This window comes from Haematobia irritans, chromosome 4, assembly GCF_050003625.1.
Source record: "Haematobia irritans isolate KBUSLIRL chromosome 4, ASM5000362v1, whole genome shotgun sequence".
NCBI classification, from domain to species: Eukaryota; Metazoa; Arthropoda; class Insecta; order Diptera; family Muscidae; genus Haematobia; species Haematobia irritans.
This window is the reverse complement of record NC_134400.1, coordinates 63,010,978-63,155,156: the sequence shown is the minus strand read 5'-3', so window position 1 is coordinate 63,155,156 and position 144,179 is coordinate 63,010,978. Positions and strand designations below refer to the sequence as shown.

The window sequence follows — 144,179 nt, the reverse complement described above, 5'->3', positions numbered from 1 at the left end:
TTACTTGTTTAACCTTGCGTTAATTCCGAGGACATTTCGTAACTATGAGGACAGTCCCCAAAACTCTACCGATCTTGCGTTCATTTCGGGGACATTGTAAGATCAGGGACACTTTTTATACAATCCATGTTTATGGGTTAGAATCAAAGTTTTCGATGATTATATTCATAAAAATTCTATATTTCCTTCATATACTCCCTTTTTCTGTGTTTTTTTTTCTATGTTTTAAAAGTCATTCCTAATCACAGGGTTGCCATGTTTACATAGTGTTTTTGCATTCACGACGCCGTCAAAACAAAATATTGCCCTTGGCTTTGACTTTTTTTGAACAACTGTCCTCGATATTAACGCAAAGTCGCAATATAAAGGGTGATTCTTTTGAGGTTAGGATTTTCATGCATTAGTATTTGACAGATCACGTGGGATTTCAGACATGGAGTCAAAGAGAAAGATGCTCAGTATGCTTTGACATTTCATCATGAATAGCCGAACGATCTGCCACAACGTCGAATTTTCAGTGAATGGGCCCTAGAAAAGTTGGCAGAAAATCCGCTTTTTTATCGACAAATTTTGTTCAGCGATGAGGCTCATTTCTGGTTGAATGGCTACGTAAATAAGCAAAATTGCCGCATTTGGAGTGAAGAGCAACCAGAAGCCGTTCAAGAACTGCCCATGCATCCCGAAAAATGCACTGTTTGGTGTGGTTTGTACGCTGGTGGAATCATTGGACCGTATTTTTTCAAAGATGCTGTTGGACGCAACGTTACGGTGAATGGCGATCGCTATCGTTCGATGCTAACAAACTTTTTGTTGCCAAAAATGGAAGAACTGAACTTGGTTGACATGTGGTTTCAACAAGATGGCGCTACATGCCACACAGCTCGCGATTCTATGGCCATTTTGAGGGAAAACTTCGGAGAACAATTCATCTCAAGAAATGGACCGGTAAGTTGGCCACCAAGTTCATGCGATTTGACGCCTTTAGACTATTTTTTGTGGGGCTACGTCAAGTCTAAAGTCTACAGAAATAAGCCAGCAACTATTCCAGCTTTGGAAGACAACATTTCCGAAGAAATTCGGGCTATTCCGGCCGAAATGCTCGAAAAAGTTGCCCAAAATTGGACTTTCCGAATGGACCACCTAAGACGCAACCGCGGTCAACATTTAAATGAAATTATCTTCAAAAAGTAAATGTCATGGACCAATCTAACGTTTCAAATAAAGAACCGATGAGATTTTGCAAATTTTATGCGTTTTTTTTTTTTAAAGTTATCAAGCTCTTAACAAATCACCCTTTACTTGTTGGCTGTCCTCATATTTCCAAAATGTCCTCGGAATTAACGAAAGATTGACAAAGTGTCCTAGAAATTAACGTTGAACACATATACATATGGATATTTCGTGTCGGATCCTTTTTTTAAGAGGGTTGACTTTTGTCTGGAAGTGTATACCTACAATCGCCTTTGGACTTGAGTTCTCCACTATTTTTGAGAAGTGTTTAATTGTCAATTTCCAAGTTTGGGAGGTGTTATTTTTTTTCATACTTCGGGTTACACTTCATACTTTATTTTATGTGTGATGCGTATTCAAAATTTTGTACTTTTGTTCATATATGAATGTATATTTTTCAGAGCACATTCACACTAGCTTGGACTTTGTTTGAACAACTGTCCTCGATATTAACGCAAAGTCGCAATACACTTTTTGGTTGTCCTCATATTCCCAAAAAGTCCTTGGAATTAACGAAGGATTGACAAAGTGTCCTAGAAATTAACGTTGAACACATATACATGTGGATATCTGGTATCGGAACCATTTTGTAAGACGATTGACTGGTGTCTGGAAGTGTATACCTACCATCGCCTTTGAACTTGAGTTCTTCACTTATGAGAGTTATATATTTTTGAGAAGTGTTGAATTTTCAGTGTCCAGATTTGGGAGGTGTTGTTTTATTTTTTTTCATACTTCGGGTTAGACTTAATTTTATGTGTGATGTGTATTCAAAATTTTGTACGAAGTACGTAGGTACGTACTTTTGTTCATATATGAATATGTTTATTTATTATAACACATTCACACTAGCCACGAAATCTACTAAAAGTATGAGGTCTGTCATTTATAAATTGATCCAATATTGGAAATATCCGTCTTATTAATGGAGTGAAAACCATTTTCACTCAGAAGTTTTATATGGATTGGCAGAAGTTTCCGCATAACTTCAGTATTATGAAGAAATACTTCATAAAAAATGTCTGTGGCGTCTATTTTTGATGTTTAAATATTTTGAATATGCAGTTTGTATTTTAATGTCAGATGATGGATATCGGATAGTGAACCAAGTTTTAAATCGACAATTTTTATCCAATTTGACTGTAATACCTAAAATATGTGAATAAGATAATTTATACTGGGCAAACTTATTATTTTCATAAATTGCCGCCGAATTCTAGGGTATTTTGAAGACGGACATCGCTGACATCGCTATATCGACCCAAAATTAACGCAAGGCATACATATATATATATATATATATATATATATATATATATATATATATATATATATATATATATATATATATATATATATATATATATATATATATATATATATATATATATATATATATATATATATATATATATATATATATATATATATATATATATATATATATATATATATATATATATATATATATATATATATATATATATATATATATATATATATATATATATATATATATATATATATATATATATATATATATATATATATATATATATATATATATATATATATATATATATATATATATATATATATATATATATATATATATATATATATATATATATATATATATATATATATATATATATATATATATATATATATATATATATATATGTCAATCGCATTGTCTGAGGACATTTTTTTCATGTATCGCATCATATGGGGACATTTGCATTGTTCAGGGACAGTCCCCAAACTATCTACATACCCACCGCATTGTTTCGGGACAGTGATAGTTCAGGGTCATTTTTGAAAAATCTGTAATTCTATTACCCTTTTACAATTCCGATATGTATTTCTGGTTGTATGCACTCTTTTCCAAAATATCATTTGATTTCAATACAATAATTCAATTTTAATAATCCTTTCCGCATGCGAGCGTTGCCACTTTTCCTCAAATTGTAACGCCGTTGTTTATACAGTACATGTTTATTATACAGTACCAGCATATTATACAGTACCCAAACATTGTACTGTATCGAAACTACCATAAACATCGCAATATAATGTCATAAAAAAGGAGTTCCACAAGATTCCATTTTTGTAAAATATCAAACTAAAAATTTACTCAATTTCATTAATATTTACCATTTTATGAAACTAAATAGATACAAAGTCAAATGTGCAATTGCATCCTGTAATATATTATTATTCCATGCACTCTACAGCCGCATGAAAAATAGTCATTATTTTTTAATTTATTTAGGTCAATTTTTTATACACAATTGGTCAAAGGATTTCGATCGGATTAGTATTGTAATGCACAAACCACGTTGTACAAGCTTCTGATGTGAGTTTTGGGTCGTTATCCTCCCCAAAACTCCAACATGACGACATTTCCCAACCTACGAAGATGGTTTTGAATATCTATTCATTAATTCGATTTAGTGGACCCATTAGCCGAAAATAATCACCAGACCGGGATGTGGGCTGTTTTCCTCCATTTTGTCGTGCCAAAGTAAGGAAATTTTTCGAAAAATGGCCACATTTTTTAAAAAATTTAAAACAAAACACGCATATTGGGAATAAATGGTGTATTTTAAAGAGAAATTGTTAAATAAAAATTTTGTTCAAAAAGCTTAGTTTACGAGATATCGATCGTTGAGAATTCAAATATTTTACCTTTTTTTCGAAAAATGAATGCATTTTTCATAAAAGTTAAGATACAACGTGCATATCGTGTATATAAAGTGTATTCTAAAGAGAAAATGTTAAATAAAAAGTATGCCCAAAATGTTTTGTTTTCGAGATATCGATCGTTGAAAATTCAAATTTAAAACGAAACATGCATATTGGGAATAACTAGTGCATTCTAAAAAGAAAATATTAAGTAAAAATTTTGCTAAAAATGCTTAGTTTTCGAGATATCGATCTTCGAAAATTTAAATATTTTAGCACTTAAGAAAAATGGCAGCAATTTTTCCAAAACTTTATGGTGCATTCTAAAGGGAAAATATTAAGGAAAAAATTTGCTAAAAATGCTTAGTTTTCGACATATCGATCGCTGAAAATTCAAATATTTTACCACTTTTTCGAAAAATGGTTGCATTTTTTCCAAAACTTGAGACAAAAAATTCATATTGAGTATATATGGTGCATTCCAAAGAGAAAATATTAAGTAAAAATGTTGCTAAAAATGCTTAGTTTTCGAGATATTGATCGTTGAAAATCCACATAATTTACCACTTTTTCGAAAAATGGTTGCATTTTTTAAAAAATTTGAGACAAAACATGCATATTGGGTATAACTGGTGAATTCTAAAGAGAAAATATTAAGTAAAAATTTTGCTAAAAATGCTTAGTTTTTGAGATATCGATCGTTGAAATTTCAAATATTTTAGCACTTTCGAAGAATGGTTGCACTTTTTATAAAACTTGAGACAAAACATGTATATTGGGTATAACTGGTGCATTCTAAAGAGAAAATATTAAGTAAAAATTTTGCCAAAAATGTTTAGTTTTCGAGATATCGATCGTTGAAAATTCAACTATTTTTCCACTTTTTCGAAAAATGGTTGCATTTTTTACAAAATTTAAGACGAAACATGCATACATGGAATAACTAGTGCATTCTAAAGAGAAAATATTAAGTAAAAATTTTGATAAAAGTGTTTAGCTTTCGATATATCGATCGTTGAAAATTTAAATATTTTAGCTCTTACGAAACTTGAAACAAAACTTGGGTCAAAACATGCATATTGGGTATATATGGTGCATTCTAAAGAGAAAATATTAACTTAAAATGTTGCTAAAAATGCTTAGTTTTCGAGATATCGATCGTTGAAAATTCAAATATTTTACCACTTTTTCGAAAAATGGTTGCATTTTTTAAAAAATTTGAGACAAAACATACATATTGGGTATAAGTGGTGCATTCTAAAGAGAAAATATTAAGTAAACATTTTGCTAAAAATGCTTAGTTTTTGAGATATCGAAAGTTGAAATTTCAAATATTTTACCACTTTTTCGAAAAATGGTTGATTTTTTAAAAAATTTGAGACAAAACATGCATATTGGGTATAACTGGTGCATTCTAAAGAGAAAATATTAAGCAAAAATTTTGATAAAAGTGCTTAATTCTCGAGATATCGACTGTTGAAAATTCAAATATTTTACCACTTTTTCGAAAAATGGTTGCATTTTTTACAAAATTTAAGACGAAACATGCATATTGGGAATAACTGGTGCATTCTAAAGAGAAAATATTAAGTAAAAATTTTGTTAAAAATGCTTAGTTTTCGAGATAACAATCGCTGAAAATTTAAATATTTTAGCACTTTCGAAGAATGGTTGCACTTTTTTACAAAACTTGAGACAAAACATGCATATTGAATATAAATGAGGCATTCTAAAGAGAAAATATTAAGTAAAAATTTTGCTAAAAATGCTTAGTTTTCGAGATATTGATCGTTGAAAATTCAAATAATTTACCACTTTTTCGAAAAATGGTTGCATTTTTTAAAAAATTTGAGACAAAACATGCATATTGGGTATAACTGGTGCATTCTAAAGAGAAAATATTAAGTAAAAATTTTGCTAAAAATGCTTAGTTTTTGAGATATCGATCGTTGAATTTTCAAATATTTTAGCACTTTCGAAGAATGGTTGCACTTTTTATAAAACTTGAGACAAAACATGTATATTGGGTATAACTGGTGCATTCTAAAGAGAAAATATTAAGTAAAAATTTTGCCAAAAATGTTTAGTTTTCGAGATATCGATCGTTGAAAATTCAACTATTTTTCCACTTTTTCGAAAAATGGTTGCATTTTTTACAAAATTTAAGACGAAACATGCATACTTGGAATAACTAGTGCATTCTAAAGAGAAAATATTAAGTAAAAATTTTGCTAAAAGTGTTTAGCTTTCGATATATCGATCATTGAAAATTTAAATTTTTTTTAGCTCTTACGAAACTTGAAACAAAACTTGGGACAAAACATGCATATTGGGTATATATGGTGCATTCTAAAGAGAAAATATTAAGTTAAAATGTCGCTAAAAATGTTTAGTTTTCGAGATAGCGATCGTTGAAAATTCAAATATTTTACCACTTTTTCGAAAAATGGTTGCATTTTTTAAAACATTTGAGACAAAACATACATATTGGGTATAACTGGTGCATTCCAAAGAGAAAATATTAAGTAAACATTTTGCTAAAAATGCTTAGTTTTTGAGATATCGATCGTTGAAATTTCAAATATTTTACCACTTTTTCGAAAAATGGTTGCATTTTTGAAAAAATTTGAGACAAAACATGCATATTGGGTATAACTGGTGCATTCTAAAGAGAAAATATTAAGCAAAAATTTTGAAAAAAATGCTTAATTCTCGAGATATCGACTGTTGAAAATTCAAATATTTTACCACTTTTTCGAAAAATGGTTGCATTTTTTACAAAATTTAAGACGAAACATGCATATTGGGAATAACTGGTGCATTCTAAAGAGAAAATATTAAGTAAAAATTTTGCTCAAAATGCTTAGTTTTCGAGATATCAATCATTGAAAATTTAAATATTTTAGCACTTAAGAAAAATGGCTGCATTTTTTCAAAAACTGGAGACAAAAAATGCATATTGAGTATATATGGTGCATTCTAAAGAGAAAATATTAAGTAAAAATTTTGTTAAAAATGCTTAGTTTTCGAGATATCGATCGCTGAAAATTTAAATATTTTAGCACTTTCGAAGAATGGTTGCACTTTTTTACAAAACTTGAGACAAAATATGCATATTGGATATAAATGGTGCATTCTAAAGTAAAAATTTTGCCAAAAATGTTTAGTTTCCAGATATCGATCGTTGAAAATTCAACTATTTTTCCACTTTTTCGAAAAATGGTTGCATTTTTTACAAAATTTAAGACGAAACATGCATACTTGGAATAACTAGTGCATTCTAAAGAGAAAATATTAAGTAAAAATTTTGCTAAAAGTGTTTAGCTTTCGAGATATCGATCGTTGAAAATTTAAATATTTTAGCTCTTACGAAACTTGAAACAAAACTTGGGACAAAACATGCATATTGGTTATATATGGTGCATTCTAAAGAGAAAATATTAAGTAATAATAAGATCGTTGAGAATTCAAATATTTTACCACTTTCTCGAGAAATGGTTGCATTTTTACAAAATTTACTTGGAATAACTTTAAAATTTTACTTGGAATAACTGGTGCGTTCTAAATAGAAAATATTAAGTAAAAATTTTGCTAAAAATGCTTAGTTTTCGAAGTATCGATCGTTGAAAATTCAAATATTTTACCACTTTTTCGAAAAATGGTTGCATCTTTTAAAAAAAAATTGAGACAAAACGTGCATATTGGGTATAACTGGTGCATTCTAAAGAGAAAATATTAAGTGAAAATTTTGCCAAAAATGTTTAGTTTTCGAGATATCGATCGTTGAAAATTCAAATATTTTACCCCTTTTTCGAAAAATTGTGGCATTTTTACAGAATTTAAGAAGAAACATATATATGTGGAATAACGGGTGCATTCTAAAAAGAAAATATTAAGTAAAAATTTTGCTAAAAATGCTTAGTTTTTAAGATATCGATCGTTGAAAATTCAAATATTTCACCACTTTTTCGAAAAATGGTTGCATTTTTTAAAAAATTTGAGACAAAACATGCATATTGGGTATAACTGATGCATTCTAAAGAGATAATATTAAGTAAAAATTTTGCTAAAAATGCTTAGTTTTTGAGATATCGATCGTTGAAAATTCAAATATTTTACCGCATTTTCGAAAAATGGTTGCATTTTTTAGAAAACGTGAGACAAAACATACATACTGGTTATATATGGTGCATTCTAAATAGAAAATATTAAGTAGAAATTTTGCTAAAAATGCTTAGTTTTCGAGATATCGATCGCTGAAATTTTAAATATTTTAGCACTTGCGAAGAATGGTTGCACTTTTTTTACTTGAGACAAAAGATGCATATTGGGTATGAATGGTGCATTCTAAACAGAAAATATTAAGTAAAAATTTTGCTAAAAATGCTCAGTTTTCGAGATATTGATCGTTGAAAATTTAAATATTTTACCGCTTTTTCGAAAAATGGCTGCATTTTTTCAAAACTTGAAACAAAACTTGAGACAAAATATGTATATTGGGTATATATGGTGCATTATAAATAGAAAAAATGAAGTAAAAATTTTGCTAAAAATGCTTAGTTTTCGAGATATCGATCGCTGAAAATTGAAATATTTTAGCACTTGCGAAGAATGGTTGCACTTTTTTACAAAACTTTAAACAAAACATGCATATTGGGTATAACTGGTGCATTCTAAAGAGAAAATATTAAGTAAAAATTTTGCCAAAAATGTTTAGTTTTTGAGATATCGATCGTTGAAAATTCAAATATTTTACCGCTTTTTCGAAAAATGATTGCATTTTTTACAAAACTTGAGACAAAACATGCATATTGGGTATACATGGTGCATTCTAAAGAGAAAATATTAAGCAAAAATTTTGCTAAAAATGCTTAGTTTTTGAGATATCGATCATTGAAATTGCAAATATTTTACCACTTTTTAGAAAAATGGTTGCATTTTTTAAAAAATTTGAGACAAAACATGCATATTGGGTATAACTGGTGCATTCTAAAGAGAAAATATTAAGCAAAAATTTTGCTAAAAAATGCTTAATTCTCGAGATATCGACTGTTGAAAATTCAAATATTTTACCACTTTTTCGAAAAATGGTTGCATTTTTTACAAAATTTAATCCAAAAACATGCATATTGGGAATAACTGGTGCATTCTAAAGAGAAAATATTAAGTAAAAATTTTGGTAAAAGTGCTTTATTCTCGATATATCGATTGTTGAAAATTCACATATTTTACCACTTTTTCGAAAAATGGTTGCATTTTTTCCAAAATTTAAGACGACACATGCATATTGGGAATAACTGGTGTATTCTAAAGAGAAAATATTAAGTAAACATTTTGCTAAAAATTTTTAGTTTTCGAGATATCGATCGTTGAAAGTTTAAATATTTTAACATTTAAGAAAAATGGCAGCATTTTTTCCAAAACTTGAAACAAAACTTGAGACAAAACATGCATATTGGGTATATATGGTGCATTCTAAAGAGAAAAAATTAAGTAAAAATATTGCTAAAAATGCTTAGTTTTCGAGATATCTATCGTTGAAAATTCAAATATTTTAGCACTTTCGAAGAATGTTTGCACTTTGTTACAAAACTTGAGACAAAGCATACATATTGGGTATATATGGTGCATTATAAAGAGAAAATATTAAGAAAAAATTTTGCTGAAAATGCTTATTTTACGAGATATCGATCGCTGAAAATTTAAATATTTTAGCACTTGCGAAGAATGGTTGCATTTTTTTACAAAACTTGAGACAAAAGATGCATATTGGGTATAAATGGTGCATTCTAAAGAGAAAAAATTAAGTAAAAATATTGCTAAAAATGCTTAGTTTTCGAGATATCTATCGTTGAAAATTCAAATATTTTAGCACTTTCGAAGAATGTTTGCACTTTGTTACAAAACTTGAGACAAAGCATACATATTGGGTATATATGGTGCATTATAAAGAGAAAATATTAAGAAAAAATTTTGCTGAAAATGCTTATTTTACGAGATATCGATCGCTGAAAATTTAAATATTTTAGCACTTGCGAAGAATGGTTGCATTTTTTTACAAAACTTGAGACAAAAGATGCATATTGGGTATGAATGGTGCATTCTAAACAGAAAATATTAAGTAAAAATTTTGCTAAAAATGCTCAGTTTTCGAGATATTGATCGTTGAAAATTTAAATATTTTACCGCTTTTTCGAAAAATGGCTGCATTTTTTCAAAACTTGAAACAAAACTTGAGACAAAATATGTATATTGGGTATATATGGTGCATTATAAATAGAAAAAATTAAGTAAAAATTTTGCTAAAAATGCTTAGTTTTCGAGATATCGATCGCTGAAAATTGAAATATTTTAGCACTTGCGAAGAATGGTTGCACTTTTTTACAAAACTTTAAACAAAACATGCATATTGGGTATAACTGGTGCATTCTAAAGAGAAAATATTAAGTAAAAATTTTGCCAAAAATGTTCAGTTTTTGAGATATCGATCGTTGAAAATTCAAATATTTTACCGCTTTTTCGAAAAATGATTGCATTTTTTACAAAACTTGAGACAAAACATGCATATTGGGTATACATGGTGCATTCTAAAGAGAAAATATTAAGCAAAAATTTTGCTAAAAATGCTTAGTTTTTTTGCAAATATTTTACCACTTTTTAGAAAAATGGTTGCATTTTTTAAAAAATTTGAGACAAAACATGCATATTGGGTATAACTGGTGCATTCTAAAGAGAAAATATTAAGCAAAAATTTTGCTAAAAAATGCTTAATTCTCGAGATATCGACTGTTGAAAATTCAAATATTTTACCACTTTTTCGAAAAATGGTTGCATTTTTTACAAAATTTAATCCAAAAACATGCATATTGGGAATAACTGGTGCATTCTAAAGAGAAAATATTAAGTAAAAATTTTGGTAAAAGTGCTTTATTCTCGATATATCGATTGTTGAAAATTCACATATTTTACCACTTTTTCGAAAAATGGTTGCATTTTTTCCAAAATTTAAGACGACACATGCATATTGGGAATAACTGGTGTATTCTAAAGAGAAAATATTAAGTAAACATTTTGCTAAAAATTTTTAGTTTTCGAGATATCGATCGTTGAAAGTTTAAATATTTTAACACTTAAGAAAAATGGCAGCATTTTTTCCAAAACTTGAAACAAAACTTGAGACAAAACATGCATATTGGGTATATATGGTGCATTCTAAAGAGAAAAAATTAAGTAAAAATATTGCTAAAAATGCTTAGTTTTCGAGATATCTATCGTTGAAAATTCAAATATTTTAGCACTTTCGAAGAATGTTTGCACTTTGTTACAAAACTTGAGACAAAGCATACATATTGGGTATATATGGTGCATTATAAAGAGAAAATATTAAGAAAAAATTTTGCTGAAAATGCTTATTTTACGAGATATCGATCGCTGAAAATTTAAATATTTTAGCACTTGCGAAGAATGGTTGCATTTTTTTACAAAACTTGAGACAAAAGATGCATATTGGGTATAAATGGTGCATTCTAAAGAGAAAATATTAAGTAAAAATTTTGCTAAAAATGCTTAGTTTTTGAGATATCGATCATTGAAATTGCAAATATTTTACCACTTTTTAGAAAAATGGTTTCATTTTTTAAAAAATTTGAGACAAAACATGCATATTGGGTATAACTGGTGCATTCTAAAGAGAAAATATTAAGCAAAAATTTTGCTAAAAAATGCTTAATTCTCGAGATATCGACTGTTGAAAATTCAAATATTTTACCACTTTTTCGAAAAATGGTTGCATTTTTTACAAAATTTAATCCAAAAACATGCATATTGGGAATAACTGGTGCATTCTAAAGAGAAAATATTAAGTAAAAATTTTGGTAAAAGTGCTTTATTCTCGAGATATCGATTGTTGAAAATTCACATATTTTACCACTTTTTCGAAAAATGGTTGCATTTTTTCCAAAATTTAAGACGACACATGCATATTGGGAATAACTGGTGTATTCTAAAGAGAAAATATTAAGTAAACATTTTGCTAAAAATGTTTAGTTTTCGAGATATCGATCGTTGAAAGTTTAAATATTTTAACACTTAAGAAAAATGGCAGCATTTTTTCCAAAACTTGAAACAAAACTTGAGACAAAACATGCATATTGGGTATATATGGTGCATTGTAAAGAGAAAAAATTAAGTAATAATATTGCTAAAAATGCTTAGTTTTCGAGATATCTATCGTTGAAAATTCAAATATTTTAGCACTTTCGAAGAATGTTTGCACTTTGTTACAAAACTTGAGACAAAGCATACATATTGGGTATATATGGTGCATTATAAAGAGAAAATATTAAGAAAAAAATTTGCTAAAAATGCTTAGTTTACGAGATATCGATCGCTGAAAATTTAAATATTTTAGCATTTGCGAAGAATGGTTGCACTTTTTACAAAACTTGAGACAAAAGATGCATATTGGGTATAAATGGAGCATTCTAAACAGAAAATATTAAGTAAAAATTTTGCTAAAAATGCTTAGTTTTCGAGATATTGATCGATGAAAATTAAAATAGCTTAGCACTTAAGAATAATGGCTGCATTTTTTCAAAACTTGAAACAAAACTTGAGACAAAATATGTATATTGGGTATATATGGTGCATTATAAAGAGAAAAAATTAAGTAAAAATATTGCTAAAAATGCTTAGTTTTCGAGATATCTATCGTTGAAAATTCAAATATTTTACCACTTTCGAAGAATGGCTGCATTTTTTTTACAAAACTTGAGACAAAACATGCATATTGGGTATATATGGTGTTTTTTAAAGTGAAAATGTTAAGTAAAAATTTTGCTAAAAATGCTTAGTTTTCGAAATATCGGTCGTTGAAAATTCAAATATTTTACCACTTTTTCGAAAAATAGTTGCATTTTTTACAAAATTTAAGACAAAACATGCATATTGGGTATAACTGGTGCATTCTAAAGAGAAAATATTAAGTAAAAATTTTGCTAAAAATGCTTACTTTTCGAGATATCGATCGCTGAAAATTTAAATATTTTACCGTTGTTTCGAAAAATGGCTGCATTTTTTACAAAGTTTTAGACTAAATATGCAAATATTAAGTAAAAATTTTGTTAAAAATGCTTAGTTTTCGACATATCAATCGCTGAAAATTTAAATATTTTAGCACTTTCGAAGAATGGTTGCACTTTTTTACAAAATTTGAAGATTCAAATATTTTACCACTTTGGATGCTTTTGTTACAAAATTTAGGATAAAACATGCATATTAAGAATAAATGGTGTATATTTTTACAAAACTTGAGTCAGAACATGCATATTGGGTATATATGGTGTTTTCTAAAGTGAAAATGTTAAGTACAAAGTTGGCCCAAAATGCTTAGTTTTCGAGATTTCGATCGTTGAAAATTCAAACATTTTACCATTTTGTTGAAAATTGCTGCATTTTTTACAAATTTTAAGACTAAACATGCATATTGGGAATAAATGGTGTAGTTTAAAAAGAAAATATTTAGTAAAAATTTTGCTAAAAATGATTAGTTTTCGAGATATCGATTATTGAAAATTTAAATATTTGACCACTTTTTCGAAAAATGGCTGCATTTTTCCAAATTTAAGACAAATCCATATTGGGAATAAGTGGTGTTTTCTAACGAGAAAATATTAAGCAAAACTTTTGCCAAAAAGTGCTTAGTTTTCGAGATATCGATTGTTGAAAATTCAAATATTTTATCATTGTTTCGAAAAGTGGCTTCATTTTTTACAAAAGTTAAGACCAATTGTGCACATTTTTTAGTGCCCAGAATAACAAACAAAAACTGAACAGTAAAAAGCCGTGAGCTAAGCTAATTTGATGAATATTTTCGTTTTTAATTATTTTGCGCAGAGGTTTAATGGATGGTGACGAATGGTGGTATTGTATTGTTAAGTTGGCATTATCGCGCTAAAATAGCAATGTTTTCAGGGTTACTTTTCTTTAATAATTTATTTTAATGAAAGTAAACATCTTCAATTCTTACTTTGGGTCACTCCCCACCATGCTATAAGAAAATTAGCTAAAAACTTCTAATGTTATTCTGCTTTTACAGAATTATTTTTGCTTTTAGCGGCAAAACTCGAATCTTTAGGAATAAAGCATTACTTATTCCTTTTTACTGTTTTATTTCTTTTTTTAGTCTTGGTACTAGGTTTGGGTTGGCCACCTAAGTATGGTGCCGACGGAAAATTATTGTATTTTCGAAAAAACAATCTTATTTAATGATTGTTCAAATTTTGGCGCAATATATGCTTTTTCAATTAAAATTTCTTTATTTGTCCTGAATTATATGTCCTTTATATTGTGTAAGTTGCCTGTTCAAAGTTTTACTTTAATCTGTCAGACACATTTTTTCCGTTGTTAATATCCCAATGGACAAAATAAAAATGAACCACATTTTCATGTATCGTTGATGCACAATTTGTTATTAGAAATGTTTGAACACTGCCACATTTCAGCCAAATATTGGTTTTTATGACAAAGAAAACACACACGGAAGCCAAAGCCGAATGGACGACGCGTTCAAATTCCGTTAAGATCTGGCAACCTTTAATTTATGTATACAAACCGTTCTGTTTGAGGACATGTCCCAGAAGTAAACGGTACGTAGATGACGGACCCCAAATAAAACGATATATAGTTAAATGGATATACCTTAGTATTACGTGGTCATATGGGTAAAAAATCGGGATATATAGGGTAGGGGGAATGGTACGAAGCTATGTATGTAAAAAAAGTTTAAACTTTTTTGTGTCCCCAAACAATGCGATTGACATACATATATATATATATATATATATATATATATATATATATATATATATATATATATAAATATATTTATATATATATATATATATATATATATATATATATATATATATATATATATATATATATATATATATATATATATATATATATATATATATATATATATATATATATATATATATATATATATATATATATATATATATATATATATATATATATATATATATATATATATATATATATATATATATATATATATATATATATATATATATATATATATATATATATATATATATATATATATATATATATATATATATATATATATATATATATATATATATATATATATATATATATATATATATATATATATATATATATATATATACTATTTTGCGGAAATATTCCTTTATGACAAAGTTTTATTAAATGATGTTGGCATCCAAACATGTCTGATAAAAGTCGAATCCTCATTTAATAATGCCATAAAACCATATTTGTTTGGGTCTGTTTACATTCCATGTAATCATCCAGCTCAGCAACTTGGAAATGATCTGGATAAATTACTCCGTCTTTGTCAAAATTTTGATGCTTTCGTGCTGGGTGGAGATCTCAATTCCAAAAATTCCGCATGGGGAGATGCCATCGAAAATTCGAATGGTAAAATACTATTCAATTGGCTGGAAAATCATACTTTGGATATTACCAGATTATGTGATTCTTCTCCATCTTATCCGAATGGCCCCTCTCATCTCGATCATTTTCTGGTCAGTCCTCATCTAATCAGTAGAAATGTTACGAATTTCCAAATATCATCATTATCATCATTCTCAGATCATTTTCCACTTAAATTGAATTTGAAACTTCAACACACTGGCTTCCTTCTGAGAACTCCAAATACCATAATATCATATAAAAACACCAATTGGGATAATTTTCGCCGAGACTTGGATTCTGCCTCAAATCTATTGTTGCCTCCGCACAATAATAATTTGGAAAATATCGAAATTGATAATTTAATTAATGGATTTAATGAAACATATAAATCGATACATAATACTCACTCCCAACAAATCCAGATCATTGATAATAAATTTCCATTGTCAGAAAGAACTAAAAAACTTTTCAAACTTAAACACAACTGGCAGAAGCAACTGAAAAAAATCTTTCATCGGACAAGAAACAGAGTGAGTATTGAGTATACCATTCTTTCAAAGCAAATACAGCTGTTGAAGATAATCATAAAAGAATCCGTTAATATTGAGCAAGCAGACAAATTTAATAAGAAATTACAAAATATAAAACCTGGTACGTCCGCCTTTAAGGAAATATACCAAATAACTGGTAAAATAAAATCTCCATTTTGCAGCCAAATTGTCATCAACAGTGATGTCTCCAAAAATCCCAATGAAATAGCCAATCATTTTCAACAATATTAGAACACAGTGTTTCAGAGAACAATTCACCGTCATCCAGTTTCCGATTTAAATACAAAAGTATTTGCATACATTAGTGCCACAACTCCTCATATTTACTCATTCGATGATGAATTTAGCGCGTGTCAAAATCCTGATAATCTCCATTTTACTAATATAGAGCGGATCACAAACATTATCCAGAATATAAATAATAAAAAGTCAAGTGGGATTGATGAAATCTCAAACTTTATTATAAAAAAATTCCCCAGTGCAACATTAAAATTACTCACATGCATTTTTAATCACTGTATCAATAATGGATATTTTCCCTCTGTTTGAAAAGTAGCAAAAATATAGCCTATTAAGAAAAAACGGATAGTGCTGAACCGGCAGATTTTCGTCCTATTTCTCTCCTCTCTAACATCGGGAAACTCATGTCCTAAAGGAAAAAACTGAAAGTGGTTACATAATTGATCCAATTCCAAATTTTCAATTTGGTTTTAAAAAAGGTCATTCCACTCAACATGCTCTTTTGAAATTTCATAATGATATAGTTTCAAATCTCAACTATAAAAAATGTACTCTTGCCATTGCGCTAGACATTCAAAGGGCATTTGATTCTGTATGTCATATGGGAATCTTATACAAACTTGTTGAACTGGAAACTGACCCATTCATCGTGAAAATGCTTACCAGCTATTTTACAAACCGAAAATTCTCCGTAAATATTCAAGGAATGTCATCCAGCTTAGGTGAAGTAAATAGCGGGGTACCTCAGGGCAGTGTCCTGGCACCATTTCTGTTCAACATTTTCCTGAACGATTTTCCACACACTCACGCGGACTCACAGGCAATTCTTTACGCAGATGATTGTTTAATTTACGCCCACAGCACTTCCCCGGCAGAGGCGCTACACAAAGCAACACAACACCTCCAGCTCATCAGCGATTTCTACGTAAAGTGGGGAATAACAATTAGCGCAACAAAATCTGAAGCAATATGTATAAGAAATGCTTCCGGTAAATGTCCCAGGTTTGTAGTCCCTGAGAGCAAGTCACTGAAACTCACACTAAATGATATCGAAATTCCCTTCGAGAGAGAAATAAAATATCTGGGAGTCACTTTCGACAACTTGTTAAAGTTCAACACTCATGCCCGATTATCACTGAAAAAGACAAAACGTATACTTGGGTCATTCTCATACATTCTGGGGAACAAATACTTACCTCAAAAAACAAAGCTCCTACTCTACAAAGTAGCCATAAGACCAATGCTGATATATGGATTTCCGATCTGGTTCACTATCTCCCCGACAGTGGCTAATGAATTAGAAATCTTTGAACGGAAAATATTAAGAAAATGCGTCAACAAACAATACCAAAGCCGCGTAAAAAAGTACTCCAACTCCCACATTTATAAAACATCTGGAGTCCAACCATTATGCAGTTACGCCCTCAACCTCCAGCGATCATTTATAGAGAGGCTTGCCGCACATGAAATTGAACTGTTGAGCACAATTTACAACATTGAAGAAAATTCTAATTGGACTGATTCTAAATACCTCTCGTCTGTTGCCATCATTAATGAACTACTTGACAATGAATCAGCCAATCCTACCTTGCCGCAATTCTTCCAGAAAACAACACCTGGAACACATAGAGGATAAATGATAATTATATTTAACTCTCTCCTACAAAATAATCTACTAAAAGAAATATGTGCAATTATATATATTAGACCATAAGTCATATTATAATACTTACGTACCTACCCTATGCTCATGCATATTCGCTTCAACTGTGATACTAGTGTAAAGAAAAATACTTACCATTGTACCTTAAAAGCTATTATTATTAGCCCTCGACGCTATTATACAATTTGTTAATTCGTTTTAAGTGTTGTTTTTAGTAGTAGATTTAGTATTAATTATTTATTTATCTTAACAACAGACACCCGCGCTCTGTAAGACATTTTTTCATTCATCTCATGTGCCATGTACGCACAATCGATAATTGTTCACTATAAAGCTGAGTACTATGTTCGTGTTTCAAGCTGAAACTCCATATAAAAAAGATCGTGAAAAACAAGTGGTGAAAATATTTCATATCACCCAATAAACACAAGATGAGCGTTTTTCAAATGCAACAACTTTTCAGTTTGAGGGTAAATATAATTTTCAACATAAATTCAACTTGACTTGAAATAGCTCATCTTCAATACATCTTCAAATTGTTTGCGAATTACTTCCAATTTGCCAAAATGTTGACGAAATCTTTGAAAAGGTGTTGAAGATAATATGAGAAAACTTTGACAAAACACTACCCTAAAATGCAACGAAAAAACCATGTGGTTTTCAATACTTATTTGTGCAACGAAGTTCGTGGTCAACTGCAAGAAATAAAAAAATGGAAAATTTTAGACAAATAATCAAATAGTTTATAAAATAGGTAAGTGAAAATAAAAAATGAAATAAAACTTTAAGGAAGTCACTAAATGTATATCTCTTTGCAGAAAACTAAAATTATGGATTCTACGTTCTTGAAAACATTAACATCTGACCGATGAAAAAATGGTGGACAATTAACTGGAACTGCTTCAAATAGTTTATAATAATTGGTACGTCAATATGAAAAATTAAATCAACACTTTAGAGAAGTCAACACTTTATAAGAAGAAGGGAGCCACCGTGGTGCAATGGTTAGCATGCCCGCCTTGCATACACAAGGTCGTGGGTTCGATTCCTGCTTCGACCGAACACCAAAATGTTTTTCAGCGGTGGATTATCCCACCTCAGTAATGCTGCTGACATTTCTGAGGGTTTTAAAGCTTCTCTAAGTGGTTTCACTGCAATGTGGAACGCCGTTCGGACTCGGCTATAAAAAGGAGGTCCCTTGTCATTGAGCTTAACATGGAATCGGGCAGCACTCAGTGATAAGAGAGAAGTTCACCAATGTGGTATCACAATGGACTGAATAGTCTAAGTGAGCCTGATACATCAGGCTGCCACCTAACCTAACCTTAGAGAAGTCACTAAATTTAAATCTCTTTGCAGAAAACTAAAATCTTTGGATGCTACATTCTTGCAAACATTAAGAAGCTGACCAATGAAAATTGAGTGGCTTATCGACAAGAAAAAGTTTCCAGAAACATTACAAGTGCAACCAATTAAAATTGTTAAAAACAACAAATTGTTGAAATCAACAACTTCTGGATGAAAATGTGCATCACATCGGCAGTTTAATTCATATGCTATTATCAGTTAAAAATTGATATTTTGTGAATTCCTTCTGCTGGAAATCAATTCTAACACGCGGTCCAGTACGTTCCTAATTTCAACCCTGCCAACATTTTTTGAATTTGGGGGCGCTTCTGAGAATCCCCACTACGTCGAAAACAGTCGTATACGATATCCAAAACTCCTCGGAAAAGCGCCGTCACTATTGAGAAGTTGTACCACGCCAAGTTACTACAAAAAAGTATCGCATGAGTGCAATTATTAGGGGACTTTTTTAATAAATTTAGAACGATGCCAATAAGAGCCCCTTCAAACAATCAGAAAAAGTGAATTTTAAGATAGTTGTAAAAGAATCATTGTGGTCAAGTAAAACCCGATTTTTTAGATGATTATTAATTTTATTAAACATTTATAAATTCTCATAAATATAACATTTATACGACTATCACATCACATATAACATATTTTTATGCATTAATAAAAGATTGATGTTGAGTTACAAGTTGCAAGTTACATGTTGTAGCGTCTATCAGCCAGTGCTTTTATTCCCAATGGAGGCAGCGTGTCTGGAAAAATATTTGAAAAACTATCACTTTATTCCATTTGGAGGGTCAAAAATTATTCACCAATATACCTTTCACAATTTTAAGCGAAATAACTATGTTTTTAGCACTTCATTATCATTTTTATTTAAATAAAATATAAGAAGCTAGTTGTGCTTGGTGTTTCACAAAATATAAAATGGCTCTTGTAACAATAGTGATGGCAAAATACTTCCATGTACATTTTGTACTTTTTGATATATTTACCCCATCACAGTTGGCGATAGTTGCAGTGTCACTTACGAGTCTGTGATAGCGATGAGGATGAAATGGAACGTTGAAATGCTGGCAGGGAAATTACCCGCATGTTAATAAATTTTAATGCTGTTTTATGACACCAAAAGGAAGGAATACGATTTATCAATGCAAAAGTGTTTACTAATAATGTTTAAGATATTTAAAGTTTTGTTGTTTGTTTTTTGTTCTTATTTGTTGATATGTTTAATAAGATTATTATTTATCAATTGGTATTGTAGTGTATTATGTAGTTTAGTGTATTATTATATTTTATTTTGATGAAAATGAATAAATTATACAAAATTCATAGAATTTTGGCTTTGACTTTCAATTTGAAGTGGGGATATCATTCATACAAATTTAGGTTGAAAAGTATTTGCAACGATGTTAATTTTGAATTTGACTCGCATCGAAAATTGTTTGACAAATTATTGAGTAGCGATGCATTTCAATTTGAGGATAACACTTGAGATATTATTGCTAATGTGTTGAATTTCACTGTTGAGGGTAATGTCTGTTTTTTGTTGAGAACGCGATTTTCTCAACTTGAATATTACCCTAATCCTTTGAAAAAATGTTTGAAAAATTGTTGAAATTTAGCATTTTTCAAACGTTTGTGTTTATTGGGCAGGTACTATGTTCCTTAAAACGTGAACTATTGACAAACAAGCGACGCCTCAATGAACACAATCTGTACCGCTGGCGGCATCCATACAAATGATAAACGCTTTCGCCTTATTAGTGTGTAAATATAACCATAGCGATAGGCGGTAGGCGAAACATTTTTGCCGCAACGGCAAATACAATAAGCTCGACGGCGAATAATTCCCTTTTTCACGTTTCCTAGCGTTTTTGTTGTCAATACAGCACGCTTTGACAATATTAAACAATGAAGTTGAATAAAAACATACAATGGCTTGTTATTTGTTGAGTTATTTCAAGAAAAAATAATCTACACGTCTCCAGGCAACAGCAATTCCTAGTGGTGAGTTAAAAAATTGATAAGCGATGGCAACACTATACCAGTTTTCGCCAAGGAGTTAGAATAAGTTTTAATTTAGCGACACGCCGCTAGCCGTCACGGTATTCCGTCGCGGATTTTGGGCTTCCCATAAGAAATACACGTAAATAAGTGTTCGCCTACCGCCTACCGCTATGGTTATATTTACACACTTAGTTTGTTAACGAGCGTCTGAACGTCATTTCTTTTTGTTTATTTTCGTTTTGTAAGGGTATGTTTCAAAAAGTTAAAATGGTAAAACCAGAAAACAAGACTGTCTTTACAAAATAAACAAAATATTTGTAGAGCTGTGGAAAACAATCCTATAATTTGGAAAAAGACCGAAAAGGATCATAGCAATAGAAATGTAATAAAAAGAGCATGGGAAATGGTGGCAAATGAAGTTGGTTTAAGTGGTATGGTTTGCAAACATAATTATTTTTTATCCTGCTAATATTAATTTACACTAAGAAAAAGTTTGCCGGAAAGGTTGGAAAAGTGTTGTGGATGCCAAACGATATCGCTATAGAAAGTGTTTGAAGTCAGGAAGCCCCTTCGACATTAATTTAGAAATGGAGACTGAGTACTTAGAAAGTTCGTGCGAGCCGTGGGAGTTACAAGATGAAATTAACTTTTTGGAAGACACATCAACCAAAAGAAGGTAACATTATAATTTCATTTACAAGATCCATATTTAATTTATCGTTTGAATTCCGTTTTTCAGAACCGATTGTTCAGACGAGTTTGACAATGATACGAATTTGGAGCAATCTGAATATAATTCGAATTTGGAGCAGTCGCTAACTTCTTCGTATACATACGTACGTGCTAATTTTTTGTAAATAATGTCGTAAAATAGAACGCATTTGTAGAAATGTTTTTTAGATGGATACGTCATCGAGCTCAGTGTCAACTGCGAAAAAACAATATAACACCGAAGTTTTAGCTACAGCTCAACGAATGGAGAAAACCATGTCGAAAATGGTTGAGATGGCAGAAAAAGAAAATAGTCCCCATATCGGTTTTTTGTCCCATCTAATGGCAATAATGAACAGATTCACGGATGACGATTTGATAGACTTTCAGGGTGAAGTAATGGCATTGGCATATGAAAAGCTACGTAAACGTTGAAAATGTTATATTTTTTATTTTTCGGTTTGATTTCATTTAATTTTTCACCCTATTTTTATTTTATTTAAACAGCCTTATAACCAAAACTGAAGTACAAAACAAGTTCTGTTATTGGGTTTTAAAATGATTTATTACATTTTAAATATACTTTAACCCTGCCAACATTTTTTGAATTTGGGGGCGCTTCTGAGAATCCCCACTACGTCGAAAACAGTCGTATACGATATCCAAAACTCCTCGGAAAAGCGCCGTCACTATTGAGAAGTTGCACCACGCCAAGTTACTACAAAAAAGTATCGCATGAGTGCAATTATTAGGAGCCCTTCTGGATACATTTAGAAGGACGCCAATAAGAGCCCCTTCAAACAATCAGACAAAGTGCATTTTAAGATAGTTGTGAAAGAATCATTGTGGTCAAGTAAAACACAACCCAATAAACACAGGATGAGCGTTTTTCAAATGCAACAACTTTTCAGTTTGAGGGTAACTATAATTATCAACATAAATTCAACTTGACTTGAAACAGCTCATATTCAATACATCTTCAAATTGTTTGCGAATTACTTCCAATTTGCCAAAATGTTGACGAAATCTTTGAAAAGGGGTTGAAGATAATATGAGAAAACTTTGACAAAACACTACCCTAAAATGCAACGAAAAAACCATGTGGTTTTCAATACTTGTTTGTGCAACGAAGTTCGTGGTCAATTGAAAGAAATAAAAAACATTTTAGACAAAAAACTGAATTTACTCCAAATAGTTTCTAATAATACGTAAGTGAAAATAAAAAAATGATATGAAACTTTAAGGAAGACACTAAATTATATCTCTTTGCCGAAAACTAAAATTATGGATTCTACGTTCTTTAAAACATTAAAAAACTGACCGATGAAAAAATGTTGGACAAGTAACTGGAACTGCTTCAAATAGTTTATAATAATTGGTAAGTCAATATGAAAAATTAAATCAACACTTTAGAGAAGTCACTAAATTTAAATCTCATTGCAGAAAACTAAAATATTTGGATGCTGCATTCTTGGAAACATTAAGAGGTTGACCAATGAAAAATGATGGTGGCTTATCGAAAAGAGAAAGTTTCCATAAATCAAAGTACAATGAATTAAACTTGGTATTTATGCTTTTCCATATCAACTACTGGGTGATAATTCGCATCACGCCTATAGTTTAATTTACATCGCATCATCGGTTTCATTTGATATTTTGTGAATTGAAATTGCTGGAAATTTATTCTAACTCTCTAGTCATCAAGTTCCTTGCTAATTTCCCGAATTTTAATGAGTTTGACAAGAATTTTGTGACACCAACGTTCTTGAGGAATTTTGTGGGTTTCAATACATTTTGTGCCACGAAGTACGTGGTCAGTTATTTTTATTGACATAAAACTGAAATTAATCCAAAACGGTAATTATAATTGGTAAGTCAAAATAAAAAGTGAAATGAAAACGTAATGGAAATCACAAAACTCGATTGTTTTGCAGAAAACTAAAATCATTGGATATTATATTCTTGGAAGATGTTGACCGGTGAAAAAATGATGAAGGAAACAACAAAGAAAAGATTCCAGAAAACTTGCAAAGTGCAACAGTTCCTAAATCAAGAATTTCTGGATGAAAATGTGCATTACATCAATTTACATTCCGTCATCAGTTTGATATTTTGTGAATTCCTCTTGATGGAATCTATTCTAACACGCAGGCCAGCAAGTTCCTCGATAGTAATTATTTGAAATTGTCAGCATATTAATTAATAATTAATTAATTAATAGTTATGTGACACCAACATTATGGGGGAAATTATAAAGGGTGATTCTTTTGAGGTTAGGATTTTCATGCATTAGTATTTGACAGATCACGTGGGATTTCAGACATGGTGTCAAAGAGAAAGATGCTCAGTATGCTTTGACATTTCATCATGAATAGCCGAACGATCTGCCACAACGTCGAATTTTCAGTGAATGGGCCCTAGAAAAGTTGGCAGAAAATCCGATTTTTTATCGACAAATTTTGTTCAGCGATGAGGCTCATTTCTGGTTGAATGGCTACGTAAATAAGCAAAATTGCCGCATTTGGAGTGAAGAGCAACCAGAAGCCGTTCAAGAACTGCCCATGCATCCCGAAAAATGCACTGTTTGGTGTGGTTTGTACGCTGGTGGAATCATTGGACCGTATTTTTTCAAAGATGCTGTTGGACGCAACGTTACGGTGAATGGCGATCGCTATCGTTCGATGCTAACAAACTTTTTGTTGCCAAAAATGGAAGAACTGAACTTGGTTGACATGTGGTTTCAACAAGATGGCGCTACATGCCACACAGCTCGCGATTCTATGGCCATTTTGAGGGAAAACTTCGGAGAACAATTCATCTCAAGAAATGGACCGGTAAGTTGGCCACCAAGATCATGCGATTTGACGCCTTTAGACTATTTTTTGTGGGGCTACGTCAAGTCTAAAGTCTACAGAAATAAGCCAGCAACTATTCCAGCTTTGGAAGACAACATTTCCGAAGAAATTCGGGCTATTCCGGCCGAAATGCTCGAAAAATTTGCCCAAAATTGGACTTTCCGAATGGACCACCTAAGACGCAGCCGCGGTCAACATTTAAATGAAATTATCTTCAAAAAGTAAATGTCATGGACCAATCTAACGTTTCAAATAAAGAACCGATGAGATTTTGCAAATTTTATGCGTTTTTTTAAAAAAAAAAAGTTATCAAGCTCTTAACAAATCACCCTTTACATGAAAAATGTTTAAGTTATTTAAAGTTGTATTGATAGTTTTAGTTATTAATACCTTTAATAAGATAATTATGTTTTGATTGGTATTATAACATGTTATTATTTTTTTTATATTGTTAATGTTATTTTTAATATTATTATATTTTTAACGAAAAAAATTAATAAAATGTACAAAATCACTAGAAATTTAGTGTTGACTTTCAGTAAGAACTGGGATTGACTTTCATGCAAATTGTGGTTAGAAAATATTTGCAGCAATATTAGTTTTTAATTTGTCTCACATTGAAAACTGTTTGAGAAATTATTGAGTAGCAATGCATTTCAATTTGAGTATTACAATTGAGAGATTATTGCTATTGTGTTGAATTTTACTGTTGAGGGTAATGTCTGTTTTTTGTTGAGAACGCGATTTTCTCAACAATTTCTCAACTTGAATATTACCCTAACCCTTTGAAAAAATGTTTGAAAAATTATTGCATTTTAGTATTTTTCAAACGTTTGTGTTTATTGGGAATTGTTTAGGTGTTTATTAATTTTATGAAACATTTATAAATTCTCATAAATATAACATTTATACGACTATCACATCACATTTAACACATTTTTATGCATTAATAAGAGATTGATGTTGAGTTACAAGTTGTAACTTAAATGTTGTAGCGTCTATCAGCCAGTACTTTTATTCCCAATGGAGGCAGCGTGTCTGGAAAAATATTTGAAAAACTATCACTTTATTCCATTTGGAAAGTCAAAAATTGTTCACCAATTTACTTTTCACAATTTTAAGCGTAATAACTATGTTTTCAGCACTTTATTTTCGCTTTCATTGAAATAAATTATAATAAGCCAGTTGCGCTTGGTGTTTCACAAAATATAAAATGGCTCTTGTAACAATAGTGATGGCAAAATACTTTCATGCGAATAGTGATGGCAAAATACTATCACAGTTGGCGATTGTTGCAGTGTCACTTACGAGTCTGTGGTAGCGATGAGGATGAAATGGAACATTGAAATGCTGGCAGGGAAAGTATGGAGTAGTAAGGTATGTGGTACTAATACAATACTTTCATTTTTTACTTTTGCGTTGACTTTTTATTTTTCCTTTTATAAAAGTACTGATACACTAAGAGAAATTCTGTGTTATTAATTTAAAAATGATTTATAAAATCAAAATATATGAATTATGTGTTATTTTTTGTTGACTTTTAATTGTCCTTACTACAAAAATTCTATATTATTAATTAAAATGATTTATAAAATATAAGTAAACATAAATATATGAATGAATTGAAACTTAAACATTTTATTTATTACAATGGTTAATAAAATATCTATTAGTTCAAAAAAGCGTATTTTCGCTGCTAAGGGACCGAACCCTCTTCTGAGTTGAAGTAGTCTTTTATTTTTTCACGTACAAGAGATCCGCTTTCGTCGATTCGTCCGGTTGATGTCGGCTCTATGTTTGAATAAAAAAGAGAATCGCCCCTTAAAGCATTTCGAAATGTTTCACTAAATATTTCACCTGGTATGCTTTCTCTATCGACATAGTTCTGTGGGCAATATTTCTCCCTTCTTGTGCGTAACATGAAGTTGTGGAGATACATGCACGTTTTTATAACATTTTTTCCTCTGCCAGGCCCGCAAAGCATAGTTTTCGATAAACAATAAAATTTTGAACACATGATTCCGAAAGCGTTTTCAACACAGCATCTTGCCCTACTGAGTCTATAATTAAAAATTCGTTTTGAATCGTCTAAAGTGGTATTCTTCGTTGGTTTATACGGCTTCATTATTCGGCGACGCAATGGAAAAGCATCATCAGCTACAAAGACGTGCGGAATGGAACCATCAACACATTCTGGAAATGGAAGTCGATTTTCCATTATCGCTTTGCCAAGGGTACATTTACTAAAAATTGCAGAGTCTCCTTCCGATCCATAAGCACCAACGTCAAAGTATGTAAACTCATAGTCACCGTCGGCAACTGCCATTATTACTATACTAAAAAAACCCTGAAAAGGCATTTGAAAAAAAAAAAAACATTATTACAGAGCTTTGTAATTAAAATTATTAATTTTTTTAATATTTATGTTTATATTCCACATATTTTTTATTAATATTAATTGGCATTGGTCAGCTACACTGAAAAAATATTTACCTAATTGAAATGATTATGTAAACTAAAATTTTGGATTCAAAAAATCTTTGTTTAGAGGGATGTTTTGTGGTTGCATTATCTTCCCCTGCTAAACACTAGATTACATTGCAATGTATGTAGTTTAAAGAATCATTCGTCATCATTCGAATCGTAATCATTGTCTAAATAATATAGAGTAAAACATCTTTAGATCCATATCTGTGGAATTTATTTTAACTTTTTTTTTAAGAAATTACGAATATTTAAATGCATTTAAATTTGCTTTCCTGATGATAAGACATATGCAGGTTTGTCGGAAGTCCAACATATATTGTCATAAAGAATCTTCTTGGGCATATATGAAATACTTGCCGTATAATTGTAAAATATGCTTCCAGATTTTCGGGGGCATTTTATTGACACGTGTTTTCCATCAATGGCCCCAACGCATTTAGGAAAATTCCATTTGACAAAAGTATTTCCATTTTTTTCCATATTACTTGAGGACATCGTTGAAATTTTGCTTTTTAAAGCCGAGCTAATTGCGTTACAAACGTCACGCCAAAATGTTGCTTGCTAATTCGATATATGGAGGCTATATGCCTTTGCAATGTTCCGCAAGCAAAGTATCTATAGATTGGAATATATATAAAGTGAGTAATCTGTGTCTGCTGTTATATTTTTGTACAACTGGGCGTAGCGAACAACAATTCATAAAATTGATAGATGGCAGATTTTTCTACCATTTCCACTAATATTTTCTTTGAGTGTGAGTAAAACTGTAGAATTACGTTTGATCGCTCCTACAAGAAAATAGAAAACTCGTGCCACCGATTGCAAACATGTTGCATGTATGTTCTGTGTATTATTAAAATCGTGAACATAATAAAAATTGACATCGTGAGTTTGATCTAGAACCTAAGGCCGCCACTATATTTGGATTTCGAGTTGAAAATCACTTTATTTTCGCTATTACTATACATATGAAAGCAAATAAAGTGACCGCGAAAAGGCAACATAGTACCGGCCTTTAAGCATTACTAAAGTGAACATACGTATATTTGTGATGATGAAATAATAGCTTACTTACTCCAAGACTACCGCTAGTTTCTCTTTTGGTGTTATTCCATCATTTGGATGTGTGTTTCTCTTTGGTTGCAAGTAATGTTCAACCATTTGTAGTAGAGAGAAAAATGTCTCGATATCCAAAATTTTCTTTGAACCGCACTTCACATTTCAAAAGATCTTCAAACTATTCCAATGAAGCAGCACAATGTAAATATGAATTACATTCAAATTGGGATAAACTATATTTAAATATTAATATTAGCTTACACAGACTGCGAAACGACCCTTGTGATTCCGATTGTACCGAGTGCTGAGCTTTTGCAAGAATTGTCATGGTTAAAAATTGGTGAACTCCTAAACAGGCAGAAGCCATCATGGGGATTTGAATTTTTTTTGTTGACCAAAAAAAATTTGATTTCTGTTCTTATACTGCTGGGGGTTGAACATTGAATTTAATGGTTCATGGCTGTATTCAATGACTTCATAGTATACATTACTATCACTATTTCCCTGAGAAACAAGTTCCCTTGGATTATCCAATAAACCAAATTGAGCATCTCCTGCCATGAACTCCTCATTTTGGCTTGAGGAAGGAGAAAAAGAAAATTAGAATTTTTAAATTGTTATCATAATTTGTGTTTGCATCTCACATTGTGATAGAGACAATCCATATTTTTCGGAATATCCATTTTGTTCATGGCAATAATTGGGTCGATATTTGGATCGTCATTTTCATCCTTGTTCGTAAGTTTTTTTGTTGTAAGATGTTTCCTTTGAGCAATTGCAATTGAATTGCCCCATTTGATTTCATCTGCCTGAAAATGAAAGTAGACAATTAATTAAATTGTGAAATCATACAAACAAAGGGATTGTAAATGGGTATATTTGTCTTACGTTTGCAAGTTCTGAAGGCTCAATTATTTCTAATGGTTTCTTCGCGGTTATTGGCCAATTTTGGTCAATGGTTTTGATGCGTATATCAAGGCAATACAAAGTGAGTTCGCTAAATACTCCAATCCATGTTTGACGAAGATAATACATTAACTCCCTGATGTTTTCTCTAACCTGAAATGAGTGTCCATTAATTTATTATACATATTTAAGACTTCTCATATATACCTTTTCGAAAACTCCAACGAAGATTTCAACAAGATATGTTTCAAACATTTGCGCATAAAGCTTGCTCTTGTCAGAAGTATATCTTGAGATACTCTTAACAAATAAGTCTTAAATGTTTTTATAATAGTGGATGCGTATTTTATGTTGTTCAAAGCAACCGTCGTTATTTTATTAATTAAATAGTTGTTGTTTCTATCTATCTCCAATAAGCTAGAAAGAAACAATTGTTTCACTTTTATGTCCTCCATTTGTATGGACGGAAATTTTGCGGATTTTGTATTATTTTGTGCAAAAAAACGTTGAACTTAGAAAATTTGTTTCAACGAACTGACGAATATATGCAAAAATAAACAATATTGACAGATGCAAGTGCTGCCAATGGGAATTTCTTTAAAAAAACGCCCATTCGTTAAATTTGGGCTGAAATTTCTATACTTCAAGTTGACAACACTCTATCCGTTTTCAGCTTGAAAGAATGGTTTGTGAAAAATGTTCATGCTGAACGAACATAGTACCCACCTTAAAGCAAGAGCTATCCCAATAAACACAGGATGAGCGTTTTTCAAATGTAACAACTTTTCAGTTTGAGGGTAAATATAATTTTCAACATAAATTCAACTTGACTTGAAACAGCTCATCTTCAATACATCTTCAAATTGTTTGCGAATTACTTCCAATTTGCCAAAATGTTGACGAAATCATTGAAAAGGTGTTGAAGATAATATGAGAAAACTTTGACAAAACACTACCCTAAAATGCAACGAAAAAACCATGTGGTTTTCAATACTTATTTGTGCAACGAAGTTCGTGGTCAATTGCAAGAAATTAAAAAAATGGAAAAATTTAGGCAAATAACCAAATAGTTTATAAAAATAGGTAAGTGAAAATAAAAAATGAAATAAAACTTTAAGGAAGTCTCTAAATGTATATATCTTTGCAGAAAACTAAAATTATGGATTCTACGTTCTTGAAAACATTAAAAAGTTGACCGATGAAAAAATTGTGGACAATTAACTGGAGCTGATTCAAATAGTTGATAATAATTGGTACGTCAATATGAAAAATTAAATCAACACTTTAGAGAAGTCACTAAATTTAAATCTCTTTGCAGAAAACTAAAATCTTTGGATGCTACATTCTTGCAAACATTAAGAAGCTGGCCAATGAAAACATTAAGAAGCAGATCAAGAAAAAGTTTCCAGAAACATTACAAGTGCAACCAATTAAAATTGTTAAAAACAACAAATTGTTGAAATCAACAACTTCTGCATCACATCGTCAGTTTAATTCATATGCTATTATCAGTGTAAAATGGATATTTTGTGAATTCCTTCTGCTGGAAATCAATTCTAACACGCGGTCCAGTACGTTCCTAATTTCAAATTGCCGGCAGGTTAATAAATTTTAATGCTGTTTTATGACACCAAAAGGAAGGAAATCGAATTATCAATGCAAAAGTGTTTACTAATAATGTTTAAGATATTTAAAGTTTTGTTTTTTTTTTTTTTTGTTCTTATTTGTTGATATGTTTAATAAGATTATTATTTATCAATTGGTATTGTAGTGTAGTGTATTATATATTTTATTTCGATAAAATTGAATAAATTATACAAAATTCATAGAATTTTGGCTTTGACTTTCAATTTGAAGTGGGGATATCATTCATACAAATTTAGGTTGAAAAGTATTTGCAACGATGTTAATTTTGAATTTGACTCGCATCGAAAATTGTTTGACAAATTATTGAGTAGCAATGCATTTCAATTTGAGGATAACACTTGAGATATTATTGCTAATGTGTTGAATTTCACTGTTGAGGGTAATGTCTGTTTTTTGTTGAGAACGCGATTTTCTCAACAATTTCTCAACTTGAATCTTACCCTAATCCTTTGAAAAAATGTTTGAAAAATTGTTGAAATTTAGCATTTTTCAAACGTTTGTGTTTTTTGGGATATGTTACATTACTTAACTGTGTATTAGAACAAGACAGATATAGTTCTAAGTTTACCACTAACTTATCGATAAGTTCATATCATCAATGTAATCGAAATTAATAAAGCGGACCTTAGACGGTCGGATAAACACTCCGACAGAGGTTCGTCTATTTGTTGTGTGTTCGTTCAAGTTTTGCCCTTACACTGCACGAACAAATGTGATGACAACATGAAAAAATAAGAAGAAGCATAAACAAACAATGAAGTTGTACGAAGATTTATGGGTGAAACTATTTTTTACTGAAAAACTGGAAGAAGATAATAAAAAAAAATCCTGGTATATGTGTCAAAACAATGATTCCTGAAGTAATCCACATTTAATATATTACAAATTACTTGAATTTCAAAATACTTTTCGCCTGGTTTCCCATTGATTGGAAGTGGATTTTTTCCACGTTTTTGCCACAATACTGGTTTAGATTTATATATTTCTTTAATTTTCAACCAGAATTGGCGATCCATCATTAATTTCATTGCATAAATTCCTGTTTTTAATGTAAAAATAAATTTGTCTTTGATGTTTGTCGAACATCCCCTTACACTCAATGATTTGTACCACCCAACCAGAAAAAATCAAAGTTGTTTTGATTTTATGCCAACACGTCCCCGCGACAGCCGAACACGACCTTATACAATCGGATTTGTCGCCGCAACGTGTTGTGTCGCAGGGTTTATCCGACCGTATAAGGTGCCCTTAAGTCTCAACCCAATAAACACAAACGTTTGAAAAATGCTAAATTTCAACAATTTTTCAAACATTTTTTCAAAGGATTAGGGTAATATTCAAGTTGAGAAATTGTTGAGAAAATCGCGTTCTCAACAAAAAACAGACATTACCCTCAACAGTGAAATTCAACACATTAGCAATAATATCTCAAGTGTTCTCCTCAAATTGAAATACATCGCTACTCAATAATTTCTCAAACAGTTTTCAACAGTGAGAAAAATAAAAAATTAGCATTGTTGCGAATACTTTCAAACCACAATTTGTATGAAATTCAATCCTAGTTCTAACTGAAAGTCAATACTAAATTTCTAGGGATTTTGTAAATTTTATTATTTTTTCGTTAACAAATATAATAATCTTAAAAATAACATTAATAATATATAAAAATAATAATATAATACCGATCAAAATGTAATTATCTTATTAAACGTATTAATAAATAAAAATATGAATACAACTTTAAATATCTTAAACATTTTTACATGTATAATTCCATTTCCTCCATAATGTTGGTGTCAAATAACTATTAATTAATATGCTGGCAATTTGAAATAATTACTATCGAGGAACTTGCTGGCTTGTGTGTTAGAATAGATTCCAGCAAGAGGAAATCACTAAATATCAACCTGATGACGGGATGTAAATTGATGTAATGCACATTTTCATCCAGAAGTTCTTGATATAGGAATTGTTGCACTTTGTTTTAGTTGGTTGCACTTTGTAAGTTTTCTGAAAACTTTTCTTTGTTGTTTCCTTCATTGGTTTTTCTTCGGCCAACATCTTCCAAGAATATACCATCCAATGATTTTAGTTTTCTGCAAAACAATCGAGTTTTGTGATTTCCATTATGTTTTCATTTCACTTTTTATTTTGACTTACCAATTTGTATTTCGTATTTCTTCCAACTGACCACGTACTTCGTGATTTCCTCAAGAACGTTGGAGTTACAAAATTGTTGTTATTAAAATTCTGGCAATTTTCAGGAACTTGATGACCAGATAATTGGAATAAATTTCCAGCAATTTCAATTCACAAAATAACAAATTAAACCGATGATGCGATGTAAATTAAACTATCGATGTGATGCGAATTATCATCCAGTAGTTGTTGATATGGAAAAGCATAAATACCAAGTTTGTTTGGTTGCACTTTGATTTATGGAAACTTTCTCTTCTCGATAAGCCACTACCATTGTTCATCGGCCAGCCTCTTAATGTGTCCAAGAACCAGCATCCAAATATTTTAGTCTTCTGCAAAGAGATTTGAGTTTAGTGACTTCCTTAAAGTTTTCATTTCGTGTTTTAGTTTTACTTACCAATTATTATAAGCAATTTCAATTGATTATTAAAAACTTTCCACATTTTTGTATTTCTTCTACGAACTTTGTTGTCCAAAGTAGTATTGAAAACCATGTGGTTTTTTCGTTGCATTTCAGGGTTGTGTTTTGTCAAAGTTTTCTCCAATTATCTTCAACACATTTTCAAAGTTTTCGTCAACATTTTGCCAAATTGGTTGTAATTCGCAAACTACTTGAAGATGTATTGAAGATGAGCTTTTTCAAGTCAAGTTCAATTTATGTTGAAAATTATATTTACCCTCAAACTGAAGAGGTGTTGCATTTGAAAAACGCTCATCCTGTGTTTATTGGGAAATAAACATACTTTCTTACTTACTTAAGGGCACCTTATACTGTCGGATAAACCCTGCGACACAACACGTTGCGGCAACAAATCCGATAATATAAGGTCGTGTTCGGCTGTCGCGGGGACGTGTTGGCATTAAAGCAAAACAACTTTGATTTTTTCTGGTTGGGTGGTACAAATCATTGAGTGTAAGGGGATGTTCGACAAACAATATCAAAGACAAATTTATTTTTACATTAAAAACAGGCATTTCTGCAATGAAATTAATGATGGATCGCCAATTCTGGTTGAAAATTAAAGAAATATATAAATCTAAACCAGTACGTGGAAAAATTCCACTTCCAATCAATGGAAAACCAGGCGACAAGTATTTTGAAATTCATCAAGTAATTTGTAAAATATTAAATGTGGATTAGTTCAGGAATCATTGTTTTGACACAAATACCAAGATTTTTTTTATTATTTTCTTCCATTATTTCAGTAAAAAATGGTTTCATCCATGAATCTTCATACGACTTCATTGTTTGTTTATGCTTCTTCTTATTTTTTCATGTTGTCATCACCTTTGTTCGTGCAGTGTAAGGGCAAAACTTGAACGAACACACAACAAATAGACGAACCTCTGTCGGAGTGTTTATCCGACCGTCTAATGCGCTTTACAGACTATCAGTTATTCCGGACGACAGTGCTCGTGTCGCACATATCCCATATATTGTGCATATTATAAGTTAAGTCCGAAGGTATAATCGATACTCCTGCATGTTTATGGGATCGATAACACATTTACCGATTATTTAGTCATCGCCGACAAGTCGTATCGATCCGACACATTGTAAGATTCTTTACAAACACCGACATTCCGTCCGGAATAACTGATAGTCTGTAAAGCGCATAAGGTCCGCTTTACTTACTAGTAACGAGTACTCAAAAAATTAGTCAGTAACGAGTACTTGTAATCAAATACTCGTTACTTTCCCAACACTAAATTGTGGTGGCCAGAAAAATTATGGACAAACAAAATATGACCATAAATTTATTGAATATATTGAATAAAGATATGTTTAAAAAAAATTATTGTTGTTTAGATATGAACGTATTACTACCAAAAATTGTTTAAAATATGATTTAAAACGGTATGAGCAACCTTTCCTCGTAAAACAAGAGGACAACCTCAAGCAACAAATTCGATCCTGGGGCCACAATAAAAGCTTCGTTCAAAATTCCGCAAATGGGACATCAAAATGGAAGTCATATCCTGGATTCCACTTTTTGTCACTGGGGGTCAGTAGATAGATTCTACCATGGACGCCAGGAACAGACTTCGTTCAAAATTCTGCTACATTCTAGATTCTACCATGGAAGCCAGGAACGGACTTCGTTCAAAATTCTGCTTATGGAACATTAAGGTGGAAGTCATTACCTACATTTGGATGTATGCCATGAGTTCCAACAGTGTTTTTGGACGTAGATGTTCCAGATTCCATTTTTTCCACTATGGGCCAGTAGCTAGATTCTACCATGGAAGGCAGTAACAGACTTCGTTCAAAATTATGCTTATGCAACATCAAAGTGGAAGTCATTACCTACATGTTGATGTATGCCATATGCTCCAACAATGTTTTTAGGCGAAGATATCCTGGATTCCAAGTTTTCCACTATGGGCTATTTGCTAGATTCTACCATGGAAGCCATAAATGGACTTCGTTCAAAATTCTGCTTATGGCACATCAAAGTGGAAGTCATTACCTACATTTTGATGTATGTCATGAGTTCCACCAGTGTTTTTGGACGAAGTTATCCTGGATTCCAAGTTTTCCACTATGGGCCATTTGCTAGATTCTACCATGGAAGCCAGGAACGGACTTCGTTCTAAATTCTGCTTATGGCACATCAAAGAGGAAGTAATTACCTACATTTTGATGTATGTCATGTGTTCCAACAGTGTTTGTGGACGAAGTTATCCTGGATTCAAAGTTTTCCACTATGGGCCATTTGCTAGATTCTACCATGGAAGCCAGGAACGGACTTCGTTCAAAATTCTGCTTATGACATTTAAAGTGGAAGTAATTACCTACATTTTGATGTATGTCAGTGTTTTTGGACGAAGTTATCCTGGATTCCAAGTTTTCCACTATGGGTCATTTGCTAGATTCTACCATGGAAGCCAGGAACGGACTTCGTTCAAAATTCCGCTAATGGGACATCAAAGTGGAAGTCATTACCCACATTTTGATGTATGCCATGGGTTCCAACAGTGTTTTTGGACTAAGATATCCCGGATTCCATTTTTGCCACTGGGGGTCAGTAGATAGATTCTACCATGGAAGCCAGAAACGAACTTCGTTCAAAATTCCGCTAATGGGACATCAAAGTGGAAGTCTTACCTACATTTTGATGTATGCCATGTGCTCCAACAGTGTTTTTGGACGAAGATATCCCCATTCCATTTTTGCCACCTTGAAATCACATTGAGAATATTTCTCAATGTGAAGGTTCAATTATTTTCAATAAAAATGCGTTCATGAAGAAAACGTGGTAACAATGAAATTCGAAAGTTTTGGCAACTCCGGTGGATTGGTTTGTTGTCGTCCAAAATTTAGAACAATAATAAAATAATTTTATTTATTATTTTATGAAAAATGAAGATCTCACGGTACAGCACAAACAGAAATTGTAAACATATTAGAGTTTTTATTGTTCGCTATGTTGAACATCAAAATATTCCACAGTCATAGCGTTTTGGAGCCAAAACGTGAATTGGCATGCAAATTGAGAAAGAAGGGAACAACAGAATTCATTCAGGAATATGATTTATGGAGAAGGCAATCGCCGTGCCACAAATTGGATGTGTTGGAGGTAGTATGGAAATTATTATCTGCACTCCTGATCGTTTAAATTGTACAAGCGAATGTTATTGACGCAACCACTTACTTATCTATTTTTAGATGAAGCTCATCGTATTTTGGATATGGGTTTTGAACCTCAGAATCGAAAGATAATATTGGATATACCGCCCGATAAACAACCCGTAATGACAAGTGCTAGGAGTCCGACTTTTTACCGACGGTTATTTGAACAATCCCATACCGGTGCGTGATTTGGTCGAGCAAACAATCGAAATCATTGAAGAGGATGAAAAATTCTATTCGGTAAAGAATTTTATTAAATATGTGGAAGTTTTAGCTGGTGATTAGTCTAATGATTTAAAATTAGATGGTTTTCGCTATTGCAGATATTACCTCTGGTGAAGTAAAAAATCTTATAGCAACTGATATTGCCTATGGCCAGGCCCATAGAAGATATAACTCATGTCATCAATTTCCAGTTCGGAAATATCGAAGAATACAGTAACCGTGCTATATTTAGTTATAAGACTCGATCCGATTGGGACATAGCATCGGAATTAATTCCTATACCTGAAGAAGCTGGTCAGGATATACCATCTGACTCCCGACCATGGCTGAACCTTTTGCTAAAACCAAAGAACGCTGTGCTGAAGAAGCTGGTCAGGATATACCATCTGACTCCCGACCATGGCTGAACCTTTTGCTAAAACCAAAGAACGCTGTGCTGAAGAAGCACATAAATTTAATCGAACGCAATGTGGCAGAGTAGGCATAATTTATGGCGGTCGTAGTGGTAGTAAATAACATGGAAAATCTTCCAAACAACCTATGAATTAACACAAACATTTTTAATGATTTTCTGTTGGATTCCATACAAAATCTATTACATATTCATTAGTAACGTTAAAGATGATATTTTATTAAAATACCCAGCAAAAACTCTCATTGCCCGGTAATCTTGTAGGTAAGCCTATTTAAAAATTAATAACCCCTTATTAATTGGCATCGCTTCGGATTACATTTACATACGCATGTCCTAGGAGAAAAGTACTTCACCTCAGGCATACCTTCGGCCATGAAATAAGTAGTGTATAAAGAGCATATGATCACCTAATATGTAATCAGCTGTCACCTATTCTAATGGATCAATGATGTAAGATGGACACTACTTGAATAGGAACTTAAAAAGTAAATTAAAATTAAATTAACATTGTATAAACAAGGATTAGGATTAGGGAGCCACCGTGGTGCAATGTTAGTATGCCCGTCTTGCATACACAAGGTCGTGGGTTCGATTCCTGCTTCGACCGAACACCAAAAAGTTTTTCAGCGGTGGATTATCCCACCTCAGTAATGCTGGTGACATTTCTGAGGGTTTCAAAGCTTCTCTAAGTGGTTTCACTGCAATGTGAAACGCCGTTCGGACTCGGCTATAAAAAGGAGGTTCCTTGTCATTGAGCTTAACATGGAATCGGGCAGCACTCAGTGATAAGAAAGAAGTTCACCAATGTGGTATCACAATGGACTGAATAGTCTAAGTGAGCCTGACACATCGGGCTGTCGCCTAACCTAACCTAACCTACATACAAGGATAGTTTTTGAATAATATAAAACGTATTTCTCTACGCTGAAAAAAGCTTTCCAGGTTCCAAGGATTTTGTCTTTACACTAATTAATTTGGTATTGATTACGAGCCAAAGAAATGGAGAATTGAAGAGATACTAGGAGACGAATTTGAATCTTTCGGATTTTTTCAGCTTATACCCATTTTTAAGTCGAATGAACTGTAAGTTTATCCACTCTTGGACAAGGCAAATAACGTTATGCGTATTCTATGCTAAGCAAAACTCGCAAAAAAAAAACTTTGGCCTCACAATATTTTCTTTCAGTGTATGTTAAACCTTATGAAAATAATAAAAAGAATACAATGCATAATGCCGTTTATAACGAATCCATTAGGAGAGATATAAAATTGGATGTACATATAACTCAGAATGAATTGCAACATTAAACGCAAATTAATTCCATTATTAAAAAAGAAAACTTACTAACACAACTAGTGGGTTAAATTCGTGATTACTACCTACATTCATTTAAATCACCATTATTATGAAATGCATGGAAAAATCGTCAGAATCAACGTTAGATTACATTTTTTTTAAGTAAATGCTCAATTCTGTTGATGTTTATAGTTAATTATGCCATAATTTATTCCATTTTATTAAGCCATTATCGGTCAACTGCATTACATTTTGACAATAATCAACACAAATTACTGAGAAGTATTTATTATTGTCATTATAAGTTGGTCATTATAATTAATCGCAATGTAATGCAACGAGTAATGAGAGTTTTACTGCTGGTAATGCAAATTGTAATGAGTTGTAGTTACCTAGTTTTTGCTGGGTATGTATGTACCCAGCAAAAACTAGATAACCACATCTCATTACAATTGACATTACCAGGAGTAAAGCTGTCATTACACGTTGCATTACATTGCGGCGAGTTATAATGACTAACTTGTAATGACAAAAATAAATACTTCTCGGTAATTTTCGAATTGTTATTCTCAAATTTTTAGGCAGTTGTAGTTAATATAATTATTCACATAATCGAGCACTTACATGAAAAATCAAAAAGAATATGTAATGTAACGGTAATTCTGAATATTTTTCCGTTAAGAAATTTTTATCACAAATATTTCATAATAATTGTGATTTAAATTAATGCCATTATCATATTATGTTTTAAATAAATGCTTTCTTATTCCTCATTCACATTACACTTCCAAAATGCACTTAAACTAGATTTCAAATGCCATTTGCCTTATAAAAAAGAGACTTAAAATCCACTTTTAGTAGATTTCGAACCTTATGTGAATTGGCTATTGGATATATTATAACGTAATTCACGAATCCAACTCCCTTAAACAACCTACATTTATTTCTATTTTAAGGGTGAAATTAATTTGAGTGTAATCTTATTTAGATTATTTATTAGATTTTTTGTTTATTTATACAATATTCGCTTCTATTCAAGTAGTTCTCCTATTACAGCACCACTCGCCATATTTTGATCCATTGTAATCGGCAATAGAAATCAATATTTTCGAGATTTGGTTGTCTCATATAATCACCTAATATGTAATGACTACGAATAAGTCATTACATATTAGGTGATTATATGCTTTAAATGCACTACTTATTTTATGGCCGAAAGTATTGTTGGGGAGAAGTACTTTCCTCCTAGGACATGCGTATGTAAATGTAATCCGAAGCGATGCCAATTAATAAGTGGTTATTAATTTTTAAATAGGTAATCTTGTAGGTAGATTACCGGGTAATGAGAGCTTTTGCTGGGTAGTAACATTTTTGCTGTTAAAGGTAAGTACTATGTTCTCTTTTCGAGTTGAAATTTTCGCGGTTACTTTATTAAAACAGTTCAATATGAAGCAAATAAATTACTTCAATTGATGCGCAGTTTCTTGTTCCCCTAGATTTCGGCAAGACTTTACAGGAATGTTTTGGTTTTAATTTATAATTTTGATTATTTCAGGAGAAGCAATCGCGAAAATAAAGTGATTTTCAACTCGAAACCCGAACATAGTACTCACCTTAAGATGGAAGTTTTAGATTTGTATAAACAAATGTAAAGAGAATCTCTTTCCATTCGAGTTTAATTTATATACTTTTTTAATTGGGCATAAAAAAATACTATTTTCTATTACTTTCTTGACTGACTGGGTTTGGAGTTTAATTAAAAAATTGATTGATTAATTACATTTTTAATAGTTTGTTGACTTAAAGATTTTGTCTTCCTATTTTTTGACAAAAGGTTAGGTTAAGTCTAGAGTTTTTTCATTCCAGACTTAAACCAAATATATATTTTAATCAAATTAAAAACTATTTCTAAATAAAAATAAAACTTTTCTTCCGACATAATTAGTTTCTATGTGCATACTAGAATCATAAAATTTTGGCTCAAATTCAAAAATGAATTCAACTATATTTATAGTCGAAATATTCGGATATGTTCTGGATTTCCCTTCAAAAAGATTTCACCTTCCACTTTGATTTCCCCCAAAAATTTTTGGTTGTTCTTGGTTTTCCGTGAAACAAGATTTTTCGAAATCGCTTACCGAAAAGTCATAGTCTGCAAATCATATGATTTGCAGAGAAAAATGTAAACATGTAATCAAATATGTGGCACAATTCTTTTATTTCTAAGTTTGTGGTAAAATGTTAAGGAAATACGAAGAAACTCATGTTCTACAATCTAAAGAAAAACTACTGGATTGTAAAACACTTATAAAAATTATTAAATCTTTCTTACATTTTCGGCCAATTATCTTTTGTTTACTACACCCAAAAAATTTTGTTACTCATAATAGCAAAAATGTTTGCTAAAACAGCAGTTTTTGTTTGCTGAAAAAGGGACTGCAGTAGCATGTAGTTGTTTCAGCAAACATTCGTTAGTTGAAACAGCAAACATTTTTACAGCTAAAATAGCAAACAAATGCTGCTGAATTAGCAAACGTGTTTGCTAAAAGTTTTTGACAAACATCGCTGCTAAAGTAGCATACTGCGTTAGTTCAAATAGCTAACATTTTTACTGCTATAACAACAACAAATGTTTGTTGTCCCAGAAAAACAATTTGTCGTTTTTTTAACGATATGTTGAAATGAAACCCGTAAACCATTTAATACTTTAACTTCTACATTTATTAAGTGTGTGAAATAAATTGAATTCCATCAAAGTATTGGAAGTTGAGTTGGATTGTTGTCTAGGATTTATTTTCGTTTGTTTTTCTTCTTTGGCCTTATATACGCGGATAAAACATAACAATGTTAAGACGATCTGTAATGAAAAGTAAAAAAAAAAACAATTAGTAATTACACTAGTTTACACTAAAATTTACAATTGATGAGAGTTGCTTTTTATGTGTTTTCATGTCCTGAATTCGAAAAAGAGGTTATATTTTTATAAGGATATCTCAGAAACATGCCATAACAAAAATTTTATTATGTAAACTATTTTTATTTATAGGAATTATATTGAACGATGTCATCAAAGTTGACCAATAAAATAGGTGCTTTAGCAAAAAATCAAATTGATTCATATTCTCTTAAGGCCGTGGCATTATATCGCTAAAATAGCAACGTTTTAATGTTATCCTGGTTTTAATACTCACATTTAAGGTGAACTTTTCCAATTATGATAGATTCGGGTACAGTTTAGGTTAGTTATAGTGACAGTCCGTTATTTCAGGTTCCCTTTGACTATTTAGTCCATTATGATACAGCAGTGTTGAACTTCTTTCTTGTCACTGAGTGCCACCCGATTCCATGCAGGAAGCTCAAAGACAAGGAATCTCCTTTTTATAGCCGAGCCTGAACATCATTTCTCATTGCGATGAAAATTTTAGAGTGCCTTTGAAACACTCAGAAAGGTCACCAGCATTACAGAGGGAGTAATTCACCGTTGCAAAACTTTATGGTGTTTGGTCGAAACTAGGATTGAATCCATAACCGTTTGACTGCACAGCGGGTATGAACAATTGTACGACGGTTGCTCCCATATATCAATGTATAATAGTCATTTTCCAAACTAAAAATGATTAAGACAAATTATTAAAAACAAAAGTACTTTAAAAAGAATACAATATTATACAATACTTACCAAATATAATAAAAAAAATGGAAAATATATTCCAAAACACAAAATAATTTTTACATATTCCCGGCTTGTCTCGTGTTTTCGTTTAAAAGTGATGCTTTGACGGCGTTGGCGTTTGACATATCGCCGTTGGCATTTGTCAAAACCAACAATAGGTCTGTTCGCGTACTTTTCTAGCAATAATTATCCAATAAAAACTAGTAAGAGAGAAAAAGTGGCAGAGTTTTAATTTTTTAATGGAAACATACACAGAATCCGGCCTTTCGTCGGAAAATCATCTTGACAAATGAGGCTCATTTCCATCTCAGCGTATATGTACAAATGCAAAATTGTTTTATATGAGAGTCCTTTATTCTCAATGAACGACTGTTTAGTTTGGTTAGTGGCCTTGCGGAGTTACTTGATTTTTTCGCAAATGAACTTGTTCTATGGTTGGAGCTGGTTGGTGTTGAACTGGATAACGGTAACTTTTAACAGTTACGTGTCACACAAGCAACTCTTTTGCAGGAAACGTTTCCAAGCTGGGCAATCATAATAAGCCACCAAGATATTGCGACTCTGAAACCTTCCTGTCGGATGAAAGAATGCTATCAAACCAGCGTCGAATTACAGCCTCAACGATAGAACTCACATGAATATATTTGGTTTAAATTGCTTTTCATTATCAAATGCATACTTTTCGCTTTATTATGAAATAAACATCCGAACATTTATCTCAAAACTTTAAATTTTTCTTCGAATACGAAAATACCAGCTCTTACGAAAATACCTGCTCCTTTGTATTCGCGATTCAATAACATATGGAAGAGGTAAAAATAATTTTTGCTGTCACAGAATCCGGCCTTTCGTCGGAAAATCATCTTGACAAATGAGGCTCATTTCCACCTCAGCGTATATGTACAAATGCAAAATTGTTTTATATGAGGGTCCTCTATTCTCAATGAACGACTGTTTAGTTTGGTTAGTGGCCTTGCGGAGTTACTTGATTTTTTCACAAATGAACTTGTTTTACGGTTGGAGCTGGTTGGTGTTGAACTGGATAACGGTAACTTTTAACAGTTACGTGTCACACAAGCAACTCTTTTGCAGGAAACGTTTCCAAGCTGGGCAATCATAATAAGACACCAAGATATTGCGACTCTAAAACCTTCCTGTTTTGTTAAAATTGTAGAACAGCCATATATCGACTATCGAAGACATTGACATGTTAGATTTGTCGTTCGGGACAAATATTTATGTTAGCCACATATTCATAGAAGTTAAGCGTATACAAATCCCATTTAATTAAAAAAATTTAAATTACTAAAAAGGATAGTTTGTTCACAAATGTTATTACATAATAAAAAATTCGAATTGTTTTTAATTTTTCATGTTATATAACGTGTACCATTTTACTATTGTCCATTTGACCGGAGTGAATTTATAATTTTATTCGGATCAGCAGAAAATTTCAGCAAACAACTGACTTTCCTGCTGTTCCAAAATAACAGATTGTTTGCTGTTTTAGCCAAAAAACTGCTAAAACAGCAGCATTTTGTTTGCTGAAAAACAGCAGATAGCGTTTAATAACAGACTTTTTTCTATGAGTGTATTGTAAGAGTTCTGAGTCAAGCTCCAAATTTGAGAAACTAGGACTGCACGCAAAACATTTAACGCCTTTGGAAAAAAATATTGATATTCACACTAACATCAATTGCAAATGTAATTTATGAATTTTCATAGTCCTTTAAATTTGAAAAATGCGTATTATTTTGTATTTTATGCTTCTATAAATAAATAAAAACAAATAATTTTGTGAAGCATAAATTTTTCCTCTCGACGTCGACAACTCCTACCGCAGTTTATTATAATTGACTGACTCTTGCGTGCGGAACATTGCAGGAGTTATTTTACCCCATTGTTTATAGCAAATCTGTGATCAAAACAAGTAAGGAAAGTCTAAAGTCGGCCGGAGCCGACTATATTACACCCTTCACCACTATGTAGACAAACATTTGTGTTACCATCTCAACTTAAAATTTGCTGGGAGCTATAAAAAATTTGCATTTCCAGATACAAATACTTTTAATGGAAACAATTTTTTGTACTTCTACAAAAACTCTAGAATTAACATTTAAATCGGCTAAAGCCATTTCGTAATATTTATTCGCATTTTGGGGTTGGATATTTGAATTTAAGTATTTTGAATCGAGTTTTGGCGGCCGTTGACTTAGCATCATTTTTTGACTCTAAGGATTTCTCCAAATTTTAAGTTACACAGATAAGGGGGAAAAAAGAGGAAAGTTCCCAGTTCATAATTTGGTCGAAACTAGGATTGAATCCATAACCGTTTGTCTGCACAGCGGGTATGAACAATTGTACGACGGTTGCTCCCATATATCAATGTATAATAGTCATTTTCCAAACTAAAAATGATTAAGACAAATTATTAAAAACAAAAGTACTTTAAAAAGAATACAATATTATACAATACTTACCAAATATAATAAAAAAATGGAAAATATATTCCAAAACACAAAATAATTTTTACATATTCCCGGCTTGTCTCGTGTTTTCGTTTAAAAGTGATGCTTTGACGGCGTTGGCGTTTGACATATCGCCGTTGGCATTTGTCAAAACCAACAATAGGTCTGTTCGCGTACTTTTCTAGCAATAATTATCCAATAAAAACTAGTAAGAGAGAAAAAGTGGCAGAGTTTTATTTTTTTAATGGAAACATACACAGAATCCGGCCTTTCGTCGGAAAATCATCTTGACAAATGAGGCTCATTTCCATCTCAGCGTATATGTACAAATGCAAAATTGTTTTATATGAGAGTCCTCTATTCTCAATGAACGACTGTTTAGTTTGGTTAGTGACCTTGCGGAGTTACTTGATTTTTTCGCAAATGAACTTGTTCTATGGTTGGAGCTGGTTGGTGTTGAACTGGATAACGGTAACTTTTAACAGTTACGTGTCACACAAGCAACTCTTTTGCAGGAAACGTTTCCAAGCTGGGCAATCATAATAAGCCACCAAGATATTGCGACTCTGAAACCTTCCTGTCGGATGAAAGAATGCTATCAAACCAGCGTCGAATTACAGCCTCAACGATAGAACTCACATGAATATATTTGGTTTAAATTGCTTTTCATTATCAACTGCATACTTTTCGCTTTATTATGAAATAAACATCCGAACATTTATCTCAAAACTTTAAATTTTTCTTCGAATACGAAAATACCAGCTCTTACGAAAATACCTGCTCCTTTGTATTCGCGATTCAATAACATATGGAAGAGGTAAAAATAATTTTTGCTGTAACAGAATCCGGCCTTTCGTCGGAAAATCATCTTGACAAATGAGGCTCATTTCCACCTCAGCGTATATGTACAAATGCAAAATTGTTTTATATGAGGGTCCTCTATTCTCAATGAACGACTGTTTAGTTTGGTTAGTGGCCTTGCGGAGTTACTTGATTTTTTCACAAATGAACTTGTTTTACGGTTGGAGCTGGTTGGTGTTGAACTGGATAACGGTAACTTTTAACAGTTACGTGTCACACAAGCAACTCTTTTGCAGGAAACGTTTCCAAGCTGGGCAATCATAATAAGACACCAAGATATTGCGACTCTAAAACCTTCCTGTTTTGTTAAAATTGTAGAACAGCCATATATCGACTATCGAAGACATTGACATGTTAGATTTGTCGTTCGGGACAAATATTTATGTTAGCCACATATTCATAGAAGTTAAGCGTATACAAATCCCATTTAATTAAAAAAAATTAAATTACTAAAAAGGATAGTTTGTTCACAAATGTTATTACATAATAAAAAATTCGAATTGTTTTTAATTTTTCATGTTATATAACGTGTACCATTTTACTATTGTCCATTTGACCGGAGTGAATTTATAATTTTATTCGGATCAGCAGAAAATTTCAGCAAACAACTGACTTTCCTGCTGTTCCAAAATAACAGATTGTTTGCTGTTTTAGCCAAAAAACTGCTAAAACAGCAGCATTTTGTTTGCTGAAAAACAGCAGATAGCGTTTAATAACAGACTTTTTTCTATGAGTGTATTGTAAGAGTTCTGAGTCAAGCTCCAAATTTGAGAAACTAGGACTGCACGCAAAACATTTAACGCCTTTGGAAAAAATATTGATATTCACACTAACATCAATTGCAAATGTAATTTATGAATTTTCATAGTCCTTTAAATTTGAAAAATGCGTATTATTTTGTATTTTATGCTTCTATAAATAAATAAAAACAAACAATTTTGTGAAGCATAAATTTTTCCTCTCGACGTCGACAACTCCTACCGCAGTTTATTATAATTGACTGACTCTTGCGTGCGGCACATTGCAGGAGTTATTTTACCCCATTGTTTATAGCAAATCTGTGATCAAAACTAGTAAGGAAAGTCTAAAGTCGGCCGGAGCCGACTATATTACACCCTTCACCACTATGTAGACAAACATTTGTGTTACCATCTCAACTTAAAATTTGCTGGGAGCTATAAAAAATTTGCATTTCCAGATACAAATACTTTTAATGGAAACAATTTTTTGTACTTCTACAAAAACTCTAGAATTAACATTTAAATCGGCTAAAGCCATTTCGTAATATTTATTCGCATTTTGGGGTTGGATATTTGAATTTAAGTATTTTGAATCGAGTTTTGGCGGCCGTTGACTTAGCATCATTTTTTGACTCTAAGGATTTCTCAAAATTTTAAGTTACACAGATAAGGGGGAAAAAAGAGGAAAGTTCCCAGTTCATAATTGTGTGATTTTTCAGTCAGAAAGTTGCTAGATTAAGAAAAACGGCGAATTTGTTAGTGGAAATAGGAAACGATTAGTATGAATGAAAACTTGAAGGATCATCCTCCTGATAGGGGGAGGATCGGTAAGGAAGATAAAGATGACGACCCGGAATGGAAAAAGGACATGATGTTGAGACCACCGGCTACAGGCACAGTTCCTAAGAATAAGAGAAGGTATGATGAGAAGAAAGCGGATATGAAAACCAGATCCCGAAGTAGAGGATGGCATGAGAGTGGAAATTGATCAAGACAAGGAAGGAAGTACCGGGAATATGGATGAGGCAAAGAAAAGTAACAACGACAAGGAGATGAGGCAAGGCAATGAGAACGATAAAAGGAACATGTTTGAACGCAGATATGATGAGGATCACAAGGGCGATATCATTGTGTATGTGGACACGAAGAATCAAGGTGAGAGTAGAAAACCATTGAATATCTTAGCGCTTGGGAAGTTGATGAAAGACCTTGAGGTGTCGCGCGTGACCCTATTAACGAAAATAGGATATGGACGGGCGAAGGTTATGTTCAAAAATTATATTGAGGCGAACCAGTTTTCGGATAATCGGAAGATGGTAGAGGCTGGATACCAACCTAAAATAATGAGGCATTTTATTGCAAAGATGGGAATAATGTGCCTATGGACATGACAGTCGATTATCTATGGGCCGGGATCATATCATACTGGACATTTTTAGAATTCGCCGGAAGGAACGTGGCGAACAGATCCCGACGGGTAGGGTAAAAATTCCGTTTAAAGGCTCAAAGGTACCAGAATCAATATATATGTATGAGCGTACGTTGACATACTCCGTGGAGCCAGCTGTACCATTCGGGAAGTGTGCCAGATGTTTCAGGTTTAACCATTACGCTGAACATTGCAAGGATAGTGTTGCAGTCTGTAGAAGCTGCTACCACAGACATGAGGCAAAGATCGCATGTGCGCCGCGGCCGAGCTGCTCGAACTGCAAGGGGGTCACCATCCCAGCCTACAGCATTAACCTTTAACTGGGTACGTGGTGGTAAAATTTACCACCTCGAACACTCGTTTACATATATTTTAAAAAAGACGTGTGAAATAAAGTATATGTTAATCATTGAAAGAACATATAATATTTCGAAATATTGTTTTATTTTCGTTAAATACAATGTTTACTAATCAACAAATATAATAATGATACAAAAAAAACATTTTTTTACAGAAAAATATTAATGTAAAAGAGGGGGTAAAATTTACCACACGTCGCAAATTACGCAAAAAAATTTCACCTCACCGGTTAAAGGTTAAATATGCAATGACAAAGGACAACCTTAGCTTTAAGGAGGCACGCGCCAGATATGCCTCATTGTTCTCTAATCGATTCAGTATACTGGATGGAGAATTAGACAACGAGTTCCCGAGCATCGACGTGAATAATAGAAAGGGCAAGAATAGGCTGGAGAATGGTCAGACAACAAAACAGAACAGACAGGAGTTCATTCACACCCAATATTCATACGCATCGGTTGCAAAGGTTAATAGGAACAGAGAGCGTGAGAGTGCGAACAGCGAAATAACGTTGAGGGAGCACAAAGAAGCCCTGATGGCTGTAGAGACCTACAAAGGTGCCAACGGTAGTGTGTTTGAGGCATCCGGCCATATGAAAACGACAGAACTAGAGAAGACGATTAATGAATTATCGAAGAAAAATTTCCAGAATTTTTGCGGAGGGAACAGAGGGCATGAAGGCCGAACATATAACACTGTTAGAAAGCTTGAGACAGGATATGAACAAAGCGTTAAACGACATGGATTTGCAGAGAATCAGGGAGGCGTCAATCCCGGATGAACCTGAGCTATAGACTTTAAGATACAATGAAATAATTAAGTGATATTGAGAAAAGAAAGAGAAGAAGAGAAAAAGAAAAGGAAGAAGAAGAATAGGAGGAAATTTGTTTAATTCTTGTTTTCTACACAAGTAAACAACATGAAAATTTTGCAGCTCAATATGCAGAGTTTAAACTAGATTGAGAACAAGAATGTATTAGAGATGTTTATGGATAAGAACGAAATAGACGTGGCGCTACTAAGCGAGACTTGGCTTAGAGAGAATTCAACGATTAATTTTTGTAACTACAACATTATTATGAGAAATAGAATGGATGGATTTGGAGGAGTGGCTATCTTGGTCAACAGGGCTATACGTTTCTCGATAGTCAAATATGAGGGTGATGGCGAGGTTTGTGGAATTTCCACATTGAACCTCAAACACAACCTTAGTTTTATTACTGTTTATATACCACCTGGTATAGCAATACAATCGTTCAAAAAAATTTTGGCGACCATTGAGAACATGCTACATGGGCTCAATCCTTCTTGCGGGCAATTTCAATGCGAAGGCCCTTGAATGGGGAAACAACCACACGGACAGAAAAGGAGAGGAACTGCGTTCGTTCATTATGAGCTCGGGTCTGGTGTGCATAAATGAGGGACGAGCCACATTTAGAACAGCAGAGACGTCATCGGCTATTGACATCACACTCTTGAACAACATGGGTCTAAGGCCTCAATGGAGCGTATTAAATGAGAAACTAACTAACAGTAACCATCTGCCAATTATAGTTGAGTTATGTGAAGAGGTAAGAAGAGTCTGTAAAAAGACGAATTACACCAGAGTTGGAAGAGCTATGGCGAACATAGAAGTAGGAGCATCAATAGAGACATTTAACTCCAATGTGGGCAAAATCATTGAATCATGCACAGTTACAACAAGAGAATCTCGAACGGCAAAGATATGGTGGGATCAGGAATGTATTCGTCTATTCCGTATTCGCCCTGCAGCTAGAAAAAGATACTACTCATATAGATCATTGGAAAATTTACTGTTGGTGGAGGAAGCAGATAACGAGTTTCAGAAGTATATGAGGCAGAAAAAAAATGATAATTATAAGGAGTATCTGGCAGGCTTATCGACATCTGTTTCACCTAAAGAGTTTTGGTCTAAGATTAAAAACATAAAAGGGTATGGACTTCCCAAGATGGCAAAAAATTCATGGAACGAAGACCAAAACAAGGAATATCTAGGGTTCATTTCGAGTACCTCAAGGGCAACTTTTGGTATTGGGCCTGACGTGTTGGGAAACACCTCAGATAGTAGACCAAGCATGGCGACCAAAAACCTCGAGAAAAGCCTGAGAAGTAAAAACCCGAAATCAGCGGCTGACGCTGATCTCATTACATATGGCATGATTTTGAATATGAATGATGAAAACAGAACTCGCTTTTGTAACATGACTATTAATATTTGGAACGTTGGCAACATCCCCGAATGCTGGAGAATAATTAAGATATCACCCATACCCAAACCAGGGAAAGATATCACAATGGTACAAAACTATAGACCGATAGCCCTCTTTTCAGTGCCTCTCAAGTTGTTAGAGAGTCAATTAAAAGAGATGATTCAAACAGCTGCTGAGGAAAGGGAACTAATCCCCCACCGGTCATATGCATTTAGGCCACACAGATCCATTTCGAACTGCGTTAATGACTTAATCAACTCCATAGCTCAATATAAGTCATCAGGTCAATACGTTCTTGGATTATGCGTCGATGTTGAAAAAGCGTATGATTGTGTAGATGTGTACAAATTAGTGAACATATTAACAACAATGAACATAAACAGTCACATAACAAAGTGAATACCTAACTTCAATCAAAACAAATATAAACAGCCGTAAGTTCGGCCAGGCCGAATCTTATGTACCCTCCACAATGGATTGCGTAGAAACTTCTACGAAAGAAACTTCATCCACAATCGAATTACTTGGGTTGTGGTATCTTAACTCGTTTTCTAAATTGTGAGTTAGTCCATACGTGGTATACATTAGACAAAATAAAAAGTATGTGTAGATAAGTCTACAAATAATTACGAATCGATATGGGCTATTGCACGGTACGTAGGGAGCCAGAATTGAAATATGGGGGTCGCTTATATGGGGACTATATACAATTATTCTTGATTGATGATATTGATGGACCAATTGTTGTGTGATTGGGGATCGATTTATCTGAGGGCTATATATAACTATATAGATATGGACCTAGTTAGGCATGGTTGTTAACGGTCATATAAATACTAGCACAATGTACCAAATTTCAACTGACTCGGATGAAATTTGCTCCTCCAAGAGGCTCCAAAACCAAATCTCGGGATCGGTTTATATGGGGGCTATATATGATTATGGACTGATATGGACCACTTTTGGCATGGTTGTTAAATATCATATACTACCACCACGTACAAAATGTCAACCAGATCGGATGAATTTTGCTTTTCCAAAAGGCACCGGAGGTCAAATCTGGGGATCGGTTTATATGGGTGCTATATATAATTATGGGCTGATATGAACTAATTCCTGCATGGTTGTTGGATACCATATACTAACACCACGTACCAAATTTCAACCGAATCGGATGAATTTTGCTCTTCCAAGGGGCTCCGGAGATCAAATCTGGGGATCGGTTTCTATGGGGGCTATATATAATTATGGACCGATTTCGACCAATTTTTGCATGGCAGTTTGAGGCCATATATTAACACCACGTACCAAATTTCAACTGAATCAGATGAATTTTGGTCTTCCAAGAGGCTCCGGAGGTCAAATCTGGTGATCGGTTTATATGGGGGCTATATATAATTATGGACCGATGTGGACCAATTTTTGCATGTATACTAACACCATGTACCAAATTTCAGCCGGATCGGATGACATTTGCTTCTCTTAGGGGCCTCGCAAGCCAAATCGGGGATCGGTTTATATGGAGGCTATATATAATTATGGACCGATGTGGACCAATTTTTGCATGGTTGTTAGAGACCATATACTAACACCATATACCAAATTTCAGCCGGATCGGATGAAGTTTGCTTCTCTTAGAGGCTTCGCAAGCCAAATCGGGGGATCGGTTTATATGGGGGCTATATATAATTATGGACCGATGTGGACCAATTTTTGCATGGTTGTTAGAGACCATATACTAACTCTATGTACCAAATTTCAGCCGGACCGGATGAAATTTGCTTCTCTTAGAGGCCTCGCAAGCCAAATTTGGGGGTCCGTTTATATGGGGGCTATACGTAAAAGTGGACCGATATGGCCCATTTGCAATACCATCCGACCTACATCAATAACAACTACTTGTGCCAAGTTTCAAGTCGATAGCTTGTTTCGTTCGGAAGTTAGCGTGATTTCAACAGATGGACGGACATACTAAGATCGACTCAGAATTTCACCACGACCTAGAATATATATACTTTATGGGGTCTTAGAGCAATATTTCGATGTGTTAGAAACGGAATGACAAAGTTAATATACCCCCCATCCTATGGTAGAGGGTATAAAAAAAGATTAAAGACGTATAAAGACGAATAACGACGAATAGCGACGAGTGAAGGAAGAATGTGATGAGTCAAGAAGCAGAACAAAGCCAAGACGATATTTCTGGAGACATTTTGTCATCCGTGGATAAGATGAATTTAGCACAATTGAGAGAAGAATTAGAAAAACGCAAAGAGTCATCCGCTGGGTCGAAGGCTGTTTTGAAATTTCGTCTCATGAAAATAGTAGCAGGCGAGACAATTGATGCAGAAGACAAAATAGAAAACCAGGATGAAAACATAGATGACAATATGGAAAAACGAAGTGTTCAGGAACCAGCTGTAGAAAATGTCCAACGAATATATATGGAAAATAGTCCCACACTCTCATTTAAAGAATTGAAAGGCGTTGTGGAAACCTTCGATGGTGAAGATTCCAGCTATCCTGTGGAAAATTGGGTGGCGTCTATGGAAGACATGATTTCACTGTTTAAGTGGTCAAATCGTGAGGCTTACGTTTATGGAAAAAGGCAGCTACGAGGCGCTGCAAAAGCCTTTATGTCTCGACAAAGGCATCCTTTGTCTTGGGTTCAATTTAAGGTATGTCTAATAAAAGAATTTAAATCGCAATTAAACAGCAAGGACGTCCATGAAAAATTAAGGACGAAGAAGATGTTGTCTTCAGAATCTTGGAGAGTTTATTTGTATGATATGAGAGAACTAGCATCTTCAATAAACTTAGAGACAATGGCTACCATAAGTTATATTGTCGATGGAGTCGACGATAGGACAATGGATAAAATGATTCTATATGGAGCAACTACTTTTGATGAACTTAAACACAAATTTAGTGAATACGAACGAATAAAAGCAAAAAAATCGAAAGAAGTGAAAAAAACTGAAGAATATGCTAGACAAGATGCGAGAAAATTGAATTGTTTCAATTGTGGAGGAATTGGTCACAACTCAAAAAACTGTCCAGATGCGGAACGTGGAATAAAATGTTTTCGATGCAATCTTTTTGGGCACATCGCAAGAGAATGCAATAAGAATCTTGAAGAATTAACTAGAACGAGAAGTTCAAATTCTAATGTGAGTATATTTGAAGGCCCTTCTACCGATTATATAATTTCTGTCAAAATTGGCGAGAAATCATTTCAAGCCCTAGTAGATATTGGCAGCTGTGTAAATCTCATGAAGGAAGAGGTTTATATTCAGATTGGAAAACCATGCTGTGAACATACCCTGAGAACATTTTGTGGATTTGGACGAAAGGAAGTTTCGCCAATCTGTGTTTCTCGTATGAATATTGTCATAGATGGAGACGACTACGTTACACCTTTTTATGTTGTCTCTGATGCAACCATGGGATACGAAATTATATTAAGAAGAGAATTGCTTAAAGATGGTGATCTTAGCATATCAAAGGGTATGCTTACATTGAGAAAGACTTTAAAATATCCAGTGCATGAACATCTCACTATTAAGGACAAAGGTGACAATATAAGTCAAAATCAATTTTTAGAAAATTATAATGTGGAGCAAAATTTTGAGTTAAATGTGGACGAGCGATTTGAGAACGAAGTATCTGCTATTTGTCGTGAATATAAGCCTACAAAAATCATTGATTGTCCAATTAAAACTCATTTAATTCCTACTGACGAAACACATATATATCAAAGGCCAAGGAGAATGGCTCCATTAGAAAACCAAGTGGTTGCAGACCAGGTATCGGAATGGCTTAAAGAGGGTGTAATAATACCTTGTGAATCAGAATTTTCAAGTCCTGTTGTCGTGGCACGGAAAAAGGATGGACTATACCGATTATGCATAGACTATCGAAAGCTTAATAAAGTGGTGCGAAAGGATAGATATCCCATGCAGAGAATTGACGATCAGTTGGACAAGCTTGTTGGTTTCAAAATATTTACAACACTAGATCTGAAAATGGTTTCTTACACGTTCCAATGAGCGATGAAAGTATGAAGTACATAGCGTTTTCAACACCAGAGGGACAATTTATGTTCGCGAAGACACCAATTGGACTTTGTAAATCACCGGCGAGTTTCAACAGATTTGTATCTCTGGTATTTTCTGCTCTAATCAAGAAAAATATCGTAATTCAATACGTAGATGATATAATTATTCCATCAAATAGCTACGATGATGGCCTTGTTAGGGTAAAAATGGTCCTAGAAGCAGCTCAAATTTATGGTCTCGATTTCAATTGGAAAAAGTGTCAATTTTTGAAAACAAGCGTCGAATACCTTGGTTATGTGGTGGCTGATTCTAAAATTTATCCCTCTAAGCAGAAAATAGAAGCAGTGAAGCAGTTTCCAGTTCTACTACCCAGCAAAAAAATTTGGAAGTTCTTCCAAAGGTACAACTTTAAAAGCACTTCCAGAAGATGCACTCCCAATGATGTTCTTTATTTTAACTACACGGATGAAAAAGACTGTTTTTCATATGTTTGGCTATAAACATTATATGTTTGGAACACAAATTTTTAAACAATATTTTTGAGTGCAAGCATATAATGTTCATAAACTAGCATAACATGTTTGGGACATATATGTTAATATGTTAGAACATATTATGTTTGGGACATAAAATGTTTGTAAATATAATATGCTTGGATGCAAACATATATTAATTTAGAAATAGCCTATAAACATATATGTGTTTAGTAGCTTGGAGCGCTATTTAACAGGGAGCGATATTGAATTAAGTTGGTGGTTGTTGCTTGTTATTACAAAATTAACATTTTATTTCCTTGGGCAATTGATCAACTACTTCTTTGATCCTTACAAACTGTGTGGTCCGCTGTTCGAATCCCCGTCCGACAAAAGGTAAAATTAAAATAAAAAAAATCATACAATTGAATAATTTCTTCTACAATGTTTGTATTACAGAAAAAGGTGCTAAGAACTAAAAAATCTCGTGGAAGTGAGAAAGATGTGGGGGAATATACAATTGGGCAGAAACAAAATGTTGAGCATTAAGGTCGAAAACCTATGTTGTTAGCACCTATATTACCTGTTTATTTTCATAATTCATTATGATTGTAAATATATAAATAAAATTTTGAGCACAATATTGTTTGGGAGAATTTTTTTTAAGCATATAATATTTTTGGGGGGAAATGCTTCCAAACATATTATATGTTCACATAATAACATATTGTTTTTTGGAAGACAACATTATTGAATTTGGATGCAAAGATACAAAATGTTTGGAACTTAGACTACCCAAACATATATTGTTTAGACCAATATGCTTTCAAACATATTATATATTGGAAGAGATCAAACATATAAAAGTTTGGGCAATACCCAAAAATATATATGCTTGAAGCAAAATATGTTTGGGAGTATATGTTACAGAAGCGATTTTTTGTGAGCGTGTACTCAGGAAGTTCTTTGAATTCAATTTTTTATAACTTGGTTTTTTCATACTTTTAATGGGTAATTTTAACTTTTTTGTTTCAAATAGGTTAAAAACAGAGTAAGAATTTATAAAATGGTACAAGTCATTTAAATTTTGTCGAAATAAATGCTAAATCCAATCTGAAAAATTGTGAATTTTTGAAAATATTTGAGGTCAAACGTTTCCGACAAGCGTTAGAATCCATTAAAAATTATAAAAATTATTTATTTGACAAAATATTACAGAATTTCTTAATTTACATCCAAAACAATGAATTCGGATCACACCTAAAGAAGTGATGCAAATTCAGTGCAACGGCTGTTGAAATGGAGGACTTCCGTCCTATGACAAGCCCATGTTAAATTCATCCCTTCTGCGTCAATTTTGCACCACTTCCGGATCCAAAAAGAACATTTTCATTACTTTTTTGGCGACGCTTTTTTTGCTGGGTACTGAAAAGCAATTGCAGAGCTTTTTGGGACTAACCAACTACTTCAGAAATTTATCAACGGCTATGGAATAATCGTAGCTCCTCTTACAAAGTTATTAAAGAAACCAAAAGATGCTATTTACTTTGGGAATGAGGAGTTAAGGGCATTTGAGTCAGTAAAGGAAAAACTCAGTGAACAACCTGTTTTGCAGCTATATGACCCTTCAGCGGAAACCGAGCTTCACACCGATGGAAGCAAAGTTGGGTTAGGAGGTATACTTTTCCAACGGAAATATGGAGAAGAGCGCCATCCCGTTTTCTTCATTCCATCCCAATTCATTCATATGAATTGGAAGTGTTAGCGATAGTGGAGGCTGTTAAAAAGCTGAGACCTTATTTACTTGGCATAAAGTTCAAAATTATAACTGATTGTGCAGCCTTCCAAAAAACAGTCAACAAAGTCGATATACCGCCTAGAGTAAAACGATGGACTCTTTATCTAGAAGAATACGATTACACCATAGAACACAGAGAAGGTAGACTAATGAAGCATGTGGATGCCCTTAGTCGAAATCCGATATGTGTAATAGAATCAACTTTAAGAAATTTGGTTAAAGGAATGCAGAAACAAGATGATAAAATTACCTCCATTAAATTAGTACTGGAAAAGGGTCCTTTTAAAGACTATTTTATTTATGATGATATTTTGATAAAAAATCACGAAGGAATGGATGTCATAGTAGTACCAGAAGCGATAGAAAAAGATGTAATACGGAATGCGCACGGAAAAGGGCATTTTGCTGGGCAAAAAACTATCGATATTCTAAAAACTAGTTTTTATATTGAAAATTTGAAACCTAAAGTGGAACATGCTATACAATGATGTATACAGTGCATACTAAAGAACAGGAAAGGTGGGAAGAGTGAAGGATTCTTATGTCCAATACCCAAAGACGATTTACCTTTAGTAACGATTCATATGGATCATCTAGGACCAATGACGGCAACAGCGAAAGGTTACAAATACATTTTCGTAGCTGTAGATGGGTTTTCCAAATTCACCTGGATCTATCCCACCAAAACCACTAACACTCATGAAGTTCTTGAACGATTTGGACAATTTGCAAAAACCTTTGGTTACCCTCAGCGTATAATTAGTGATAAAGGATCAGCATTCACTTCAAATGATTTCAAACAATTTTGCATTGATAAGAATATACAGCATTTTCAAATAACTACAGGAGTACCAAGAGTAAATGGGCAGGTTGAACATGTCAATAACGTCATAATATCAGTACTGTCAAAACTTTCAATAGAAGAGCCGGATAAATGGTATAAATTCATAGATTCTGTTCAACGATGCATAAATTCTACATATCATAGAGTAGTTAATACAACTCCGCACGAAGTGCTAACTGGGGTCAAAATGCGTACAGGAAACGAATTGAGAATTTCGGATATAATTCATGAAGAGCTTGTGCACTCATTTATTGATGAGAGGGATGATAAAAGGAAACAGGTACGCGACAGTATTTTAAAGGCTCAAGAATCACAAAGAATACAATATAATAAATCTAAAAAAGAAGCGAAATTATACCGTATCGGTAGTATTGTAGCCATTAAAAGAACCCAATTCGGATCAAGTTTAAAGTTGAAGAACAAATTCTTTGGTCCGTACGAAGTCATAGGCGTAAAACCAAATAACAGATATCAAGTAAAGAAAATAGGCGATGGAGAAGGACCTCTCGTCACGAGTACTACTGCTGATCTAATGAAACTATGGAAAGTATAAATCGGGGACCGATTTCTGTCAGGACTGGCCGTGTGGAAGTTGAATATTTCAATGGTATAATGTTTAGTATAACACTTGCTGAATGTGACTTAGTTTGAAACGTAGTAGCTTTGATATGACTTTAATTACAAACTTCATATGTACACAATTATTATTTTTAGTTTTCTTTGTGAATACATTCTAATAAAGAACTATTTTTTATATAACTAAATCACATTCTTTACATATATGCTAAGTTTACACATCGTTTATATGTCTCCGTCAACCAGGGGATGGTTAGGTTAGGTTAGGTTGTAGAGGGTGACATCAATGTCTTGTATTGATGCCCACTTAGACCAGTATAGGTCCATTGTGATCCCTCGATGTGATTTTTCAATCTTTCTTCTTCCGAGGCGGCCGCTTTGTCCCAGAAACTTCCATCTGCTCGTTCTCTTTGAAAGAAATCTCAGAATGACCAACCAGAGGCCCTGATGAAGGCAAGTATGTTTCTTAAGCTGCACTCCCGTAGATCAGTGAGAGTCTGAAAGAAAAAAGAGCCCAGTATCTTGTTTCTTCTAAAGGATAAAGCTGGGCACTGACACAGGAAGTGGTACGAGTCCTCCGTAACTTCCGGGTCCAGGCACCATCTACAGATATCATCGTCTTTAAGTCCTATTCTTACCATGTGTTTCCCAAGTGTGTTGTGTCCTGTTATGATACCAATCAATGGCCGTAATTCCTCTCTGTTCATCGACAACAAAATTACACAGTTCCTACGTTTCTTTTCATCCCATATCAACTTGGTTTGCTCGCAACCATCCGAAGAGACCCAGCGTCTTCGCCATTGCAAGGTTAGGTTAGGTTAAGGTGGCAGCCCGATTAAGATTCAGGCTCACTTAGACTATTCAGTCCATTGTGATACCACATTAACTAAAAGTACCTATTACATATGGGCACTTCTAGTTTTAACCGTTGAACCTTCTCGATTATTTTCTTCTGTTGAACCAACCAGATTGTTCCAAAAACATTAGCAGACTGCTTAAGTTAACGTTTTCCAGGTCCGCTAGTAATCTGAAGCTATATGCCCCTAAAATTTGCTTACGCCTTACACAAAATGCAGGACACTCACACAAGAGGTGTTTTATTGATTCCTTTTCCTCCGCCTCATGGCAGCTCATACAATAGTCATTATACTTCGCACCAATAGTTTTTGCAAAATCGCCTATCAGGCAGCGACCCGTTATAGCAGATATCAGGAGTGATATCTGGCGTCTCGAGAACACTAGCTATCTAGTTTGCGGTTTAAGTTTAAATGGGGCCATATTTGCTTGGTGTCGTTACAACCCTTACAATTCTCCCATCGAACATTTGCCATCATGACAGCCTTCTCACGCAGTAAGAGCTTGCAGGTAGCCAGAGGCACACCAACAGATTCTAGTTCCCCTGGAATATGTAAGGTAGTTCCTAGCCTTGCTAGCTCATCTGCTACGCAGTTCCCCGGTATGTTCCTGTGGCCAGGCACCCATATTAGGTGAATATTGTGCTGCTCAGCCATCTCATTGAGAGATTTGCGGCAGTCGATGGCCGTTTTCGAGTTGAGGAACACAGAGTCCAAGGATTTTATTGCAAGTTGACTGTCTGAGTATATATTAATGCCAATATTGCTTGGAGCATTACTTCTCAGCCAATTCACCACTTCTCTTATTGCTAATATTTCAGCCTGAAAAACACTACAGTGATCAGGTAATCTTTTCGCTATTCGAAGTTCCAGATCTTTAGAATATACTCCGAAACCCACTTGGCCATCCAATTTGGAGCCAACAGTGTAGAAATCTATATATCTTTTATTCCCCGGGGTCCGTGTACACCACGCCTCACTGTTGGGAATTAGAGTCTCAAACTTTTTGCGAAAAGTGGACTCGCCAAAGTGTAATCCACTACGTTAGGCACATCTGGCATTATTTTGAGGACCGAACTGTGACCGTAACTTTTTTCCGACCACAGCGATAGCTCGCGCAACCGCACAGCCGTTGTTGCAGCTGACTGTTTGGCCAAAATGTCTAAAGGCAATAGATGCAGTATGACATTGCTGAATGCACCTGAGATACACAAGCACGCCATACGCTGAACTTTGTCTAAACTTGTCGGCTGGTGGAGTGCCGGCCACCAGACTACAACACCATATAGCATTATAGGCCTAACCACTGCCGTGTATAGCCAATGTACAATTTTTGGGTTTAGTCCCCACTTTTTCCCTATTGCCTTTTTGCACGAGTATAAAGCTACCGTTGCTTTCCTCGCCCTTTCTTCAATATTAAGCTTAAAGTTCAGCTTCCTGTCCAAAATAACGCCAAGGTATTTTGCACACTCCCTAAAGGGAATTCCAATACCCCCTAAGGAAATGGGCCTAACCGTGGGAGTTTTGCGATCTTTGCAGTACATGACTAGTTCTGTCTTTGCAAGATTTACCCCAAGACCATTATCTTTCGCCCATTTCTCAGTCATCCGGAGGGCCCCTTCGATGTCTAGAAATGCCACGATTGTGTATTCTTTGACAGATAGTGAGCTTTCAATAAAGCTGAATAGTTCATGTAATGCGGTCTCAGTAGACCTGCCTTTCGAGTATGCATGTTGTCGTTTCGAGAGCAAACTTGAATCGACGCTAGTTCTAAGATAAATATCTATCATCCTCTCCAGAGTCTTAAGTAGGAATGATGATAAGCTGATTGGTCGGAAATCCTTCGCATTCGAGTGAGAGGCTTTTCCCGCTTTAGGTATGAAAACGACTTTTGATTCTCTCCACTTTCGTGGAATATATGCTAAGTTGATACATCCTATATATATCGCCGACAACCAGGGGATAATTCTGTCAGCCACCGCTTTTAACTCCGCCGGAGTAATTCCATCAGGTTCGGGGGATTTGAATGGTCCAAAGCTATTTAACGCCCATTTTATTCTAGATTCTGATACAATTTCCTCGATAGGAAACGACCGCTGAGCCACTGTGGCACCACCAGTGCACGGTTCAACCGTCTGATTTCCGGGAAAATGTGTGTCCAATAGTACTTCCAGCGTCTCCTCACTGGACGTTGTCCAATTGCCCTCCGATGTTTTAATGAAACCTGGAGAGGAGCTCGTGGATGCTAGCACCTTCCGTAGTCTGGAAGCCTCGGACGTATTCTCAATGCTGCTGCAGTAATCATTCCAAGAGTTATGCTGAGCCTTTCTCAGTTCTCGCTTGTATCCTCTCAGATTCTTCTTGTAAGCGTCCCAATCCACAGGAGCTCTGGTGGACTTTGCTTTGTCAAAGAGCTTCCTGCACGATTTCCTCATATTACCTAACTCCGTAGACCACCATGGTGGTCGATTTTTCCCCCTTGGCTTCCCTTTAGGGCATGCAGCTTTCAGTGAAATGTTGAAGGCCTTAGTAATCCTCTCCACTGCGTGTTCGATAACTTGCACAGTGCTCATATTTGTCTCTGGTATTTCCGGTATCATCATATTGAACTATTCCCTATACCTATTCCAGTCAGCTTTCCTAACATTTGGCGGAAATATGGTCTTGGTGGTATGAACATCAAATTTGAAACTGATGTAGCGATGATCTGAGAAGCTGTGTTCACCCAAAACATGCCACTCAGATATCATTTCATTCAGTTCTTGTGAGGCCAAGGTGATGTCCAAAACCTCTTGCCTGTTTTTAGTGACAAAGGTTGGGGCATCTCCCTTGTTGCAAACTACCAGATTAGTACGCAAAATAAACTCTATTAGCGACTCTCCCCTCGCATTAGTATCACTACTTCCCCATATACTATGATGCGCATTCGCATCGCATCCCATAATGAGTTTCGTCTTTGTTTTCAGTGACTCCTCAACTAAGATCTTAACGGCACATGGAGGCATCTCCTTGTCATGTCCCATATAGACCGAAGATACCCAATATTTGCATTTGGCTATTTCTAAATTGGCAACGACAGTGTCTGCATTGCACATTGAAGGAAGCAGAAACAAGTTAAGCTCGTTTTTAGCAATTATACAGGCTCGAATTACATCATTACCAGTATACTGCAATAGTTTGAACCCCGGAGTACTTAATTCACATATTTTGTTTCTATAAACATATGGTTCTTGAATAAGAACTATGTCTATGTCCCCTTTCATCAGGAGAACTTTTAAGGCAGCACATGCAGCCTTACAATGATGAAGATTTATCTGGAGGATCCGTAGGACCATCGAGATTTTCAACAACCGTCACATCAGCCGCTTCAATCGAGTCATCAAGAATGTCCTCGTCAGAGATATCGGTGACTCTCGCAATAACCATAGGTTCAACTTTGGTGAGTTCTGAGGCAGTAGAAGCCTCCTCACGCATACGGTATCTATCCATATCTTCAACTTTGGTATCTCCCTCGACTTCGCAAGAGCCCTGCCAACATTTTTTGAATTTGGGGACTCTTTTGAGAATCCCCACTACGTCGAAAACAATCATATACGACATCAAAAACTCGTCGGAAAAGCGCCGTCACTATTGAGAAGTTGTACCACGCCAAGTTACTACAAAAATGTTTCGCATGAGTGCAATTATTAGGTGCCTTTATAGATCAATTTAGAACGACGCCAATAAGGGACCCTCCAAACAATCAGAAAAAGTGAATTTTAAGATAGTTGTAAAAGAATCATTGTGGTCGAGTAAAACACGTTTGTTTAGATATTTATTAATTTGATTAAACATTTACAAATTCTTAAAAATATAACATTTATACCACTATCACATTACATTTAACATAATTTTTGGCATTAATGATGATGTTGAGTTACAAGTAGCGATTTACATGTTGCTGCGTCTATCAACCAGTGTTTTTATTCCATGGAGGCAGCGTGTCTGTAAAATATCTGAAAAACAATCACTTTATTCCATTTGGAAAATCACCAAATTGTTCACCAATATACCTTTCACAATTTTAAGCGTATAATCTATGTTTTCAGAACTTTATTTTCGTTTTTATTTAATTAAAATATAACAAGCTGGTTGCGCTTGGCGTTTCACAAAAAATGGCTTTTTTAACAGTAGGGATGGCAAATTACTTGCATGTACTTTTTGATGTACCTTTTCATGATGGTTGAAGTGACATTTACGAGTCTGTGGTAACGATGAGGTTGAAATGGAACTTTGAAATGCTGGCAGGGAGGATCCGCTTACTTCTGATTCAGACAGAGGCTTGTCCATTTCTGAATCCTTTAGCTGATCGTTTTTATACACCTTCATTTGGATATAATGAAAGCCATAACATACACGGCCCTTAGACTTTGCTAGATGTGGCAAAGACTGAGTGTTCAATATAAACACTGCATGCCGTCTTGGCCCATCCACTTCATCCAAAGGGCCAACCTTCCAATCAGCTGTTGGAAGATCTGGATTGCATTGTTTCAGTCTATTTAAAATAGATTCAGGGTCAGGAGGGTTTGCAGGTATCCACGCATGTGCTCTTGGTCTAGCCGGTATGTCTTTCTTCTCGACTAACTCTAGAGCATCTCCTTCCCAAACTTCACCAATTAGTATCAAAGCAGCTTTAAAACATTCTATAGACCTCTGGTCCTCAAATGCGACCAGCTTAAATCGTCCTTGATACCAACCAGCCTCTTGGTTTCGAGGATCTGGGCCGGGAAACTTTTCCAGCACCTGTGAGTAGACTCCAGACAAAGCATTCTCCATTTCCCCCCATTTTTGCTTTGGAACCATACCGTCCAATGCTCCTTTATTTATGATAGCCATCACAAGGCTGTCTTTAGCAACTGAGGCAAACGATCGTTGATCCCTTTTGGAGGATGGCAGCTCATCCGGTGATCGTTCCCTTTTTCCAGCCTCAAGAATTCCTTGAGCCCATTTTAAGGAATCGCTTTGTTTAGCCGACAACGTGCTTGGGTCGACTGATCCTAATTTCTTTAGGATAAACAAAGCATTTCTGCGTTCCTTGAATCTCTTTCGGGAGGGATTACCTCCTTTTGATGCCATTACCTTGGAAAAGGTTCGACTTGTCAAATTGTCGCCACCTGTCGTCCCGTCTACAGGTCGACTAAATGGGCCTAACTCTTGGTCATTGCCCAAATTTATAACTCCAGTCGATACCCGTCCACTGGGCCTTGAAGTTAGCAACCCAGTGGATGTCTTTGAATTTCTCTGCATGGTGGCCTAATATCCCACCACACTTGAAATTCGTAGTAGGTACTTATTACGATGATTTTATCCGCTATTAAAAAACACGTCCGTTCCGTTCGACGGTTGAATAATAATAAAAAAATCATATATTATCATATTTAACCTCTATCCTGTAATGATAAGAAGATAATGGAGGAAAAACGTCCGCTAGGACGTTGTTCGTTCCACGAGCACCCTCCTTAGCCAGCACATCCGCTTCCTCATTTCCTATTATCCCATAGTGCCCAGGTACCCAGCACAGAGTTATATTATGCTGTTCAGTGAGAACCTTGAGTTCTCGACGACAGCGGCTGACTACCCTAGACCTTATGTCAGCACTGCACAATGCCTTTATAGCTGCTTGACTGTCGATGAAGAAACTGATATCGCTTCTGTATAACGGCCTCATCAACAGCGACTCAGCAGCCTTCGTGATCGCATAAATCTCAGCCTGAAAAATACTGCAATCACCATCCAGCGTGTAATGCGCTTTACAGACTATCAGTTATTCCGGACGGAATGCCGGTGTTTGTAAAGAATCTTATAGTGTGTCGGATCGATACGACTTGTCGGCGATGACTAAATAATCGGTAAATGTGTTATCGATCCCATAAACATGCAGCAGTATCGATTATGCCGTCGGACTTAACTTATAATTTGCACAATATATGGGATATGTTCGACACGAGCACTGTCGTCCGGAATAACTGATAGTCTGTAAAGCGCATAAGACTCCCTTATTCCTACACGGATGAAAAAGACTGTTTTTCATATGTTTGGCTATAAACATTATATGTTTGGAACACAAATTTTTAAACACAATATTTTTGAGTGCAAGCATATAATGTTCATAAACTAGCATAACATGTTTGGGACATATATGTTAATATGTTAGAACATATTATGTTTGGGACATAAAATGTTTTTAAATATAATATGCTTGGATGCAAACATATATTAATTTAGAAATAGCCTATAAACATATATGTGTTTAGTAGCTTGGAGCGCTATTTAACAGGGAGCGATATTGAATTAAATTGGTGGTTGTTGCTTGTTATTACAAAATTAATTTTATTTTTATTTTTCCTTGGTCAATTGATCAGCTACTTCTTTGATCCTTACAAACTGTGTGGTCCGCTGTTCGAATCCCCGTCCGGCAAAAGGTAAAATTAAAATAAAAAAATCATACAATTGAATAATTTCTTCTACAATGTTTGTATTACAGAAAAAGGTGCTAAGAACTAAAAAATCTCGTGGAAGTGAGAAAGATGTGGGGGAATATACAATTGGGCAGAAACAAAATTTTGAGCATTCAGGTCGAAAACCTATGTTGTTAGCACATATATTACCTGTTTATTTTCATAATTCATTATGATTGTAAATATATAAATAAATATATAAAATTTTGAGCACAATATTGTTTGGGAGAATTTTTTTAAGCATATAATATTTTTGGGTGCAAAATGCTTCCAAACATATTATATGTTCACATAATAACATATTGTTTTTTGGAAGACAACATTATTGAATTTGGATGCAAAAATACAAAATGTTTGGAAATTGACTACCCAAACATATATTTTTTATACCAATATGCTTTCAAACATATTATATATTGGAAGAGATCAAACATATAAATGTTTGGGCAATAGCCAAAAATGTATATGCTTGATGTTTGGGAGTATATGTTACAGAAGCGATTTTTTGTGAGCGTGTAGTTCACTACAATAGATTCCACTGTCCGTTCCTTCCTCCATCTTTGATCCGTCCGTATACATGTTCAGGGTTCCGAAGGGTATCCTCCTGTCTTCCCACTCTTCCATACTTGGTATAATGTACGTCGGTTTGTGATGATAAACATGCTCCGTGGCCATATGGTCAGTCTCTCTATACTGCCCGGCCAGAATTCCAGTATGCCTGCAGTCTGTCCTCTCCAGCGTGTTCAAGCTCCTAAGTCTCAGAAGTGTCAGTTCAGCCGTTTTCCTTACGTGTAAATCGAGTGCGATAAATCCCATCAGTACCTCCAGAGCGGCAGTAGCTGTGGTCCTCATGGCACCTGTCATATAGATGAGTGCAGTCCTATTTACCCTATTTATTCTCGATATATGATTTTGGTGTTTCACGATCGTCCACCAAACATGACAGCCATATGTGGCCACAGGTCTTACAACCGCGGTATAAATCCAGCCAAAAAGAGAAGGCCTCCTTCCCCATCTCTGCCCGACCAATTTTTGACACGAGTATAGTGCCGCATAGGCCCTCTTAATGCGATCGGCAGTATTCTCCATCCAGTTCAGCCTGGAGTCCAAAATAACTCCTAGGTACCTTGCTGATTTCGTGAGCGTCAACTTTATGCCCTGGCGTTCAGGGGACTTGTACCCCATAACCTTTCTCCTCCTGGTGAACCGTACCAACTCCGTCTTACCAGGGTTCACCCTAAACCGCATCCTAGAGTCCATTCCGAGAGATACTCCAAAGACTCACTCAGCACATCCGAAATAGAATCGAGGAATTTCCCCGATACCATTATCACAATGTCATCCGCGTATGCCACTACCTTGACAACCTTACTTGTCAGTCCAAGCAATACCTCGTTCACCACCAATAGCCACAGCAAAGGTGATATAACCCCTCCCTGTGGCAATCCTCTAGTGGTCCTAGCCCTCCTTGTGGAGCTCGCTAGCTCGACCACCATGTCCCTGCTTAGCAACATCAACTCGATCCACTTTATAACGAATTTCTCAACATTATACCTCTCTAGTGCATGTACCACCTTATCAATTTTCGTATAATTAAAAGCACCCTCAATGTCCAGAAACGCTGCCAATGTATAGTCGCCATATGTCATGGATCTCTCTATGTGATGCACCACTGAGTGCAGGGCAGATTCTACAGATCTGCCCTTAATATAGGCATGCTGACAGATTGATAGTTTCCTGTCTAACTGGTTCCTTATATGATCATCCAGTATCCTCTCCATTGTCTTTAGCAAGAAGGATGATAAGCTTATTGGTCTAAAGTCCTTCGCCGTTCCATGTGCTATCTTCCCCGCTTTAGGAATGAAGATTACCTTTACCTTCCGCCAAGGCTTTGGTATATATCCAAGACGCAATGAGGCCCTCATCAACTCCCCCGTCCAAACCTGGAGATTTATATGGACCGAAGCTGTCAATCGCCCATTTAACGCTGTCCATGGTCACCAAATCTAATATGTCCTTCTCAGCTCCTCCGTGGTCCATAGAAACGAGAATATCCGTTGTATCTCTGATCTCACACCCCGGGAAGTGTGTTTCCAATAACATTTCCGTTCTGCAAGTTACCACTAAACTTAGGTTGCTTGGATAAGAGCTTACGCAGTCTTGCTGTATCCTTAATATTAGAGAGTTCCTCTATCACGCGAATAAAATTCATTCTTTTAGCCTTCCTTGTATCTTTTTTGAAAGTTTTTAGGCAATCTTTGTATTCACTCCATAGCTGCTCAGCTCCATGCCTTCTTGCTTCATTATATAGCCTCCTAGACTTCCTCCTTAGATCCATTAGTTCCTTGCTCCACCAGGCCTTGTGTTTACTATTAAGTGGCCTGCTAGTAGGACACGATCTAACAAAGGAACTTGTAAGCCATCTTTCCACCATGTTCGCTGCATCCTCCACCTCATCTATGCTGTCTATCGTTTTATTATACCTCGGTGTTCGCAAACCACTCAAATGGTTTCTGAAACTGGTCCAATTTGTCCTTCTTGGATTCCTGAATTCATCAACATTTGTCTCCACACCGGTCTTCACATCAAATTCTATGTACTTATGATCCGAGTAACTTATTTCGCTAGATACCCTCCAGTTTGAGACTGTTGTCCTTCTTGTAAAATTGCTGAAAGTCAAATCGAGAACTTCCTTCCTCGTACGGGTTTCGAAGGTGAAATCCGTTCCCCTATTGTGAACTTGCAGCTGATTCTCCAGAATGTATTCCATCAAGCTTTCTCCTCTTGAATTAGTGTCTGTGCTCGCCCATAGCTCATGGTGAGCATTCGCGTCGCATCCTATTATACAGTCTCTATTTTTGTCCCGACAGTACCTCACCAAATCTCTTACTGTCTGAGGCGGTGGCAGCAGAGTGTCATCGTGTGCAAAGTAAGCCGATGATAAAACCAACTGCCTAGAGTTCAGCTCCACGATCAGTGCCGTCTGATCAGAGCCACAAAATTGGTTTAAAAAGAAACACTTTATATTTTTTCTTATTAAAATGCATGTCCTCAGTTTATTTCCATTTCCATGAAATATCTCATAATTCCTATGGTCTAAGCCCTCTATCATTTTCCCTCTTATCCAAGGTTCCTGCACCAGGGCGACGTCTATTTTGTGCCTAAGTAAATGGAGGATTAGATTAGTGGAAGCTAGCTCACAGTGATGCAGGTTTATCTGTACTATTCTTAGCATCATTTACTTACTGAGCCATCCTTCAACCTTTCCTCCATATCCCTTAACGGTCTGACGAGAGCACTGCTTAGCCCCACACTAAAGCGATTACCATTTGGTTCAAGTTTTTCAATCGTCTCCAGATTGACTGCCAATATTACGCTTCTTCCCGCTTCAGTTGGGGGGTCCATCTTTAGTATTGTCCAGTCCTCAGTGGGGTAGATTGTTCTATTTTGCGCCTTCAACATGGTCAGTAGGCGATCCTGTGGAAGTATTGGTCCCGTGATAAAGACCCGTACCCTAGGTTGCCGCTTGACCTCATCTTCCGGGATTACCCTTAGCTTCCCATAACTCCAGTCCCTCAATAGTGTCCTTGAGCCATGCGAGGGTCTCTTGGTTCTTACAATGCAGGATTTTATGTCCCTGCCTCGATTGTATATTCCCAAAGTAGGGAGTATCTCCAGTCCCTTGGCAAATTCTTTCGGAGACTTCGAACAGCAATTTGCTCTCCAGGCGCTTCCAGTTCTCCTCTTTTATTCTTCTGTCCTTACTGGACTAGTCGACAATTACTACCCTAAAACAATCCTTGTTGTATAGTTTTTCGCCCTGTTCGTTTCTGGGCTTCTTTATCATTGTGACCTCCATTGAGGCCGAGTCTTTGGTCCTATTTCTCTTGTGTCGTCCATATTCCTCGGAATCAGGGCTAAATGGCACATCATCTGCCGGAAGTTTTGATCCATTAGCATTCTCGGCGGGATTTCGAGCCTGGCTCGGCTTTCCTTTCGAGGCCGCTAATGGACTGGACGCACACAATATCCCGTCTCGGTCTATATTTCCCCTGACCTGGGAACGAGAAGACGAGCTTGGCTCATTCATCTCGTTCATGTGGCGCCCCGCTTCAGCTTTGGCTAAGTCGGCGCGTTCGGTAGGGCAAAAGTTCAATTTCGGAGAGATACACTCTCTTGATATTAAGTTACTTTCCATGAGCTCCTTATTGGTCAACTCCCATTTTTTTATAGTTTCATTTGCTTTGAGGAGGCGCCTCGAGTCATTTTCCGACATATCCTTCTTACCTGTTAATCTCTGCTTCACTCTAAAGCCCTCTTTAACCCTTACAAAGAAGAAAGAGTCAGTGGAGGATATGTCATCCGATTTATCCCCAGACACTCCCACATCGCGCATCGCTTCCACCAGCGAACCAGCTTCGCTGCTCGGCCATTGATTTGTCATTTCCTTCTGTTTCTCGTGCTCACCAACAAGAGCCTTTGCATTCCTGAGCCTCATGGCCTCCACCTCTGTCAACTGATCCTTCTTCTCCAACCTGCGAATTCATAGTCTTGCATTTTTCAAGGGTGACCTCGAAAGTGTCGACGATGCATTCGAGGTTAAGTCGTCAGCAACGTAAACATCGGGTTTCACGTTAACGTTGTCACTCATATTTCCTAAATCAATTTGTAAAGATTTCCTCTTAAAAAGAATTATCTTAATGTCAAGAAAAACATAACAAAACACACTTCTGCTACTACTGGCGCCATCTATTGGCGAGTGTATATCACTTAACATATTGGTATAGAAAAACTACAGCGTCATCTGTCGGCGAGTAGATGATAACCACCATCTTTACATATAAATACTATGCAATTTCCATCAGCATTGCCAGATTCAAGAACAGTAAGAGAAGAGATAGTGATCATGTGATTAAAGTTGAGGAGAAAAACAGATCAAGAAAAACAAAGAGAATAATATTGTCTGTCACCCCCCAAAAATAAAAATATACAAAACAACCCAAGGGAAGTTAATTAATCAAAGAGAGTGCAAATTTGAGAAATAAAGTAAAATTATCAGTGAAAGTAAAAGATAATAGATTATTATAGTGTGTGATAAAATTCACATTGGTGAGTATTAGTGAAACAACATCTGAGTGACTGTTAATGAAAGAGACAAAAGCAAAAGGAGGAAAAGAAAAAAAAAAAACAAAACATTCAAAAGAAACAAAAACAATTTCAATTTATGACAACGCAAGGAGTCATCCAATGCAAAATTACCAACACATACGCAAAAGATCGTTCAACAAAAATTTAGAAATCAGTGTTTTCTATAGAAAACTCACCAGTTGTTCGCAAACTTCACTTTTCCCAGTAGATAAAATAATATATTTTAATCTTCCAGTGTTTAACACTCGAAAAAGTAACTGAATATATTAGATTTTAATATAAAACACAGAGACACTGCGAAAGCACTTTCTTTCACTTCAGAAGAAGAAGAAAAAAAACCAGGGGATAATTCTTTCAGCCACTGCCTGTAATTCCGCCAGAGTAATTCCATCAGGTCCGGGGGATTTGAATGGTCCAAAGCTATTTAAAACCCATTTTATTCTAGATTCCGACACAATTTCCTCGATAGGAAATGACCGCTCAGCCTCTGTTATACCGCCAGAACATGGTTCAACCGTCTGATTTCCAGGGAAGTGTGTGTCCGAAAGTACCTCCAATGTCTCCTCACTGGACGTTGTCCAATTTCCCTCCGATTTTTTAATGAAACCTGGAGCGGTGTTAGTGGATGCTAGTACCTGCCGTAGTCTGGAAGCCTCTGACGTATTCTCAATACTGCTACAGTAATCATCCCAAGAGTTTTGTTGAGACCTTCTCAGTTCTCGTTTATATGCTCTTAGATTCATCTTGTAAGTGTCCCAATCCTTCGGAGCTCTTGTGGACTTTGCTTTGTTAAAGAGCTTCCTGCAGGATTTCCTCATATTACTTAACTCCGTAGTCCACCATGGCGGCCGATTTTTTCCCCTTGGCTTTCCTCTAGGCCAAGCAGCTTTCAGTGACATGTTGAAGGCCTTAGTAATCCGCTCCACTGCGTGTTCGATATCTTGCACAGTGCTCATATTTGTCTCCGGCATTTCCGGTATCATCAAATTGAACGATTCCCTATACCTATTCCAATCTGCTTTCCTAACATTTGGCGCAAATATGGTGTTTGAAGTACGAACAGCCAATCTGAAACTGATGTAGCGATGATCTGAGAAGCTATGTTCCCTCAAAACTTGCCACTCAGATATCTTATCATTCAGTTCCGGAGAGGTCAACGTGACGTCCAAAACCTCTTGCCTGTTTCTGGTGACGAAGGTTAGGTTAGGTTAAAGTGGCAGCCCGATTAAATTTCAGGCTCACATAGACTATTCAGTCCATTGTGATACCACATTTAACTAAAAGTACCTATTACATATGGACACTTCTAGTCTTAACCACTGAACCTTCTCTATTATTTACTTTTGTGGAACCAACCAGATTGCTCCAAAAACATTAACAAACTGCTTAAGTTAACGTTTTCCAGGTCAGCCAGTAATCTAAAGCTATATGCTCCTAAAATTCGCTTACGCCTTACACAAAAAGCAGGACACTCACGCAAGAGGTGTTTAATTGATTCCTTTTCCTCCACATCATGACAGCTTATACAATAGTCATTATACTTCGCACCTATAGTTTTTGCAAATTCGCCTATCAGGCAGCGACCCGTTATAGCAGATGTCGGGAGTGCTATCTGACGCCTTGAGAACACTAGCATATCTAGTGTGCGGTTTAAGTCGAATCGAATCGAATATTGGCCATCATAACAGCCTTCTCACGCAGTAAGAGCTTGCAGGTGGCCAGAGGCATACCAACAGATTCTAATTCCCCTGGAATATGTAAGGTAGTTCCTAGCCTTGCTAACACATCTGCTTCGCAGTTCCCCGGTATATTCCTATGGCCAGGCACCCATATTAGGTGAATATTGTACTGCTCAGCCATCTCGTTGAGAGATTTGCGGCAGTCTATGGCCGTTTTCGAGTTAAGGAACACAGAGTCCAAGGATTTTATTGCAGGTTGACTGTCTGAGTATATATTAATGCCAATATTTGTTGGAACATTACTTCTCAGCCAATTCACCACCTCTCTTATTGTCAATATTTCAGCCTGAAAAACACTACAGTGATTAGGTAATCTTTTCGCTATTCGAATTTCCAGATCTTTAGAATATACTCCGAACTCCACTTGTCCATTCAATTTGGAGCCATCAGTATAGAAATCTATATATCTTTTATTCCCCGGGGTCTGTGTACACCACGCCTCACTGTTGGGAATTAGAGTTTCAAACTTTTTGTCGAAAAGTGGTTTTGCCAGGGTGTAATTAGCTACGTTAAGCACATCTGTCATTACTTTGAGGACCGAACTATGACCGTACATTTTTTCCGACCACATCGATAGTTCGCGCAACCGCACAGCCGTTGTTGCAGCTGACTGTTTAGCCAAAATGTCTAAAGGCAATAGATGTAGCATGACATTAAGGGAGTCTGTTCCTGTCTTACTAAATGCGCCTGAGATACATAAGCTCGCCATACGCTGAACTTTATCTAAACAAGTCGGTTTCTGAAGTGCCGGCCACCAGACTACAACACCATATAGCATTATAGGTCTAACTACTGCCGTGTATAGCCAATGCACAATTTTTGGTCTTAGTCCCCACTTCTTCCCTATTGCCTTTTTGCACGAGTACAAAGCTACCGTGGCTTTTCTCGCCCTCTCTTCAATATTAAGCCTAAAATTCAGCTTCCTGTCCAAAATAACGCCAAGGTATTTTGCACACTCACCAAAGGGAATTTCAGTATCCCCTAAGGAAATGGGCCTAACCGTGGGAGTTTTGCGATCTTTGCAGTACATGACTAGTTCTGTCTTTGCTGGATTTACACCAAGACCATTATCTCTCGCCCATTTCTCAGTCATCCGGAGAGCTCTCTGTATAATATCTCTGATTGTGGATGGGAATTTTCCCCTGACTGCTAGCGCCACATCATCTGCGTATGCCACCACTTTTATCCTTTCTTTTTCTAGGGAAACCAGAAGGTTGTTTATAGCAACATTCCAAAGAAGAGGTGATAGAACTCCTCCTTGGGGAGTGCCTCTGTTCACATACCTTTGTATGTTTGCTTGCCCTAGTGTGGCTGAAATACGTCTCTTTATTAGAAGTTCGTCTAACAGCCTAAGTATACCTGGATCAACATTCAGAGTTGTCAGTCCATTTAATATCGAGCTCGGATGGACATTATTGAACGGATGGACATTATTCGATGTCTAGAAACGCCACGATTGTGTATTCTTTGACAGATAGTGAGCTTTCAATAAAGCTGACTAGTTCATGCAATGCGGTCTCAGTAGACCTGCCCTTCGAGTATGCATGCTGTCGTTTCGAGAGCATACTTGAATCCACGCTAGTTCTAAGATACATGTCTATCATCCTCTCCAGGGTCTTAAGTAGGAATGAGGATAAGCTGATTGGTCGGAAATCCTTCGCACTCGAGTGAGAGGCTTTTCCTGCTTTAGGTATGAAGACGACTTTTGTTTCCCTCCACTTTTCTGGAATATATGCTAAGTTTACACATCGTTTATATATCACCGTCAACCAGGGGATAATTCTTTCAGCCACTGCCTGTAACTCCGCCGGAGTAATTCCATCAGGTCCGGGGGATTTGAATGGTCCAAAGCTACTTAAAGCCCATTTTATTCTAGATTCCGACACAATTTCCTCGATAGGAAATGATAGCTGAGCCTCTGTTACACCGCCGGAACATGGTTCAACCGTCTGATTTCCAGGGAAGTGTGTGTCCAAAAGTACCTCCAACGTCTCCTCACTGGACGTTGTCCAATTTCCCTCCGATGTTTTAATGAAACCTGGAGCGGTGTTAGTGGATGCTAGTACCTTCCGTAGTCTGGAAGCCTCTGACGTATTCTCAATACTGCTACAGTAATCATCCCAAGAGTTTTGTTGAGACCTTCTCAGTTCTCGTTTATATTCTCTCAGATTCATCTTGTAAGTGTCCCAATCCTCCGGAGCTCTTGTGGACTTTGCTTTGTTAAAGAGCTTCCTGCAGGATTTCCTCATATTACTTAACTCCGTAGTCCACCATGGCGGCCGATTTTTTCCCCTTGGCTTTCCTCTAGGGCAAGCAGCTTTCAGTGAAATGTTGAAGGCCTTAGTAATCCGCTCCACTACGTGTTCGATATCTTGCACAGTGCTCATATTTGTCTCCGGCATTTCCGGTATCATCAAATTGAACGATTCCCTATACCTATTCCAATCAGCTTTCCTAACATTTGGCGGAAATATGGTCTTTGAAGTACGAACAGCCAATCTGAAACTGATGTAGCGATGATCTGAGAAGCTATGTTCCCTCAAACCTTGCCACTCAGATATCTTATCATTCAGTTCCGGAGAGGTCAACGTGACGTCCAAAACCTCTTGTCTGTTCCTGGTGACGAAGGTTGGTGCATCTCCCTTATTGCAAACTACCATGTTAGTACGCAAAATAAACGACTCTCCACTTGCATTAGTATCACTACTTCCCCAAATACTATGATGTGCATTTGCATCGCATCCCATAATGAGTTTTGTCTTTGTTTTTAGTGACTCCTCAACTAAGTTCTTAACGGCACAGGGTGGCATCTCCTTATCATGTCCCATGTAGACCGAAGATACCCAATATTTGTATTTGGATATCTCTAGACTGGCTACGACAGTGTCTGCATTACTCAGTGAAGGAAGCAGAAACAAGTTTAGTTCGTTTTTAGCAATTATACATGTTCGATTTATATCGTTGCCGGTATTATGCAAAAGTTGGAAACCCGGAGTGCTCAATTCACAGATCTTGTGAATCCCCTTTCATCAGGAGAACTTTTAAGGCAGCACAAGCGGCCTTACAATGGTGAAGATTTATCTGGAGGAACCGTAGAACCATCCAAATTTTCAACCACCGTCACATCAGCCGCTTCAATTGAGTCATCAAGGGTTTCCTCTTCACAGATCTCGGTGACTCTCACATCAATCCGACGTTCAGCTTTGGTGAGGTTTGAGCCTGTAGAAACTTCCCGCATATGATTTTCGCCATAAGCTGAGTACTATGTTCTGTTTTCAAGCTGAAAACCAGCTTGTTTTCACAGTTACTTTTTTAATTAATTAATTTAGAAATATAAAATTATTTGCAATCAATTCCTTGGATCTTTTCCATCCATTATTTTGCAAGACTTGATAAAAATATAATCGTCTTCCTAAATATATTTGTACTTTTAATTTAGTGTTTTGGTGAAACCCCGAACATAGTACTCACCTATAGTCTGCAGGTTTATATCTCCTTCGGCTTCGCTAGGAGATTTTTTCACTGCTGACTCTACCGGAGGATTGTCCGTTTCGGAATCCTTTGGCTGATCGCTTTTGTATACCTTCATATGGATATCATGAAAGCCATAACTTACACGTCCTTGGGTCTGGGCTAGATGTGGCAGCGACTCTATGTTTAATATAAACACCGCATGTCGTCTTGGTCCATCCACCTCATCCAAACGACCAACCTTCCAATCGGCGGTTGGAAGATCTGGGTTACATTCTTTTAGTCTCTCTAGTATTGACTCAGGATCCGGAGGGTTTGCCGGTATCCATGCATGTGCTCTAGGTTTAGCCGGTATGTCTTTTTTATCGACTAACTCCAAAGCGGCTCCTTCCCAAACTTCACCAATTAGCATCAATGCAGCTTTAAAGCAATCTATAGACCTCTGGTCCGCAAAAGCTATTAACTTATATCGTCCTTGATACCATCCAGCATCTTGTTGTCGAGGACTTGGTCCGGGAAACTTTTTTCGCACCTCTGAGTAGACACCACCCAATAAACACAAACGTTTGAAAAATGCTAAATTTCAACAATTTTTCAAACATTTTTTCAAAGGATTAGGGTAATATTCAAGTTGAGAAATTATTGAGAAAATCGCGTTCTCAACAAGAAACAGACATTACCCTCAACAGTGAAATTCAACACATTAGCAATAATATCTCAAGTGTTATCCTCAAATTGAAATGCATCGCTACTCAATAATTTGTCAAACAATTTTCGATGCGAGTCAAATTCAAAATTAACATCGTTGCAAATACTTTTCAACCTAAATTTGTATGAATGATATCCCCACTTCAAATTGAAAGTCAAAGCCAAAATTCTATGAATTTTGTATAATTTATTCATTTTCATCAAAATAAAATATATAGTAATACACTTCACTACATAATACACTACAATACCAATTGATAAATAATAATCTTATTAAACATATCAACAAATAAGAACAAAAAAAACAAACAAACAACAAAACTTTAAATATCTTAAACATTACTAGTAAACACTTTTGCATTGATAATTCGTTTTTCTTCCTTTTGGTGTCATAAAACAGCATTAAAATTAATTAACATGCGGGCAATTTGAACCCAATAAACACAGGATGAGCGTTTTTCAAATGCAACAACTTTTCAGTTTGAGGGTAAATATAATTTTCAACATAAATTCAACTTGACTTGAAATAGCTCATCTTCAATACATCTTCAAATTGTTTGCGAATTACTTCCAATTTGCCAAAATGTTGACGAAATCTTTGAAAAGGTGTTGAAGATAATACGAGAAAACTTTGACAAAACACTACCCTAAAATGCAACGAAAAAACCATGTGGTTTTCAATACTTATTTGTGCAACGAAGTTCGTGGTCAATTGCAAGAAATAAAAAAAATGGAAAATTTTAGACAAATAACCAAATAGTTTATAAAAATAGGTAAGTGAAAATAAAAAATGAAATAAAACTTTAAGGAAGTCACTAAATGTATATCTCTTTGCCGAAAACTAAAATTATGGATTCTACGTTCTTGAAAACATTAAAAAGCTGACCGATGAAAAAATGGTGGACAATTAATTGGAACTGCTTCAAATAGTTTATAATAATTGGTACGTCAATATGAAAAATCAAATCAACACTTTAGAGAAGTCACTAAATTTAAATCTTTTTGCAGAAAACTAAAATCTTTGGATGCTACATTCTTGCAAACATTAAGAAACTGACCAATGAAAAATGAGTGGCTTATCGACAAGAAAAAGTTTCCAGAGACATTGCAAGTGCAACCAATTAAAATTGTTAAAAACAACAAATTGTTTAAATCAACAACTTCTGGATGAAAATGTGCATCACATCGTCAGTTTAATTCATATGCTATTATCAGTTTAAAATGGATATTTTGTGAATTCCTTCTGCTGGAAATCAATTCTAACACGCGGTCCAGTACGTTCCTAATTTCAAATTGCCCGCATGTTAATAAATTTTAATGCTGTTTTATGACACCGAAAGGAAGGAAATCGAATTATCAATGCAAAAGTGTTTACTAATAGTGTTTAAGATATTTAAAGTTTTGTTGTTTGTTTTTTTTTTTTGTTCTTATTTGTTGATATGTTTAATAAGATAATTATTTATCAATTGGTATTGTAGTGTATTATGTAGTGTAGTGTATTATTATATATTTTATTTTGATGAAAATTAATAAATTATACAAAATTCATAGAATTTTGGCTTTGACTTTCAATTTGAAGTGGGGATATCATTCATACAAATTTAGGTTGAAAAGTATTTGCAACGATGTTAATTTTGAATTTGACTCGCATCGAAAATTGTTTGACAAATTATTGAGTAGCGATGCATTTCAATTTGAGGATAACACTTGAGATATTATTGCTAATGTGTTGAATTTCACTGTTGAGGGTAATGTCTGTTTTTTGTTGAGAACGCGATTTTCTCAACAATTTCTCAACTTGAATATTACCCTAATCCTTTGAAAAAATGTTTGAAAAATTGTTGAAATTTAGCATTTTTCAAACGTTTGTGTTTATTGGGAAATTAGGAACGTACTGGACCGCGTGTTAGAATTGATTTCCAGTAGAAGGAATTCACAAAATATCCATTTTAAACTGATAATAGCATATGAATTAAACTGATGATGTGATGCACATTTTCATCCAGAAGTTGTTGATTTCAACAATTTGTTGTTTTTAACAATTTTAATTGGTTGCACTTGTAATGTTCCTGGAAACTTTTTCTTGTCGATAAGCCACTCATTTTTCATCGGTCAGGTTCTTAATGTTTGCAAGAATGTAGCATCCAAAGATTTTAGTTTTCTGCAAAGAGATTTAAATTTAGTGACTTCTCTAAAGTGTTGATTTAATTTTTCATATTGACGTACCAATTATTATAAACTATTTGAAGCAGTTCCAGTTAATTGTCCACCATTTTTTCATCGTTCAGCTTTTTAATGTTTTCAAGAACGTAGAATCCATAATTTTAGTTTTCTGCAAAGAGATATACATTTAGTGACTTCCTTAAAGTTTTATTTCATTTTTTATTTTCACTTACCTATTTTTATAAACTATTTGGTTATTTGCCTAAAATTTTCCATTTTTTTTATTTCTTGCAATTGACCACCACATGGTTTTTTCGTTGCATTTTAGGGTAGTGTTTTGTCAAAGTTTTCTCATATTATCTTCAACACCTTTTCAAAGATTTTGTTAACATTTTGGCAAATTGGAAGTAATTCGCAAACAATTTGAAGATGTATGGAAGATGAGCTATTTCAAGTCAAGTTTAATTTATGTTGAAAATTATATTTACCCTCAAACTGAAACGTTGTTGCATTTGAAAAACGCTCATCCTGTGTTTATTGGGCAGACATCGCGTTCTCAATTTCCCCCATTTTTGCCTTGGAATCATACCGTCCAATGCTCCTTTATTAATAATAGCTATCACAAGGCTGTCTTTTGCAACTGAGGCAAACGATCTTTGATCCCGTTTAGAGGATGGCAGCTCATCCGGTGATCGTTCCCTTTTTCCAGCTTCAAGAATTCCTTGAGCCCATTTTAAGGAATCGCTTTGCTTAGCCGACAACGTGCTTGAGTCGACTGATCCTAATTTCTTTAGGATAAACAAAGCATTTCTTCGTTCCTTGAATCTCTTTCGAGAGGGATTGCCTCCTTTTGATGTCGTCACCTTAGAAAAGGTTCGACTTGCCAAAGTGTCACCGCCAGTCGACCCGTCTACAGGGTCGACTAATTGGGCCTGACTCTTGGTCGCTGCCCAAATTTATAACTTCAGTCGTTACCCGTCCACTGGGCCCTGAAGTTAGCAACCCAGTGGATGGTGGTTTATTATTTCCACCACACGTGAAATTCGTAATAAGTTCTTATTACGATGAAATACTCCGCTATTAGAAAACACGTCCGTTCAGTTCGACGGTTGAATATGGGAAGCGTTTACAAATAATGTTTAAGATATTTAAAGTTTTGTTGTTTTGTTCTTATGGATATGTTTAATAAGATATTTATTTTTCAATGAGTATTGTAGTGTATTATGTAGTGTATTATTATATATTTTATTTTGACGAAAATGAATAAATGAAAATGAATAAATTTTTAATGCAGTTTTATGACACCAAAAGGAAGGAAATCGAATTATCTATGCAAAAGTGTTTACAAATATGTTTAAGATATTTAAAGCTATGTTGTTGTTTGTTATTATTTGTTGATATATTATATTTCATGTTAGCCTGATACCGAAACAGGCAATTGACGTCCAAATGCATTATATCGAATTATACAATTATTCTTCGAGCTTTATGGACAGATACCCTGCCAGCATTTCAAAGTTCCATTTCATCCTCATCGCTACCACAGACTCGTAAATGTCACCACAACCATCGCGAACTGTGATGGGGGAAGCATATCAAAAAGTACAAAATGTACATGAAAGTATTTTGCCATCACTACTGTTAGAAGAGCCATTTTATTTTTTGTGAAACGCCAAGCGCAACCAGCTTGTTATATTTTATTTAAATAAAAACGAAAATAAACCCAATAAACACAGGATGGGCGTTTTTCAAATGCAACAACTTTTCAGTTTGAGGGTAAATATAATTTTCAACATAAATTCAACTTGACTTGAAATAGCTCATCTTCAATACATCTTCAAATTGTTTGCGAATTACTTCCAATTTGCCAAAATGTTGACGAAATCTTTGAAAAGTTGTTGAAGATAATATGAGAAAACTTTGACAAGACACTACCCTAAAATGCAACGAAAAAACCATGTGGTTTTCAATACTTTTTTGTGCAACGAAGTTCGTGGTCAATTGCAAGAAATAAAAAAAATGGAAAATTTTAGACAAATAACCAAATAGTTTACAAAAATAGGTAAGTGAAAATAATAAATGAAATAAAACTTTAAGGAAGTCACTAAATGTATATCTCTTTGCAGAAAACTAAAATTATGGATTCTACGTTCTTGAAAACATTAAAAAGCTGACCGATGAAAAAATGATGGACAATTAACTGGAACTGCTTCAAATAGTTTATAATAATTGGTACGTCTGGGAGCCACCGTGGTGCAATGGTTAGCATGCCCGCCTTGCATACACAAGGTCGTGGGTTCGATTCCTGCTACGACCGAACACCAAAATGTTTTACGTCAATATGAAAAATTAAATCAACACTTTAGAGAAGTCACTAAATTTAAATCTCTTTGCAGAAAACTAAAATCTTTGGATGCTACATTCTTGCAAACATTAAGAAGCTGACCAATGAAAAATGAGTGGCTTATCGACAAGAAAAAGTTTCCAGAAACATTACAAGTGCAACCAATTAAAATTGTTAAAAACAACAAATTGTTTAAATCAACAACTTCTGGATGAAAATGTGCATCACATCGTCAGTTTAATTCATATGCTATTATCAGTTTAAAATTGATATTTTGTGAATTCCTTCTGCTGGAAATCAATTCTAACACGCGGTCCAGTACGTTCCTAATTTCAAATTGCCCGCATGTTAATAAATTTTAATGCTGTTTTATGACACAAAAAGGAAGGAAATCGAATTATCAATGCAAAAGTGTTTACTAATAATGTTTAAGATATTTAAAGTTTTGTTTGTTTTTTTTTTTTTGTTCTTATTTGTTGATATGTTTAACAAGATTATTATTTATCAATTGGTATTGTAGTGTATTATGTAGTGTAGTGTATTATTATATATTTTATTTTGATGAAAATGAATAAATTATACTAAATTCATAGAATTTTGGTTTTGACTTTCAATTTGAAGTGGGGATATCATTCATACAAATTTAGGTTGAAAAGTATTTGCAACGATGTTAATTTTGAATTTGTCTCGCATCGAAAATTGTTTGACAAATAATTGTGTAGCGATGCATTTCAATTTGAGGATAACACTTGAGATATTATTGCTAATGTGTTGAATTTCACTGTTGAGGGTAATGTCTGTTTTTTGTTGAGAACGCGATTTTCACAACAATTTCTCAACTTGAATATTACCCTAATCCTTTGAAAAAATGTTTGAAAAATTGTTGAAATGTAGCATTTTTCAAACGTTTGTGTTTATTGGGAAGCTGTGAAAATATAGATAGTACGCTTAAAATTGTGAAAGGTATATGGTGAACAATTTTCGACTTTCCAAATAGAATAAAGTGATCGTTTTTCAAATATTTTTCCAGGCACGCTGTCTCCATCGAAAATAAACAAACTGGCTGATAGACGCTGCAATATGTAACTTGCTACTTAAAACTCAACATCATTATTTTATTAATGCAAAAAATTATGTTAAATGTGATGAGATAAACCGAAAAATGTTATATTTATAAGAAATTATAAATGTTTAATCAAATCAATAAACATCTACACAATCGTGTTTTACTTGACCACAATGATTCTTCTACAATTACCTTAAAATTCACTTTTTCTGATAGTTTGCAAGGGTTCTTATTGGCGTCCTTCGAAATTGATCTAAATAGGCACCTAATATTGCACTGATGAGAAATTTTTTCGTAGTAACTTGGCGTGGTACAACTTCTCAATAGTGACGGGGTTTTTCCGGCGAGTTTTTGATGTCGTATATGATTGTTTTCGACGTAGTGGGGATTCTCAGAAGCGCCCCCAAATTCAAAAAATGTTGGCAGGGATGTAGTGTAGTGTATTATTATATATGTTATTTTGACGAAAATGAATAAATTATACAAAATTCATAGAGTTTTGGCTTTGACTTTCAATTAGAAGTGAGGATATCATTTATATATTTGACCCGTATGTGCACACGCACACACACATTCATCTACAAGAAAAATTGGGGCAGAGCTGAAAAAGCGAATTTTTAGTCCTAAAACTACAGTTGTACAAGGCAGTGTAGGGGAGTTTGAAAGAGATTTTGTTGAAATCCTCTATGAGCCAGCTGATATTTGCCTATTGCAAATCTACTGAGATCTAGGAGTATTTCGGAGAAAATCCTCGTTTACGAGGATTTCGTGTCTTGTGCGAACGTAGGATAACACAAGAGAAATTATTGCTAATGTGTTGAATTTTATTGTGGAGGGTAATGTCTGTTTTTTGTTGAGAACGCGATTTTCTCAACAATTTCTCAAAATTCTTAAAATTTAGCATTTGTAAACTTTTGTATTTATTGGGAATGATGTGCTTATTGGGTTGGGCCTCATATAAAGTTTTCACTAAAAATTGTCGAACAGACCTATAACAAATTATAAAAGTAATGATTGGCAACACTGCTCTCTTATTTTGATTAAAGCATAATATAAATTCCCTTGTTCGCAGAATGGAATATCTACGGCCAATTTGGAATTGTTTTTCTACGTTTTGTAGTTGCCTTCGTTGCAATGAGGATAATACCACCCAGGTCAGAATTTGTTGGATTTGTTGGTCATTTCATTAATATATTTTTTATAGGGATATGAGCCCAGTGAGAGGACACATTTACTGTCAGACACTGTAAATAATAGCCCAGCTTTAAGAAGGACTAACTCAGATAATATTAGTGCTGATTGCCACCCATCGCTTCCCAGCAAAAAAGATGATCAAAATGCACTGTGCCGTCTAGTGCAAAATACAGCAATGTAAGAGTTTTTTTAATTTCGATTATAACTGGATAATGAGCTGAATATTGTATTTTAGTAATATGATCGATGTAGGTGCAATGGATTCTCACAATTTGGAACATCAAGAATGTGACGTTCGTATAAAATTATATTCCCAGCGTCTGCAACAACAATGGAGCAATTTACAAAACACCTCGAAAATGCCAAAGGGTAAGAATATACAAGTCGAGTCATAACAAATACTAGAATCCAAAGCCGTAGATTACTCCAATTACGACTAAAAATATATCGACGGTCATATTTTTGTGATATCGCAGATTTTATCGGATACGAATTATGAGGCATATTTGTGTCAAATTGGAAAAGGAGTACACTTTTAAATTTAGGTTTTGCTTACTTGATATCACAAAACAAATTTATTTTATTTATTAGATTTTTTTAACCTCTTCACCGTCAATGCCTTTAGTAAAAGTGTTATGCGTCTTATGCGCTTTACAGACTATCAGTTATTCCGGACGGAATGTCGGTGTTTGTAAAGAATCTTACAGTGTGTCGGATCGATACGACTTGTCGGTGGATAGTCAGTAATGCGCTTTATTATGCGCTTTACAGACTATCAGTTATTCCGGACGACAGTGCTCGTGTCGAACATATCCCATATATTGTGCACATTATAAGTTAAGTCCGAAGGCATAATCGATACTGCTGCATGTTTATGGGATCGATCGTTATTCCGTCCGGAATAACTTATAGTCTGTAAAACGCAATATATGGGATAGGTTCGACACGACCACTGTCGTCCGGACATATAAACATATCTAATATAAGGGTGCATTTTCGTCTACATCAAGAACGCACAGCCTACAAATGTAGGCTAAAAGTGAGTTGAGACTTAAAAATACACATTGAATTTTGCTTGGCATCTTTCGTTAAATACCAAATCATTAAAGTTAATACCAAAATCATACAACTTAGCGATGAAGTAAGCTGGACTATCTTGGTTTTGGAATATTTGAACTGAATTTGCCGCTACATGGGTATTTGGGAAAACACAAGACGGCACTACCATTAGCAAGGTCGCCGTTTCGATTCTATCAAACACTGAACAGTTGTAATGTTACTACATGGAATTTATTAAATCGATGTTAAAAAATTTTAATTTTACAGGTATTTTAAAGGATGTTCCCAAACCTGAACTGCTGTTATCTCTTCGTGTCCAGGCTGATGATACATTACAGGTATGTATACTTATAACTATATATGAATAGATCATTTCATGCGATAAAAACGATGTCTTCCCATTGGCATGAAACTTGCACCAAAGCAAGTACTATATCGAAATCGGTCGAAATGTTTATTTATTCTGACCTATTTTAAATATTATTTTTATTTATTTTTATATACTTAACCCTCTAATGCCCAATCCCGCCTTTAGGCGGGCTTCATTAAAGAAGGAAGCTTTTAGTAAAACACACTTTAAGACAACAAAAATGAATAAACTAAAAAGAAAACATAGTTGAACCTGTTGTTGTTGTTGTAACAGTTTTTAATGTAGTTTCATCCATTTTGTTCTATGCTTGTGTAGTTCAGCTGGTAGCCAGATTAAGGAACTCTGCGACAAGGATGGGGTGTGTCCGGAGTGATCTGGTAGTGAGACGGGTAGGCTTAGCTGGGCAAGCAAAAAGGTGACGAGTGTCATGTGGCCCTTGATTACAGATGGGACACACGTCAGCTACACTGCTATCAATCACTGATAAGTATGAATTGAGGCGGCTGCACTTGCCTGATCTTAGTTGTCCAAAACAACGCTTGCCTGCCGTGGGAGGTCTCTCTCCTCCGGTGCTATGGGCGGCGGTCGGACTCCGAGAACAGGATTAACCTTGTAGCTTCTCACCGCTTCAGCTACAGTATCCTCATGAATCCTGTTCAGACCTGTCTGGTATGCTGCCTGATCTAGAGGCTCTCTTTTGTAACGCTGGATCTCGGGCTCTAGAAGGTGAAGATCAACCCTTACATTCCTGGGTGGAGGTTGTCTATCCAAAAGATGGTGATTCGGATGACAACTTCGATGGCAACCTAAGAGGTACTGCTTTGACAACATGTAGTTGTGTCGAAGCACTGGGATGATCTTGGTCTCCGCATAAAGGTGATCCAGGGGTGTACTGCGGAGACATCCTGTTGCAGTTCTAAGGGCAGCGTTCTGACAGGTCTGTATGTTATTCCACTGCGTATCGCTGGTTTGAGGTGTTCACACTGGCGCTGCATAGTTTACCACTGACCGCCGGTCAGTGACCGGCCAATTGCCTTATATGTAGTTAACAAGGTTTCTTTGTCCGCAACCCAAGTGCTGCCGGCAAGCGACTTGAGGACCTTGTTTCTACCGCGGAGCTTATCACAAATTGCAGTGGCATGGGCGGACGACTTATAAAGGCTGTCGAATGTGACCCCGAGAATCTTGGGGTAATTTGTTGTCGGAATTGTTTCGCCATCGACTCTAACATTCAACTGCCTGCGTACTTCCGCCGTCCATGTAGTGAATAGTGTGGCTGAGGATTTGGTGGGAGATATCCTCAAATTTCTTGCAGTGAAATAACTGGTAAGATCAGCGAGGTAGACATTTAATCGATCGCAAATGTCATCAACAATGGACCCGGATGCCATGATCGTCCGCATAAGACACAATCTCGACGCCGTAGGAGGGGGTGGAATCGAGGACAGGTAGAGGTTAAACAGTGCCGGAGATATCACCCCGCCCTGGGGATCTCCCTGTTTAACTCTACGGGGTTTTGACTCCTTGTCCCTGAATTCCACGTACGACTGGCGTCCACACATATAATTCAGAACACAACGCTTCGTTCCTGCCGGTAGGGACGTGTTCTCGATGTCCTCGAATAATGTGGCATGGTTGACTGTATCGAACGCTTTCGATAGGTCAAGCGCAACGAGGGCCGTCATATGACACGGTTTGGGCTGATTAAGTCCCCTATTGATATGTGTCGAAATGGCATGTAAGGCTGTCGTCGTACTGTGTACCTTACGGAATCTATGTTGATGGTGGGCCGCTGGAAAATTCTCCACAAGGCTGGGGAGGAGTAGCGCCTCAAGTGTATTGGCTCCTGGCGAGAGAAGGGATATCGGTCTGTACGATTCACCTTTACTCGAATCTTTGCCTGGCTTCAGTAGTGGAATCACTCTTCCCATCTTCCACACATCGGGTATAATGAGTGATTCCAAGGACAAATTGAGGAGTCTGGTCAGGTACTCAACTCCCAGTATTCCCAGATGCTTCAGCATTAGCATTGAAATTCCGTCGGGGCCCAGCGCCTTAGATGGTTTCGCGCTGTTGATGACATTGGTAACTTCGGCTGTGGTAAATTGTGGTGTGTCGTCGGCTCGGAGACCACGTATGCGACGAGTGGCTCTCCTTTTCGCTCTATCACTCTCGGGATGCTCGACAAACTGTCGGTTGAAGGACTTGGCGCATCTCTTCGGATCAGTCACGTCGTCAAAGGTGACTGAAATCCCATCATCCCTTGTAGCGGGGTTCGAGAGGGCTCTCACTGTTGACCACAATTTACCAGTTCCTGTGCCTAAGTTACATTGCTTCAGGTGCTCTAACCAAGTGTTCCTCTTGTGCTCGTCGACTATCTTACTAATCTCTAGATTTAGTTCTCTGATTCTAGGATCAGCAGGGTTAGCACGACGGCGTTCATCACGCTCGTCTGCGAGTCCCGCCGCTTCGGCTGGGAAGTTGGGCCTCACTTGGGCAATTCGACCAGCGGGTATGAAGCGAGCGGCTGCTGCGTTGATGATGTCCCGGAACGCCCTCTGGGCAACATGAACATGAGAGGGGGACGGGAGCTCACTGAAGCGGCGATCGGTGTATTCTCTGAAGCCTTCCCAGTTGGCTTTCTTTTGATTGATAAACGTCCGGCGTTCAGAGGTTATGAAACCGGAGGGTCGGTTAATGGTGAGAATTATGGGGAGGTGGCCCGATCCCAATGAAATGACGGGTTGCCAGGAAACGTCATTTATCAGACCAGGCGACGCTAAAGATAAATCTGGCGAACTGCTGCAGTCACCCATAATTCTCGTGGGGGCCTCTTCTTCCACCGTGCAAAATGTGGAGTCATCTATCTGCTCAGCCAAAGCTATGCCTCTCTGGTCATTACCCAGGAGTGAATGCCAAAGTTCATGGTGGGCATTAAAGTCTCCTAGAACCAATCGGTTATGCCCACACAATAGCCACTCAATGTTTGGGCAATAACCTGGAGCACAGCTACCAACAGGCGGTATATACACATTGTATAGCTCTATCTCGGCAGCCCCAGACTTGACTGCTACCCCCATACATTCCATATACGGATCACTAGTGTCTGGTACAAACGGGATAGGTCTATACTGCACGGAATGGTGTATTATGAAAGCCAGGCCACCATCTCCACTTCTAGTGCGATCCTTTCGAAGCACATTGTATCCATCACAATGGCGTAGGCTGCAGGTGGAATTCAGCTTAGTCTCCTGGATCGCCGCGACCCTTATCCTTTTCCGATTCATAAAGTCCACGATTTCGCTAATCTTACCTCGGAGCCCGTTGCAATTAAATTGCAAGAACGATGCACTATCCGGAACTGGAACAAAAATATTGGGTGTAAGATGCTGCGGCGGAGAATATTGTTGTACGGGAGATGTCGGGGCTATTGAACCTGTTCAATAGCCTTTGCAGCATATACTGAATTTTACCGTATACATTTTTCTTGATTAGTTTTCTTGATTTTGTGTCGTTAACAATGAACATTTAATCAGCTGACAAAAAAATTGGGGCATTAGAGGGTTAATATGCGCAAAATATGTTTTTCCGGAAAAATTTATAAAATAGTTAATTGTATTATACACAAGATTGGAATTTATTCAAAATTTAAAACATTTTTATTAAAGTAAGTTATATTTTTAACAATATTTTGACATATGCATATGACGCATAAAGTTGACGAACTTTTAACTTCTCAATGCGTCGGGTGCGTTGACAACATTAAACAACATGTAAACAAATCAAGAACCGAAAGTCAATCTAAAATATTGACGAGGAATTATTGATTGATATGTATTTTAACATAATATTCTATACTTTAAAAAGTGCGTGGAATACAAAATCATAATAAAAAGCACAGGGACAAGGAATGTGATCAGCAAATTCAAGCCCTTCGAAACTATTCAATTCAAAAACTGTCTATTTAAATGAATGTTTCTTTTATTTTGTCGAGAATTTGTCGAGTAACTTGAAGTAAAGTTACTCGACAAATTCTTTCGAGTAGAAGTAGTAGATATGTCGTGACAAAAATAATTATATCTTAACCCTTTCGACCCCTAATTTTTTTAGGTATCGCTAAATTTTTTTTTTTACTTTTAATCACGTTGAAGTCATTTAAGAAGCGTCTAGCCAATTCGTTAAGGCGGTAGAGAATGTTGCCTGTGGGCAACTTTGGGCAATTGTGACTACAAAATAGTTTGTTTTGTATTTTGAATTTGAATTTGAATTTCACTCACGCTCAAACACATTCACGAAGAAATATTTGTACTCACGTACGCCATGTGGGTAGGAATTCACGCTCACGCCAATTCACGAAATGAATAGTCATACTCGCGCACGCTCACACATGAACAACGTCTATGCCTCACGCTCTCGCACGATTCACGACAATTTTCGTAATTCACGACAAATCTCGTGATTCACGAATATTTTCGGAAAACGACAATTTTCGTGGCTCAATGAAATTCTCGTAATTCACGAAATTTCTTGTGACTCTCGCTATTGAAATCTTAAGCGTGATTAAATAAGTAAAGGTGATTGAAATCGGTGAGCTTGAATTTAATTGTGAACGTGAATTTGTTCGTGACTGTGACTTTTTGTGTCTCTTACTGTGAGTGTGCATTTTATCGTGAACATGAATTTTATCGCGAACGCGAATTTATTCTTGAGCGTGAGTTGGGTCGTGAAAGTGAATTTTTATCGGGAGCGCGATTTCGGAGAAATTTTACTCACCCACAATCACAATTTGATTTGTACTAACGCTCACGCGCCACACATTTTTGTTTAGTCCCGTTCGCGCATATTCACGAGATTTCGTTTAAATTTCATTCACGGTTTCGCATGAATCACGCGTGGCTCACGAAAATGTTTTTTTTTTTTTGAACCCATGTCAATTTAACTGGCGGTGTAAAAAGCCAAAGTATACTAATGCGCCAATATTCGTACTAATCCACTAGTATGTTGCCAAGAAGGTCGATATCTATGGTTTTTTCCCTTTTTACGATTCCTTCCAAATTCCCCCCTACACTGCAGATATGTTTTCCACATCATCGCCGCATTTCTCATCACTGGGACATCCCAATCGAAGTTCAAAATTTTTTCAAAATCATTCTTTTTCAAACCTTTTTTTCTCTAGGTCTTATGTCCAAAAATATGTTATATTACTACCACAATTACCCAAAGTTGCCAACAGGCAACTTTTCAATTTTAAAAATTTCTCATCTGTTGTTTTTTTGCACAAAGGTCAAAGTTGTTATCCGATTTACGTGAAATTCGATTCACTATATCAGATTTCGATATAGATTCCATATATATGTTTTTCCTATTTAGGCAAAACTGGCCGAAATACCTACATTTTCCTTATCAAATCGCCACTGCCAAGTCGAAAACTTATCAAAATGACTCAAATTTTCCTATTACTCTATTACACATCTATCGGCCGATAAATCATAAATACACTTTTGCGAAGTTGCCTCAAAATTGGTTCATATTTAAATGTTTCCTATATTTATACCCTGCGCCACACTGTGGAACAGGGTATTATAAGTTAGTGCATATGTTTGTAACTCCCAGAAGGAGACGAGATAGTCACATGGTGTCTTTGGCAATAATGCTCAGGGTGGGTCCCTGAGTCGATATAACCATGTCCGTCTGTCCGTCCGTCCGTCTGTCTGTGAACACATTTTTGTGATCAAAGTCTAGGTCGCAATTTAAGTCCAATCGCCTTCAAATTTGGCACATGTTCCTAATTTGGGTCAGAATACAACCCTATTGATTTTGGAAGAAATCGGTTCAGATTTAGATATGGCTCCCATATATATCTTTCGCCCAATATGCACTTATATGGACCCAGAAGCCAGAGTTTTATCCCGATTAGCTTGAAATTTTGCACAAGGAGTACAATTGGTAGTAAAGTCATGTGTGCCAAATTTGATTGAAATCGGTTCAGATTTAGATATAGCTTCCATATATATTTTTCGCCCGATATGGACTTGTATGGCCCCAGAAGCCAGAGTTTTGGCCAAATTTGGTTGAAATTTTTGCACTAGGAGTACAATTAGTAATATAGCCATGTGTGCCAAATTTGATTGAAATCGGTTCAGATTTAGATATAGCTCCCATATATATGTTTTTCTGATTTCGACAAAAATTGTCAAAATATCAACATTTTCCTTGTTTTTACTAACATTGTGTTCCACCCTAGTGCCATTAGCCGACGTAAATTTTGAGTCTACAGATTTTGTAGAAGTCTATCAAATTATGTCCAGATCGAGTGATATTAAAATGTATGTATTTGAGACAAACCTTTATATAGCCCCCAACACATTTGACGGATGTGATACGGTATCGAAAATTTAGATCTACAAAGTGGTGCAGGGTATAATATAGTCGGCCCCGCCCGACTTTAGACTTTCCTTACTTGTTTTTTTTTTGCAAAATTTTGACAAAGTGGGGTCAGTATTTCGAACTTAGAAGTTCCATTTTGGAGTGGATCTGTAATTTTTCAACTTAACTGCAGTCCCTAGGGAGCCACCGTGGTGCAATGGTTAGCATGCCCGCCTTGCATACACAAGGTCGTGGGTTCGATTCCTGCTTCGACCGAACACCAAAAAGTTTTTCAGCGGTGTATTATCCCACCTCAGTAATGCTGGTGACATTTCTGAGGGTTTCAAAGCTTCTCTGAGTGGTTTCACTGCAATGTGGAACGCCGGTCGGACTCGGCTATAAAAAGGAGGTCCCTTGTCATTGAGCTTAACATGGAATCGGGCAGCACTCAGTGATAAGAGAGAAGTTCACCAATGTGGTATCACAATGGACTGAATACTCTAAGTGAGCCTGATACATCAGGCTACCGCCTAACCTAACTGCAGTCCCTACAAAATTCTACGACTTTTAGAAAAAAAATGTGTACCAATGTGCTTTAAATTAAAAGTTGTAAAGTCCACAAATTAGAATTTCAAAAAATACCAAATTTTGACCATTTTTTTACACAAAGGCACATACATTCATTCTGTCGTAACATTATTTTTATAGATTTCTCCCAATTGTTTTTTATTTGTTTCTTATAGAACACCAAAAAAAGGATACGTTTTAAGCTTTTATCGGCCATTTTGGTCCAGTAGTATAGGAGTTCTTCACCTCGCAAAATGGGCAATTTTTCAAAAAGAAAAAAAAAAATGTTTTCAAACAAAAGATAAATACCTAAATATAGCTATATTTTTAAATTATAATGACACAGATAAGCAAGTATATACGGCCGTAAGTTCGGCCGAATCTTATGTACCCTCCACCATGGATTGCGTAGAAGCGAAAGACTGTCATCCACAATCGAATTACTTGGGTTGTAGTAATACTTACCGATGGCAAGGTATCTTAAAATTTCTTAACATCGTCTTCTAAAATGTAAGTTAGTCCATACGTGGTATATATTAGACATATTTAAGACATACAGTGGTGTGAAATGAAATAGAGTCATCCACTCTCCTAAACTTCTAACGGCGAAATATTTTGTGGTCAGATGAAACAAAAGTAAATTTGTTTAACTCTGACCGAAATTCTGTATTAGGTATTAGGAGGTCTTCGGACAACAGGTACGACTCGGTCAGAGTTAAACAAATTTACTTTTGTTTCATCTGACTACAAAATATTTCGCCACTTGTTCGCCTGCCAATTCACATGTTCTTTTTCCTATGTTTCGTTTTGAGAGGAACGGAACTTTCCGGGCACTTTTAGCCTTTAAATCGTTTTGAATCAACATTCATCTTATTGAAGATGTATCAACATTCAAATCATACTCCTTTTTCAGTGTTGAATATGTAACAAAAGGGTCCTTTTTAACATGGCGCTGTATTTTTCATTTATTTTCATTTATTAGTATTTTTCTTTTTGTTTGCTCTGAAATTTTTGATTTCATTCCCCTTTTTCTGGATTTGACTTATACTTTACTGCATTTTCGACCATTTTCTTGGAGCATTTAAATATGTTTGCAATTTCACTGTAGCTTTTACCTTCATTACGTATTTTTTTTTATTGCCTCCCGGCGCTCGTCAGTGCAATGCTTTCCTCGACCCATTTTTGGACCTAAATGATTATTTTTACACACGTTACTAAAAGAATTATAGAAGTGGAAGGCAACCTTACCATTTAAAATATATTCACTTTTAATTTAAAATTTTTAGTTTTTTTTCTCAGTTGACTCTATTTTATTGCACACTATTTGCAATAGGCACCAACATACAATCACTACGCTAGGCGAAAGCGACGCTTTGCTTATAACAAAAATAGCGGGATTTTACTTGTGAGAGATCACATCAATAAAATATGACAGTTGTTAGCAACAAATTTTCTGCATACTTGATTAAAAGCCGTTAGAAGTTTAGGAGAGTGGATGACTTAATTGTGTTACAGCTCCATGCTTTGTTGTGTAATTTTGTTGTCGTTATTTATTTTAATAAATCTGATTATATAAAGGAACAATGCTCTTGCTCCCGGAGCTTTTATGTTGTGAGCGTTTAAAGAGCTCTTATATACTAATATAAATCATATGGTAACAAAATATATAATAACAAATTATAGAAATAGATCACAGAAGAAGTGAAACAAATAATTTAAAATTTTTTTTCTCTATGAGTATTTGGGTTCACTTTTGTATAAAACTGATACCGAGTGTTGAATACTATATTATAATTTGGTTCTAATTCATTTACAAATCCAATGGGTGAGATGTAGTAAGTGTTTAGCCAGCTAAAACTTATTTGTGTTTGGTATATGTTTTGTATATGGGTTAGCATGCCCGCCTTGCATACACAAGGTCGTGGGTTCGACTCCTGCTTCGACAGAACACCAAAAAGTTTTTCATCCCACCTCAATAATGCTGGTGACATTTTTGAGTGTTTCAAAGTTTCTCTAAGTAGTTTCACTGCAATGTGGAACCCCTTCGGACTCCCTTGTCATTGAGCTTAATTTGGAATCGGGCAGCACTCACTGATAAGAGAGAAGTTCACCACTGTGGTATCACAATGGACTAGTCTAAGTGAGCCTGATACATCGGGCTGCCACCTAAGCTAACCATGGGGGCTATATATAATTATGGACCGCTATGGACCAATTTTTGCACTGCGTAGGTAATTTCAAATATGGCTAATACTTAGAGTAGTGTGAAAAAACGCTTAAAATGTAGGACATGTATTTTTGTACGTACGTACATTGGGAAAAACAACATGTTTTTTAGTATTTGCTTTCAAAAACGGCAAACGTATCTCTAGTATGTGTTTTAAAAGTGACAAGAGCATCATTCAAACAATACTTAGAGTAGCGTGAGTAAATGCTTAAAATGTAGGACATGTATTTGTGAACGTACGTACATTGGGAAAACACAACATGTTTTTTTAGTATTTGCTTTCAAAAGCGGCAAACATATTTCTAGTATGTGTTTTAAAAGTAACAAAAGCGTCATTGAAACAATTTCATCCCGTATTACTACAAAAATGTTGTTAATGAACGTCAAATAAATGCAATTAAACCATCTTATTTGTATTTATTTTTTTATTTTTCTAAGGACATTCATATTTGCTTTGCTATTGTACTATATCACAGCATTCTCTTATTTCTGGTATTATTTCTCGAAAATTAAATTAAAAGTAGTTACAATTTTGGTTGAAAAATGTGCGCATATATATTATATTATGAACAGTGATTTTGTTGATTAAGAACTGAATATCATTTTTAAGGTTATTTGGGACGCTGAATCCAAATCTGCTCTCGGTTTTCAGCTCGATTTTTCGAGATATACCGTTACCCAGTCAGAAAAAAACCATCGGAAAAGCGTTGTGAACGGTTGATACACGGTGGGAAAAGGCGTTGTTACAACCCCAAAATGATAACATCATTACACGGTGTATCGATTGTATTTAACAACGTTTTCAAAGCGTCATGAAAACAATAAAACGCTTTTCCGATGGTTTAACGAACGCTTTGACAACCCCAAAATGATAACATCGTTATACGGTGTATCGATGGTTTTTACAACCATTAAAAAGCACTGAAAAACAACATTTCATACGTCTTTCCAATTGTTTCTAGAATGCCTTAGGAGGGTTAGAATTATAATTTTACAGTACCTTAAAACCGCTATTGAAACAAAACAAAATACGTTGAATATTTTATTGTTATATTTATATTAGTGTTTTACACTTTACAAAGGAACATCAGAAAACTTAATAATTAACAATTAATAGGAAAAATACATAATTAAGATTAAGATTGACATTTCTAATTGGTAAAAAAAATATTTAATATGGTTATTTAATATGGTGTTCACGTTGGAAATAATAGACTCCTCCATTTTTTGAAGTTATAAAGTAAACTTCTCCGTAAACTGCAAATTTCGTTCTTCAACTCATTTTTTATCTCTCCAATTTCGTCCTTAATAGCCATTAACTCTCTCCTAACTTCATCCCTGAATGAAGCTACATAGAAAGATAAAGAATAACATTTGTTGATAATGGCCTCTATTGGGCTAAATACATTTCCTTACTGTCGTCATCCTTATTTACGGAATGGGATGGCATACTGTGATCCTCCGTCTCGAAAAAAATCCAAATTATCATCTATAGCATCTGTAAAGTGAAAAATTAATTAAAACAATTATATAAATTCAGGATTTCAAAATGTACCTCTTCTGTGTTTTAGCTTTTGTCGATTTGCTTGATTCTTTCCTACGAAAGGCATCGTTCCAATGGAGTCCAAACTTTTATCAGTATCTGTAGAAACAAATTGAAAATATAAAGAAATGAATTCTTTATTGCACGACATTTTTCTTACCTTCAGTTGTACCAAGGGTGTTAATTTTCCTTTTGTTAAGATTTTGAAACATTTTACCAATATTTATTCTTTATTTTATTTTCTTATTTCGAAGTGACGCTTGTTTTCGCCGTTATAACTGTTTCACGTTTGTTTATGAATTGTTGTTTCGTGTACACAGAGTTGCATTTTTTCAGTGTTACCATCTCAAATTCCTAAATTATACAAAGAAAATTCCCGACACTAAAGGTGAGTATTAAGTTCGAGTTTAGTCGCATTTTTTCACTAAAGTGAAAACTAAATCTTAAAAGGCATAAAATTATGCATATTTTTTGCAGATTTCATTATAACTTACTTTTCTTTAATAATCCGTTTTAAGGAATACAAACTTTGTGAAAATTTGCTTTGGGCTTTTCCCCATCAAGTTATAATAAAATTTGCAACAAATGTGTATAATTGTATGCATTTTTCTTACTGATTTAGTTTTCACTTTAGCGAATTAAGCGGCTAAACTCGAAGTTAATACTCACCTTAACATGTGAAAAAAAGTAATTATGTCTAACAAAATTTCTTCAATTAGTCGATAAATAAGTACTTATATTTGGGGTTTGGCGTGATGTCAGCGTTTAGTTTAGTTAAAACTTAGTTGGTTAGTTATATTTCCAATAAAATGAGCTTTATTTCATTACAATCGATTATTCACGACTTACTCACTGAAAAAACAGTGAACCCACCAGGAAGAAAACTTTCGGTTAATTTTAGAAAATGTTGAATATTTGTAGAAAATTTTAACTAAACAGTATTACACACGTTGGCATCACGCCGATGTCATAAAAATAAGTAAATATTTTTCGACAAATTCAAGAAAATTTATTAGACATAACTAAGTTTTTTCACTTGTTAAAGAAAATTTTGTAGTTTGAAGGAAAACTTGGAGTTCAAAATTGCAAGAATGTCTTTAGTGACATACGAAGTTCATGATGGACGCATTTTTGGTAAAATTTACAAATTTAAAGAAATTCTGAACTATTTTGTGGAAGACACGAATTTAGTTAATCTTTATGCTTCATTTGAGTATATTTTTTTCCTCGGTTTTAGTTAATTTAACTAGCGTACACAAAAAATTATTAGAGTAAAGGAAACTTTCTCCAAACATAATAATTCCATGAACTCAAATAAAGTTAAATTGGCTTTAGTGAAATAGAGAGTTCACTGTTTTTGAGTGCTGAATTGATGTAAATCGCGATTTCCATACATAAATAACATTTTCTAATGGGTAAGTGTTTGTATGTAATAGGTTTATTTTTGTTACGGTTCTGTTGATTAAGAATGGAATATCGTTTTTTAAGTTATTTGGGACGCTGAATTTTTTTTGTCAAAAAATTCCATTTTTTTTTGCAAAACTTGAACGATATCTCTAAAACTAATTGGAAAATTGAAAAACAATGTAAAGACAGCTTAAAGAGAATATCGTAAGGGATTTTCTTAAATTTATTTTTTTAATTTAATAAGTTGAACCGTTTTCAAGTTATTCCAATATATGTGGCGGAAGTGCCTTAATTTTGAACATAACGGTATATCTCGAAAAATCGAGCTGATAGAAAAAAACCAAGAGCAGATTTGGATTCAGCAACCCCTAATTACTAATTTCAAATCAACACGAAAAAAGTTCAATTTTGTTCCCCTGTGTAATTCGATTTCCTTCCTGTTGGTGTCATAAAACAGCATTAAAATTTGAAATTAGAACGTGCTGGACCGCGTGTTAGAATAGATTTCCAGCAGAAGGAATTCACAAAATATCTATTTTAAACTGATAATAGGATGTAAAGTAAATTGACGATGTGATGCACATTTTCATCCAGAAGTTGTTGATTTTAACAATTGGTTGTTTTTAACAATTTTAATTGGTTGCACTTTGAAATGTTTCTGGAAACTTTTTCTTGTCGATAAGCCACTCATTTTTCATTGGCCAGCTTCTTAATTGTTGCAAGAATGTAGCAGCCAACGATTTTAGTTTTCTGCAAAAAGATGTAAATTTAGTGACTTCTCTAAAATGTTGATTTAACTTTTCATATTGAGTTGCCAATTATTATAAACTATTTGAAGGAGTCACATCCAATTGTCCAACATTTTTTCATCGGTCAGCTTTTTAATGTTTTCAAGAACGTAGAATCCATAATTTTAGTTTTCTGCAAAGAGATATACATATAGTGACTTCCTTAAAGTTTTATTTCATTTTTATACCCTCCATCATAGGATGAGGGTATATTAACTTTGTCATTCCGTTTGTAACACATCGAAATATTGCTCTAAGACCCCATAAAGTATATATATTCTGGGTCGTGGTGAAATTCTAAGTCGATCTAAGCATGTCCGTCCGTTCCTCCGTCTGTTGAAATCACGCTAACTTCCGAACGAAACAAGCTATCACAAGCTATCGACTTGAAACTTGGCACAAGTAGTTGTTATCGATGTAGGTCGGATGGTATTGAAAATGGGCCATATCGGTCCATTTTACGTATAGCCCCCATATAAAGGGACACTCAGATTTGGCTTGTGGAGCCTCTAACAGAAGCATATTTCATCCGATCCGGCTGAAATTTGGTATATGGTGTTGATATATGGTCTCTAACAACCATGCAAAAATTGGTCCACATCGGTCCATAATTATATATAGCCCCCATATAAACCGATCTCCAGATTTGGCTTGCGGAGCCTAAAAGAGCACAAATTTCATCCGATCCGGCTGAAATTTGGTACATGGTGTTGGTATATGGCCTCTAACAACCATGCAAAAATTGGTTCACATCGGTCCATAATTATATATAGCCCCCATATAAACCGATCCCCAGATTTGGCTTGCGGAGCCTCAAAGAGAAGAAAATTTCATCCGATCCGGCTGAAATTTGGTACATGGTGTTGGTATATGGTCTCTAACAACTATGCAAAAATTGGTCCATATCGATCCTTAATTATATATAGCCCCCATATAAACCGATCCCCAGATTTGGGTTGCGGAGCCTCAAAGAGAAGCAAATTTCATCCAATCCGGTTGTAATTTGGAACATGGTGTTAGTATATGATCTTTAACAACCGTGCCAGAATTGGTCTATATCGGTCCATAATTATATATAGCCCCCATATAAAACATTCTCCAGATTTGACCTCCCGAGCCTCTTGGAGGAGCAAAATGCATCCGATCCGGTTCAAATTAGGCACGTGGTGTTAGTATATGGTCGCTAACCACCATACCAAAATTGGTCCAATCGCACAAAAATTGGTCCATATCGGTCCATAATCATGGTTGCCACTAGAGCCAAAAATAATCTACCAAAATTTTATTTCTATAGAAAATTTTGTCAAAATTTTATTTCTAGAGAAAATTTTTTAAAATTTTATTCGGTTCATAATAAAATTTTCATCATTGTCAAAATTTTATTTCTATAGAAAATTTTGTTCAAATATTATTCGGTTCATAACAGGGATCCGGAGCGGTCCATTTTTTTCGCTCCGCTCCGCTCCCGCTCCGGAGAAAAAAAAACCGCTCCGCTCCTCGCTCCGCTCCGAGAAAAAAAAAATCGCTCCGCTCCGCTCCACGCTCCGCTCCGCTCCTCTTCGAGAAAATTATAGTACAAACATTGTATTATTTGTTCAATTGAGTTTTATTTTATTTAGAAAAATCGGGCGGTACATATATGGGAGCTATAGCTAAATCTGAACCGATTTCGATGATTTTTTGCACATATAGTTAGTGCTATAGAAGATTACATTTCGCCAACTTTGAGTAAGATCGGTTGATAAATAAGGGTTTTATGACCTAATTTGACAAAATCGGGCGATACATATATATGGGACCTATATCTAAATCTGAACCGATTTCGATGAAATTTTCAGACTTAAATGGTGATACAGAAGATTATTTTGTGCTAAATTTGACGACGATCGGTTAGTAAAAAAAGTGCAACGTGACCCCATTTGTCGAAATCGGGCAATACATATATATGGGAGCTATATCTAAATTTGATCCGATTTCTTCCAACTTCAATAACGTTCGTCCTTGTGCCCAAAAAAGCTCCCTGTACCAAATTTCATCAAAATCGGTTAATAATTGCGACCGAAATCCTGTGAACAACAAATACATGGACAGACGGACGGACGCCAAGCGCTAGATCGACTCAGGAGGTGATTCTGAGTCGATCGGTATATATTTTATGGGGTCTAAAATCAATATTTCTTGTAGGCACATTTTTTGGCAGATCAAACTTGTTATACCCTAACCACTATGTGGTTTAGGGTATAATGACTTTAAAACAATGTGTTGAAATATTTTATTAATTTTGAAGATTCTTTCAGAAATATTAAATCCATTTTGACTTCATTAAAGGAAGCATTCTAGGAAGCATATGTTAATTTTTCATTTTTTTAGATTTTTTTCGTCAGTTGTTATCAAAATCCTTTAAAAACGAGTTAACGAGTTATTTTTTTTTCCATATTAAGACTCGACTTCCAGCAGAAATTATGCTATGTTTCAAGTAAGAAGCGTCTTTAAAATAAAGTGTTGAAAAACATGTCTTATTTTTTAACGATTTTTTGCTTTGTAGGCAAGATGCAAAAAGGAAACAAATTTAAGGACAATTTTATTAATTTTAAAGAATTTTTCTTAATTATTAAAGTCACGTTGACCTTACCTCAAAAATTTTATCTTTCATGTTATGATACACATTTTTAAGTAAAATCACTTTATTATAAGGACAATACAACTTCATTCAAAAGTTTATTGCCTTTTGGACAAGAAAACAAGTATATACAGCACTAAGTTCGGCCGGGCCGAACCTTAAATACCCACCACCATGAACCAAATATTAGGGTTTCCTTTGAAATTTTAGGAGGGCGTGAGGACTTGAGGACACTTCCCGAAGATAAATTTAAAGATTTCACCTATGAGGACTATATCATATTCTGGATTTATAAGAACCATTTTTGTTTGAGTTTTAGAGGAATCATTAACATCTCTTGTAACACCGCTCCGCTCCGGATTTTAGAAATGCCGCTCCCGCTCCGCTCCCGCTCCGCTCCCGCTCCGGCAAAAAAAGGGCTTGCTCCGCTCCGCTCAACGCTCCGCTCCGCTCCGGATCCCTGGTTCATAATCATGGTTGCCACTCGAGCCAAAAATAATCTACCAAGATTTTATTTCTATAGAAAATTTTGTCAAAAGTTTGTTTCTATAGAAAATTTTGTTAAAATTTTATTTCCGTAGAAATTTTTGTCAAAATTTTCTTTCTATAGAAAATTTTGTCAAAATTTTTATTTCTATAGAAAATTTTGTGAAAATTTTATTTCTATAGAAAATTTTGTTAAAATTTTATTTCTGTAGAAAATTTTGTCAAAATTTTATGTCTACTTTGTCAAACTGAATTATATACGTATTGGATCGATCTTTTTTGATTTAATATATACCACGTATGGACTTACATACAATTTACTGGCAAGCGTTACCGCAACTTAAGTAATTCGATTGTGGATGGCAGTGTTTAGATGAAGTTTCTACGCAATCCATGATGGAGGGTACATAAGCTTCGGCCTGGCCGAACTTACGGCCGTATATACTTGTTTATTTTCACGTACCTATTATTATAAACTATTTGGAGTAAATTCAGTTATTTGTCTAAAATTTTCCATTTTTTTTTATTTCTTCCAATTGACCACGAACTTGCACAAATAAGTATTGAAAACCACATGGTTTTTTCATTGCATTTTAGGGTAGTGTTTTGTCAAAGTTTTCTCATATTATCTTCAACACTTTTTCAAAGATTTCATCAACATTTTGGCAAATTGGAAGTAATTCGCAAATAATTTGAAGATATATTGAAGATGAGCTGTTTCAAGTCAAGTTGAATTTATGTTGAAAATTATATTTACCCTCAAACTGAAAAGTTGTTGCATTTGAAAAACGCTCATCCTGTGTTTATTGGGTTCCTGATTTTTTACAAATTTTGGAAATCCATGCAGACCATTTTTTATATATCTTTTTTCTTATGTTCGATTTTTCCACCAAAACACTAACATAAAATTACAATAATTAAAAATATATACGACCACGATTATATTTTTATCTTGTGAAATTATGCATGGAAAAGATCCAAAGAATTGATTGCGAAATATTTTATACTTCTAAATTAATTAATTAAAAGAGTAAAAACAAGCTGGTTTTCAGCTCAAAACTGAACATTTTACTTACCTTTACGTGTTGTCGCCTGCCACCACTGTCCTTCATGCAGTGTGGGTTTTTTGTAACTTTTATTTATTTATTTTTTTTTTTTTTGGGTAAAAAATGTCTTTCACCTCATAAAGTAAAACAATACTCAACCATATTCGGTAAAATTCCGTCATGCATTTGAAAAAAAAAACAAGATGGGGAAGTCAACCTAATTTCCTAAATTTAAGCAAGTAATGCTAGCATTATTTTCGCTGCCATTTTCACAAGCTTATTTTGAAAGGACATTTTCAATGTTCGACATGGTTTAAAACAAATTAATTAATTTTAATTAATTAATCGTATGTTAACTTCACAGCTAAAAGCTCTTTAAGGATTAAATATTCCTTAAATGATAGGTGTCACAACTTTACACCTAGAAGTGAAATTATTTACTTCCAAAAATTTGTACCGTGCTGATGAAGATTTTGAAATTCTGGACTATTTTAGCGAATTGTACTTTTGGTTATTTATTATTTTTTTCTTTATAGCCCGAATTTTCACTTATATATTTTTAATTAATTTGAGTTATACATTGAATTATTTAGTTTTATCTGCTTTTTAGCATATTGTGTACATGTGAATCTATACAGGGTTTTTTCTCAAAATTTTGAAAACCATTTTTTCCTATTTAAATTCCTAAAATGTATTTTTTGGGTCTTTGAAAAAAATCTAGAACAATTTAGGGGCTTTTTCTTATAATTTGGGGGTAGGGTTCAAGAATCACCTGGCAACACTGCTCTAAATAATTCCAAAGATAATTGAGAAGAAGATGCAGTCTTGTCATAGCAAAACTGAAGCACCAGAGGACTCAGCCAACAAAATATCATAAAGTTTGCGTCGACGTGTCTCTCAAATGTACTGCCGTTTGCGTCGGAAAATATCATAACATTTGTGTTTTTCATAAATTTCTGAATAAAAACCCACAAAAGCAGTACCAAAACGATTGTAGAAAATTAAAATAAAACGTATGTGTATTTTAAAGCAAATATTCATTATGGTTTTATGTGAATATTGCCGTTTAAATTTATTCTTGGGCAGAGCTGCTTTGGAAAAAAAATTGACAAATAAAACAATTTTTTTCTCATAGCCCTCTACACCTTGACATTTGTCTTCTCTTGATAAGTGCACAATGCTTAATCTTGTTATACTCAATTATCTTTGATAATTCTACTCCCTCTTAGTAAGAATATAAGATCTTTCAGCAGTGATGCCAGTTTGGTGCTTTTAGCACCAAAATTAGTGCTTTTTGATTTCTAAAAGCACCAAGTTGGGGCTTTAATGCGTTTGCATTTAGTGCTTTATATTTGACAATGTTTAGTTTGATTGACAGCACCTTTTAACACAAAACTTTTTTAATGATCTAAATAGATTGTTAAAAACTCAATATATTGTCAAATATAGAATTAGATTGTTATGAATGTAATATTGATCTTGTTATAGGTTAGGTTAGGTTAGGTTAGGTTGCAGTCCGATGTATCAGGCTCACTTGGACTATTCAGTCCATTGTGATACCACATTGGTGAACTTCTCTCTTATCACTGAGTGCTGCCCGATTCCATGTTAAGTTCAATGACAAGGGACCTTGTTTTTTTTTTGCCGAGTCCGAACGGCGTTCCACATTGCAGTGAAACCACTTAGAGAAGTTTTGAAACCCTCAGAAATGTCACCAGCATTACAGAGGTGGGATAATCCACCGCTGAAAAACTTTTTGGTGTTCGGTCAAAGCAGGAATCGACCCCACAACCTTGTGTATGCAAGGCGGACATGCTATCCATTGCACCACGGTGGCTCTCTTGATCTTGTTATAAATCAATATTGTTATTTAGGAATCCTTTTGAAAAGCCCTTCGACGAGTGTAAAACATCTGAGCTTAATAAAAATGTCATTAGAATAAGTAATGGAATCCCTGTAAATATTAAAATAACCAAGAGTATTTACATATTCAGTGTCGAAAAATTTATTTTGTCCTCTAAAAATCACAATTTGAAATTTGTCGTAAATTTTTTACTGAAATTCATTACTGATCAAAATGAAAGGAATGAAATTGAAATAAGCATTAAAAATATAAAGCTGTGTACAACGTACATCGAACAGATTGATTTTTGATAAAGATTCATAATTTAATTTTTGCTTCAAATCAATACCTATTTTATCCATATATCATCCATATTCTAGGGCGAAGGTTTTTCTGTGCTGACTGAATTTTAACTGCCTGGATATTTTTTGTGATGGGAATTGGGGTGTCAAAAATTATAATATATTTTTGTGCTTTTTGTCATTCGGGAGTTGGCATCACTGCCTTTCAGTTCCAAGCCTCTATTTTGCTCCTAAACCAGGAATGGACAGAGAGGAATTGTGTTTGTGTTACTGTTTGTTTTTTTTGTTTTTCTTTTATAATACAACTATGGAAGTATGTTTTTTTATCTTCGTAAAATAAAAATGAATTGAAAAAATAATTCAGTGTGCTATAATTTTCTCTAAGAAGGAGCGAGAGCGGAGCGATTTTTTGTCTCGGAGCGGAGCGATTTTTTTCCTCCGGAGCGGAGCGAAAAAAAATTGACCGCTCCGGTCCGGTTATTAGAGACTATATACTTAAACCACGTATCAAATTTCAATCGGATCGGATTTGCTCCTCAAACAGGCTCCGGAAGTCATATCTGGGGATCGGTTTATATGAGGGCTATAATATATATAATTATAGACCGATATGGACAAATTTTTGCATGATTGTGAGAGACTATATACTTACACCTCGTACGAAAATTCCACCGGATCGGATGGAATTTGCTCCTCCAAGAGGCTCCGGAGGTCAAATCTGAAGATCGGTTTATATGGGGGCTATATATAATTATGAACCGATAAGGACCATATACTAACACAACGTATCAAATTTCAACCGGATCGGATGTAATTTGCTTATCTACAAGGCTCCGCAATACGTAAAAGTGGTCCATTTGCAATACCATCCGACCTACATCAATAACAACTACTTATGCCAAGTTTCAAGTCAATAGCTTGTTTCGTTCGGAAGTGTGGTGGGATATTAAGCCACCATGCAGCGAAATTCAAAGTCATCCTCTGGGTTGCTAACTTCAGGGCCCAGTGGACGGGTAGGCCCAATTATTTGGAGTTATAAATTAGGGGAATGACCAAGAGTTAGGCCCAATTAGTCGACAGGTGGCGACACTTTGTCAAGTCGAACCTTTGCTAAGGTAACGACATCAAAAGGAGGTAATCCCTCATGAAAGAGATTCAAGGAACGCAAAAATGCTTTTTTTATCCTAAAGAAATTAGGATCAGTCGACCCAAGTACGTTGTCGGCTAAACAGAGCGATTCCTTAAAATGGGCTCAAGGAATTCTTGAAGCTGGAAAAAGGGAACGATCACCGGATGAGCTGCCATCCTCCAAAAGGGATCAAAGATCGTTTGCCTCAGTTGCTAAAGACAGCCTTGTGATGGCTATCATTAATAAAGGAGCATTGGACGGTATGGTTCCAAAGCAAAAATGGGGGGAAATTGAGAACGGTTTGTCTGGCGTCTACTCACAGGTACTGGAAAAGTTTCCCGGCCCAGATCTGGTTGGTATCAAGACCGATTTAAGCTAGTCGCATTTGACGACCAGAGGTCTATAGAGTGTTTTAAAGCTGCTTTGATACTAATTGGTGAAGTTTGGGAAGTAGCTGCTCTACAGTTAGTCGATAAGAAAGACATACGCTAGACAAAGAGCACATGCATGGATACCTGCAAACCCTCCTGACCCTGAATCTATTTTAAATAGACTGAAACAATGCAATCCAGATCTTTCAACATCTGATTGGAAGGTTGGCAGTTTCTGAATCAGAAATAAGCGGATCCTCTTGCGAAGTCGAGGGAGATACCAAAGATGCAGACATGGATAGACACCGTATGCGAGAGGAGGTTTCTACTGCCTCAAAACTCGCCAAAGTTGAACCTATGGTTATTGCGAGAGTCACAGAGATATCTGAATAGGACATTCTTGATGACTCGATTAAAACGGCTGATGTGACGGTTATTGAAAATCTCGATGGTCCTACGGATCCTCCTGATAAATCTTCACCATTGTAAGGCTGCATGTGCTGCCTTAAAAGTTCTCCTGATGAAAGGGGACATAGATATAGTTCTTATTCAAGAACCATATGTTTATAGAAACAAAATATGTGAATTAAGTACTCCGGGGTTCAAACTATTGCAGTACACTGGTAATGGTGTAAATGGAGTCTGTTTAATTGCTAAAAACGAGCTCAACTTGTTTCTGCTTCCTTCAATGTGCAATACTGACTCTGTCGTTGCCAGATTAGAAATAGCCAAATGCAAACATTGGGTATCTTCGGTCTACATGGGACACCGTTAAAACCTTAGTTGAGGAGTCATTGAAAACAAAGACAAAACTCATTATGGGATGCGATGCAAATGCACATCATAGTATGTGGGGAAGTGGTGACTTTAATACAAGAGGAGAGTCACTCCTACAGTTTATTTTGCGTACTAATTTGGTAGTTTGCAATAAGGGAGATGCCCAAACCTTTGTCACTAAAAACAGGCAAGAGGATTTGGACGTCACCTTGGCCTCGCAGGAACTGAATGAAATGACATCGGAGTGGAGTAAGTGAACATAGCTACTCAGATCATCGCTACATCAGTTTCAAATTTGATGTTCATACCACCAAGACCATATATCCGCCAAATGTTAGGAAAGCCGATTGGAATAGGTATAGGAAATCTTTCAATATGATGATACCGGAAATGCACTGTGCAAGATATCGAACACGCAGTGGAGAGGATTACTAAGGCCTTCAACATCTCACTGATAGCTGCATGCCTTAGAGGGAAGCCAAGGGGGAAAATCGACCAACATGGTGGTCTACGGAGTTAAGTAATATGAGGAAATCCTGCAGGAAGCTCTTTAACAAAGCCAAGTCCACCAGAGCTCCTGAGGATTGGGACGCTTACAAGAAGAATCTGAGAGGATACAAGCGAGAACTGAGAAAAGCTCAGCATAACTCTTGGAATGTTTACTGCAGCAGTATTGAGAATACGTCCGAGGCTTCCAGACTACGGAAGGTACTAGCATCCACTAACTCCGCTCCAGGTTTCATGAAAACATCGGAGGGCAATTGGACAACATTCAGTGAGGAGACGCTGGAGGTACTATTGGACACACATTTTCCTGGAAGTCAGACGGTTGGACCATGTTCTGGCGGTGCTACAGTGGCTCAGCGGTCATTTCCTGTCGAGGAAATTGTATCGGAATCTAGAATAAAATGGGCTTTAAATAGCTTTGGATCATTCAAATCCCCCGGACCTGATGGAATTACTACGGCGGAGTTACAAGCGGTGGCTGACAGAATTATCCCCTGGTTAACGGTGATATATAAAGAATGTATAAACTTAGCATATATTCCAAAAAAGTGGAGGGAATCAAAAGTCGTTTTCATACCTAAAGCGGGAGAAGCCTCTCACTCGAATGCGAAGGATTTCCGACCAATCAGCTTATCATCATTCCTACTTAAGACTCTGGAGAGGATGATAGATATTTATCTCAGAACTAGCGTTGATTCAAGTTTACTCTCGAAACGACAACATGCATATTCGTAGGGCTGGTCTACTGAGACCGCATTACATGAACTAGACATGTTTATTGAAAGCTCACTATCTGTCAAAGAATACACAATCGTGGCGTTTCTAGACATCGAAGGGGCGTTCAATAACGTCCATCCTCGATATTAAATGGACTGACAACTCTGAATGTTGATCCAGGTATACTTAGGCTGTTAGACGAACTTCTAAGGAAGAGACGCATTTCAGCCACACTAGGGCAAGCAAACATAAAAAGGTGTGTGAACAGAGGCACTCCTCAAGGAGGAGTTCTATCACCTCTTCTTTGGAATGTTGCTATAAACGACCTTCTGGTTTCCCTAGAAAAAGAAAGGATACAAGTGGTGGCATACGCAGATGATGTGGCGCTAGCAGTCAGGGGAAAATTCCCATCAACTGTTAGAGATATTATACAGAGAGCCCTCCGGATGACTGAGAAATGGGCGAAAGATAATGGTCTTGGGGTAAATCTTGCAAAGACAGAACTAGTCATGTACTGCAAAGATAGCAAAACTCCCACGGTTAGGCCCATTTCCTTAGGGGGTATTGAAATTCCCTTTAGTGAGTGTGCAAAATACCTTGGCGTTATTTTGGACAGGAAGCTGAACTTTAAGCTTAATATTGAAGAAAGGGCGAGGAAAGCAACGGTAGCTTTATACTCGTGCAAAAAGGCAATAGGGAAAAAGTGGGTACTAAAACCAAAAATTGTGCATTGGTGTTGTAGTCTGGTGGCCGGCACTTCAGCAACCGACAGGTTTAGATAAAGTTCAGCGTATGGCGTGCTTGTGTATCTCAGGCGCATTTAGTAAGACAGGAACAGATTCCCTTAATGTCATGCTGCATCTATTGCCTTTAGACATTTTGGCCAAACAATCAGCTGCAACAACGGGAACTAGAATCTGTTGGTATGTCTCTGGCAACCTGCAAGCTCTTACTGCGTGAGAAGGCCGTCATGATGGCAAATGTTCGATGGGAGAATTGCAAGGGTTGTAACGACACCAAGCAAATATGGCGCCATTTAAACTTGAACCGCACACTAGATATGCTAGTTTTCTCACCTCTTGTGCGAGTGTCCTACATTTTGTGTAAGGCGTAAGCAAATTGTAGGGGCATATAGCTTTAGATTACTGGCGGACCTGGAAAACGTTAACTTAAGCAGTCTGTTAATGTTTTTGGAACAATCTGGTTGGATCAACAAAAGAAAATAATAGAGAAGGTTCAGTCCTTAAAACTAGAAGTGCCATATGTAATAGGTACTTTTAGTTAAATGTGGTATCACAATGGACTGAATAGTCTAAGTGAGCCTGAAACTTAATCGGGCTGCCACTTTAACCTAACCTAACCTAATACCCTTCTTCATAAGAACACTAATGGTTCCGACGGTAATGCAGCTCCTAATAAACAATCCATTCCCGAACCAATTGCTACGCCATTATCCCCATCCTGTTCCATACAGTCCACTCAACCTCCCGGCAAATGGTGTTGTTCAGACATGTTTCGCTGCCAACTCTTGTGGGGTTTTGTTGGGCACAGCGATTGTCAACATCTGCCATAATGATTTGAAATTTTGTGCAAGGGCATTGATTGATTCTGGGTCCGAAGGAACGTTTATATCTGAGAGGTTATTCAATGTCATGAAACTTCCATTTAAAAGGGGTTCTGCTCAGATTTCTGGGCTAAATAATACCGTTTCTGCTTCCACACATAAAGGCCGGTACTCTGTTCGGTTTTCGCGTTGAAACTCCATACAAAACCAAAAACTGCGAAAAATTTGCGAAATTTTTTCCATTTGTGATACTTTGTTTTTTCGTGTTGAAAAACTGACGTTTATAGCACGGCGCCATTTGCAATGTGAATTAAGAAATAATTTATTTATTAAAAGCTATTTGTGCGGATTTATAAATCAAACACGGACCATATTTTTGGTCCGAAACTGTACAAAGGATCAAAGGAATAGCAGATCAATTGCCCAAGGAAAAATAAAATGTTATTTTGTAAAAACAAGCAACAACCACCAACTTAATCCAATATCGCTCCCTGTAAAATAGCGCTCCAAGCTACCTAAAAAAACGCCGCTTTCTATGTGCGAAATAATGGTTTCCATAAAAATTTTTCGCAAGAATGAACATAGTACCGGCCTTAAGGAATGTTCCTTCAAGCTATGTTCCAGTACAGATCATAGTAAAAGTGTTTTTATTTCGGCTCTAGTAGTGCCGCACCTATTAAGTAGTCTTCTTTCCAGTAATATAGACCGATCCTCACTTTCCGGACTTCCAGACATCACATTGGCCCGTCCGAATTTTTTTAAAAGTGCCAAAATTGATTTACTCTTGGGTGCTGATTTGATTCCTTCCATTATGCTTTCAGGCGTTAAGGGACAGGTTTGTGGCTCATTTATTGCTCAAGAAACCATATTTGGCTGGATACTAACTGGTCCAGTTCCAGCTTTATCCACACGTTCTTCGTCTACTCTTGGCTCCCATTTTTGTGAAATCTCATTGGAGAAACAGATTTCACGTGTTTGGGAGGTGGAGAACTTCAGCTTTGAGATCAGCAAATGCTTTCTCGCATTGTTTACTCTAGTAAAACCGATTTCCTTTTTCCAATAGCTGGCGAAGGTGATATGTTTTTGTTGCTGTATCTGGTATAAACCTAGAATAGTACGTTATCATTCCAAGAAATCGTCTTACCTCATCTGGATTTTGTGGTCGCGGCATCTTTGCTAAAGCTTCCGTCTTCAAGGGACATCAATCTATTCATTTGATAAGTTCCTCTGTGTGTTGATATTGTTTGGATTCTTTTACAGTCATCGTTCACTGCAACATGTAAATACGCTTTATATAAGTCGAGTTTGCAAAAATATTTAGAGTTTGTTTAATGTATTAACAATTTCATCAATCTTCTTGATAGGGTAATGTGCTGGCTCTAATTGAGGATTGACGGCAATTTTATAATCCACACATAAACGGTCATTACCATCAGGTTTTGAAATAACAACAAAGGGTGACCCCCAATTACTAGTGTTAACTTTTCTTATGATTCCATCTCTCTCCAGGCTGTCCAACTCCCGCACGACTTTTTCTCGAAGTGCAAATGGAACTTGGCGCTCTCTTAAAAATTTCGGCTCCACTCCTGGCTGCATCTTTAAAGAACAAATTAGATCTGGTATGCAACCTACTTTTTCTCGAAGTGCAAATGGCACTTGGCGCTCTCTTGAAAATTTCGGCTTCACTCCTGGCTGCATCTTTAAAGAACAAATTAGATCTGGTATGCAACCTACCATTTGCTGAAAAATTTCAGAATATTTTTCGATTATGTCTGCAACAGTCATTCGATTCATAAGGGCTGTTTTCTTTTAGCACTGGATGCCCTAAGACGCGGAGGACTAAAAGAAAACAGAGTACTCGTTTATTCAGGACATCTCCAAAAATATGCAACACTGTCATCAGCTGTTCAAAAACAATCACAGAAAGGAAGTGAAATCTTGCATTTTTAATGTATGAAATGCTCCAATTACTAATAAATATTTATTGCTGCAATTATTTATGACACTGTACCACTTTGAATTTCATGTTTTTCGATAAATTAGTCACAATAAATTGCTATTGTGAATTGAAGAAGTGTCACTTTATCAAAATACAATCTGGCAACATCGGCGCGATTTGCACTGATGAGATGTTCTGGATAGAACACCAGTGCAACGATATTCTGGATAGCCCATACAAATGTTGCATTCAGTGCTAAAAGAAAACAGCCCTATTGTTGATTTTCTTTACCTCAAAATTGCTTTGGTCCAGTTCATTTAAACCTCCTTTACATGACCCTTCATTCCACACGATGAACACTTGAGTTTATTTTTTTCGATTTTGCAATCATTCGATAAGTGATTACTTCTCTCACATCGCAAGCATAACCCTTCTACTCCAACTTTCTTATAATCGATGTTTTTGCTAGTTGGTAACTTCGATCGCCGTTGTTGATTTCGATGGTCATTTCGATTACCGATAACACTTGGGTACAGCTTTGTGTGGCCATATATTGGCCACATTATAAGTTAAGTCCGAAGGCACAATCGATACTGCAGCATGTTTATGGGATCGATAACACATTTACCGATTATTTAGTCATCAACGAATTGTAGTATCGATTGGACACACTGTAAGATTCTTTACAGACACAGACATTCCGTCCGGAAAAACTTATAGTCTTTAAGTGTGTAAATATAACCATAGCGATAGGCGGTAGGCGAACACTTATTTACGTGTATTTCTTATGGGAAGCCCAAAATCCGCGACGGAATACCGTAACGGCTAGCGGCGTGTCGCTAAATTAAAACTTATTCTAACTCCTTGGCGAAAACTGGTATAGTGTTGCCATCGCTTATCAATTGTTTTAACTCACCACTAGGAATTACTGTTGCCTGGACACGTGTAGATTATTTTTTCTTGAAATAACTCAACAAATAACAAGCCATTGTATGTTTTTATTCAACTTCATTGTTTAATATTGTCACAGCATGCTGTATTGACAACAAAAACGCTAGGAAACGTGAAAAAGGGAATTATTCGCCGTCAAGCTTATTGTATTTGCCGTTGCGACAAAAATGTTTCGCCTACCGCATATCGCTATGGTTATATTTACACACTAAGACGCATAATAGATGAGTGCCATCAACTTCCAAAAAATGGCTACTGCCGCAAACTATAAAAAACACTCAAAACTTAACGGCTTGCATTTATATACATTTAACATGAACTTAAACATTTACATTAGATACATTTAGTACAAGCTGTAGGGATGCCACTTTATGTTAGCCGGGATACAACAACCGATCTCCTGATTTTAATTGTTGGACTCCTAGAAACTGTAGTTTCTATCCGATTTGGCTGAAATTGGAAATCTAGAGGTATTTTAAAACCACAAATAGGTGAGCCGAAAATGGTGCATATTCATGTATTTATATAGCCCCCATATAGACCGATATCCCGATTTTACTTCTTGGGCTTCTAAAACCCGCATTTTCTATCCGATTTGCTTTAAACTTGAAATCTAGTATTTTAGGACCAAAAATAGGTGTGGTGAAAATTGTGTGTATCGGTTCATGTTTTGGTATAGCCACCATATAGAACGATCTCCCGATTTTACTTCTTGGGCTTCTAGAAACCATAGTTTCTATCCCATTTCTATGAAATTGGAAACCTAGAGGTATTTTGGGACCACAAATAGGTGTGTCGAAAATGGTGCCTATCGGTCCATGTATTTATATAGCCCCCATATAGACCGATATCCCGATTTTACTTCTTGGGCTTCTTGGAACCGTATTTTCTATCCGATTTGCCTTAAACTTGAAATCTAGAGATATTTTAAAACCACAAATAGATGTGAAGAAAATGATGGCCATAGGTCCATGTGTTGGTCTATCCCCCATATAGACCGATCTTCTGATATTTTGTCTGGGCTTCTAGAAAACGTATTCATATTTGAATATAAAAACAACAAGACCGCTTCGGTCTGAGGGAGATAAAACAAAGACGGGCAAAAGAAAGCAGCTGATATTATTAATTGAGAGTCTTGGAATATTCATCCTTATTCCTGAAGTCGCCCTCGCCGTCGCTTTTCCTCTGTCGCCACTAATTGGTATTCCGTTGGTCGATATATTCTGCTATCGAAGAAAATCGGTATTCCTGGTGTCGCTTTTTGTCGCCAATATCGTCGCTTTTTGTCGCCTTTGTCATAATGTCAACGTCGTTCCAATTGTATATGCCGGATGTTGTTATTGTCCTAATGTAGATATCTAAATCATTTCCCGAGTCAAATTTATCATTTATTTTGATATTCCAAGTCAAAATTGGATTACAAACAAATAGCATTTTAAACGCAAATAATTAAAATTCAGTTTTGTATATCAGCTGATTGTTTTCTTTCATGATGATCCTTGTCCCATTGATCTCAGCGTCGTCTCCATTTTTATAGTTTTGGAAGCTTTTACTGTCCTTGAATATATATCCACATTTTTCCCGCGTCAAATTAAATATTTTTCTTGAATTGCGTCGGAAATAAAAATATTTTAAAGCGAAAAAATTAAAATTAATTTTTTGCACATCAGCTGATTGTTTTCTAGTGATATCGGCCTTTTATTACCGAGTATTGTAATTGGTACAAAAAGTAATCGCCGCCGTCGCCACTTCACAGGAATATCAATTGAATGACGAGACGACTTAATAGCGACAGACGACAAAAAGCGACGGCGAGGGCGACTTCAGGAATAAGGGTGATTAACTAATACGCCAAAAAAAAAAAAAAAACTCATTGGAGACTTCAGAGGGGGCACGCAGAGAAGAAACATGATTGTCACAATCATATTCGAAGAGCAAAATAATATCAAACACCCAAAAAATTTTGTTACTCATAATAGCAAAAATGTTTGCTAAAACAGCAGTTTTTGTTTGCTGAAAAAGGGACAGCAGTAGCATGTAGTTGTTTCAGCAAACATTTGTTAGTTGAAACAGCAAACATTTTTACAGCTAAAATAGCAAACAAATGCTGCTGAATTAGCAAACGTGTTTGCTAAAAGTTTTTGACAAACATCGCTGCTAAAGTAGCATACTGCGTTAGTTGAAATAGCTAACATTTTTACTGCTATAACAACTACAAATGTTTGTTGTCCCAGCAAAACAATTTGTCGTTTTTTTAACGATATGTTGAAATGAAACCCGTAAACCATTTAATACTTTAACTTCTACATTTATTAAGTGTGTGAAATAAATTGAATTCCATCAAAGTATTGGAAGTTGAGTTGGATTGTTGTCTAGGATTTATTTTCGTTTGTTTTTCTTCTTTGGCCTTATATACGCGGATAAAACATAACAATGTTAAGACAATCTGTAATGAAAAGTAAAAAAAAAAAAAAACAATTAGTAATTACACTAGTTTACACTAAAATTTACATTTGATGAGAGTTGCTTTTTATGTGTTTTCATGTCCTGAATTCGAAAAAGAGGTTATATTTTTATAAGGATATCTCAGAAACATGCCATAACAAAAATTTTATTTTGTAAACTATTTTTATTTATAGGAATTATATTGAACGATGTCATCAAAGTTGACCAATAAAATAGGTGCTTTAGCAAAAAATCAAATTGATTCATATTCTCTTAAGGCCGTGGCATTATATCGCTAAAATAGCAACGTTTTAATGTTATCCTGGTTTTAATACTCACATTTAACCCTGGACAGTCATCCTTCGTCAAAATGACGACGCGTAATTTCATTTTCGATTTAAAGTGCTTTTTGGTCGATTGGGAAATGTTAAATTTGAGTTATACCAATAAAACCATTTTATGAATTTTTGTGTTATACCAATTAAAAACACATTGAATAAGGAAATAAAAAAATTTTGGGTCTCATTTTTGCTCACGATGCAAATTATAGCGTCATGAAATAAGCCGTAGTCAAAATGACGAAGGATGACGTTTGTGTACAAAAAATAAGAATGACTTTCCAGGGTTAAGGTGAACTTTTCCAATTATGATAGATTCGGGTACAGTTTAGGTTAGTTATAGTGGCAGCCCGTTATTTCAGGTTCCCTTTGACTATTTAGTCCATTATGATACAGCAGTGTTGAACTTCTTTCTTGTCACTGAGTGCCACCCGATTCCGTGCAGGAAGCTCAAAGACAAGGAATCTCCTTTTTATAGCCGAGCCTGAACATCATTTCCCATTGCGATGAAAATTTTAGAGTGCCTTTGAAACACTCAGAAAGGTCACCAGCATTACAGAGGGAGTAATCCACCAATCCACCGTTGCAAAACTTTATGGTGTTTGGTCGAAACTAGGATTGAATCCATAACCGTTTGTCTGCACAGCGGGTATGAACAATTGTACGACGGTTGCTCCCATATATCAATGTATAATAGTCATTTTCCAAACTAAAAATGATTAAAACAAATTATTAAAAACAAAAGTACTTTAAAAAGAATACAATATTATACAATACAATACTTACCAAATATAATAAAAACATTGGAAAATATATTCCAAAACACAAAATAATTTTTACATTTTCCCAGCTTGTCTCGTGTTTTCGTTTAAAAGTGATGCTTTGACGGCGTTGGCGTTTGACATATCGCCGTTGGCATTTGTCAAAACCAACAATAGGTCGGTTCGCGTACTTTTCTAGCAATAATTATCCAATAAAAACTAGCAAGAGAGTGGCAGAGATTTCATTTTTTAATGGAAACATACACAGAATCCGGCCTTTCGTCGGAAAATCATCTTGACAAATGAGGCTCATTTCCACCTCAGCGTATATGTACAAATGCAAAATTGTTTTATATGAACGACTGTTTAGTTTGGTTAGTGGCCTTGCGGAGTTACTTGATTTTTTCGCAAATGAACTTGTTTTATGGTTGGAGCTGGTTGGTGTTGAACTGGATAACGGTAACTTTTAACAGTTACGTGTCACACAAGCAACTCTTTTGCAGGAAACGTTTCCAAGCTGGGCAATCATAATAAGCCACCAAGATATTGCGACTCTGAAACCTTCCTGTCGGATGAAAGAATGCTATCAAACCAGCGTCGAATTACAGCCTCAACGATAGAACTCACATGAATATATTTGGTTTAAATTGCTTTTCATTATCAACTGCATACTTTTCGCTTTATTATGAAATAAACATCCGAACATTTATCTCAAAACTTTAAATTTTTCTTCGAATACGAAAATACCAGCTCTTATTGGAAAATACTTCACAAAAATATAGAGCCCTTTTAGACGATCTTCATCAAATTGAGTTTTTCTGCGGCTGTTTTGTTAAAATTGTAGAACAGCTATATATCGACTATCGAAGACATTGACATGTTAGATTTGTCGTTCGGGACAAATATTTATGTTAGCCACATATTCATAGAAGTTAAGCGTATACAAATCCCATTTGATTAAAAAAATGTAAATCACTAAAAAGGATAGTTTGTTCACAAATGTTATTACATTTGTTTTTCATGTTATATAACGTGTACCGTTTTACTATTGTCCATTTGACCGGAGTGAATTTATAATTTTATTCGGATCAGCAGAAAATTTCAGCAAACAACTGACTTTCCTGCAGTATGTTTGCTGTTCCAAAATAACAGATTGTTTGCTGCTTTGGCAAAAAAACTGCTAAAACAGCAGCATTTTGTTTACTGAAAAACAGCAGATAGCGTTTGCTATTAACAACAGACTTTTTTCTATGAGTGTAGGAGCTATTTTTGCGGCAACCTGCAACCATGTTGGCTCAGTGAACATGGTTCTAAGAAAAATAAAATTGTCCTCATCTAAAATATTATTAATGTATTGATAAAAATAATTTTGTTTGAATCAACAGACAATGGCCACGATCTAAAATGTTATGTTAAAAATGTTTTCTTCCAGTTAAAAGAACTTGGTCACAACCTAAAATGTTTTGATCTTCATACAAAAACTTTTTTCGTCGTCGAAAAAAGGACGCCACTTGAAAAAACAAAACACAAAATTAACTTTATTTATTTGTTTTTATTTATGTATAAACTACTTCATTGTTTATTTGTATTTATAATGTCGTGCAAACCAACATCACATATTTTTACACACTCTATTTTTGTTCAATTTCAACAATAAGTAATCATTCCATATTTACTTCGCTCCCATCAAATGTACAAACGCAGACATCATGTAACTGCAAATAAAAATAAATTATACCATATAGCAAAATGCAAAACAAAACAGGTAATTTTTTTTTTCAATTACACTTTCCTTTTTTGTGTTCACCTAAAATCACGTGCCACTTCTGAACAAATAAATTAACACAAAACACAGTAAATAATTTCGTATTCTCCGTCCATTCAACACACGACTGACGCGTAAAATGAAAATCGTGTGTACCTGCTCAATGTTTTTTATAAAATTCTTTTCGCTCCAAAAAAGTTCAAAAATATGGCCATGTAATGGATCTAGAAATGTTTATACGTAACCTATAAAATTACTTTTTTTCCCTGCAAAAAAGTCGAAAGATTGAATGGTCAGGTACATGATTTTTCCGACCATGTAATGGTCTCAAATTCTATCATTTAAATCATAGAACATGTTTGTGGCATATGAGAACCATTTAAATGCTTATTGCCAGCATACATTTTTCTCTGCTCAAAAATTCTTTTTACAAAGACAAAATACATGGTTTTCGCGACAATTACATGCTATAGATAATCATTAAATGGATGCGGCAACCATGTCCAAACATGTTTATTCTGTGCGTGGAACACAACTAAAACTCTAGTAAAAATTTACATATATGAAAGATCGAACACTTTATTATGAGAATGAAAAATATTAATTTTATAACAAATTTAAAACAAGTTTTACATATTGTTATATTTTAAAATATTTAACACCATTTAATTCAATATTCATTTCGATTAATTTTGACAGAAGTTTTTCTTCTTTTGTCTTATTTATTTAAAGTTGCACTTAATTTAATACTTTTTCACACTGCAAAATTCAACTGAGTACTTGCTCTCTCTTTTGTAGCCGTTCTTAAAGATTACAGATGGAATAAAACAAATATAAATTTTAAAACCTTGTTTGTATAAGAAACAGTGTTTTTTTTTTTTTTTTTGCCAATGGGATCGACCACTATGCAGCGGTGTGATCTAATAGTGTGAAGAAAGAATCGATAAACAACCGCCAGTCAAAATAATTTTTGTATGATAATGTAGTCAAAACTCATATCAAATGTTATCTCTTGCATAAAAATATTTTTCTTATATATTCTGCTAGAGCCGATTACAAATTATATTGAATGTAGATTGCAAATAATTACAAATTATATTGAATTTAAAGTTTCACATAAAAAATTTATTTATTTCATTAACATTTTATAATGTATTACAAAAAATTAGAACATGCGCACAGGTTCTACAAAGCTTGCAACCTTAATGCTTGGTTTCGAATAGAACATTCAAAACATCGTTCGTTTGCAACAAACCTGTGCAACGAATACACAAGCAATTACTTCCAAAGACAATAGACTTTAAGAAGATGGGAAATTGGCTACTGAGCACATCAAACCATTTATGATGTTAGTTTCATACTTTTCGTTTATCGAACCAAACGCGTATACGACAAGAATTGACATAGCATTAAAATGCAAATAAAAACAAATTAAGTGTTGGAAATAAATTTCCATAAAGGCAAAATGTAATTTTTTTGTTGTTGCCTAAAATTAGCATTGTTTCATTAACAGCCTGTTTCTGTATGTCAAACGAGCTCTGTCGATCGACTGAAATGGACACTAACAGCTGAATTTATAACCAAAAATCAGTTGTTTCTGTGCATTTCAGTCGATCGATAGAGCTCGTTCGACATACAGAAACAGGCTGTAAGAAAATTAAATTGTTCATTTAAAAAATAAAAACGAAAAACAACTAAAAACATGTATGGAACTAACATGGTAAATGCAACATTTGGTATGACGCAAGCCAATTTCCCAATTTCCCATCTTCCTAAAGTCTATTGTCTTTGATTACTTTAAGCACACGCCACACAATTCGAGTAGTAACTTCATTGTCCATTTCTCAAACGAGTAAAATTGTGCAAATTGTGAAACAGAACAAATGGAACCCAATAACGCAAGCACCAAACAATGTTCTGAAGTATTCGAATGTAATAGGAATTCCAATTTCATTCGTTTCATAATTTCCATTGCTGTGTAGATGAAGTTATTTCGTTCTCTCAACTATAAGAGTATACTACACATACACTTTCCATTCCAGAAAAATAATTGTATAATTAGATATAATGCATTTGGACGTCAATTGCCTGTTTCGGTATCAGGCTAACATGAAATATAACTTTCCATTCTTATTTTGTTTGTTGTTGGCACATATAATAAAAAGCACAGACCCGCCCACAGCCTGCATTCACTGACTTCTGCCAATCAACTGATCGACGATTAACCGTCGACTGAACGGACGTGTTTTTTTTAATAGCGGATTATTTCATCGTAATAAGTACTTATTACGAATTTCACGTGGGGTGGAAAATCAAACCACCATGCAGCGAAATTCAAAGTCATCCACTGGGTTGCTAACTTTAGGGCCCAGTGGAGGGTTTCGACTGAAGTTATAAATTTGGGGAGTGACCAAGAGTCAGGCCCAATTAGTCGACCTGTATACAGGTCGACAGGTGGCGACACTTTGGCAAGTCGAACCTTTTCTAAGGTAACGGCAACAAAAGAAGGTAATCCCTCACGAAATAGAAATGCTTTGTTTGTCGTAAAGAAATTAGGATCAGTCGACCCAAGCACGTTGTCGGCTAAGCAAAGCGATTCCTTAAAAAGGGCTCAAGGAATTCTTGAAGCTGGGAAAAGGGAACGATCACCGGATGAGCTGCCATCCTCTAAACGGGATCAAAGATCGTTTGCCTCAGTTGCAAAAGACAGCCTTGTGATGGGTATCATTAATAAAGGAGCATTGGACGCTATGGTTCCAAAGCAAAAATGGGGGGAAATTAAGAACGCGATGTCTGGTGTCTACTCAGAGGTGCAAAAAAAGTTTCACGGACCAAGTCCTCGACGGCAAGATGCTGGATGGTATGAAGGACGATATAAGTTAATAGCATTTGCGGACCAGAGGTCTATGGATTGCTTTAAAGCTGCTTTGATGCTAATCGGTGAAGTTTGGGAAGGAGCCGCTTTGGAGTTAGTCGATAAAAAAGACATACCGGCTAAACCTAGAGCACATGCATGGATACCTGGATGGTTTATCCTGTTCCTGAGTCGATACTAAACAGACTAAAGGAATGTAACCCAGATCTTCGAATCGCCGATTGGAAGGTTGGTCGTTTGAATGAGGTGGATGGACCAAGACGACATGCGGTGTTAATATTGAACATTGAGTCGCTGCCACATCTAGCCCAGACCCAAGGACGTGTAAGTTATGGCTTTCATGACATCCCTATGAAGGTATACAAAAGCGATCAGCCAAAGGATTCCGAAACGAACAAGCCTCCGGTAGAGTTAGAAGAAGAAAAATCTTGCGAAACCGAAGGGGACATAAAAACTGCAGACATGGACGAACATCGTATGCGGGAAGTCCCTACAGCCTCAAAGCTTACCAAAGTTGCACCTATGGCTATTGCGAGAGTCACCGAAGCGGCTGATGTGACGGTGGTTGAAAATTTGGATGGTTCTACGGTTCCTCCAGATAAATCTTCACCATTGTAAGGCCGCTTGTGCTGCCTTAAAAGTTCTCCTGATAAAAGGAGACATAGATATAGTTCTTATTCAAGAACCATACATATATAAGAATAAGATCTGTGAATTAAGCACTCCGGGTTTCAAACTTTTGCATAATACCGGTAAAAATAAAAATCGAGCATGTATAATTGCTAAGAACGAACTAAACTTGTTTCTGTTTCCTTCATTAAGCAATGCAGACACTGTCGTAGCCAGTCTAGAGATATCCAAATGCAAATACTGGGTATCTTCGGTCTACATGGGACATGATAGGGAGATGCCTCCATGTGCCGTTAAGACCTTAGTTGAGAAGTTACTGAAAACAAAGACAAAACTCATTATGGGATGCGATGCAAATGCACATCATAGTATTTGGGGAAGTAGTGATACTAATGCAAGGGGAGAGTCGTGTTGCGAATTCCCAGTGCTTCGATTTTTGCTACTCCGTACGGTATTTGTACCAAATTTACATTACGACCATTTTGGGTCACTTTCACAACCCTACATCGATAACTTCTTATTGTGGAGATATGACCTTTACAATTAGGTGGCAGTGAAATTGTTAAAAATTTATTGAATACAATTCAACAGACAATAAAAACTGCAATAAAAATAAAGTTTGTATGCTCGCAACCATTACGGAGCTTCAAAACTATTAGTGGTCTACGCCCTCCTATTTAAATTTTGGCTTCATATGTGGTTTAAACTAAATCACTGAATCTAGAATAACACCAAATTTCATGTGGTACTTGATCCAATGAACGGAAAATAACAGAAAAAAAAACGAAAACGATAAGGAGAAGAATACCATATTTTCTCGCTAGTTTTGGGGTAGTATGTATCATTTTCGATAACAATAAATTGCTGACATAACCTCAACAGAAAATTTGGCTCCCTTACTTGCTTGTTTAAGCATCCATGCTTTATCCACCCACCATTTGCAACAATCAACAAAATTACTTATATAGAAAGTCTACCAACCGGGCTTTACCGAAGAAACACAAAATTTTTAAAAGAAGTCTGAAATGTTCCCATGCGCTCTCTTGAGATGAGAAGGAATTATATAGATATCCAATATATAATGTATTTTTTTGTTTTTTTTTCCTACATTCTGATTGTTATAACATTTTTTTATATATATATTTTCATGTTAGATTCATTTCATTTTCTTTTTTTTATTTTCTTTTATTTTATTTTCCGTTATTATTTTACTATGATAAAAAGTGTAAATTAGAGCTTATAACAGAAATATTTGATCATCGAGTGAAAAGATATCTTATGTCATAATAGAAGTGAGAGAGTAGGGATTTAAGAGTGTTCAATAAATGAAAACGAAGTTTTGAGATCTCAACAAACATTTCAAATCATTCTTTTAGATTCAATATTTATTTAAAACTAGTAAGATATAAACAGTATAGTAATAGTGTAAACAATATAATTCAAATTAAAAAAAAAATATGTATTTACAAAAAAAAAAAAGGAAAAAGTATTATAAACTAATGGGAATACTTCCCTTTTATTTTGTTCTGTAGATAATTCAACTAAATATCTAATAACATAGAGAAAATGAGAAATTCACAAAAATCTTAAAAATTATGAAAAACACTATAAACAATGTAGATGAAAACAACTGGTACAACTATCTCCTTCTTTCTTCTAATTTGTAGGATCTTAGGATGATAGATGATATGTAGGATGGTATGTCCGAAGCGATATTGATTTGATTTATTTCTTTAATTCTGAATATTCTTTTAAACATTTTTGTATCACATCCAGCATCACCTGCATTTATAAAAATACATTTATACATTGTTAATGTTTCCACATTATCTAGTGAATTTGGGATTTGTTTTATATATTGCACCAGTTGTTTTCATCTACATTGTTTATAGTGTTTTTCATAATTTTTAAGATTTTTGTGAATGGATGGTAATGGTGAAAGACAAGTAGATAGGGCTATCCCACCAGTACGTAGCATTGTTACTCGAAGTGTTTCTCGGGCTCTACAAAATCAAGTAGTAGGTTCAATTTTAAACCAAATAGATACGGGCTTGGAGAGACCAGTGGATTTTGTACCAGTAGACTACTTAAATCGGTGTTCAGATTTGGTTTTTGGGAGATTGTCAAGTGGTAGTAACATACGCATTTCAGACGAGGTTGGATTAAATAGGGCGGAGACATCACTTACCTTTTCTAGAAAACTAGAGTTAATCGATATGTCGCAATCAGAGGATGGTGCTGCAGGGAATGTGGATAAACAACCACATTTGCCAGTAGGACCTGACAGCAACCAACTTTCACAGATTATGAACTTGTTAATGAAGCAGAATGAGGATATGGCTAAATGTCTACAGGAAATGAAACAAGTGCGTCAAGAGGTAGTAGGTCTTACTAGTAGGGTGGATCAAGTGGAGGCCTCTAGTCGCATTGGAGCAATGGGATCGCCTAGGAGTTCATCAACTCCAGATCGCTCGGCCGCACAGAACTCAGCAGAACGAGGAAATGCTAGGGTATCCATTTTACAGAATCCTGATATTGCGAGGGACACGACTAATGAAAACATTACCGGGGCATATAGGAAGGATAGTGGAGCTAACACGGACAAGACATATAGCCAGAGTGAAATGAATAGGCGCAAGCCCATAGACCTCGATCGATGGCATTTGAAATTCGATGGTACTAATCGGGAAATGTCAGCCGAGAGCTTCATTTTCAGGGTCGAGAAAATGCGTTCATATGAAGTCTCATTTGACCAATTGTTCACTGATTTTCAGTGTTTAGTGACAGGCAGGGCGGCTCAATGGTACTGGCAAGTGTTGGAAGACCATGCGGAGGATCTGGACTTTAATTATTTTTCCTTGAAGCGTGAGTTCATAGATCACTTTAAGACAGCAGAATCGGATTACGACGTCATAAGTGATATAATTGACAGACGACAACAACCAGGAGAAAGTTTCGATGATTTCTATACTGCGATTCACAATTTGACATTTCGCTTAAGGAAAAAGATACCCGAGATTGAACTCGTGAATATAATTCGGAGGAATTTTCGTGCAAACATTTCTGCACTTATGTTTTCGTCTCCTATTAAGACTCTGGCGGAGTTACGCCACGAATGCAAAAGGGCTGAGAAGTTATTGAGGGAAAATAAAGCCAGAGGGAGAAGCAGAATGAGGATATGGCTAAATGTCTACAGGAAATGAAACAAGTGCGTCAAGAGGTAGTAGGTCTTACTAGTAGGGTGGATCAAGTGGAGGCCTCTAGTCGCATTGGAGCAATGGGATCGCCTAGGAGTTCATCAACTCCAGATCGCTCGGCCGCACAGAACTCAGCAGAACGAGGAAATGCTAGGGTATCCATTTTACAGAATCCTGATATTGCGAGGGACACGACTAATGAAAACATTACCGGGGCATATAGGAAGGATAGTGGAGCTAACACGGACAAGACATATAGCCAGAGTGAAATGAATAGGCGCAAGCCCATAGACCTCGATCGATGGCATTTGAAATTCGATGGTACTAATCGGGAAATGTCAGCCGAGAGCTTCATTTTCAGGGTCGAGAAAATGCGTTCATATGAAGTCTCATTTGACCAATTGTTCACTGATTTTCAGTGTTTAGTGACAGGCAGGGCGGCTCAATGGTACTGGCAAGTGTTGGAAGACCATGCGGAGGATCTGGACTTTAATTATTTTTCCTTGAAGCGTGAGTTCATAGATCACTTTAAGACAGCAGAATCGGATTACGACGTCATAAGTGATATAATTGACAGACGACAACAACCAGGAGAAAGTTTCGATGATTTCTATACTGCGATTCACAATTTGACATTTCGCTTAAGGAAAAAGATACACGAGATTGAACTCGTGAATATAATTCGGAGGAATTTTCGTGCAAACATTTCTGCACTTATGTTTTCGTCTCCTATTAAGACTCTGGCGGAGTTACGCCACGAATGCAAAAGGGCTGAGAAGTTATTGAGGGAAAATAAAGCCAGAGGGAGAAGCAGAATGAGGATATGGCTAAATGTCTACAGGAAATGAAACAAGTGCGTCAAGAGGTAGTAGGTCTTACTAGTAGGGTGGATCAAGTGGAGGCCTCTAGTCGCATTGGAGCAATGGGATCGCCTAGGAGTTCATCAACTCCAGATCGCTCGGCCGCACAGAACTCAGCAGAACGAGGAAATGCTAGGGTACACATTTTACAGAATCCTGATATTGCGAGGGACACGACTAATGAAAACATTACCGGGGCATATAGGAAGGATAGTGGAGCTAACACGGACAAGACATATAGCCAGAGTGAAATGAATAGGCGCAAGCCCATAGACCTCGATCGATGGCATTTGAAATTCGATGGTACTAATCGGGAAATGTCAGCCGAGAGCTTCATTTTCAGGGTCGAGAAAATGCGTTCACTATATGAAGTCTCATTTGACCAATTGTTCACTGATTTTCAGTGTTTAGTGACAGGCAGGGCGGCTCAATGGTACTGGCAAGTGTTGGAAGACCATGCGGAGGATCTGGACTTTAATTATTTTTCCTTGAAGCGTGAGTTCATAGATCACTTTAAGACAGCAGAATCGGATTACGACGTCATAAGTGATATAATTGACAGACGACAACAACCAGGAGAAAGCTTCGATGATTTCTATACTGCGATTCACAATTTGACATTTCGCTTAAGGAAAAAGATACCCGAGATTGAACTCGTGAATATAATTCGGAGGAATTTTCGTGCAAACATTTCTGCACTTATGTTTTCGTCTCCTATTAAGACTCTGGACTGAATAGTCTAAGTGAGCCTGAATCTTAATCGGGCTGCCACTTTAACCTAACCTAACCTAAGACTCTGGCGGAGTTACGCCACGAATGCAAAAGGGCTGAGAAGTTATTGAGGGAAAATAAAGCCAGAGGGAGAGTTGTGAGTGAGATTTCTGTAGGGGAACCAGGAGTAGAATGCCAGGATGGAAGTAGCAGGATTGAGGCAATTGCATTTGGGAGTAATAATCATGCAATGTCGAAATTTTCAAAGGACAAGGAAATTCGTCCTGGGACACACGTTAAGACTCCCATACATAATATTCAGGGTAATAGGCATTTTTGTAGGTCACCATTTCACCTTAACCTGTGCTATTTATGTGGAATGCCGGGTGATTTTTATAAGACCATACCGCCGAATGAGATAAACCCGGCTAATATCTGCAAGTCAACTTTCCATAACATGGTCTGCTTCGCTTGTGGTAATAGTGAGTCATATTGCAGGTTTGATCGAAAGCCGGAAAACCAGGAGGTTGCGGAGTTGACCGGGGACTTCAGCATGCCAGGAAATATCCCGGATCTGAGGCAGCAATAGAAATTCTGTCACGTGACAACACAGAGATTGTTAGGGAGAAACAGGCTGTATGTCATTATAATAAACCATTACATCAGAGAATTTTGGAGTATGAAGAGGCAAGGGCCCGGATTTTTGGGAATGAATTGAGGAAGGACACTCGTAATTTTAGAAAAATAGCTAAGTTAAGAAGTAGGGATAGACGTTTACGTGAGGCGAAAAGGAAAATAGTTGAGACAGTTTTATTAGTGGGGGAAGACAATCGGTTTTTTGCTAAAGTATTTGTGGCTGATAAGGAAGTATTGGCTTTGCTTGATTCCGGAGCTGGGGTATGCTGTATAGGAAAGAATGCGTTTGAATTTTTGAAAGGATACGAGAAGGAAATTGTCAGGATGAAAAACCAGTGTGTTCAGACGGCGAACGGTGAGAGTGTGGGTGTCCACGTACTAATTGTTTTACCTGTATGTTGGGAATTGTACCCGAGCTTCAACAGGAATTTTATCTGGGTGTGGAGTTTTGGAAGATTTTTAATCTCGACATCGTAGAGAAAGCCTCTCCACGACATGTATCGCGTTTTCTTTCGGTATCGGAGATCATGGAACCGGAAGAGCGGGCGTGGCTTTCAGGGGATCAACATGAACTTACCATAGAGCAGGCTGATAGGTTGGAAGTAGTGAAGGGTATGTTTCCCTCATTTGCGGTACGTGGGCTCGGCAGGACGACGTTAGAAATGCACACCATCCAGGTTACTGACGAAGATATACCCATAAAACAACGGCATTATCCAGTTTCACCAGCGGTTCAAGAGCTTCTGTATGTTGAACTAGACCGGATGTTGCAATTGGGGGTAATCGAGGTCAGTAATAGGAGCTGGAGCTCGCCTGTTACGCTCGTTAGAAAGGGGGAAAAGAACCGGAAGCACGGAAGGTAAACTCGCGGACAATTAAAGATGCATACCCTCTTCCACACATTGAGGGAATCTTAAGTAGGTTGCAGGACACGAAATTTATCTCTGCAATCGATTTGAAGGACGCATTCTGGCAGATACCGTTAGAAGAGAAGTCAAGAGAAAAGACCGCATTTACTGTCCCTGGGCGGCCATTGTATCAGTACACGGTAATGCCTTTCGGACTATGCAACGCCGCCCAGCGGATGTGTAGGCTGATGGACAATGTGGTGCCGGCAGTAATGCGGTCCAATGTCTTCGTATATCTTGACGATCTTCTAGTGTGTTCTGCCAGTTTTGACGAGCATCTGATTCTCCTAGCAGATGTGGCCAACTGCCTTTCTAGGGCTAATCTGACAATAAATGTCGAGAAAAGCAAGTTTTGCTTTAAAGAGGTCCGATATCTCGGGTTTGTGGTTGGAGATGGCTCGATTCGCACAGATGATGGCAAAGTCCAAGCTGTGACGGAATTTCCTGAACCAAAGACGCCAAGGCAGCTCCGTCGATTCTTAGGAATGACGGACTGGTACCGGCGGTTTATTAGGGATTATGCCTCAGTTGCCGCTCCACTTCACGACTGCCTTACCAAAGACCGCATAAAACATTTTCAGTTGACCGATGAGGCGAAATCTTCTTTTCAGTCTTTGAAACTAGCCCTGATTTCTGCTCCCATACTGGTAAACCCGAATTTTAGTAGAAGATTTTATATTCAGTGCGATGCGTCGTCGCAGGGGGTCGGAGGTGTTCTCTTCCAGATCGATGACGCTGGAGAAGAACATTCCATAGCCTACATGTCCGCTAAATTGAACAAGTCACAGAGACAGTACAGTGTGACAGAACTTGAATGTTACGCAGCGGTTCTGAGCATAAAGAAATTTCGTCCGTACGTTGAGGGCCTTCCGTTCACGATTATTACGGACCATTCTAGTTTGCGCTGGCTTATGGGTCAGAAAGAATTGTCAGGTCGATTGGCACGCTGGAGCCTGAAACTTCAATCATTTGATTTTGATATTCAACACCGAAAAGGCTCCGAAAATGTGGTGCCTGACGCGCTTTCGCGTGCACACATGGAGGAAATTTGTGCCATGAGCAGGGATTTGGAAATTGACCTGGAATCACCTGCTTTTAACTCCGAGGAATATCAGGCTCTTCGGGAAAGTATAATTGATCAAAGGATCCCAGATTTACATCTTTCAGAAGGATTTGTATACAAACGGGTATGTTTTTATTCTGGTGATCCCTTACAAGAGGATCGGACTTGGAAATTATGGGTGCCGATTGACTTACGTCAAGATTTAATTTGGCGTGCACATAATTCATTGTCGGCTGGCCATGGTGGAATACGTAAGACCCTTGAACGTCTTCAGACGAGATATTATTGGCCAAAAATGGTATCGGATGTTCAGGTCGTTGTCCAAGGTTGTGAAATATGCCATGCAAATAAGTCAACGTATAAATTCCAAAAACCTCCAATGGGAAAGCAGTTTATAACAGAGAGACCATTCCAAAGGATTTATATTGACTTCATGGGCCGGTACCCAAGATCCAGGAATGGAAACGTGTTTTTGTTTGTGTGCCTCGATCACTTTTCGAAGTTTGTTTTTCTCGAACCTATGCGCACAGCAACTGCCTCCAATGTGATACAATTTCTTGAAAAGAAGGTGTTTCATACGTTTGGAGTTCCAGAATTCCTACATTCGGACAATGGACGCCAGTTCATTGCCGATGTATTCCAGGACTTTCTTAAAACATATGGAACAACCCACATCAGAACCGCGTATTACTCCCCACAAGCAAACGCTTCTGAGCGAGTAAATCGTTCCATACTCCAGGTTGTTAGATCTTATATTGGGGAGCAACAGCGACATTGGGATGATCATATATCCGATGTGGCATTTGCATTAAGAAGCGCATATCACAGTTCAATCGGAATGGATCCATTTTACGCTTTATTCGGGATTCATATGGTGCAGCATGCAAATGCGTATAAGATAATGAGGAAAATTGGCCATCTGAAAGATTTGGACTTATGTTTGGACAACACATCTCACAAACATCAGCTGATAAGGGATCGCATATTCGAAAATTTGGAGAAGGCCCATAAGAGGGGTGAACGTGCTTATAACACTCGTTGCAAAGATGTGAATTATTATAAGGGGCAACTGGTTTACAAACGGAACAACAAACAAAGTAATCAAGCCGAAGGTTATTGTGCTAAATTAGGTCAGCGACATATAAAATGTATCGTGGGTGAAAGTGTCGGAAATTCCTTGTATGAACTCTTAGGCCTGGACGGAAAACCATTAGGAAGATTTCATGCAAGAGATATTTTTGCCGCGTAGCTTTCAGTTCGTTTATGATGAAGGGAAAACTGCCCCATTGAAGACAAAGGTGGTTGGACTAATTGATTTTTTTTATTAGAACTGCTCTAATCATCCACAAACGGAATAATACTACTATTTATTCAATTAGGATTTTAATTGAATTTCAAAGGTTATTCCTTTTAAAAAAGAAAAAAAGGGGAATTTATTTTTCAATTAGAATGTTAATTGAATCTAGGAAATGGTTCTATTGAAATATTTCTAATTAAGAATTCAATTACATTGAAAGATATTCTATTAAGAGATTAATTGATTTGTCAATTTTTTTATCGAGACAAGAATCAATTCCAGTAATTAATAGTATCGAATCAGTTTTTGATTGGATCAATACATTTGTTATTGGAGTTGGTCATTTCCGTGATTGAGGCAGGTTTAATTAGAAATGAATTGGATCAATTAAATTCGTGGTTGAATTGTTTTTTTTTACTGTGTGGGCACGACAATATACAACATTAGCCTGGTCAGAACGAAAGTTTAGCCTTGATTCTTTTATAATGTTCAACGAAACATTTGAAGGAATGAATCAATCCCGATTTATTGACCCAATCTGTTGTCATATTGATTTTTACTTTAATTAAATCAGTAGTTTCTTTGGACGTTTAATTTAATTATCTCTTTGTTTTGATTGAAAATTTCTTTTAATATATTAAAATTTTCGATATATATGTTCATATAGGGTCGTGGGTCGAAGCCACACATTGGCGTAGAGTTAACTTGGAATTCTGATATACACTGTCATTCCATACGAATATTTGACACCAATATTCGAATCGATGACAGCGAGCCTGTTGCGAATTCCCAGTGCTTCGATTTTTGCTACTCCGTACGGTATTTGTACCAAATTTACATTACGACCATTTTGGGTCACTTTCACAACCCTACATCGATAACTTCTTATTGTGGAGATATGACCTTCACAATTAGGTGGCAGCTCCCTTAAGAATGAGGTATGACATTTTTATCGGCGGGATTTTGTTATTGAAGATTTAGTGAGTGGATGAAAGAGCGAAGAAGAACAATTATTATTCATATAGTTCACAGAAAGGAAAGAAAATATAAATATATGTATATATTTTGACGCGATTTTACTAGTTACGGAAAGGAGAAAGAGAACGCTATTGAAATTGTTAAAAATTTATTGAATACAATTCAACAGACAATAAAAACTGCAATAAAAATAAAGTTTGTATGCTCGCAACCATTACGGAGCTTCAAAACTATTAGTGGTCTACGCCCTCCTATTTAAATTTTGGCTTCATATGTGGTTTAAACTAAATCACTGAATCTAGAATAACACCAAATTTCATGTGGTACTTGATCCAATGAACGGAAAATAACAGAAAAAAAAACGAAAACGATAAGGAGAAGAATACCATATTTTCTCGCTAGTTTTGGGGTAGTATGTATCATTTTCGATAACAATAAATTGCTGACATAACCTCAACAGAAAATTTGGCTCCCTTACTTGCTTGTTTAAGCATCCATGCTTTATCCACCCACCATTTGCAACAATCAACAAAATTACTTATATAGAAAGTCTACCAACCGGGCTTTACCGAAGAAACACAAAATTTTTAAAAGAAGTCTGAAATGTTCCCATGCGCTCTCTTGAGATGAGAAGGAATTATATAGATATCCAATATATAATGTATTTTTTTGGTTTTTTCTTTTTTCCTACATTCTGATTGTTATAACATTTTTTTATATATATAGTTTCATGTTAGATTCATTTCATTTCATTTTCTTTTTTTATTTTCTTTTATTTTATTTTCCTATGTTATTAGATATTTAGTTGAATTATCTACAGAACAAAATAAAAGGGAAGTATTCCCATTAGTTTATAATACTTTTTCCTTTTTTTTTGTAAATATATAATTTTTTTTTGTTTTTTTTTTTTTTAATTTGAATTATATTGTTTACACTATTACTATACTGTTTATATCTTATTAGTTTTAAATAAATATTGAATCTAAAAGAATGATTTGAAATGTTTGGTTTTTTTGTTACAAAAATGACGGTTTAAGGTGAACCTTAGGGTGGTGCTGGGTGTGTGCTGGGGATGTTTTTAAAGATTATTTAGACTATCTGGACAGACTTTGGTATAGGGAACCAGATATCGATCATAATGGGGCTTTTGATATGGTTCATGGATGTTGTGCAGTACATGAGGGGAGGGCAAGCCCAACCAAAGACAGACGGACAATTGGACATGGCCAGACAGAAACTGGACGGTTGACTGCAGACCGAATTTTTTTGATTTTGAATACTGGGGGGGGGGGTATATTTAGATTCTGTTTGTTTATGTATAAAAAAAAATCCTGGACACGAGGAATGATGCTATGGTGTAAAGGATGTTGTATTGGCTGACCCTACCCAAACCGACGAGCTACTCTGGGAATAAGCCACCGTGTCCAATGCCAAACTATACGCATTCTTACAAATGACCACCATAACAGTCGCTAATAGAGTTTATTAATCATTCCGGAACTGAATGATAAGATATCTGAGTGGCAAGTTTTGAGGGAACATAGCTTCTCAGATCATTGTTACATCAGTTTCAGTTTGGCTGTTCGTACTTCAACGACCGTATTTCCGCCAAATGTTAGGAAAGCTGATTGGAAGAGGTATAGGGAATCGTTCGATATGATGATACCGGAAATACCAGCGACAAATATGAGCACTGTGCAAGATATCGAACACGCAGTGGAGCGGATTACTAAGGCCTTCAACATCTCACTGAAAGCTGCATGCCCTAGAGGGAAGCCAAGGGGGAAAACTCGACCACCATGGTAGTCTACGGAGTTAAGTAATATGAGGAAATCCTGCAGGCAGCTGTTTAAAAGCGTTAAAAAGCTTTGGGCCATTCAAATCCCCCGGACCTGATGGAATTACTCCGGCGGAGTTACAAGCAGTGAATGAAAGAATTATCCCCTGGTTGACGGTAATATATAAAGGATGTATAAACTTAGCATATTTTCCAGAAAAGTGGAGGGAAACAAAAGTCGTTTTCATACCGAAAGCGGGAAAAGCCTCTCACTCGAGTGCGAAGGATTTCCGACCAATCAGCTTATCCTCATTCCTACTTAAGACTCTGGAGAGGATGATAGGCATTTATCTTAGAACTAGCGTCGATTCAAGTTTGCTCTCGAAATGACAGCATGCATACTCGAAGGGCAGGTCTACTGAGACTGCTTTGCATGAACTAGTCAGCTTTATTGAAAGTTAAATGTATGTCAATGAATACACAATCGTTCTAGACATCGAGGGGCATTCAATGACGTCCATCCGAGCTCGATATTAAATGGACTGACAACTCTGAATGTTGATCCAGGTATAATTAGGCTGCTAGACGAACTGCTAAAGAGGAGACGTATTTCGGCCACACTAGGACAAGCAAACATACAAAGGTATGTGAACAGAGGCACTCCCCAAGGAGGAGTTCTATCACCTCTTCTTTGGAATGTTGCCATAAACCACCTTCTGGTTTCCCTAGAAACAGAAAGGATAAAAGTGGGGGCATACGCAGACCATGTGGCTCTAGCAGTCAGGGGAAATTTCCGTCCACAATCAGAGATGTTATACAGAGAGCCTTCCGGATGACCGAGAAATGGGCGAAAGAGAATGTTGGAGTAAATACTGCAAAGACAGAATTAGTCATGTACTGCAAAGATCGCAAAACTCCCACGGGGGTATTGAAATTCCCTTTGGTGAGTGTGCAAAATACCTTGGCGTTATTCTGGACAGGAAGCTGAACTTTAAGCTTAATATTGAAGAAAGAGCGAGAAAAGCCACGATAGCTTTGTACTCGTGCTAAAAGGCAATATGAAAAAAAGTGGGGACTAAAACCGAAAATTGTGTATTGGCTATACACGGCAGTGGTTAGACCTATAAAGCTATATGGTGTTGTAGTCTGGTGGTCGGCACTTCAGCAACCGACTTGTTTAGATAAAGTTCAGCGTATGGCGTGCTTGTGTATCTCAGGCGCATTCAGTAAGACAGGAACAGATTCCCTTATTGTCAGGCTGCATCTATTGCCTTTAGATATTTTTCCAAACTGTCGGCGACAACAACGGCTGTGCGGTTGCGCGAACTATCGCTGTGGTCGGAAAAATGTACGGTCACAGTTCGGTCCTCAAAATAATGTCAGATGTGCCTAACTTAGTGGATTACACTCCGGCGAAACAATTTTCGACAAAAAGTTTGAAACTCTAATTCCCAACAGTGAGGCGTGGTGTACACAGACCCCGGGGAATAAAAGATATATAGATTTCTACACTGATGGCTCCAAATTGGATGGACAAGTGGGTTTCGGAGTATATTCTAAAGATCTGGAACTTCGAATAGCGAAAAGATTACCTAATCACTGTAGTGTTTTCCAGGCTGAAATATTAGCAATAAGAGTGGTGGCAAATTGGCTGAGAAGTAATGTTCCAAAAAATGTTGGCATTAATATATACTCAGACAGTCAACCTGCAATAAAATCCTTGGACTCTGTGTTTCTTAACTCGAAAACGGCCATCGACTGCCACAAATCTCTCAACGAGATGGCTGAGCAGTACAATATTCACCTAATATGGGTGCCTGGCCATTGGAACTGTCAAGCAGGTGAGTTAGCAAGGCTAGGAACTACCTTACATATTTCAGGGGAAATAGAATCTGTTGGTACGTCTTTGGCTACCTGCAAGTTCTTACTGCGTGAGAAGGCTATCACGATGGCAAATGTTCGATGGGAGAGTTGCAAGGGTTGTAACGACACCAAGCAAATATGGCCCCATTTAAACTTGAACCGCACACTAGATATGCTAGTGTTCTCAAGACGTCAGACATCACTTTTGATATCTGCTATAACGGGTCGCTGCCTGATAGGCGAATTTGCAAAAACTATTGGTGCGAAGTATAATGACTACTGTATGAGCTGTCATGATGCGGAGGAAAAGGAATCTATTAAACACCTCTTGAGTGAGTGTCCTGCATTTTGTGTAAGGCGTAAACGAATTTTAGGGGCATATAGCTTTAGATTACTGGCTGACCTGGAAAACGTTAACTTAAGCAGTCTATTAATGTTTTTGGAACAATCTGGTTGGTTCAACAAAAGAAAATAGTAGTGAAGGTTCAGTGGTTAAAACTAGAAGTGCCCATATGCAATAGGTTAGGTTAGGTTAGGTTAAAGTGGCAGCCCTATTAAATTTCAGGCTCACTTAGGCTATTCAGTCCATTGTGATACCACATTTAACTAAAAGTACCTATTACACATGGGCACTTCTAGTCTTAACCACTGAACCTTCTCTATTATTTACTTTTGTGGAACCAACCAGATTGCTCCAAAAACATTAACAAACTGCTTAAGTTAACGTTTTCCAGGTGAGCCAGTAATCTAAAGCTTTATGCTCCTAAAATTCGCTTACGCCTTACACAAAAAGCAGGACACTCACACAAGAGGTGTTTAATTGATTCCTTTTCCTCCACATCATGACAGCGTATACAATAGTCATTATACTTTGCACCGATAGTTTTTGCAAATTCGCCTATCAGGCAGCGACCCGTTATAGCAGATATCAGAAGTGCTATCTGACGCCTTGAGAACACTAGCATATCTAGTGTGCGGTTTAAGTTTAAATGGGGCCATATTTGCTTGGTGTCATTACAACCCTTGCAATTTTCCCATCGAATATTGGCCATCATAACAGCCTTCTCACGCAGTAAGAGCTTGCAGGTGGTCAGAGGCATACCAACAGATTCTAGTTCCCCTGGAATATGTAAGGTAGTTCCTAGCCTTGCTAACACATCTGCTTCGCAATTCCCCGGTATGTTCCTATGGCCAGGCACCCATATTAGGTGAATATTGTACTGCTCAGCCATCTCGTTGAGAGATTTGCGGCAGTCTATGGCCGTTTTCGAGTTAAGGAACACAGAGTCCAAGGATTTTATTGCAGGTTGACAGTCTGAGTATATATTAATGCCAATATTTGTTGGAACATTACTTCTCAGCCAATTCACCACCTCTCTTATTGCCAATATTTCAGCCTGAAAAACACTACAGTGATTAGGTAATCTTTTCGCTATTCGAATTTCCAGATCTGTAGAATATACTCCGAACCCCACTTGTCCATTCAATTTGGAGCCATCAGTATAGACATCTATATATCTTTTATTCCCCGGGGTCTGTGTACACCACGTCTCACTGTTGGGAATTAGAGTTTCAAACTTTTTGTCGAAAAGTGGTTTCGCCAGGGTGTAATCCACTACGTTAGGCACATCTGGCATTACTTTGAGGACCGAACTATGACCGTACATTTTTTCCGACCACAGCGATAGCTCGCGCAACCGCACAGCCGATGTTGCAGCTGAATGTTTGGCCAAAATGTCTAAAGGCAATAGATGTAGCATGATATTAAGGGAGTCTGTTCCTGTCTTACTAAATGCACCTGTGATACATAAGCTCGCCATACGCTGAACTTTATCTAAACAAGTCGGTTTCTGAAGTGCCGGCCACCAAACTACAACACCATATAGCATTATAGGTCTAACTACTGCCGTGTATAGCCAATGCACAATTTTTGGTCTTAGTCCCCACTTTTTCCCTATTGCCTTTTTGCACGAGTACAAAGCTGCCGTGGCTTTTCTCGCCCTCTCTTCAATATTAAGCCTAAAATTCAGCTTCCTGTCCAAAATAACGCCAAGGTATTTTGCACACTCACCAAAGGGAATTTCAGTACCCCCTAAGGAAATGGGCCTAACCGTGGGAGTTTTGCGATCTTTGCAGTACATGACTATTTCTGTCTTTGCTGGATTTACACCAAGACCATTATCTTTCGCCCATTTCTCAGTCATCCGGAGTGCTCTCTGTATAATATCTCTGATCGTGGATGGGAAGTTTCCCCTGACTGCTAGCGCCACATCATCTGCGTATGCCACCACTTTTATCCTTTCTTTTTCTAGGGAAACCAGAAGGTTGTTTATAGCAACATTCCAAAGAAGAGGTGATAGAACTCCTCTTTGGGGAGTGCCTCTGTTCACATACCTTTGTATGTTTGCATGCCCTAGTGTGGCTGAAATACGTCTCTTTATTAGAAGTTCGTCTAACAGCCTAAGTATACCTGGATCAACATTCAGAGTTGTCAGTCCATTTAATATCGAGCTCGGATGGACATTATTGAACGCCCCTTCGATGTCTAGAAACGCCACGATTGTGTATTCTTTGACAGATAGTGAGCTTTCAATAAAGCTGACTAGTTCATGCAATGCGGTCTCAGTAGACCTGCCCTTCGAGTATGCATGCTGTCGTTTCGAGAGCAAACTTGAATCCACGCTAGTTCTAAGATACATGTCTATCATCCTCTCCAGGGTCTTAAGTAGGAATGAGGATAAGCTGATTGGTCGGAAATCCTTCGCACTCGAGTGAGAGGCTTTTCCTGCTTTAGGTATGAAGACGACTTTTGTTTCCCTCCACTTTTCTGGAATATATGCTAAGTTTACACATCGTTTATATATCACCGTCAACCAGGGGATAATTCTTTCAGCCACTGCCTGTAACTCCGCCGGAGTAATTCCATCAGGTCCGGGGGATTTGAATGGTCCAAAGCTATTTAAAGCCCATTTTATTCTAGATTCCGACACAATTTCCTCGATAGGAAATGATAGCTGAGCCTCTGTTACACCGCTGGAACATGGTTCAACCGTCTGATTTCCAGGGAAGTGTGTGTCCAAAAGTACCTCCAACGTCTCCTCACTGGACGTTGTCCAATATCCCTCCGATGTTTTAATGAAACCTGGAGCGGTGTTAGTGGATGCTAGTACCTTCCGTAGTCTGGAAGCCTCTGACGTATTCTCAATACTGCTACAGTAATCATCCCAAGAGTTTTGTTGAGACCTTCTCAGTTCTCGTTTATATTCTCTCAGATTCATCTTGTAAGTGTCCCAATCCTCCGGAGCTCTTGTGGACTTTGCTTTGTTAAAGAGCTTCCTGCAGGATTTCCTCATATTACTTAACTCCGTAGTCCACCATGGCGGCCGATTTTTTCCCCTTGGCTTTCCTCTAGGGCATGCAGCTTTCAGTGAAATGTTGAAGGCCTTAGTAATCCGCTCCACTGCGTGTTCGATATCTTGCACAGTGCCCATATTTGTCTCCGGCACATCCGGTATCATCAAATTGAACGATTCCCTATACCTATTCCAATCAGCTTTCCTAACATTTGGCGGAAATATGGTCTTTGAAGTACGAACAGCCAATCTGAAACTGATGTAGCGATGATCTGAGAAGCTATGTTCCCTCAAAACTTGCCACTCAGATATCTTATCATTCAGTTCCGGAGAGGTCAACGTTACGTCCAAAACCTCTTGTCTGTTCCTGGTGACGAAGGTTGGTGCATCTCCCTTATTGCAAACTACCAGGTTAGTACGCAAAATAAACTCTATTAGCGACTCTCCCCTTGCATTAGTATCACTACTTCACCAAATACTATGATGTACATTTGCATCGCATCCCATAAAGAGTTTTGTCTTTGTTTTTAGTGACTCCTCAACTAAGGTCTTAACGGCACAGGGTGGCATCTCCCTATCATGTCCCATGTAGACCGAAGATACCCAATATTTGCATGTGGATGTCTCTAGACTGGCTACGACAGTGTCTGCATTGCTCTATGAAGGAAGCAGAAACAAGTTTAGTTCGTTTTTAGCAATTATACATGCTCGATTTATATCGTTACCGGTATTATGCAAAAGTTTGAAACCCGGAGTGCTTAATTCACAGATCTTGTTTTTATATATGTATGGTTCTTGAATAAGAACTATATCTATGTCTCCTTTCATCAGGAGAACTTTTAAGGCAGCACAAGCGGCCTTACAATGGTGATGATTTATCTGGAGGAACCGTAGAACCATCCAAATTTTCAACCACCGTCACATCAGCCGCTTCAATTGAGTCATCAAGGGCTTCCTCTTCACAGATCTCGGTGACTCTCGCAACAATCCGCGGTTCAGCTTTGGAGAGGCTTGAGCCTGTAGAAACTTCCCGCATATGATTTTCGCCATAGTCTGCAGGTTTTATGTCTCCTTCGGCTTCGCTAGGAGATTTTTTCACTGCTTTCTCTACCGGAGGCTTGTCCGTTTCGGAATCCTTTGGCTGATCGCTTTTGTGTACCTTCATATGGATATCATGAAAGCCATAACTTACGCGTCCTTGGGTCTGGGCTAGATGTGGCAGCGACTCTATGTTTAATATAAACACCGCATGTCGTCTTGGTCCATCCACCTCATCCAAACGACCAACCTTCCAATCGGCGGTTGGAAGATCTGGGTTACATTCTTTTAGTCTCTCTAGTATTGACTCAGGATCAGGAGGGTTTGCCGGTATCCATTCATGTGCTCTAGGTTTAGCCGGTATGTCTTTTTTATCGACTAACTCCAAAGCAGCTCCTTCCCAAACTTCACCAATTAGCATCAATGCAGCTTTAAAGCAATCCATAGACCTCTGGTCCGCAAAAGCTATTAACTTATATCGTCCTTGATACCATCCAGCATCTTGCCGTCGAGGACTTGGTCCGGGAAACTTTTTTCGCACCTCTGAGTAGACATCGCGTTCTCAATTTCCCCCCATTTTTGCCTTGGAATCATACCGTCCAATGCTCCTTTATTAATAATAGCCATAACAAGGCTGTCTTTTGCAACTGAGGCAAACGATCTTTGATCCCGTTTAGAGTATGGCAGCTCATCCGGTGATCGTTCCCTTTTTCCAGCTTCAAGAATTCCTTGAGCCCATTTTAAGGAATCGCTTTGCTTAGCCGACAACGTGCTAATTTCTTTAGGATAAACAAAGCATTTCTTCGTTCCTTGAATCTCTTTCGAGAGGGATTGCCTCCTTTTGATGTCGTCACCTTAGAAAAGGTTCGACTTGCCAAAGTGTCACTGCCAGACGACCCGTCTACAGGTCGACTAATTGGGCCTGACTCTTGGTCGCTACTCAAATTTATAACTTCAGTCGTTACCCGTCCACTTGGCCCTGAAGTTAGCAACCCAGTGGATGACTTTGAATTTCGCTGCATGGTGGTTTATTATTTCCACCACACGTGAAATTCGTAATAAGTACTTATTACGATGAAATACTCCGCTATTAGAAAACACGTCCGTTCAGTTCGACGGTTGAATTAATATGTAATAGGTACTTTTAGTTAAATGGGGTATGTAGTGTGACCAAACACACTCTCCACTTCTTCCCCCTTATTCATCACTTACACATGCATTCCCATTATCATACAGTACTCTATTTTTGATCCACTTGCATTCTCGGTGCATTCATATTTTGTTTTTGTTGACGCAGGTCAGTCACACACTTGGTAGTGACTGAGTTGAATGCACTCAGTGGAGTTCCAACTAGATGTTGGTGGCATGTGACACTTTTCATTGGTTTAGAGTTTCCAGTTGGGATTGCATACATTGTTTTGTAAATAGACCAACTGCATGAACTCAGAATTGAGTCAAATGACCACCAATAGGAATTAAGAAAGGCCTGCATCTCAAAGAAAGTAAAAGTATTGGTAAAATATAGATCAATTTTTCATAGAAATATATGCATGTATAAGTGAGCTCCATAGTTCTATACTCCATTTATTGAAATAGTATTAGTACATTTTTCACTCAATAGTCAATAATTCTAAGTTCCAAATTTTGTATAAATTAATTGCATTTTCGAAAATAAAATCAGAAAGATATTACACAGAGCCTAAACAACTGGCTTCGTTGAAGTGGCACTGTGGAGTGCCTGCAACAAAAATTAGCTGGTCTAGTGGCGCTCTTAAGCGCCGGCCAAAATTCGGGCAGGTAGGAATTTAGGAATCTCTGCATAAATCCTTTTTTGTATTTTCCTCCTATCCTTTTTTGCCTACCTCACGGCAAGCATCCTTTTTTGTTCTTGGTGACCGTTTGCCTACCACACGGCAAACATTACAGGTATCACAATGGACTGAATAGTCTAAGTGAGCCTTAAACTTAATCGGCCTGCCACTTTAACCTAACCTTACTGTTACGAATAATACCGATAGAATCAACGGAATTAGGGAGAAACTACGCAAAAACCTGGACATTGAGTTCCAGAGGTCTTGCAGGACGTATAATCTCAGGACAAAGCCCATTGATTTCCATGTTGGACAAGTAGTTTTCCGGAGGAACCATATATTGAGCAAATTATCAAAAGGAATAAATAAGAAGTTTATGCTGAAATATCTCAAGTGTAAGATACGAGATAAGATTGGGAGTGCGCTGTACGATATAGAGGATATGGGCGGGAGATACGTTGGCAGGTATCATGCCACAGATTTAAGGATTTGATATTGCCCGGCTTTGTGGGTCACACTTTTGGAAACCAAAATGGTTACAATGGAAATTAAGATGGTCATGAGGTCCTAGAATCTTCCTTTTCGTCATTAGTTATTTTGTAACTAAGAACAAAGCAGGTTTGTTACGATTCTTTCTATATTTTTATTTTATTGATTGATAAAGAAAAGAAAAAAAAATGATTCAAGTTGTAATATTTGGTCTATGGGTAACCTTCTCTTCATGGGGAGATTTTTCTATGTTTTCGGCTATAGTTATGTATGAGAGTATGTTGATGGCCTAATGTACTCTCTGTAGGCATACTCAATATTTCTCACAAGGCTAACATACTTACACTTGATCATATCGATTTTTTGGTTTTCCCCCCTTTGTACCGTTTTTTTTATTCTTTACACACGTCAATTTAAGCTTAGTGTTGCGATTTCCATAGGCCTATCATCATTTGAATTTTGAAATCTGAGCGACAAGTTGTAAAGAAGTGGTACAGTTCAATATATTTATATAAAAAAAGGAAAAAGTCAATCAATGAAAATAAATTATTCCATCCTTAATATTTTCAATATTTACTGGAAATGAAATATTTAATTGATTTCAGCTTAAAACCATGCATTGACTAAACTACAAGTGTAGCATAACCAACAGAGGAAAATAATGTTTGTCAAATTTATTTGGGCAAAGCCTTATAGACTGCAAGATGGTTGGATGGACGCACGTTTCGGAATTACCACATTCCTCATCAGCATCCTCTACTTGCAGCAAGTAGATAAATTTGACAAACATTCTTTTCCTCTGTTGGTTAAGCTACACTTGTAGTTTAGTCAATGCATGGTTTGAAGCTCAAATCAAAAACAACAACAATGATTAAAGAAAGAAACCCACAATAACAAAACAAAACGAATATCACGTAAATATTTTTTTCAGTGTAAGATGTAGACATTATTTGATATCAAACAAATCCTTCTTTTTAGAATAGTAAATCCATATTTTTTCCTTTCAGACTTCCTGTCAGTTTTAGTCCACGGGAGACTCCATAAGTCTTCCAAAATGGACGTGTTAGAAAATATACTTGATTAGAATTGTTTATTGTATTTTTATTTATTTATAATTATACACCATAAAAAATGATACAAATTTTGTTTTTCTTTCTCATTTCAGATAAACTCGGCAATTGAAAAAGTTCATATAGCATTGAAAAACTTTAAAATTGAACATAAAGAAGCCATTGTTGTGCCCTTCAGGATTCCCTAAATATGATTTTTATATAAATAAAAAGTATTGTATATAAATAAAATCAAAATATTACCCATTTTCCTGCAAATTGGAAAGAAAACATATTTTGTTTCTTATGTGCATAAATTTGGCGAGAACAACCACCCATTTTCAGAAAAATCTGGCTTCATTATAAATCTCCCTAGCTACAAGTTCTAAAAAGTTCTAAAAATTCCACTCATTATGATTCGCGATCAAGCGCAACAATGGTATGGCGTTATATGCATTAAAAAAATAATTCATCATATCCCAGCAGAAAATATTGGCTTACACCCTTGCTTCCATCATGCATGATTCTTCTATTTACATACATAACTGCCAATCTGATGCAATATGGATGCAAAACAAAAACTTCTTTGCCTTACGTTAAAACTTTTTTTCATGCATGCCGTACGTAATAAATTACTGCACAAAAGTTAAAATCACATTTTGTCGTATAATTTTATAAAGAAAATTGCTTTCTAATTTAAGATATTTTCATACATACTTTTTGAGCATTCTAAATAAGCATTACTATGCTAAAATAATTTCGTATTGATTACTACGCATACTAAGAAGGCGGTTCGGAAACTTCTTAGCCTATCAATGAAAGAGAATAGTTAGTTTTTCACAAATATTTTTATTTTTCAATATAATCTCCTGAAACTTCAATACACTTAGTCCAACGCTTTTCTAGCAGTTCTATTCCTTGATTAAAATAGTTTTCCTCAAAGTCTTCAAAATAGTGGTTTACAACTGTAATTGCATCTTCATTTGAGGTAAAACGCTTGCCAGCAAGGATTTTTTTTAGATTTGGGAACAAGTAAAAGTCACTGGGAGCTAAATCAGGAGAACAAGGTGGGTGGTCAAGCAACTCGTACTACGCTGGTGCGTAGTCTTGATGAAAAATTATTATTTTTTTGTGTTGTAAGCCAGGACGTTTTTCTTGAATTTGTACATTTAATTGATCCAAAAGGTTGCATTAGTACTCTGAATTTATTGTTTTACCCTTTTGCAGATAGTCAATCAATAAAATACCTTTGAAGTCCCAAAAAACCGTTGCCATGACCTTACCAGCCGATTGAATTCTTTTTGCCTTCTTTGGGGCACTTCCTCCAGCTTCAGTCCATTGCTTGGATTGTTCTTTTGTAGTGGTGTGGTTTATAGTGGTGGACCCATGTCTCATCAATAGTTATGAAACGACGCTTAAAATCCATTTTATTTCGCTTAAAACGATCCAAACAATCTCAAGCTTGTTCATTCTTATGCGTTTTTGACTGACTGTTAACAAATGCAGCACCCATCTTGCAGAAAGCTTTTTCATCTGTAGTTCTTCATGCAAAATTAAATGGACTTGATCATTTGAGATGCCCATGATATTAGCAATTTCACGCACTTTTATTCTTCGATCATTTAATATCATATCATGCACTTTGGCTATAATTGGGAGCCACCGTGGTGCAATGGTTAGTATGCCCGCCTTGCATACACAAGGTCGTGGGTTCGATTCCTGCTTCGACCGAACACCAAAAAGTTTTTCAGCGGTGGATTATCCCACCTCAGTAATGCTGGTGACATTTCTGAGGGTTTCAAAGCTTCTCTAAGTGGTTTCACTGCAATGTGGAACGCCGTTCGGACTCGGCTAATAAAAAGGAGGTCCCTTGTCATTGAGCTTAACATGGAATCGGGCAGCACTCAGTGATAAGAGAGAAGTTCACCAATGTGGTATCACAATGGACTGAATAGTCTAAGTGAGCCTGATACATCGGGCTGCCACCTAACCTAACCTAACCTTGGCTATAATTTCTGTTGTTGTTGCTGTTTTTGGACGTCCACTACGTGATTCATCTTCAATGCTTGTACGACCACGTTTAAATTCAGCAAGCCAATTTTTTACTGTTGCGCTTTTTGTGCTAGGCTAAGAAGTTTCCGAACTGCCCTCGTAAATATGATTTTTATATAAATAAAACGTATTGTAGATAAATAAAATCAAAATATTACAAATTTTCCCGCAAACTGGAAAGAAAACATATGTTTATTTCTTATGCGCATAAATTTGGCAAAACCACCCATTTTCAGAAAAATCATCAGAAATTTTCTGCTGAGATATTATGAATTGTGTTAGGAAGGCGTGTTCTGTTATCGCGCCCTTCTTGCGTTCAGCAACGAAGCTAATGTTTGGGTACGTAAATAAG

The 144,179-nt window shown here is 35.9% G+C and overlaps 5 protein-coding genes and 8 long non-coding RNA genes across 16 annotated transcripts; 7 read left to right on the top strand and 6 right to left on the bottom strand.

Annotated features, from left to right (window-relative positions):
* The first annotated feature begins 20,715 nt into the window (after positions 1 to 20,715).
* LOC142236171 (uncharacterized) lies at positions 20,716 to 23,189 on the top strand. The gene is made up of 4 exons (XM_075307431.1): positions 20,716 to 21,653; positions 21,709 to 21,898; positions 21,962 to 22,058; positions 22,123 to 23,189. The coding sequence occupies exons 1-4, from the start codon at positions 21,626 to 21,628 to the stop codon at positions 22,366 to 22,368; spliced, it is 561 nt and encodes a 186-aa protein (XP_075163546.1). The 5' UTR covers positions 20,716 to 21,625; the 3' UTR covers positions 22,369 to 23,189.
* Positions 23,190 to 28,773: 5,584 nt separating this feature from the next.
* On the bottom strand, positions 28,774 to 30,042 carry LOC142232784 (uncharacterized). 2 transcript variants are annotated; one of them, XM_075303453.1, is made up of 4 exons: positions 29,448 to 30,042; positions 29,223 to 29,393; positions 28,979 to 29,143; positions 28,774 to 28,911 (listed from the first exon to the last, which is right to left on the bottom strand). In XM_075303453.1, the coding sequence occupies exons 1-4, from the start codon at positions 29,493 to 29,495 to the stop codon at positions 28,903 to 28,905; spliced, it is 393 nt and encodes a 130-aa protein (XP_075159568.1). In that variant the 5' UTR covers positions 29,496 to 30,042; the 3' UTR covers positions 28,774 to 28,902. The 2 variants fall into 2 exon arrangements, with proteins under 2 accessions (XP_075159568.1, XP_075159567.1); XM_075303452.1 differs by lacking the exon at positions 28,774 to 28,911 and having other exon boundaries at positions 28,949 to 29,143.
* On the top strand, positions 29,964 to 31,071 carry LOC142232787 (uncharacterized). Of its 2 annotated transcripts, XR_012721212.1 has the most exons (4): positions 29,964 to 30,037; positions 30,157 to 30,323; positions 30,388 to 30,493; positions 30,559 to 31,071. It is a non-coding gene; the product is annotated as an uncharacterized LOC142232787 (long non-coding RNA). The 2 variants fall into 2 exon arrangements; XR_012721211.1 differs by having other exon boundaries at positions 29,985 to 30,323.
* Positions 31,072 to 32,473: 1,402 nt separating this feature from the next.
* On the bottom strand, positions 32,474 to 33,778 carry LOC142232782 (uncharacterized). The gene is made up of 3 exons (XR_012721209.1): positions 33,484 to 33,778; positions 33,048 to 33,418; positions 32,474 to 32,983 (listed from the first exon to the last, which is right to left on the bottom strand). It is a non-coding gene; the product is annotated as an uncharacterized LOC142232782 (long non-coding RNA).
* Positions 33,779 to 36,379: 2,601 nt separating this feature from the next.
* On the top strand, positions 36,380 to 37,565 carry LOC142234588 (putative ATP-dependent RNA helicase DDX53). Of its 2 annotated transcripts, XM_075305752.1 has the most exons (4): positions 36,398 to 36,484; positions 36,541 to 36,667; positions 36,757 to 36,960; positions 37,025 to 37,565. In XM_075305752.1, the coding sequence occupies exons 1-3, from the start codon at positions 36,444 to 36,446 to the stop codon at positions 36,808 to 36,810; spliced, it is 222 nt and encodes a 73-aa protein (XP_075161867.1). In that variant the 5' UTR covers positions 36,398 to 36,443; the 3' UTR covers positions 36,811 to 36,960; positions 37,025 to 37,565. The 2 variants fall into 2 exon arrangements, with proteins under 2 accessions (XP_075161868.1, XP_075161867.1); XM_075305753.1 differs by having other exon boundaries at positions 36,380 to 36,667; positions 37,044 to 37,565.
* A 3,790-nt stretch (positions 37,566 to 41,355) lies between these two features.
* Positions 41,356 to 42,424, bottom strand: LOC142234587 (uncharacterized). Its single transcript, XR_012721654.1, has 3 exons — positions 42,337 to 42,424; positions 41,849 to 42,264; positions 41,356 to 41,514 (listed from the first exon to the last, which is right to left on the bottom strand). It is a non-coding gene; the product is annotated as an uncharacterized LOC142234587 (long non-coding RNA).
* Positions 42,425 to 44,439: 2,015 nt separating this feature from the next.
* Positions 44,440 to 44,917, bottom strand: LOC142236370 (uncharacterized). The gene is made up of 2 exons (XR_012722004.1): positions 44,811 to 44,917; positions 44,440 to 44,738 (listed from the first exon to the last, which is right to left on the bottom strand). It is a non-coding gene; the product is annotated as an uncharacterized LOC142236370 (long non-coding RNA).
* A 4,662-nt stretch (positions 44,918 to 49,579) lies between these two features.
* LOC142235452 (uncharacterized) lies at positions 49,580 to 50,818 on the top strand. Its single transcript, XM_075306707.1, has one exon. The coding sequence runs from the start codon at positions 49,580 to 49,582 to the stop codon at positions 50,816 to 50,818; it is 1,239 nt and encodes a 412-aa protein (XP_075162822.1).
* Positions 50,819 to 55,231: 4,413 nt separating this feature from the next.
* On the top strand, positions 55,232 to 55,591 carry LOC142235087 (uncharacterized). The gene is made up of 2 exons (XR_012721792.1): positions 55,232 to 55,346; positions 55,410 to 55,591. It is a non-coding gene; the product is annotated as an uncharacterized LOC142235087 (long non-coding RNA).
* Positions 55,592 to 62,803: 7,212 nt separating this feature from the next.
* LOC142236439 (uncharacterized) lies at positions 62,804 to 63,305 on the bottom strand. Its single transcript, XR_012722031.1, has 2 exons — positions 63,075 to 63,305; positions 62,804 to 63,017 (listed from the first exon to the last, which is right to left on the bottom strand). It is a non-coding gene; the product is annotated as an uncharacterized LOC142236439 (long non-coding RNA).
* Positions 63,306 to 80,796: 17,491 nt separating this feature from the next.
* On the top strand, positions 80,797 to 81,687 carry LOC142236801 (uncharacterized). The gene is made up of 2 exons (XR_012722203.1): positions 80,797 to 80,980; positions 81,145 to 81,687. It is a non-coding gene; the product is annotated as an uncharacterized LOC142236801 (long non-coding RNA).
* Positions 81,688 to 83,154: 1,467 nt separating this feature from the next.
* Positions 83,155 to 142,066, top strand: Lamtor1 (Late endosomal/lysosomal adaptor, MAPK and MTOR activator 1). The gene is made up of 5 exons (XM_075306311.1): positions 83,155 to 83,312; positions 83,363 to 83,529; positions 83,588 to 83,721; positions 84,679 to 84,749; positions 141,892 to 142,066. Exons 1-5 carry the CDS (start codon positions 83,232 to 83,234, stop codon positions 141,982 to 141,984), a joined length of 546 nt encoding a protein of 181 aa, XP_075162426.1. The 5' UTR covers positions 83,155 to 83,231; the 3' UTR covers positions 141,985 to 142,066.
* Positions 115,122 to 115,580, bottom strand: LOC142235090 (uncharacterized). Its single transcript, XR_012721794.1, has 2 exons — positions 115,501 to 115,580; positions 115,122 to 115,423 (listed from the first exon to the last, which is right to left on the bottom strand). It is a non-coding gene; the product is annotated as an uncharacterized LOC142235090 (long non-coding RNA).
* Positions 142,067 to 144,179: the final 2,113 nt, after the last annotated feature.

Coding starts and splice junctions, on each gene's coding strand:
- LOC142236171 (XM_075307431.1), top strand. CDS start 21,626: ATGGTGGCAAATGAAGTTGGTTTAAGTG. Junction 21,654..21,708: donor AAATGAAGTTGGTTTAAGTG/GTATGGTTTGCA, acceptor ATTTACACTAAG/AAAAAGTTTGCCGGAAAGGT. Junction 21,899..21,961: donor GACACATCAACCAAAAGAAG/GTAACATTATAA, acceptor TCCGTTTTTCAG/AACCGATTGTTCAGACGAGT.
- LOC142232784 (XM_075303452.1), bottom strand. CDS start 29,495: ATGTTTGAAACATATCTTGTTGAAATCTTCGTTGGAGTTTTCGAAAAG. Junction 29,394..29,447: donor TCGTTGGAGTTTTCGAAAAG/GTATATATGAGA, acceptor CACTCATTTCAG/GTTAGAGAAAACATCAGGGA. Junction 29,144..29,222: donor AGCCTTCAGAACTTGCAAAC/GTAAGACAAATA, acceptor TTTCATTTTCAG/GCAGATGAAATCAAATGGGG.
- LOC142234588 (XM_075305752.1), top strand. CDS start 36,444: ATGAAAAATGAAGATCTCACGGTACAGCACAAACAGAAATT. Junction 36,485..36,540: donor GTACAGCACAAACAGAAATT/GTAAACATATTA, acceptor AATATTCCACAG/TCATAGCGTTTTGGAGCCAA. Junction 36,668..36,756: donor ACAAATTGGATGTGTTGGAG/GTAGTATGGAAA, acceptor ATCTATTTTTAG/ATGAAGCTCATCGTATTTTG.
- LOC142235452 (XM_075306707.1), top strand. CDS start 49,580: ATGAGCTCGGGTCTGGTGTGCATAAATGAGGGACGAGCCACATTTAGA.
- Lamtor1 (XM_075306311.1), top strand. CDS start 83,232: ATGGAATATCTACGGCCAATTTGGAATTGTTTTTCTACGTTTTGTAGT. Junction 83,722..84,678: donor CACCTCGAAAATGCCAAAGG/GTAAGAATATAC, acceptor TTAATTTTACAG/GTATTTTAAAGGATGTTCCC. Junction 84,750..141,891: donor AGGCTGATGATACATTACAG/GTATGTATACTT, acceptor TTCTCATTTCAG/ATAAACTCGGCAATTGAAAA.